At 55.8% G+C, this 140581-nt stretch overlaps 4 protein-coding genes across 4 annotated transcripts; 1 reads left to right on the plus strand and 3 right to left on the minus strand.

Annotated features, from left to right (window-relative positions):
* Positions 1 to 5488: 5488 nt before the first annotated feature.
* On the plus strand, positions 5489 to 20096 carry CA6 (carbonic anhydrase 6; the record flags this gene model as incomplete). The annotated part of the gene is made up of 7 exons (XM_084244060.1): positions 5489 to 5567; positions 7438 to 7617; positions 13574 to 13722; positions 14342 to 14434; positions 16272 to 16341; positions 17521 to 17678; positions 19959 to 20096. 7 exons carry the CDS (start codon positions 5489 to 5491, stop codon positions 20094 to 20096), a joined length of 867 nt encoding a protein of 288 aa, XP_084100186.1.
* A 10505-nt stretch (positions 20097 to 30601) lies between these two features.
* On the minus strand, positions 30602 to 51940 carry SLC2A7 (solute carrier family 2 member 7; the record flags this gene model as incomplete). Its single annotated transcript, XM_084244061.1, has 12 exons — positions 30602 to 30823; positions 31310 to 31437; positions 32625 to 32700; positions 35257 to 35358; positions 37092 to 37202; positions 38623 to 38810; positions 39183 to 39308; positions 41051 to 41203; positions 41613 to 41737; positions 43809 to 43969; positions 44874 to 44972; positions 51920 to 51940. The coding sequence occupies 12 exons, from the start codon at positions 51938 to 51940 to the stop codon at positions 30602 to 30604; spliced, it is 1512 nt and encodes a 503-aa protein (XP_084100187.1).
* Positions 51941 to 52036: 96 nt separating this feature from the next.
* Positions 52037 to 64157, minus strand: SLC2A5 (solute carrier family 2 member 5; the record flags this gene model as incomplete). Its single annotated transcript, XM_084244062.1, has 12 exons — positions 52037 to 52243; positions 52334 to 52461; positions 52831 to 52906; positions 53208 to 53309; positions 53699 to 53809; positions 53912 to 54099; positions 54201 to 54326; positions 55347 to 55499; positions 56304 to 56428; positions 57802 to 57962; positions 58944 to 59042; positions 64050 to 64157. The coding sequence occupies 12 exons, from the start codon at positions 64155 to 64157 to the stop codon at positions 52037 to 52039; spliced, it is 1584 nt and encodes a 527-aa protein (XP_084100188.1).
* Positions 64158 to 79713: 15556 nt separating this feature from the next.
* On the minus strand, positions 79714 to 94123 carry GPR157 (G protein-coupled receptor 157; the record flags this gene model as incomplete). The annotated part of the gene is made up of 4 exons (XM_084244063.1): positions 79714 to 79926; positions 80313 to 80507; positions 82674 to 82887; positions 93741 to 94123. The coding sequence occupies 4 exons, from the start codon at positions 94121 to 94123 to the stop codon at positions 79714 to 79716; spliced, it is 1005 nt and encodes a 334-aa protein (XP_084100189.1).
* Between the last annotated feature and the right edge of the window lie 46458 nt (positions 94124 to 140581).

The raw sequence follows: 140581 nt of genomic DNA on the forward strand, positions 1-140581 counted from the left end.
CTGCTGCGCCCTGTGGGTAGCTCCCTGGCCAGCACAGGATTGAACCTGGGGCGTGCTGCAGTGGCTGCAGATAGTGCTGCAACTTAACCCCTTGGGCCACCAGGGAGGCCCCATTTCTCTGAGCTCTCAATGGCCATGGTGATACAACCAGTCAGGTGGTTGGACTGGAACCGCAACCCAGTAACCTGAAAAAATGTCAACAGCACTAATGGGGGGTGGAGGGGGTAAAAGCCCAATGTGATCTGTCTCCCAGGAGTGGGCGGGACAACACCCCTGCGTGTGTGTGGTAGGAGTCAGAGGTCAGCTTCTGGCTGAGTCACTATTTGAATGCAGGGGGAGCCTCGCATCAGAAGTGGAGTCCTTCCTTTGTGCCACAGGAACCTGTCCTGTGTTGCTCTAAAAGCAAAAAATGTGAGCCTAGGGGCCTCCCTGGTGGCACAGCGCCTAAGTCTCAATGCTATCAAGCTAACGTCAGCCACTGAGGTCTGAGTTCGATCCCTGGCCACAGAGCTGGCCCACATGGCGCAGCAGACCTCTCCTGTCTCCCTGCTGCTCCCCACAGCAGTGTATTTCAGTAGATCCACCTGTTCTACTCCCCACTCTGTCTCTGGTGAATCCTCTGGCTTACCCTGCACCTCTGGCTTATACCCCAGCTCTTATATGTATAAATAAATAAAACAAATCTTTAAAAAAAAGAAAAAGAATAAAAAAGAGCTTGTGACTGTTACAAGTCCATCTTGCAGGTATAGCTAGGTTAAAGATCTTGAGATGGAAGAGATGTTCCTTGGTCTACATGCAATCACAAACATTCTAGAAGAGGGAGACGAGAGGATCCAAGGAGGGAGTAGGGGGTATGTATAATAATGGAAGCAAGAGATTGCAGAGATTTGAGTAGAAAGTCATGAGCCAAGGAATGCAGATGGCCTCAGAGGCTGAAAAAGACCAGCGAAGGGTACAGAGGAGCCTCCAGAAGGAACTGGCCCTGCCCACTCCTTGACTGTACCCCAGAGACACAGATTTTGAACCTCTGACCTCCAGATCTGTAAGAGAATAAATTAGTGTTGTTTTAAGGACTAGTTTGTTGCAATTTGTTTTAGGATAACAGGAAATGAGTATAGTTCTCTATTTAGACCGTGAAAGTTGGGACCTAATATAGTTTTGTAATGGCTCATTGGCCAGCTAAGGGTGGAGTTGAAAGACACACAAACCTGCCCAGCAGAAGCAAACCAGGGGTGGAGTACAGTCAAGGGATATAAGCAAGACTCTGGCCTGCTGCAAGGAATAGACGGTACAGCCAGCTGGGGAGGGAAGTTCATTCCATCAGCAGGCCCTAAGGTGAGTTTGCCCAGGAAGGTACACAAAGGTTGATAGCAGTCTGAGCTGCAAATATGTTGAGATTAATGGTTCTTATTTTACTAACACCTAAGTTGATAATGGAGAAGAGAATTTCCACCAGGGTATTGGTCTGGGTTGTCTGGATGTGACCGGGAGAGGGGGAGACGTGGCGGAGGTGCTGCTCAGATGGCAGGCGCTGACCTGCAGGAGGCCAGGTGAGACGGAGATACTGGAGAAGGCTGAGGGAGTTTGTCAGCAGTGGGGGCTGTTAAGAAACACCAGGGGTGTCCCCAATGAACTGGAGCTGGATGTGGCCACAGAGGCTCGTGAGCACAATGATTTAGTTATGTTACTGCTTCTCTTAGTGGACATAACTGAAATAGAAATCTCTTGCATGAACAAAAAGAAAGATTTTTCAGAGTTGGTGTAATTTGGATTTTTAAGGCCTATGGGCTCTTGGGCAGCCCTATTCATTCTCCTTATGCATGTAATTCTTCTTTTTTTTTAATTTTTAAAAAGATTTATTTATCTGTGCCTACGAGAGCTGGGGTACAGGCCAGAGGTCCGGGGTTGGGGGTGAGAAGATTCACCAGAGACAGAGTGGGGAACAGAACAGGCAGACTGACTGAAGTACACGTGGGTGAGACAGGAGAGGTCTGCTGTACCATATGAGTTGCTCCCTGGCCGGCCGGGGAATCGAACGCGTGCTGCAGAGACTGGTGATAGCTTGATAGCGCTGTCTTTAACCCCTGCGCCACCAGGGAGGCGCCTTGTGCATGTAATTCTAAGACGTGTATGCACTTGATTTCTGGCAAAACAGATCCAAAGTGGCCAAGAAGTCTGGAGATGAGGGCAGGCAAACAGCTACTTGGCTGTGGCAGCTGTGCTAGCTGTGCTAACTAGAGAAGGGGACATAGGCTCGTAGGCCCCTCCAGGCTGCCCCCTTCTGCCCCAGGATCTCCTCATCTCCCTAGAATCCACCCACCGAAGGGTTGGCTCCTGACAGCAGGGGGCTTCTGAACCCTGTCTCAGCACCAAACCTCACTTCAGCTCTAATGGGGCATGCCCTGGCCTGGGGATGTTCATAACTGGGGTAGCACTCATGAACTTTCATCACGGAGGAACATTTATACTTGAATAAAAATGTTGCTTTCACGATTGAACAGGTGAGTTCTGCACCTCTCCCCATCTCAGATGTGAGAGATAAAACTATATGACAGGGGTTGTTTCATGAAGGAAGAACAGTCGCAGAGTCACAGGCTCCGTGGCATTGGACACATCATGACGCACGAGAACAACTGATTCTCGTATCAGTGGCCCTTGCTCGTGCAGAAAGCCTCACTCCATTCAGCTTCATCTTTGTAAGAAAGCAGGCGAGAGTGGGATACATATTAGACGTTTTAATCCAATTCGGACCAAATGTCTTGGTGTTTATATAGAACCGAGGGTTTAGCCAGGTGGGCAGCCCCGGGGCTGGGAGCAGCTCCTTCACGGCTGCAGAGCCGGAGCTCCCGCCAAAACGGAACAATGGCCTGTCTGTGTTACCCGGGGCCTGAAAACACGCCCTTGTGTAGCCAGAGTTATTCTTCTACACCCTGGCAAAGCCGAGCCTTGGCTCACCTGGGCTGATGTTGCCTCCTCTTACCTGGACTCATAACTCCCCCCTGCTCACGCGGGATGACCATGGATCTGTGCTCACCTGGACTGGCAGAACTTCCCTGTTTACCTGGGCAGGCAATACTTCCGTGTTCACCCGGGCTGGTCACCCCCTCCCTGCGATCTTCTTTTTCTTTGCCTCAAGGGGCCTCAGTCATGGAGCTGGGGTGATACCAACCAAGAACAAAAGCTCCTTTCTCCTTTGTGACATTAGGTTGGGATGGAAATGGCATCCCTGTCATCTCAGGAGCTACTCACCCCTGAGGCCTGAGACAAACAGACATTTGCAATAAGACCGCAGCCTCCGGAGCTGGAGATGGGGAGCGGGCTTGGGGTCCAAGCTGATGCACAAAAACAAAAGAAAGGAAGGCAGAGAGCGCACGTCACAGACGCCAGGAGAAGGAAGCCCTTGTCCACAGCGGAGGAGAGGTCTCAGGGTCAAGGAAGACAGTGACCCCGGGCAGGCTGCTAAAGGGCCCGGCTGGTATCCAGTGCCCCTGGAGCGTGCCCCACAGAGGGGTCTCGCTCTCTGGTGACGGGACCTCGTGAGCTGATGGCTCTTGGTTTGATTGCTTTATTGGCTTGAGGTCTCTCTGGCCCAGCCTGGCTGATGGCCAGCCTGGGCTGAAGACCCAGCAGAGCTGGCCTGGCCAGGCTGGTGGAGGGCTAGTGGCCGTGCAGCACCGTGGTGGGGTGGCAACGACTCCCTGCAAGGATTCTGTGGGGGCAAGAAAGCACCAGAGCTCCCTGGGCATCCCCAAGTGCCAAGCAAAGGAAAGGACCCCGGGGGAAGCGGGGCTGAGAGCCAGTGGAGGTGGAACACTCCACGCCCTGTGCGGACCCCCGCTTCCAGCGTCCCCCTTCCTTTGAGCAGCTAGCTCTGCCCTCCTCTGTCCTCTCTCTGTGATTTCCACAGCCCCTGACTCAGGCTCAGGCTGCCTCAGATGCCCTTGCTCCAGCACCGCCCCCCCAAAGCTGACCCCAGCTCCCCAGATCCATTTGCAGCTCCCCAATCTCCCCGAGTCCCAAGGCAACACTCAGCCGGCTCCATTTGTGTTTTCCTGCCTGGGGCTGTCAGGGGCCCTGGCCCGTCCAAAGGTCCAGGTCCTGTCTTGCTGGGCCCAGAGCTGGGTCTGGTGATCGGCAAGGCCACCCTCTCCACGGCCACCTGTAGCTGCTCCTTTCAGATGACGCAGAAATAGCGGGAGAAGGAGACCTTCGTTTCTGCCTCGAGCTCCCGCACTAACCAGCTGGGGACGATTTCATTTCCCTTCCCCGGAGAAGGCGAGGTCTGAGCAGACGGCGAGGCCACGAGCACGTTCTGCTCTGAGCACACACACACGCACAGCACACGCACACGCACACGCACACGCACACGCACACGTCAGCTACTGAGTCTGCAGGAGGGAGTCGCTATCACTAAGCCCCGCGCAAACAGGGAAATGGAGGCACAGAGTGGCTGCGTCCCTCGGTCAAGGTCACCATGAGTAAGTGGCAGAGCAGCGACCTGTCACCTGGACCCGGAGCCCCCCTTCAAGCCTGGTTGAGCTCACGCTGCCACATGCCCTGCCAGCCTCCCTGGACTCGGCCACGTGGGGGGGCGGTGGGGGCAAGAGGGGTGAGCTCGGTTCCCCGGCATAGGATGGCCCTTGGTCTCGGGACAGCGATGCCTCCCGCCCTCTGCCTGTGCCCTCCCTGAAGGACAAGGGAAATGCCGATCTGTCAGCAGGTATAAACGCAAAAGTTTCTCCCTCAGCTAATTTCAAGGATTGTTTATCCAAGTGGACGCAGGAGGATTAGGTAACCCACACATCCGACGTGAGATTGGTTTGGGTGTGACCCAGCACGCTGCAGCTGTCAGGACATATCAGAAACACCTGCAGAAACACCCACGTGTGGTGGAGGGCCCAAGGATGTGGCTCAAGCGCTGGGGCTCCGGGGTGAACGGGGTGGGCGGCTGAAGGGTGTGGGAAGAACAGGAGGGCTCTCCACATCCTGCGCACCGGGGCCCAGGCCCTGGCCCTGTACACCTGGCGGAGGCAACCATGGGGGGCCGATGTCCGCTAGGCAGGACATGCCCAGTGGGGTCTGGTAGGGGCTCTCAGATGATGGGGATGCCCCTCGCCAGCTCACAGAGCCCCTCTTGCCAGGAGCAGGGGCACAGGAAGTGGCGCTGTCTGGGGAATGGCCCCACCTGCCTCTGGTCCCCTTCCCTGTGGTCACTCATTCACAAAGGCCGCACTGTGCCTGCTCCTAAGTCTGGACATGGAGCGTGGACGCAGGCTCGCCGGACATGGCAGTGACGTTGGAAGGGCTGGGGCACGTGCCCGCGGCCTGGCCAAGCGGGCCAAGTCAGAAGGGCCTTTGTGGGGAGCTGTCATTGTTTCAGTGAAGGGTGGATCAGCCAGTCACACTCTGTAAATTGTTATTTACAGTTTCTGAGCTTTTAAAAGGCGTATGTTCTCAGAGTCGGTTCTGATTGCAGCCCAGCGGCGCGATGAAGACTCTGGTCCCCCTGCTGTCTCTGCTCCTGCTGGGCGTCCAGGCCCAGCATGGGGCTGACTGGACCTACTCAGGTAAGCCCCCCGGGGCCGGCGTCTCCCCGTCACCCTCGCAGAGGGGAAGGGAGGGCCCCCTGCACAGCTGCACACGGCTCCGCTCACAGTGGGCTCAGGTCTCCATGCGGACCATGCACCAAACTACACTTCAATTAGGGAAAAGAGGAAATAACCCTGTCCAGACCCCCTGAGTCCCCTGAAGGTTTCTGCTTTCAGGGCTGAGAGCCCCGCTCTCGGCGTCTGGTTGCAAAGCCACTTGTTCTCTTGGTCTGTGGGAGAAACGACTTGTTAGGAACGGACGCTCTGTGGCTTCCCCTGCAGGCGGGGTCTGCCGGGCTCTTCCTGACATTTCAGAAGTTTACCTGGAGTGACTAGACTCATCAGAACCCAGAACCTCCACCGCCTGCCCCCACCTTGTGGCCCTGGCTCTGCTGAGCCCTCAATGCACCTTATCCAAACCCCACTTTTGACGTGCAAAATTGAGCCCCTGTATTTAGCCTTGGTTCTGGCCTATATGTTAGCCAAAGACAGAAAGACTGAGTCCATGGGGTTTGGACACAAAGCTCCCCTTCCATGTTTAGGAAGAGGACTCCTGCCTGTGCCCCCTTTTATCAGACAGAGGGTGCCCCCCAGGCGATCCAGCAGGAGCCTGCAGGTCACTGAGTGTGGAGTCAGCTCTCTGCAGTCAGCCCAAGGCCGCAGACACAAGAACACGACGTCCTGAAGTCAAGGGTAGCAGAACTAAGGACACGATGGGGAGGCTCAGACAGTGACCACTGCAGCGGCCGGGAGACCCGCTCTGACCGCCTCATCTGCCAGCCCACAGGGGGTCCCTGCTCCCTCTGGCTCCTTGGCCCCAGGGACGAGGGGCAGGGGAGAGAGAATTCCAAGGAGCAGTCCCTGTCACCCCCAGGCCCAGCCGCCCCAGGTCCTGGCCTCTGCAGAGCCCACGGAGCCGGGAGAACTTGGGGGGCAGCTGCAGCAGACGCCTTGATAGACGCCCACACTTTGCCTTTGGGTCCAGGCGGGAGCCTTGATTTCTTGCCTTTAAGGCATCATTGTTTAAAAATGGGTTTTTATTTTAAATAATGAAGAGAAAGGCAGAGAAATAAAGAATTGGCTTTCTGCTGACGGCAAAACCCAGAAGCTGTGAGAGGCCCCGAAACAGACGTTTTTTTGGAGACCATCCGCATCGGTCTGTGGGGCTCTCTGCTCCCTGGGGCGAGAGCTTCGATTCCATTACAAGGGGTGAACTCAGGGCCTAGGGCTGTTTGGAGCTGAGTCACCCCTAGGAAAGGCTTCCTGTCATCACTTTCTCCCCCGCCTTAAAAAAGTAAATCCACTTTGACATTTTTTAAAGTCACCATTCGAGGTCACCTGTGGATCGGAAGCGCCTTGCACTGAGTCCAGAGCTGTGGACACCCGGGTGGTCTTTACCGTATTTATGATTAAAGACGCCCCAGAGAGGAGACAGGCATGAGGAGGGGGAGGTGCTGAGTCCGCCCCGGGCTGGGGAAGAACAAGTGACATTCAGGGGTGACAGGAAAGGGCCCTGGAAGTGACGCGGAACCGCCCAGTCCAGAGCCTCTCGGGCACCATGCCCGTGCCAGCCGACAACACGCAGGCGAAACCGGTGCCTGATTCAAGGCTTCCGTCCAGCACGCAAGCCAGGGCCTGGCAGTGGCGGCGGGGCCAGCTGGGCCTCAGCGCCGAAGCCCCCAGACGCCGGGGGTGGAGTGGATTCAGACAGCCTCCCGCCTCCCGCGGAGGCCCTGCTTCTGCTTTCTAGAAGGAGCTCCCGGGGCCTCCACGCAGCCCGCTGCAGGCTGCAGGCTGGGGGGCCCGCGGGGCGGCTGGAAGGTGACCATCTGGCTCTCTCTCGTCTCAGAGGGGTCGCTGGACGAAGAGCACTGGGCGAGCAAGTACCCCACCTGTGGGGGCCAGAGACAGTCACCCATCAACGTGCAGAGGAAGAACGTGCGCTACAACCCCTATCTGAAGGCCCTGAAGCTGCAGGGCTATGAGACCCAGCAGGGCAATTTCCCCATGACCAACAACGGCCACACAGGTAAGGGTGGGCGAGTCCGGCGGGGTCAGCAGGGAAGGCAGGTGGTGGGACCCCGAGGGCAGTCTCGGAGCTGGGACCCGATGACCCGCCCTTGACCTTCCACATTGAGTCATGTCTTCACCCCAGTCTCCTCTCCCTGAGCTCACGCAGGTCCAGCCAGCAGGGTGCTCCCTGGGCAGAGGCTGAGCTCTGAAGCCCTAGCCTGCCCGAGAGTGGGGGGCTCTGTGGCCTGCTCCCCGTGGGCCACATCTATGTGGAGTTTCATTAGCTCAAAGCGCCCGCCAGGTAGACCCTGTATCTAAAAGAAGCTGCTGTTTCCTGCCCCTCCTCGAAAGGGGCTGGTCAGGCGGGGAGCTGGGTCTGGAAACCCCCCTTTAGAAGCCTGCCCTGGACACTGTAAAATCCAGGACTCGAGCTCGCACAGCACCTGATGGTCCTCGTGGGCTGCTGTCTCCCTGGGCCTGTGATGACCGGGGTGGGGGTGGGGGCATTTTAGAAAGAAACCAAAGCCCTTGGGAGGCGGGGACCGGCTCAGGTGAGGGGGTCTCTGGTGGCCCCGCAGACCCGGACCCCGGGGGTCAGAGTCCTTGGCAAGACCCCTTGGGCCCCCTCTCTCCTGCTCCCGTCCGCCCGGGCCGGCGTGCTCCCGCTCAGGTGTCTGAGGCCCCAAGACTTAGATGTCCTTGGCACAATGGAGAAGACACAAGCGGTTGCCCTGGTGCGCCTGGGGCGGGGCCGGCAGGAGAGTGGAGCGAGGGGTGAGGGCTGAGCTCAGGCTCCGGGGGCTGGCACGGCCTCTGCCTGCGATGCACAAAAGCCTCGCTTCATCGTTCACATCAAGCACCTCTGTCCAAAGTCACCTTGAAGCTTCCAGCAGGTTGGCGCTTCTCCCCCTCTCTTTGCTCTCCCTGGAGGCGCCCTGATGCCAAAGGGCCAAAGCCAGCAGCTGAAGGCAGGGGAGGCGTGCGTGGCTCCACCTGGCCAGCTGGGCAGGAGCCCCCAGGATGACATGGGCTCTGTGCTGCGGAGCCCGAGGGGGAGGCACAAGCAGAGCCCAGCACCCCAAGTGCTATCTCTCCTGATAAGCAGGGCACCCCCTCCTGGGGCCTTGCTGGCCTCTCTGAAGCCTGGTGCCCCGGCCTTTGGGGTCCCCACCCCCTCCAAGCATGAGACCTGTTAGAATGCACTGCTGTGACTTAAGTTTTTGGGATGCAAAACATTTTGATTTTCATACTTGACCTTTTGAGAGGGTTTGGCTAACTCTCTGTTCTCGCTACACCCTTCCGGCAAGCTCCGAACACGGTCAGTTCTGCCCCAGGGGAACAAAACTCCTCAGCTACACATTTTTCAATCTACTCAAAGTTGGCTGCAGATGAAGTTGACCAACAAAGTTCACCTGATAGAATTAAACATCTGCTAATATTTATTTTGCAGGATTCTTTTATGTCTTGGAACCTCTATGTTTAACTGACTGCATTTTCAGAACAGTCGTAGGGTCATGACACAAGTGAGCGGAAGCAGAGATTTCCCATGTGCCCCCCCACGTGCATGCCCTTCTCAGCTATCAATATCACTCATCAGAAAGGGACTTTTTTTGGTAAATGAAGGATGAGCCTACACCGGCTCTTGATAATCCCTCCAAGTCCATGCGTTCTGAGGGTGTAGACCGATGCGTAAAGGCACGTCTCCACCCCTACACCACTATCACCACTGTGATATTACACATCATTCTCCCTGCCCTGGGCCCTCTGTGCTCTGCCTGTTCATCTCCACTGCCCCTCACTCCCCAACTATTGGCTCTTCACTGCTTCCAAAGGTGACTTTCCCAGAATGTCACATTCTTGGCCTCATAGATCTGTTTCCTTTTTAGTTTGCCTCCTCTCACCTAGTGATATGCACTGGAGTTAGTTTCCCGTGTCTTTCCATGACTTGATAGCTCATTTCTTTTTACCACGGAATAATATCCCATTGTCTGGATGGGCCGCAGTGTGTTTATCCACCTAACTCCTGAAGGACGTTGTGACTGATTCCAGGTTCTGGCAATCGTGAGGAAGGCCGCTGTAAACATCCGTGTTCAGGTTTTTGGGGAGGAAGTGAGTCTTCCACTCACCTGGAGTGGAGCCAAGGAGTGCGGCTGCCAGATGAGCTGGTAGGACTGTCTTCCAAAGCGGTTGCATCTTTTGGCATTCCACCTGCAATGCACCAGGGTTTGGGCTGCTGCAATTTCTTGTCGGCATTTAGTGTTGTTGCTGTGCGGGTTCTGGGCATCCCGACAGAAGGGCAGCATCTCACTGGGGTTTCAATTCACAACTCCCTAAAGGCTTGGTGTTGAACATTTTTATGCTTATTTGCCATTTATCTTTTTCTTTTTAAAAGATTTTTATTTATTTAGGCATATAAGAACTGGGGTGTTGGCTAGAGGTGCGGGGCGGGGGGTGAGAGGATTCCCCAGAGACAGCGTGGGGAGCAGAACAGGTGGATCTACTGAAATCCACTGCTGAGGGGAGCAGCGGGCAAGTCAGGAGAGGTCTGCTGTGCCATGTGGGTAGCTCCCTGGCTGGGGGTTGAACTTGTGCTGCAGTGACTGCCGATAGCTTCATGGTGCTGTGACTTCACCCCTTGCGCCACCAGGGAGGCCCCCTTCTTCAACATCTTGTTGACTTTATGAGCTTCTTTTCTTTTGTCTTTGCGAATTTCTTGCCTCTCCATATAAAATTTAGAATCAGTTTGGTGACACCTACAGAATAACTTGCTAGGATCTTCACAGGGATTGTGTTGAATCCATAGGTCAAGCTGGGAAGAACTGACATCTTGACAGTTGTGAGTCTTTCTCTCCAGGAAGATAAACTATCTCCCTATTTATTTAGTACTGTGATTCCGTCATCAAAATTTTAAATTCCCCTCATATATATCTTGACATATTTTGTTAGATTTATATCTATTTAATTTCAAGAGGCTGTTGAAGGTGGGGGCCTGTGCTGATCGATTAACATAGATCTATTAAATTCCCCGGGGCACATGTTCAGGGGGTGGTACCTCTGCTGTGAGCACAGTGACCACCGGCCCCTCCATTAGCCAGGCTCCCCTAGAGGAGGGGCAGGCCCCATTTGTTCTGTCACAGTGGCTGGCACATCGCCTGATGTCGATGCCATGTATTTGAGGGGGAAAGTCTTGCCCAGGATTAAGTCCCCAAGTGGGCCTGTGGGTGATGCAGGATTCAGAGCAGGTTCGGATCTTTGAAAGTTGTAGCAGAGAGGGCCTCCCCGGTGGCGCAGCGGTTGAGCGCTGGGTTGCGAAGCTGCCCGCAGCCTCTGCAGCGCCGGTTCGATCCCCGGCTGCTCCCCGGCCATGGGAGGAGGTCCCACATGGCGCGCAGACCTCTCCTGCCGCCCGCTGCTCCCCTCAGCAGTGTGCTTCGGTCCTTCTGCCTGCTCTGCTCCCCGCTCTGGCTCTGGTGGATTCTCTTACCCTCCCGCGCTTCTGACTGTACCCAGTGCATGTATAAACAAACAAACAAACAAATAAATAAATAAAACATTCCTCTATTAAAAAAAAAAAAAGACTTTAAAGTTGTAGCAGAGAGACTGGTCTTATTTCCCTTTGTTTTTTAGTTTTAATTTTGAAAGAAAAATTGCAAACATATCACAAAGTTCCCATCAACTCTTTTCCCACTTCCCTTACGACATCTGCATGGCCACGGCATGGTTAAGTCACTACGCTACAGATCCACTGATCTCACTGGAATTTTATCTCTTTCTTACTCGTGTGCTTTTTCTGGTCCAAGGTCTAATCCATGATCTCAGTTAGCAAGATCTCATTCCAGGATGCAATTCACCACCATCTCCTCCCATCGGGGTTCATTTCTGTCTTTCTGTGACTTTATAATCTTTTTTTTTTTTATTTCAAAAAAATTCTTTGTGTAGAAGAGCTGGGGTGTAGGCCAGAGGTGCAGGGGGTAAGAGGATTCACCAGAGACAGAATGGGGAGCAGAACAGGCAGATCTACTGAAATACGCTGCTGAGGGGAGAAGCGAGGAGGCAGGAGAGCTCTGCTGTGCCATGTGGGTAGCTCCCTGCCCGGGGATCGAACTCAGACCTTTGTGGTGATAGCACTGAGACTTAATCCCTAGGCCACCCGGTAGGCCCAACTTTTTTTTTTTTTTTTAAATCTACAACATGGATTCTTTTTTTTTTTTTTAATAAAGATTTATTTATTTATTTATACAAGCACTGGGTACAGTCAGAAGCGCGGGAGGGTGAGAGAATTCACCAGAGCCAGAGCAGGGAGCAGAGCAGGCAGAAGGACCAAAGCACACTGCTGAGGGGAGCAGCGGGCGGCAGGAGAGGTCTGCGCGCCATGTGGGACCCTCCTCCGGTGGCCGGGGAGCAGCCGGGGATCGAACCGGTGCTGCAGAAGCTGTGGGCAGCTTTGCAACCCAGCGCTCAACCGCTGCGCCACCGGGGAGACCCGAGGCCCAACTTTTATAATCTTGACTCTTTGTTGTTTCTTGGGTACAGAAGATGCTCAGATCAGGTGATTTTTCTGGACTGGTAGGAACTTGATTAAATTTGTTTCACACTTATTCTGGAATCTAAATCAACTTGGAATCTGGAAGGTTCAGTACGTTGATCTTTGGCATCACCTTCCAACACATCATCTGGCATCACCTGGGCACGGCAACACGCCCAAGATTGCCACCATTTCTGGTCTGGCTTGTGTGGTCCTGTCGACCTCTGAAGCATTGAAACATTCTGTCTGCAGGGAAGTTGATTTCGGAGAGCAGTCTTGTCAGGATGTCTGCTATTGCTCACGTGGTGCTTACCGTCCATTTAGAAAGTTCTGGGCTGGTCCTCAGTTCTCTCAGCACAGAACACCCTGCATGCCTCCTTTTGAAGGCGCCGCCTCTTCCAATTTTTTCATGTGAGAATTGATTTTTTAGGCATTAATACGTAGCATCTGTTCTGCCACAGGTCATGTTCCCACACGTAATAAGACCGTGCTGATAGGACTGAGGCTGCTGGCCTCTTCCTGTGCCCACATTTTATCGTCACAGATAATTTTCTTTGTCACTGTCTGGTGTCACCTTCAGATCTCTTTTGACTGGCTCATTCCAAAAGGGAGAGAGATTTCTCTAAGGCCTGAGCCAGGGAAATGAACAATTGTCTGACCACGTGACTTCCCTGCTGGAAGTCTCCCGGGCAGGAGGCAGCTGGGGGTGATCCATTTTCCCACCTGCAAGTCTTGCATTTAATGCATCCACTGATAACCACAGTCAGTGACGTCCCACACCCCAAGGCTGTGCGCTCCTGACTTGCTGTAGACCCAGGTCACGTGTCTTCTGAAGACAAGTGGAACCTGGGAATGCTGATGTCCCCTCCACACCCATCTCTTGGTTCAAATGAGAGCATTGAAGTCCTGCAGGGATGCACCTTATATGGAGCAGTGTGGCTGTAGATTGGGCTAGTGCTAGAAGGCTCCATGGGATGCGTATCTCAACCACATCAATGAAGAAGACAGTGACCTCAACTTGGCCTTGTAAGCAACAGGAAAAAGGAAACAAAATAGTCCTGAGAGACCCCACCTCCTTCTCCTGCACCATGGGCAAATCCCAAGTTGGTCAGAGGAAAGAGTGGAATTCTGATTTTCACACCCATTGGTCATAGTTTTTCAGGGCAACCAGTGGGGCCAGTCACTGGGTAGTCCTGTCCCTGACTTTCTGGTTCTGCATGGGAAGGTGTGTGCTCTGGGACAGGTGCTGGCCCAGCCATTCTACTCAGGCTTGGTCCCCACTCTGCCCTGTGTGCCAGTCACATCCTCCCTATTGGTGACCCTGCTCATGGCGTTTTGGTTCAGCCTAAGTAACAACTTGTCCCAGGAAGCAGGTGACCAGGAAGGTGGCCAGTAGACTGCCCACCACATGCTCACCTGCCCCACTCTGCCCCCTCCCCTCCCCCAGTGCAGATCACCCTGCCCCACTCCATGAGCATGACAGCTCCCGACGGCACCAACTACATCGCTGAGCAGATGCACTTCCACTGGGGTGGTGCATCCTTGGAGATCAGTGGCTCCGAGCACACCATTGACGGGATGAGATACGTGGCTGAGGTAACTTGGGAACCCCGAATAGTCCAAAAAGAATGGGACAGTCAAGTCACACCCTGAGATTGACTTTATTTTCCATCTATTCACAGCTATTCATTGATCATGGGGGTTTAGGCAGGGTCCCTTCACCCACAGAACTCACAGATCATACAGATGGGCCCAAAATGCCAGAAGCAGGGTCACCAGCCCAGGAGTGGGGTGCATACTTTCGTTGGGTTCAGCTGGCTTTCTATGTATTTGATTTTTCTGGGTTCCTCCTCTTGCTTAGAGCTGTCCTGAGGCTGAACTGAGGTTTATGGTGGTCTCCTGGGGCCAGGGGGCTCATGCCCACTCAACAGGGACCTCCGGAGAACCCACGGCCTCACGTGATCCCTCCGACTGTCTGGAGGGAGGTGGGGTCAGGAAAATGCCCAGAATCCCACTCACGCTCCTTCTAGTCTTGGTAGAGTGTCTGGTCTTGATAGATCTTGTACCCTGGATGGAGGGAAATGGAGGTCGGAGCTGACTGAGTGGGACAGTCTGAGGCCTTGCATGAGCATCTGACTTTTCCTCCTGCTCTGAGAACCTGCAGTGTTGGAGCTCTGTAAGAACTTCCCTTGATGTACCCTCTCTTGCCCCACAGATCCACGTCGTTCACTACAATGCTAAATATGGCAGCTTTGATAGAGCTCAGAGTGCCCCGGATGGCCTGGCTGTGCTGGCCTCACTCATTGAGGTAGGCCAAAAATACATGTTTGAAGTTCTAGATTGCTGTCCAAACAGGTATTATGGGTGGATGTCAGGTCTTCCTTCCTGTTCCTCCTCACTGTTCCTGAGCTCACAATTCTTGGAAACCCTGACTGGATGAAAGATGGACCCTTTTTCCAGCCCTTGCTCACATTCACTGTGCTCCTTCTGTTCTCAACCGTGAAGACCTTGGGCAACATGGACAAGCTGACAGAAGGCACTGGGATCACAGAAGGGTGGACCGGGGTAAACTGGCCTGAGGGCAAGGGGCAGCTTGCAACCCACCCAGCAAGGAACACCTGTTTTTCTAGGAAAGTATGAAGGTGGGACTTATCACTGCGTGGTGAGAAGCAGTCACTGACTCTAACCCTCTCCAAACAAGCATTAAGTTGGATAAAATTGTCAAAGACTACCAGATCAGAGCGCTGGAAATGGTCCAAAGGCACCACAAGGCATTGATTTGTGAAAAAAATAGACTTTTGGGTCAGAACAGTGAGAGTCTGGGTTCCTTGACTGGGGCTATTATACTCTCCATCCTCCAACTTAGAAGGTAGTTTTAGCAGGACAGGAAAACCAGTAGCTTTACTGCCCGGGGGAGGGGACTGACTTGATTTGGGGTGCAAATTGAAAACCCATGCCAGCAAGCTCTTGGAAATATAGCAAACAGCAAAACAGACAGAAAACACAGAGGGAAATCTCAGAGACCTGGTCGTTGAGGTTGCATGGCCAGCTGGGGCAAGAGGAAAGTGACACACAGCAACTAAGCAGGGAGATCTTGGCCACGGGAGAGCCATGGAAGGTCTGTGGAAGCAGCCTACAGAGGGGGGAAGAAAAAGGAGAGACAGACTCAAGAGCTGGCTCAACTCTGGGTGTGCTTCTCTGTGCTCACACAGACCCATTGCAGAGGGTACAAATCCCATGTACTTGAGGGTTTGAGAATCAGTTCTGCTAAAGTCACCGACTGATCACAAAGCTATGCTGATCCTTGGTGATGCTTGGAAATTTAGGGTAAAAAGAAAAAAAAAGATTTAAGACTTGAGGAGGGACATGGACCACTGCATGCCGCTGGGGGAATATACCCTGCAGATCAAGACCAGGAAAGTTACCAAACAGACACACAAAATGAAACACCCCCAGGGCCATTTAAGAAACCAGAAGCCAGATTTGCTACTTCACATTATTTAAAATGTCCAGTTTTCAACAAAAAAGTTGGGTATGCAAAGAAATAGGAAAATACGATGAATAGTTGGGGGTGTAGGAGAGCAGCTATAGAAACTGACTCTGAGTGGAGCTGGATTGTACTTTAGAACTAAGACATATATGGTCAAAGGATTAACAGAAAGTATGTTCAAAGAATTAAAGGAAAATATGGTGACAATGACTTAAAAAAGAAATCTCACTTGAGAAACAGAAATTATAAAAATGCATCATATGAAAAGTCTAGAGCTGAATTATAAACAAAATGAAAAATTCACTCAGGCTGAGCGGTGAGACCAAGCTCTCTCCCTCACGATGAGTCTGACTGTGGCTGACACTGCCCCTCAGGCACCTGAGGATATTTGAACAGTGACTTCCAGCCATTCCCTGAGGGCATTGCCAGTCACCAGGAAGGTCCTAGAAGCTGCCCAAATGCCTCAGATCTTGTTCCCCTGGAAGATATTAGTGGCTTCAGTGTTTGGTGGCAAAGAACGGCCAGATCTGGTGAGCTGTCTTGGTCCTTGTAGCTCTACCCAATCAAGCAGGACACTAAATAGCCGGATGAGCAGAGGCAATTCTGGGGGGGGTTCTCCCCCTTTTAGGCTGACTTCTCTGTGTTTCTCCTACAGGCCCAGGAGTTTGTGGAAAACACCTATTACAGCAAGTTCCTTAAACACTTGAATAAGATTAGGTATCCAGGTAAGGGAGCCAACAGTGGTTTTATCCAAATATCTATTAAAGTCTATGCTTTCACTTCTTTGGGTTATATGCCCTGAAACGGAATTAATCATATGGTAATTAATTTTTGAGAAACCACCATATTGTTTTCTATATTAGCTTTGCCATGATCTGAATTCTTGACTCACTTAAATTTATACCAATGAAACTAAATCTATGCGAAAGAGTCCTTTAGAAAGTTGTATATTGCTTTCCAATAACAATAAAATTTATAAGTCTTTGGCCTACTAGTGGAATTATGCTCTACTAGACTTCAAGGCCTTGGTTAAATAAGCCTATTTGTATATATACAAGCTTATATATATACAAGCCTATTTGTATATATCAAAACTATATGCCCTTTGCCACAAAAATGTAGAGTGTTCGGGGAAAGTGAGGTAAAATTCAACTCAACTCCATGTTGCTTTGATGGTGTCATATTGAGCTTCGTGCTCAGGGTCACTGACATGAACAAAACAGGGGCTGTCTAGATGTACTGATGGGTGCTGTGCTGTGAGGCTCCAGAAGCCCCAGGGATGTCCCTCTCCCCACGCCCACCAGTGGCTAAGCGTGGTTCCTGATGGGCATGGCAGGAAGAGCTCAGGACTGGATGCCCATACCTGGACATGTGCTTGGTCCTGATTCTGCCTTTTTAGACTCTGACTACCCACATCTAACTGAGCCCAAATCAAGGGATTTTTGATTTTTTTGAGGGCACTTACCCAGAACCCCTATGATTCCTAATTAATTTCATTTATCGTAAATGAAATTATGCTGTGCATGGTGATGATGATGGTGATGATACACCCAGGAGCACTTTCTTATTTGATGACTCAACACCTGCACTTTATAAACATATTACCTCTCCCCTCAGAAAGTTGATTTTCTCCTCTTTACAGAGGAGGAAGCAGACTTAGAGGAGAGAGCACCCAGCCAAGTCTACTCAGTAAGGAGGATGTAGCTGAGTTTCTCTCTCCAAAGTCTTTGCTCTTGACCTTTTCTGGGAAACAGGAAAGTAGGGAAATGTTTCCCAGTGATCAGCTTTTATGCTATTCTGATTAAATCAGGAGATTCCAACCTGGCGAGGCCTAAGGCTGAGCTGTTCTTCAAGTGGGCAGCAGTTGTCCTGAACGTTCCTTTATGTTTTGTCCCCTTGGCTAGGACAAAACACAGTTCTAGAAGGCCTTGACATTATTGACATGCTGCCTGAGAACACGCAACACTACTACAGGTACCAAGGATCGCTCACCACTCCTCCCTGCACTGAGAATGTCCAGTGGTTTGTGCTGGCAGATCGTGTCAAGCTCTCCGCAGCACAGGTAAGACGTAGCATAGCTTCACCCAAATCTCTCTGTCTGCCAAAGGGGAGGGTGGGAGCAAAGTGGGGAGGGGCCCAGTAGACTATGGTGGAGGATTATTGGTGCTTTGGTGATGAGCGAGGTATGAAAACATACATTTGTGGAGGTATGAACTTATACTCCTAAAACATATAAATGGTAACCGCAACAAACATAATTTAAAAAAGTCACTAGAGAGCAATTAAATAAAAGGATGGAGGGGCCTCCCTGGTGGCTCAAGGGGTTAAGACGCAACCTATGAAGCTATCTGCAGCCACTGCAGCAAGGGTTTGATCCCCAGCCAGGGAGGTGACCCACATGGCACAGCAGACCTCTCCTGACTCGCCCGCTGCTCCCCTCTGCAGTGTATTTCAGTCAATCTACCTGTTCTGTTCCCCACTCTGTGAACAGAATTCTTTCGCCCCTACACCTCTGGCCTGTACCCCAGTTTTTGTATGCATAAATAAATCTTAAAAAATTTTTATAAAAAGGATGGATAGCTTCATATTTAGGTTTTTACCATGCTAAAATGCGTATTAAAGAAAGCAGCTGTATTAGTCATCCCTGTTCCCCTGCATAGAATGGGTGCATAATGTTGAATTGAATAAAGGGTGAGTGTTACTGAGGCTGCAAAGAACAGCTGATCTTTCTTAGTGATGCTCTGTCTAAGGAGCCAATGCTTCTTAAATTCTTCATTTCCTTACTTTAGGAAAAGATGGGAAGACCCTTAATCAAAGATGCCCACACATAAAAATGTTGCCCCCGATGCCTAAGAAAAGCAAATGTAAATCATCTCTGGAAAAATGGACCTTAGACCCAAAGTTAGAATGTCCATAAATAAATTTACCTGAAACAAGTGCAATTAAAAAAGATCACAAAATACAGAAGGAAGATACAATGAGAGTCTTCCCTGGCTGGGGATTGAAATCAGGCTGCGGCGGTGATGGTGCTGAGACTTAAGCTCTAGGCCAGCAGGGTGGCCCTAATTGATGGACTGATAAGACAATTAATATAAAATAAGAATGTTTAATATGTATTAGGGAATAAGAGTTTTAAATATTAGGAAAGTACAAAAAAGTATAAAAATGACAAATTAGGCTTAGAAAAAATAAACAAGCAGAATTCTAGAAATGGAAACATAGTAACTAAAATGGACAATGTGATGAGTGTGTTCAATAGCATGTTAGATACAGTTCAAGAAAGAGCTGGAAAATTGGAAAATAGAGCTCAGAAAGTTATCCAGGCAACAGCACAGAGAAAGAAATATGAAAAATAAGTAAAGAGACAGAGAATATAGTGGAAAGGTTTGACAGGTGTCTTAGTTGAACGAGAAGAGAGGCAGGAGAGAGAAGAGGCAGGTTTGATGAAATATTGACAGGCTTTTTTCCAGAAGAGTTGAAAGATACCAAGTCAGAGAGTCAGGAAACCCAATGAGCCAATGTCAATAAAAAGAAATCCACGTTAAGCACATCACCTTTAAGTTACAAAACATTCAAGACAAAGAGAAGACTAAATCTTTATAAAAATCAGCCAGAGAGAAAAGGAGAACTAGTAGAACAAAAGTTGATTCAGCACAGTGACCAAGACAGTCAGAAAGCAGTGGGAAATTATTTTCGAAGCACCAAGAGCAAGAAATATCCAACCTAGAATTGAATTTGTAGCAAACATATCTTTGAAGGCAATAGACAGAAGATAGACATTTTCATAAAAACAAAAATTGAGTCTTCCAATTGATAGTCTCTGATTTCTTCTTTCTCTCCTCCTACTATTGAGCAAATATTCACAGCAAAAGACTGAAAGAGATTGACTTAAGAAATTAGGAAATTAGGAAATTGGAAGAATGAGTGAATATTCTGCCTGACACATGGCACCCAAGCTCCTCTGGATTGGAGGTGTCTTGCCTTTGTTTTATTGGGGTTCTACAAATCCAAGCTCTAGTTCGACTGCAAATTTATTTATTTTGTAAATATTCATTTAGTAGAAGAACTGGGGTGTAGGCCAGGGTTATGGGGGTAAGAGAGGATTCACCAGAGACAGAGTGGGGAGCAGAACGGGCGGATCGACTGAAATCCACTGTTGAGGGGAGCAGCGGGGAGACAGGAGAGGTCTGCTGCGCCATGTGGTCAGCTCCCTGGCTGGGGATCGAAATCAGGCTGCAGTGGTGATGGTGCTGAGACTTAAGCCCTAGGCCAGCAGGGTGGCCCTAATTTCTGAAGTCACCTAGTGCCTCTTCCCCTCCATGTCACTTCCTGTTGCCCACAGATATTGAAGATGGAGAACACCTTACTGAATCATCAAAATGAGACCCTCCACAATGATTACCGCAACACCCAGCCCATGAATAACAGAGTGGTGGAATCCAACTTCATGGTTCAGTATCAGGCCGATCCGAGTGAGTGAGATCAACTCTTATTTTTTTGCAATTTGCTGACTCTTGTTTTCTTCCTCCTCCGGGTGGGCTCATCTCTTCTGGCAAGAGTAAGAGAAGGGAGGGTGGCTGGAGGCTCGGGTGGCCTGGCCTGTGCAGGGCTTGGGCAAGAGGACAGGGCTCATTTTCCCAGTCGAGGGCGCGGGTCAGGGCGACAGTGAGGGTAGGCCACGGGTCATGGCCAGAGACAGCAGGACAAGTGCGATGGAGCAACATCCAGATGATCTCACAGCACACAGGCTCAAGGTAACGTTATTAAACCCAACACATAATTTTCCAATTATCTTGGTCTGTGTACGAACCCCAGTCCCAGCTCCCCCTGCAATTCTCTCAAGGTGGGATTGACTTGGGGGTCATTCTCAGACCCCAGGACCTGGAAGTATGTCCAACCCAGCCTCCACTGGACCCTCTAACCTTCTAGGTCAGGCTCCAGCTGCATTGCTGGCTTACCTCCTCATTTCCTATGATTGCAAGAATGTAAATATTCTGCAATTCTCTCATCTTTATTTTGCTTGTTTCTTAGCAAAGTGTGGTGAGTTAGACACACTTCCTGAATTCACTGTCTTTATTTTTATCTACTTCTTTTAACCATTTCTGATACGTTTACATCCTCCAATACAATAGAATTCATCTTTAATCAATATTACCTGATCTTGATGCCTGTTCAACACTGAAATTTCCATACTTACCACCTCCTCACCCCCCAATACAGGTCCTTTCGTGGGTTTCCCCCATTTTTCCTTCCTGGTTCATTCATTGTTTTCCTTGCATCAATTTGCTTCACTAATACAGTACGAGCAAGAGTGAAAAAATGACACCAGCCGTAGCTAGGATTTCTCCAGATTGCAGTCTAAAGGACATGAATTCCTTTCCCCAAGGGCGGCGCCCCCTGACAGTCCAGATGTTAGCAGGCTGCAACGGGAGCTCTGACCCTGATCTGGTGCTCTGGTCATTCTGCCGACTCCTGTTTTCCTGTGATAACTTACACTCTTGGCTAAGGCGCGCCCACGGTGTAGCTTCCACACACCACATCTCACATGCTCTTCCCACCCGAGCCTTTCCAATTTGCCCTCGCAAGGAACTCAGGTGTCCCAGATGCCGCTTCTTAGACCAGACTGCTCTGTACTGCCGTTTGCCTGCGCGTCTGCTGGGGCCCGTCCTTCGGAGGCTTGCTGCTCCTGCAGGATGGCTTCCTCCGCACCCCGCAGACTGTAAGAAGACTTCTGTAAGGGGCAGGAATGGCCACTGAGCAGGTTTTCTGATTCCATGCAGACCGGGTAAAGGAGGAGTCAGAGTCCTCAGTGGTTTTGCAGGCTTTTATTGGATTACCAGGTGCACAGCAGGCAGGGGTGCTAGGGGGCCGGGAGGCTGGCAGGCCTCCTAACCCCCAGCAAATCCGCACTCTCTCTGGGCTCACTGGCGTTCTCTGCTTCTGCTTCTTTGCTTCTCTCTTGGCTTCTCTTTGGCTTCTACTGGCGTCCCCGTGACGCCGCCCTTAAAAACCCAGTCTCAGCCCAGGTGAATCCCATCTACCTAGGCCCACACCCCACTCCAGGTGCCGCCATCAGGCATGCACTCAGGACCTCAAGGATCCATCATCTATTACCCTACAACTTCCCACCTTCAACAAGGGAGTGCTGAATGGCGCTTCCCTTTGCCGATAATTCAGAGAACCGGGCATGGCTGAGCTTCAGCGACCACAGGCCCAGGCATGTGTCTGGCCGTGCCTCTCTCCAGCCACTCCCCGCTGCCCCCCCTCCCCCCCGCCCCCATCTCCGGTGACATGTCACAGTTCTAATCAATTCCACCCCATGTGAGTTAACGAGATCAACCTGCCTTGAGGAACATCTGAGGAGACAAGGCTCATTATAAACGCTTAAACCTAAATTCCTACGCAATGAAGATGCTTGAGGTTAATGGGATGGGAACACAGAGGCCACTCTTGGGACTCAAAACTATGTCCCTTAAGCGCATGTGTGGGGGATGGGGGAGGCCGCCTCACCCTCTGTTCTCATGGGTCCTTCAGTGTTTTCTCCTTTCCTGTGAACTTGTCTTTTTCTATTCCAGGGCTTAAGTTAGAGTCTAAACTAAAGAAACTGGTGGATGAGACCCAGTATGACATTCTTAAAAACACTAAAGCAAAGAAAAAAAAGCATGGATGGGTAATAGCCTGAAGCAGAGCTGTGGGGGCGAGGCACCCTCGGGCCGCCCCCTGCGAGTCCCTGGATCACACGCATCCTGAAGGCGCACCTGTGGAATTTTCTGATTAAAATAGGGAAAGCCATTTTCTGTGAAAGGAACGTGTGGTTTGGATGTAGGAGGCGGACGGGGGGCGTCCAACACGAGTGGAAATGACTGGAATCGACATTTAAAGGAAATGGAACCCCATGGTCGTCCCCCTCAAATCAAGCATGTCAATCTAAATGCTAACCCATCCAGATCTTGCCTTTAGTATATAGATGGAATAAAATAACTGGAAATGTCATTGAAAATGTCCTCTGTTCTCTTGTGTGACTTCAAATCACCCTCCTTGGCACTGCCCAAGGCAAGGGCCGGGCATGGCGAGTGGGCGGGAGGGCTGGGGCCAGGCGAGCTCCAGAGGCTCCAGCAATGGCGGGGCTTCCAGACCCAGGATCAAGGAGAAGGGGCCTCTCTTTCACGTGCTTCTCGGGTGGGGAGTAGGCCCTGCGCTGTGGATACAGGAAAGACGCGGCCTGGGAGTGGGCTGTGAGGCGGCACAGAGCCCCTGAGGCAGTCCTTGCAGGTCCAGCGAGCCTGAGCCTGCGGTCACGAGGCCGGGGTTCCAGCGCTGGTTCTGAGACTTGCCTGCCTTGTGGGGTACAAGATGACCCTCTCTTAGGGCTGCGTGGTGAGGAGCTGGGGAGACCAGCGGGCCAGGTGAGCTCCACAGACCCCCCTCGCGTTTTTGCCCCGTCCTCCCATCCTCCCTGGCCCCACCGTCCTCCTGGTCTCTGCGCTCACCCGCCCCCTCCTTCCCTGCTGCGTTTGTCGGTGTTTGTTCCTTGAGGCCCAAGTGTTTTCACCCGTGACCTCCCTGCGGGGTGACCTCAGGCAGCCCCGAGCGGGCGCGGTATCGTCCTCAGTTTTCAGAGAAAGAACCAAGCGGCGGAAAGGCCAGTGCCCAGCCCAGTTTCTTTTAACTGCAGAGTCTTTGTCTTCATTTATCCCACCCCTCTGTGCCCAGGTGTGGGGCTGAGTACTGGGGTGCCGGTGGGTGAGGACGCCCCCGGTCCTCGGATCCCAAGCCCAGAGACAGGACAGAAATTTAAGTAACCGATCGGAGGCGCCCCTTGGCGTGACGGCTCTGCAGAGCGGCCGGTGCTTGGTGTGGGTTTGGGGGTGCACAGGAACCCCTGGTGAGCCGGGCAGGGCGGGCACTGGAGGCCTGGGGACAGGCCCTGACTTATGGGGAATCACAGAAGGCAGAGCAGGTGCTGCGCCGGGCACCAGGGTCCGGGTGGCGCGGGCAGGCCCACCTGGCTGCCCCACGAGGGCCAGGCTGGGCATCTCCGGAGCAGAAACTGCACAAGGGCCCTTCCTCGGGCTCTGGCGCTTCAGGGCGTCCGTGTTTCCCTGTGGTTTTATGTGGCGCTGAAACAGAGATGCTGAGAAATAAACTACCCCTCAGAAACAGCCCGTTGTCTGCTCCCCGTGTTCCCGGGGATGTTCCTTTCCCCAGAGAGCTTCTGAAAGGTCTTCTGTGCTGGTGCCATTTTGTGAGAAGCTGCAGCAAAGGCGCTTCTGGCCAGGAAGCTGCCCTCCGCCGGACGCTGCGGGGATGGCGGGTCCGCGCGCAGCGATGCAGGGCGGTGACAGGACACAGGGACAGCGGGGGCCTGACCGCTGCCTTCCCACACAGCGAGACGCGGAGCTCTGCCTTGGTCCTGGCTCCTCTTGCCTCATGGCCTGCTTTTGGAATCTCAAAGCCCGTCAGGCCTCTTGGAGGGCCGGTTGGTGCTGCCCGTCAGTGGGCGGTCAGCCAGCAAGCTCCCCCCTAGCGCCAGAGGATGGTTCTCAGATGGGGCCCCTGCGGCCCGGGCAGAGCCCATCCCACAATCTGGGGGAGGGGCTCAGCCACAGCGTGCACAAAGCTAAATCTAGCCCCCCCAAACTCATAAAGGATCTGGGATCCCCAGAAGACGTACGTCACGTCTCCCTCTCCCGAAGGTCTCTCCTAGATGTCTCTTCATTCTCCAGTATCCTCCACTTCCACTGACCCCCAACCCTGGGTCAGGGCACCGTCATCCCCTTCCCAGACACTAAGGCAGCCACCTGCTGGGTCTCCTTGCACCCCACAGGCCGGTCGCTTTTAGGGATACAAGTGCCGCTCCCTACACTTGGGTGATTTGCGCCCATTTTCTGTGCTACTAAGCAATTTTTTTAAAAAGGGAAACCCGACAGTCACGGATGAAATTTGAGCGAGGGGTCTGGTCAGGCTGACGGAGGAGACCCCCTGGGGTTCCCAGCTCCCTCAGGACGCACAGGGGCTCTGCTCCATGGGCCTCAGCAGGCCCGGGAGTGTGGGTGGGGTTCACATTTCCAGCAAGTTCCAGGTCATGAGGTGGACAGGACACCTGGGCCACTGGGGGCTCCTTGCTGTGCTTCTGGAAGCACCGGGTGGGGGTCTCGGTTACTCGCTCTAATCCAGTTTGCTCTTTAAGGAATTATTTTATCCAAGACTTTTCAGAGACAGAAAATCCAGATCAAATAGGCTTTAGCAACAAAGGAAAACAATTGGCTCACCTATCTGAACTTCAGGTACCTTCAGGGATGCCTGGCTTCAAGTTCAGGGGACCCCCGTCTCATACCTTGGGGGGTTCTGCTCCCCTCTCCACAGGTCTGCTCATTCCCGGCAGCTCCAGGCCCTCTCCTCTCTGCTCAGCAGCCGAGGTGGGAGCTGGGGCACAGGCCGCTGAGTACAGTGGGGCCCCGGGCAAGAATACCTGGGGGGACCGGCGTGTAGGAGAGGATCCGCCGGGTGAGGGGGAGGGAAGGCCCCTGCAATCGTCCTGGATGGAGGCGGAGGGGTGAGGAGCTCCGCCCCAGCCCCTCGGGCTCCAGCTGCCCCTCATTAGGGTTCATTTTCACATTCCCTGCAAATTAAAAGAACCCAAACCAACAGCAACAGAACAAATAAAGGAGAAACTAACCCCCAAACCCTATGCCACCTCCTGGCACCCGGTATTGCAATGTGGTGGGAATATTAGAGGATCTTGTTAAAAACTTTTTCTTTGCCATCCACAGAGGGACACCCAAGTCTGAGCTGAGGCAGCTGCCGGTGTCGCCCAAGGGGAGGCTTTTGGCTCAAAGGACTTGACCCCTTGGAGCTCCCACCAGGTGACCGGGTGATGTATAAGGTGTTACTGACAAGGGCCCGTCTCTGCCTCGAGGGGGCACCCAGGGCCAGTGCAGGCTCTTGCGCTGCTGGCCTCTGTGGCATCACCTGCGGCCTTGCATGCAGGAGGTGCTTGGGGGCGCGGGCGTGGGGCACACGTTTGTGATGGAGACACCTGGAGTGTGGCGTGGGCATGCGTAGGTGGGCACACCTGAGCCTGGAGACGGAGCAAATAAGTGGGCGAGGATGGAGCGCTGGAGAGACCCCGGGAGAATGGCAGAGGGAGTCCAGGGACGGTGAAGATTTGCCGGGAAGATTCCTGGCCCCTCGGTGCCCCCGCCCGCTGCCTGCGCTGCCCCTGGTTGCCGCACTGCAAAGGGTTTGGGAGGGTCATTAAAAGCCTGAAAACACCACTGAGGACCCCGGGACTCTCCTTTGTCCGCTCTGCCCCGTGCCTGCCTGCACCGCAGTTGACTCTGGGAGCAGCGGCTGCTCCGGGACAGCGTCTGCCCGCGGGGAGACGGCACAGTGCCTGACGGCGGGATGTCAAGACTGAGCCCACCTCGCGAGGGGCCTCGGAGGTGCCTGAGGACAGGACAATGGCTGGGATGAGAGGACAGCGAGGACAGAGGGCCACTGGGCTCGGGGGCGGGGGGTGGGGGGCTGTGCAGGAGGACGCTTCACCTGCCACAGCGTCTGCCAAGGGCGAGCTGCTCGGCTGAACACGGGTGACTTCACGCCCACGGGGGCCGAGCAGTGACAAGTGGGCCTCGTTTGGGTTCTCGGAAGCAGCCCGAGTCAAGGGTTGCGGGGAAAATAGTTCATTCGGAGGAAAATATAGCCCAGGGGCCTCCCTGGTGGCTTAAGGGGTCAGGACACATGACTATGAAGTTCTCACCAGCCACTGCAGCACGAGTTCCATCCCCGGCCAGGGAGCTACCCACAGGGTGCCACAGACCTCGCCTGTCTCCCCGCTGCTCCCCTCAGCAGTGTGTTTCAGTAGATCCGCCTGTTCTGCTCCCCACTCTGTCTCTGGTGAATCTTCTCACCCCCCGCACCTCTGGCCTGTACCCCAGTTCTTATATACATAAATAAGTGGATCGTTAAAAGAAAAAAAAACAGACCAGAGCTGTAGCCCCAAAAGCGAGTCAAGGAAATGGGTCGAACTCATCCAGAGTGACCTGCAGCCTCCACCTGGGGTGGGGGTGGGGGGCGGGTCTCTGTCTCAGGGAGCTTCAGACAAAGCTTCCTGACAAGAGCAGAAGGGCAGACCCCGCGGGCACATGAACCCCCAGCAGTTCTTCCAGGTAGCTGGGCGCTTATTAGGTCGCTGTTCAGATAGGAAAGTGAGAGAAGCCAACACAGTGGGAACCAGACAGGGCCCATGCTCAGCCTTATTACCAGACAGTGCGTGCTCTTGCCGCGCGCACCGGCTGATGAGGCCGCACAGGGAGGCAGCAGCTGCTCCAGCTGAGGGTCCCCGACTGCGAATCAAACCCAATTAACGTGACCCAGCATTTCTATACACCGCAGAATGACCACAAGTCTAGTTCCAGTCTTCACTGTTATACTTTATCATTACTTTACATCACATTTTTAACTTTCAGGATTTATTTCCTTGGCAACTTCCAAGAATGCTCTACAAAATCATAGACTGTAGTTGCCACGCTATACATAACATCTCCAGTTGTTTGTCTTACAACCAGAAGTGTGTACTTACCTTTCTACCTTTGTCCATCTAGATACGAGCCTTTTTAGTGATAAAATTTGCAAATGTTTTGACCAGTCTGTCTTGTCTTTCCACCCTCATAGCAGTGTCTACAAAGAGCAGAAGGCCTTCATTTTGTCAAAGTCCATCCAATTTATTGATATCTTCTTCTGTGGATGGGTTTTGGTGGTGTTTTTGGGAAACCCAAGCTCACAGATACTTATCTCCTATGTTGTATTCTGGAAGTGCATTTCTTTACTCAAGTATAGTTTGGGTTTGAATTTAGGCCTAGGATCCATTTTGAGTTAAATTTTACAGATGATGTGAAGTATGGATAAAATTTTCATTTTTAAAAAAGATTTATTTATTTTTGCATACAAGAACTGTGGTGTAGGCCAGAGGTGCGGGGGGTGAGAGGGTCCACCAGAGACAGAGTGGGGAACAGAACAGGCAGACTGACTGAAATCCGCTGCTGAGAGAGCAGCAGGGAGACAGGAGAGGTCTGCTGCGCCATGTGGGTTGCTCCCTGGCCAGGGATCAAACTCGTGCGGCAGTGGCTGCGGACAGCTTCATAGTGCTGAGACTTAACCCCTTGTGCCACCAGGGAGGCCCAAATATCATTTTTTTTTTTTTTGCATATGGATATAATTGCCCCAGCACCTTTGTTGGAATTACTCTCCTGTCACCATTCAATGTTTTTGTAAAAAATCAGTTTCACATAGGTATGGGCCTATTTCTGTACTCTTTATTGTGCTCCGTTGATAAATTTGCCATCTTTGCAGTAATACCATACTGTTTTTATTTATGAAATGTTATAATGTCTTGACATCAGATAATATGAATTCCAAGTTCATCTTTCTGGAAGTTGTTTTGTTACCTCAGATTGTTTGCTTGTCTGCATATAAAAACAGTTTGTCAATTTTTGTCCCAACAAAATCCTACTGGGATTTTGATTGGAATGATGTTGAACACACCAATGAATTTGGGGGTGGGGCTGAAGCCAACCTTGAGTTCCTAAAATAAACCCTACTTGGTCAGGTTATATTATCATCGTTATAACTTACTGGATTCTATTTGGTTAGTAACTTTTGTGTCTGTGTTCCTGAGGGATCTTGGTCTGTGGTTTCTTATTGTGTCTCTTTAATTTGGTTTTGCTATCAGAGTAATGGAGACTTTATAGAATGATACAAGAAATATTCCTTCCTCTTCAACTTTTCTGGAAGAGTTTGTGTCAGATTGGCATTTTTTTTCCTTAACTATTTGGTAGAATTCACCAGTGAGTCCATATGGACCTGGAGTTACTTTGTGGAAAGGTTTTTAACTGCAAATTCATTTTTTTTTTTTAAAGTTGTCTTTTTTTTTTTTTTATAGAGGCACGTTTTCTTTCTTTCTTTCTTTCTTTCTTTCTTTCTTTCTTTCTTTCTTTCTTTCTTTCTTTCTTTCTTTCTCTCTCTCTCTCTCTCTCTCTCTCTCTCTCTCTCTCTCTCTCTCTCTCTCTCTTTCTTTCTTTCTTTCTTTTTTGTTTATACATGCACTGGGTACAGTCAGAAGTGCAGGAGGGTGAGAGAATTCACCAGAGCCAGAGCGGGGAGCAGAGCAGGCAGAAGGACCGAAGTACACTGCTGAGGGGAGCAGCGGGCGGCAGGAGAGGTCTGCGCGCCAATGCGGGACCCTCCTCCGGTGGCCGGGAAGCAGCCGGGGATCGAACCGGCGCCGCAGAGGCCGCGGGCAGCTTCGCAACCCAGCGCTCAAACGCTGCGCCACTGGGGAGGCCCTGAAAATTCATTTTTAAAAAATTTTTATTTTTTTAAAAATAATATTTGCTTCCCACCACCCCCTCAGGTAGAGTCCCCATAGAATTTCCTTCCCCAAGGCACCCGTGCCCCATCACCACAGTCTCCTGTTGATGTAGGACTATCCAGGTTATCTGCCTTTTATGGAGCGAGCTTCTATTACTTTGTGCCTTTTGAGGCATTTTCCCATTTCATCCAAGTTGTCAAATTTATTGGCATAAAATTGTTCATAATATCCCCTTTTTATCACCTTCTGTATGGGGGAGAAAAAAGTCAGTTTTTTTGACACCCACATTCTACTTCCACTCACAGCAACCACAGATGCACCAGCCCACCTTCTACTTGACTGCAGAAAATGCAAATGTGTTTGGACATCCTGGCCTCACTATGCTGACATTGTGGTGAGGAGCTTCTGCTTTGTTTTCCTCCTGAACCACTAACTGGGTCCGACTCTGAGACCTGGCGTCCCCTGCAGGACGGGCCCATCCACAGCTCATGGGAAATGTTACAGAAGTCCTCTAGACAGGCAGTGTGCTCCCGAGGAAGGAATCGTTATCCTGGGGAGGAAGAACTGTGCTCACTTCTGAAATTCCTGAGACCTGGGCTGGGTGAGCCATGTGATTGGCTGTGACCACCCTGATCCCCCAGGAGTCAGGACACCCCATAGGTGACAGAGCCAGGTAAAGGCCTTAGCAGGGAGGGTACAAGGTCAGGCTAGAAGGTAACTGTTGCAAGGTGACAGCGCTCCCCTTGCTTCCGAGGGGGCTGTGAAGGGGCCGCCCAGGGAGGTTTCTCTGAACAATCCAAGAGCGTGTCTTACCTCTCTTGCCTAACTGCTCCTGCGCACCATAGCACCGAGCAGAGGCGCTGACCAGGGCTAACTGCAGTCACAGCTGCGGAGAGAAGGAGGATCCGCCTGGCAGGAAGGCGCGAGGCCCAGAGCCTCAGCCTCTAGTTCCTTTGAGTCTCTAATCCGCACCTGATTGGTGTTCGGGCCTTTGTATCAACTGCTGAACTTGAAAGGTTTTACTTTAAAAAACTGTGTCCAGGACCTCCCTGGTGGTGCAAGGAGTAAGACGCAACCGATGAAGCTACCCACAGCCACTGCACGAGTTCCATCCCCGGCCAGGGAGCTACCCACATGGCGTGCAGACCTCTCCTGTCTCCCCGCTGCTCCCCTCAGCAGTGGATTTCAGTCAGTCTGCCTGTTCGGTTCCCCACTCTGTCTCTGGTGAATCCTCTCAGCCCCCCACACCTCTGGCCTGTACCCCAGTTCTTGTATGCATAAATAAATCTTAAAAAAAAAAAAAGCCACCGTTTGTCCAGACAAATGCCCTTTTAAAAACAAAAACAAAAACAAACAAACAAAAAACTGTGTCTAAACACCATTCAGGTGTGGGGAGCAGAGACCAGAATCCCCACCCACACCTTGTGGGGCCTCCAGCGCAGGGCCGGAGCTCCCCACTTCTCAACCCAACCACATGCCCTAAAGGGGCCACATGTCCTAAAGCCGTCCAGCTGCTACCAGGGGGCACAGCAGTCACCTCCCTCCGGTCTGGGGCAGGGAGTCCTCAGGGGCAGAAACCTTGAATGTGGGGAGGGGTGGGGGCACGCGGGGCTCTAAAAGGAAGTGTCCTTGCTGGGCACAGCAGGTGTGGGAGGCGCGACATCTGTGATCTCTCCTCTCTCCTCAGGTATCTCCACCCCGTTTCTCTTGGCAAAAATTCGGTTTATCTCCACAAATGTCTGGCCCTTGGTCTCAGGAATAACCACGTAGATGTAAATAGCAGTGAGGAGGCAGATTCCAGCAAAGATGATGAAACTGTAGGCCCCAATCGCTTCCTGGGCACGAGACAAGAACGGAGGGGGTTGGGGAGAGATGGCGGCAGCAGATCCGGGCGGGGCCCGCTGAGTCACGAGAAGCTTCTTGACGGCCAGTTTTATTTTTATTTCACTCCCAGAGGAGTGAAGTAACGAGAAACTTGCCTCCTCCAACTTGTCCAAAAGGACCCCTTAGCCTTTAACACCAGGGCTGTCTGGGGGTGGTGTGCCCCAGGTGAGAGGCGTGGAGAGGCAGAGCGGACGTGTGCGCCTCCAGAAACAGGGACAGGGAAGCAGGGTATGGGGGTTCGCCCCTCGCCTGGTGCCAGCGGGCTCTGCTGCCCTTGGCCTGGCCGACCAGAGCCGCTTCTAGGAGCCCTTGGCCAGCTGCGCGTCTGCGACACAGGAGCCGCCCGGTGTCGTATGAGTAGAGGCTCCAGGAGGAGGGGTGCCTAGTTCCTGGAACCCCTTCTATCTTGGGGAGAGCAGGGTGGGGCCCTCGCTCACCTGGATGGAAGGGAACACGAAGCCCACGACGAAGTTGGTGAGCCAGTGCACAGCCCCGTCCACCATGAAGGCGGCGGGCCTGGAGGACTGCAGGAAGATCTCTGTCCTCACCACGGAGGGCACGGGGCCTGGGGCAGAGAGCACAGCACGCATGGAGCAGAGGGGGGCTCCGGGGACCCTGCTGGGCCAGGGGTGCAAATACACAGACTGCCCCAGCCCCAAACCTAGAGCCCTAGAGCATGGTGTGTTCCAGACAGCTGAGAGAGGACTGCTCCCCTCAGGGGCCTGGAGGTCGCACAGGGGTCTTCCAGGTCACACCGGGGCCTCAGCGTCCGGGCAGGAAGCCGAGCCAGCTGGTTTGGTCTGGACAGCAACTGCTGGGACTGGGAACCCAGGATTCACAGGCCCCCCACAAAATTAGGGCAGAAGCTGAGAGGGTCCACTTAGCAAAGTCTGGTGGGGAGACCCGAATCACTCAGTGTGTCCGAGTCAGCGGTGCTCAGTCAAGGTCTGGGGAAATAAAACGGGGGTTTCTAGGGAGCAGCGGGTGTTGCGTCCCAGGCCTTCCCCGGGGGCCCCGGCTTCTCAGCAAGGCATGTGGGAGCAGCAGACCCTGAGGGCGCGCTCACTGGGCGCCTGGGCTTGGGAGGTGCTGCCCCCGTGTGGTGGGCCTGGGGATGACAGGAGCCCCGAGTCTGAGCCTTTTTTTTTAGGATCCTTTTTCCTAAGGAGACTTCCCCCCTAAACTCTCCATACCTTGTGAAATATTAAGGTCACAGATATACCTGTGTGCTGTGGACCTATCTCTACCTTTGCAATAAAAAAGAATAAGATTCTGCCCCTTCGCTCAACCACTCCTGACCCAGGAGGGTGATCCGGCCGCCTTGCAAGGCCTGGTGTCAGTGGCTAGAGATGGAAAGAAATTCAAACCCCAGGAAGAGCTGCCCTGGGGATGTCAAATGTGAAACAACCCAGTGGAGAGGGGGCCCATTTTGGGGTTCTGTGTGCCAAAGGGCCCTGCGGGAGGGAGTTCTCTACCCCCTCCCCCTGCTCTCCAGGGGACAGAGGCTGCCACACTGGTCATGGCTTGGTACTTTGTAAATGTTTGTTGAGTGAATACATGTGAGCTGGAACCGTCAAGGAAAAGCTGGGCCAAGTGTTCAGTGCGGGTGGGGTTTGCATAGGAACGGAGGAAAGGCAGAGGGCACATCATGAACTTTATGGGTCAAGGACATCCATTCACTCAACAAAGATTTTCTGAGCACCTGCTATGTGCGGGACCCAGGAGGTTGGTAGAGGATGTGCTGCTACTCACTGGGCCCGATGGAATGTCCCGCGATGTAGGAGAAGACACAGATGATGCCCAGGTAAGACAGCTTAGGGACCTGGTTCTGGGGGGAGAGGCAGGGCTGTCTGTGGCTGCGGGGCCTGGCCTGGGCCTGTGAGTGCTTGAAGCCAAGGGCCCTCTGCAGATGAGCCCAACTGTGGGTCCCACCTTCCTGCTGCAGGAAGGAGCCACACCTGGATTTCAGAGCACCTTTGTGGGCTCAAGGGCGCTGCAGGTGAGAAAGGGAGGAAGATGAGGACTGACACCTGATATTGTGCTGCAGCGGGCTTCCACCAGCCTTACCTGAGGGAGAGCGATGGGTGGGAGGGACACCTGCCATCTACTTATTCTCTGCGTTTATTCTCACCAGAGGATTAACCCCAAGTCTTCGCAACACCCGCTAAGTGAGGATAGTGGTGTTTCAAGAAGCCTGAGCACAGACCTTGAGGACACTCAGCCCCTCAGGGATCAAGCAGTGCCCAGACTCAGACCCAGCAGGGCAGGGCTGGGACCCACGCTTGGCTCCAGCTGAGAGGATCCTGCTGGGACCAGGGCTGCTGGCAGCCCACCCTCTCTGCCCCGCACTGCCAGGGCAACATGCCTCCAAACAGGGTGAACTTTCAGCCAGACTGAATGGGGTGCCCGGAGCTGATTCTGTAGGTAACGATCTCACGACAATTAAGAAAACTGCTATGGGGCCTCCCTGGTGGTGCAAGGGGTTAAGCACCACACTATGAAGCAATCCGCAGCCTTTGCAGCACGAGTTCAATCCCAGGCCGGCCAGGGAGCAACCCACATGGCACAGCAGACCTCTCCTGTCTCGCCCGCTGCTCCCCTCAGCAGTGTGTTTCCGCCAGTCTGCCTGTTCTGCTCCCCACTCTGTCTCTGGTAAATCCTCTCACCCCCCACATCTCTGGCCTGTACCCCAGCTCTTGTGTGCATAAATAAATCAATCTTAAAAAAAAAAAAAAACTGCTATGAAGGGGGCGGCGGCACAGGGCTAGGCCAGGGGACTGCTGCTCCCATCATGACGCTGTCTCCAAGCTGGAGAAGGAGGGCAGGGAAGCTGGATGGCAGGGGAATGAGAGGCCAGCGGAGGCTCATGGGCAGAGGAGTGGCAAGCTCTGTTCACATTCCAACACTGTGGGCAGCAGGGTGGGGCCGGCTGGCAGCAACCCATCTTGGGACTGGAAGCAAAAGAGCTCGCTGGGGCGGGAGGGTCTGCCTGCACCCAGAGCCCCTGGGCAGATGCTGGGCATGTTCTCAGGCAGCTGACAGGACGGGCAAATAGACTGGACAGAGCATGAATTTTCTCCTCCTCATGAAGGACAGTGGTTCTGACTCTTACAGATTTACACATGTGATTTCTGTCCACTGCACCGTTATTGCAAAAGCAACAGAAGCAAAAAGGCGTCTGAAGACATACAACATCAAAACGGATAGAAAATGGATAATAGGAAATATATGCTGAGAAAATAAGCCGTGGCTGACGTGCCATCGGGAGAGATAGTCGGCCTGGCTAACTATCTTTTAAGCTTGTCCACAAAAGCAACAAGGCCTGACACTGGGCTGTGAGTCATTCAGCCTGACTCCAACCTCGGAACTAAGAGGACAGGAAAAGGGACACCCAGACCTCATTCAGAAGTGGGGGGTCCCCCCCGCAGGAAGAGCCGGCCACCTACGTGAAAACTTCTCCATGTAGGGACTGATTTCTCACTGCCCAATCAACTTGAGCCAAGTCCACATTCCTTTGCCCCTAGACTACTCCTTCACCAATAAGATGTAACTCCTGTGTCCCCAAAATGATGTAAATCCTTTCCTTCCCTGGTGGCAAAATGGATTTGAGTTTTTTATGCCCCTGTCTGCTTGCCAGTCAACTCAAAACGAGCCCATTCCGCTTTCAAAAGGCCGGTGCCATGATATTGGTTTTCTGCGCATTAGGCAGAGGCCCCTTGGCTGGGTATCAAAAATGACAAATTACAACTGCCTGTGGCTGCCGGTTACTTCAAGATTAGAGCAGCATTTTTACTTTCTGTGTAACAAAGCTTTGTAAGTTAAATCTTAACAGGGGAAAAAAAAAGACAAAATGATGTATTTCTTGTTTGGGCAGCCATTGTGTTTTAATCGCACTCAAACACTTCCCAGCTACCATTACAGGCTCTCCTCAGAGAGAGGGTCTGTCCCACCGCATGCTGGCCTGGGCTCCAAGACAGGGCAGGGGAATGGCTTCAGGTCTCCTCTAGTTCATTACCCAGCTCCTTTCCAGCGTGGTTACACCCAAGCATTCACATGCTGAAACATCTACTTTATTCTCAGTTCTTGTTTTACTGTTATGTTATGTTAAGGGTAGTGTGTTGAGTTATTTATTTGCATGTATGGGGGGGTCACCCATGCCTTTATCACACCCATGGCACCACAAAGTACTTCCCCAGGAGGTGAGCATGGAGTGGGACCTGCTGAGAATGGGGAACCACCCCCCCCCCCACTGCCTGCTCCCTCACCCACCCCCACCTCCTGCCTGCTCCCTCACCCACCCCCACCCCCTGCCTGCTCCCTCACCCACCCTCACCCCCTGCCCGCTCTCTCACCCACCCCAAGGGGCAGGCACATGAGGTCCCACCTGAAAGAGCAGCACCAGGGTCAGCGTGACGCAGGCTAAGCCGCAGATGCCATAACCGACCAGCAGGAGGAGCTGCCTGCCCAGCAGCTCCACGGTGAAAGCCTGCAGGTGACGAGGGGTCAGGAGGTCAGAGTGTTAGGGGGAAAAGGATGTCCCAAAGCAAATTCCATATAGGCTTTGTGGACTCCACCCCCACCCCAGGTCAAAGCCAGAGACACTGGGAACTCCAAATCCCATCCCCACCAAAGGGAAGGCGGCTGGGACCTGAGGGTGGGGTTAAGCAGCCAGGTGGATACAAAAGGCAGACACGTGGGCTTTGGGGGGCTCTCCATTTTGGGCTCTCGGCCAGCTTGCAGCATCCGGTCAGCTCTGGGAGTGACTTTGGGTTTCCAGGTCGTCGGATCGGGTAGGACGCATTAAAGACTTTATTTCCCTATCTTCTCCCTGAGTTGTACCTTTTCCTTATTTTCTTTTTCTCTTGTAAATAAACCTTTTATTAACCCTTTTGCGTGTGTCTGTAGTAGAGTATTCATAAGTCTCTTTAAAACGCGCGGGTGAGGACCCACAGCCAGGAACCCGTTTAATATCGGGGCTGCTCTATAACAAGAGGGCATTGGCTTCTGGGACTTGGTCCCCCCACGCCCTCCTCCACACCCCTGAGGCCTGCTTCACGAATGCAGGAGCTTCTCAGGCTAGGAGTTTGAGGCCCACGCTGCAGGCCTCATACCCATGGCCCTTGTTTCAGCACTGACAGAGCCCCGGACCTCCACACCCGCACCGCTTCCCCCCTTCCCTGTAACGACCATGTTCCCAGATTCTGGATTTGCTGCCTTGACCTCTCCGGGCCTTGCTGAGGCTGACAGGACCGCCCCTCCCCTGCTAGCCTGTTACTAGCAACAGATCATCTGTGAGGCTGTCAAACATAGTCAGTGAGAGCCCCCGACCCTCAGCCTCTGCACCACCACTCCCCTGCCCTAGCCCCCAAGGCAGGTACAGACAACAGGGGTGGCCCCGCGCCCCAGAGTCTGCTGAAATCTCGCAGACTCACCAATCCTAACCCTGCTTACCCTGCCTCGCCTGTTCTTTCCTACTAACCTTATAACCTGGCCTCTTGCCTGTGTTCCCCCCAAGCCCCAACACACCCCCCGGGGGCTTCCCCACGAGGACCTCCTGGGGAGCTGTAACTTGATCTTCAGTGGCTCCGTCTCCTCCTGACCCTTGGCCTTACCACACCCCAATAGTCACAAAACCCACATTTTAAAATAGGCCACCAAGAGGGCCTGGACACGGGCCTGGACCCCAACCCTTAGCTCTACCACTCCCTGTGTCTGAGGCCACTTTTCCCTGGCGCCAGGGAATGGTGTTAGGGGCTTAAACAACCAGCTCTGGGGACACTGTGAAGAAGGAGTGGCAGCTTTCCAGAACACCTTTAACCTCACAGGTTACTCAAGAAAGAGGAATCAATAAGATGACGTGGCAAGCTCCTGGAGAAAGGCGCGCCGAGGCGACCCGGCCTGGCTGTGGCATCTTTGTCGAGTCACCTTTTTAAAACAAATGTGGTGCATGTAGCAGGGACGAGGGGTTCAGCGTTTCAACACAACACCCAGAAACAACGGTCTGACACCCACAGACACCAACACCTGCAGCGGAGGCGGGGACGGGCTTCACCGGCCTCGGTTTACAGAGCGCGAGCCTGGCCCGGAGGTGACTAAGGAGCCCGGTCAAGGCACAAGGAGAGGCATGGGCGCACCCAAAGGCCCACGCCCCCCACCAGCCTCTCAGCCGACCCGTGGGCCCCTGACGCACCCCATGGACGGGAGCGTCCGGTCACTCACCGAGATGACGGTCATCACGATGTTGACCACGCCGGCCCCCACGGTCACGTACTGGGAGTGAGCGGCCTCCACACCGGCCGCCGTGTAGATGAGGTCTGCGTAGTAGTTGATCTGGAACAGGAGCGCAGGGGTGGGGGGAGAGCCCGGAGGACGCAGTGTTGTTGGTAGTTTGCTACCTCAGGCCGGGGCCTCTCCTCTCACTCTGCTCAAGGTCCCCCCAGGCATCGCCTCAGTCCCGCCCAGCCCGGAGGAGAGGGGCGCCCCCGCCCTTCCCAAAGCCACCGTGGTCCACACTGACAGCTCTTCTTAACCTCCGGGAGGCCCCAAAGACCTGACGCCCCCTCTTCCTGACCCGGCCAACGTGGGACCTTCTGGAGGCGGCCCCCACCCCCTTTGTGCAGATCTCTGCCCACCCCTCCGCTATTTGATCGACGCGGTTACAGATAGAGAACCATGTTCAGGACAGCGATGGCCCCAGCAGTCACGGCTGAGCCCCCTCACAGCTCTGACCCAAGCCCCTGCCCGCCCCCCACCCCTCCCAGGCTGAGACGGTTCCAGAAGCTCTCTAGCTCCTCCTGCTAGCTGCTCTCTCGTGGAGGGGGAGGGGGCTGGGGGAGGCAGTTTTTCTTGGGGGCTGGGAAGCAAAGGCGAGCTTCTGGAGTTAAGAGAAAAATAAGGTGGACACGTGGGGAGGCCCCTGAGGTTTCCTAAAACCAGCATTCCGGGGCCTCCCCGGTGGCGCAGTGGTTGAGCGCTGGGTTGCGAAGCTGCCCGCAGCCTCTGCAGCGCCGGTTCCATCCCCGGCTGCTCCCCGGCCCCCGGAGGAGGGTCCCACATGGCGCGCAGACCTCTCCTGCCGCCCGCTGCTCCCCTCAGCAGTGTGCTTTGGTCCTTCTGCCTGTTCTGATCCCCGCTCTGGCTCTGGTGAATTCTCTCACCCTCCCGCGCTTCTGACTGTACCCAGTGCTTGTATGAATAAATAAATAAATCTTTAAAAAAACAAAAAAACAAAAAACAAAAACGAAAAACCCAGCATTCCGCCCTAGTTTCTGGGCCGTCCCTGCCCCACAGAGCACCCCTGGCCTTCGGCGGCTGGCCTGCGCGCATGAATTAGGCTGCTCTGCACGAACTGCTGCCGGGTTCTGCACACGAGAGCATCCCAAGAGGCGGAGGGGCTGCCCCACAGCCCTGCCTGTGACTCTTAGTCTGAGTTTCTCCAGTCGCCGAGCAGCTCTTTTGTTCAGCGACTGTCCTCCCGCCCCTGGACGCAGAGCTCAGCCCTGGACGTGGCTCAGCTTGTGCCTTGTCCACTTGGCCGCCAAATGACCCATCTAGGGACGGGCTGGGCGCTCCTCGGGATTGCTTGGTGACATCCGTTGAGTTTGATGAAGTCAAGCGGCCTCAGGGGGCAGCGGAAGTGTGACCGCCCCCCCCAGAGGCTCAGCAGCAGCCCCCACACCGGGGAGCAGAGCCCCTGCCTCCCCCCACCCACCCCCGTCCCTGGCACACCGGCCGCCCCTCGGGCCCGTACCGCGTTGATCCCGGAGAGCTGCTGGCCAGCCATGAGGACGATGATGGAGACGAGCTGCCAGCGGAGGGGCCGGAAGGTGAGGAGGTTGAGCACAGACAGGCGGCCCTCGGCCTCCTCGGCCTGGCTCTCCAGGCGCATTTCTTCTATCTCGTCCTCCACGTCGGCCCGGCCTCTCAGTTTCCTCAGATCTGGGAGAGCAGATGGTCCCACCTCTGCTGCTGGCGGCAGCTCACCCAGCTCGGGGGCCGGGGGACAGCACCCCACCAAAACATTGGCCTGGGCTTCCCGAGGGCGCGGCGTTCACTGGCCCCCAGCAGGCGCTGGCACCGTGGTGGTGCCCCCAGCCACCACCACACGCACCCCGGCCGCGCGCTCTGCACTGTCGGCTGGGACACCGACCACAGCATTGCTGAGCCCTCAGAGCTGCACCTAGGTGGCAGCCCCCCCCCACCCACCACCTCCCCTTCCCTGCTGTGGGCATGTGGGGGGCGTCCCGGCAGGCGTGGGAGGCGCGGGCCGGTGGTGGGCGCAGCGTCCTGACAGCAGCCGTGTTCTGGTACCTCGCCGAGCCGTGTCCTCGTCTCGCCTCTGAATGAGGGTGTAGCGCGGGCTCTCGGGGAAGAAGGGCAGAGACAGGAGCTGCAGCAGCGCAGGGACGCCCGTGAGTGCCAGGAGCACCGGCCAGCCTGCGGGCGGACACCCGGAGCGTGGGGCCATCTGGCAGGGGAGTGCCAGGGCCCTGGGCACCTCTAGCCAGCCTTCCTGTGACCTGACTCTCCTCTGGCCAGGTCACCTGCCCGCGGTGTCCCAGTCCCAGGGAGTGCCAAGGACAGCAGGGACCTGGTTCTTGCCCCGCGGTGACTGCCAGGGCCCCCACGCAAAGGGAGGCTGATTCAGAGGCTCGGAGTTCACTTTGCGGGAAAGGCACGACTCTCCTCAGGACCAGCACCCACAGATGACTTAGGGTGTGAAACCTGGAGACGATGAAGCCGGGTCCCTAATTTTATGGCTGGAAATGGCATAATCGCTGCCTCACGAGGGGGTGCCGGCGGGGAGGGGGACGGGCCCAGCACCGTGGCTGTGTGAGCGCCTTCCCGAGCTTCGGGTTGAGGGGGCAGAGCTGAGAGTCAGCGATGACAAAGGCCCTGCACCCCCACCTGCAGCCCTGGCAGGGGACTTGGAGCAGTTATTTAACCTCTAAGCCTTGGTATTCTCGGCCATGCGTCAAGATGACAGTGGTGGTGGTGGTGATGGTGGTGGTGGTGATGGTGGTGGTGGTGATGGTGGTGGTGGTGATGGTGGTGGTGGTGATGGTGGTGATGCTGATGGTGATGAATATGATGATGGTGATGATGGTGACGATGGTGATGATGGTGACGACGGTGGTGGTATTAATGGTGCTGGTGATGGTGGTGTTGATGGTGTTGGTGATGGTGATGCGATGGTGATGGTGGAGGTGGTGGTGTGAATATGATGATGGTGATGATGAGGGTGGTGATGCTAAAATGTCCCACAGAGTGGTGAGGGCTGGAGGAGACATCGTGCCCCAGGCATCACTGGCCCTGGGCAGTGACAGGCCAGTGTGGCCTCCACTCATGTCCCCTCGTGGCCAGCGCTTGACATTCACCTGCACGGGGAAGCCCGGGCTGTGGAAGCTGCTCTTCCACTGAGCACCCGCGGGGTTCTGAGCCTGAGACGGTGTGGCCCAGGAAGACGGCGATCCACTCGCTAAATAATTTGCTTGGAACTGGGGAACTTGAAAATGGTTATGGAGAAAACCACACCAACCCCAGCGGGTTTTCGTGCCTGCAGTTCCCGCCGTCTGCGTCTCCCTCCTGGTCTTCTCCCTCCCAGGCCTCGGGGACGAGGCCCCCCACTCCGCTCCCCTACACCTACGGGCCTGCCCCGACCCCTCACTCTCAGCCACTGACCTTGCCCCTATTTCCAAGACAACAGCAGCATCCAGAAGAGTCTAGCGGGGCACAGGCGGCCAGCAGGCCGCGCGCCTGTCCACCCGCCGCCGTCCCCGCGCCCCTGGCGCTCCCACCCGGACGGTCGTGGCCACGCTCCAGGCCCCGCGGTCTTTCCCAGCTGATAGACCTCCGCTCCCCATGCTCCATCCCCTTCCAGCTGCCACCCAGCTGCTCTCCGTCTCGCAGAGCAAAACTCCACGGGCTGTCTACACAGCCTGTCTCCCTGTCGCCTGGTTCCCAAAGCACTGTCCCCACCGCTCACCTTGACCTTGTCAAGGTCACCAGCCACACGCTGCCTGAAGGTCACCTCTCAGCTTCCCCTGACTCGTCTGTCAGTACCATGGGCACAGCGGAGGGGGGGGGGTGTGGGGGGTGTGTGGTGGTGGAGCAGGACCCACGGCCACAGCGCCCTCCCCCCGCCCCTGCACCTCGTTTCCCTGCTTGGCTGCAGCTACCTGTGGCGTTTCCCAGGGCGGCCTGCAGGCTGAAGATCTGTGCCAGGAAGACGCCCACGATGACAAAAACCTCGGTCATTGTTCCCAGGGTGCCCCGGAGGTTCTTGGGAGCCAGCTCCCCCAGGTACATGGGGAGGGCGCTGTAGGAGATGCCTGGAGGGGGACGCAGCTGTCGGGGCAGAGCACGGGCAGTCCCCGCGCCCCAGCTCCAGGCTTTCTGCCCCCGTGGGGGAGGGGAGCGCGCCATCCCGCTGCCCGGTCTTACAAGGACCCCTCCAGAATCCTGGGGCCCCAGGAACACTGGTGGGGTGGTGAGACGCGCCCCCTTCCCAGTGGGGTAGCTGGAGCCCCTGCTACGGGGCGGAGAGTCCCTCGGTGGAGAGATTTAAACACACGCCCTCACTTGGCTTTTTTTCTGCAGCGCGGGTGCCTTGTGTGACCTTTTTCCTGGCTGAAGAAACCGCCACAGCTAAGAAGCCTCACCCCCCTGCTGCCCGAGGCCCCACCGCCTGTACCCCTTGGGCTTGCAGCCCCTCGTCCCGGCGGGGCCTCCCCGACGCACCTGCGCAGACGCCGAGCACCACGCGCGCGAAGATGATGAGCTCGAAGGCCTTGGCCACCTTGCTGACCCCCATCAGGACGGCAGGGATGATGGCGAAGACGTTGTTGACCAGCAGGGTCCCCTTTCTGCAAGGACAGCAGAGCCCGCGGGGCGGGGCTGAGATGGCAGGGCGCGGGACCCCCCCCAGTCACCTTAGGGGACCAGGATGTGCCTGGGGAGACGGAGGGCGAAGACAAAATGGGGAGGCCAGACCGATGGGCAGAGGCCCCAGGAAGGCAACTGGGAGTCAGCGGAGGGGGTGGCGAGGGGCCGGGCACAGTGGCGCTGCCTGAAGATGATCAAGGGGATCAAGGTCTGCCTCCCTGGGGTTTTGGGGGATGGGGGAGCTTCCTGTGGCCAGTGGCTGCAGCAGGAGGCAGGAGGTGACTGAGTGAGGCACCCTTGGGCCTGATGAACCCGAGGTCACTTCTGAGGCTGAAAGGCCGGAGCCTGTGAGGGGCGGCGTGGAGCACACGGTGGCGCCTGCTCCCCAGGCCCCAGCCCTGTCTGCCAGGCCAGGCTTGCCCTCGAGCTGACTTGGTTCGCGGCTCCCTGGCCCCTGCCCTCCCGTCGGCCTGGGTCTTGTTCTAGAGAGAACAGCAGAGGCTCAGGAGGGAAGAGCACCCAGCGGGGGGCTGGCGGCACCACACCTGGGGATGTCCCACCTCTGTGGCCGTGGGGAGCCTCGGGAGCTGGCTGATGCAGGGCAGCGGGGTCTGTTGGACAGGGCGGGACACGAGGCTAGGAGCCAGAGGGGGGCTCGCCACAGACACCCCTCCTGTGGGGCGGCGCTACGGTTCTACGAAAACAAGCTCTGCCAGGCGACGCCGCTGCTCACGGACGTGCATGCTGGCTTTCTGAGGCCACTTTTCTCTCCCTCCCTGGCTTCCCACCCCCGGAGCTGCCACCAGAGCCCAAACTCCGAGTCCAGGCTCAGCCAGCCATGATGCCTGCAGAGAACAAGTGGCCCCCACAGGTGTGTTCCCCCCACAGTCTGCTCCTCCCCCCCCCCCACACCTGCTCCTCCCACAGCCCCTCCTCAGCCTGAGGCCTTGTCAGTTTAGGGGAAGGGCTGGCTGTCCACTCTGCTGGGGTAAGGCTGGCTTCACCCCCAACAGTATTGCTGTCTGCAAAAAGATGAGACCATCCCTGAGGTCCCAAGTTCTTTGACTATGGGGTTCAGGCAAGGAAGCCGAGGCCAAGCCTGGGCTTCTAGAACAGTCTAGTCACTCTTGATCTAGCTGAGGACAGCTGTCTGAAATACAAAAGTCTGTGTTTTGGCATCATTACAATACAATGTGTGTCACCTCCATTCACGCACACAGCATATGGCAAATTCACTGTTGAAGAGTTCATGGACGCTGCTTTCATAAACAATCCTCAGTTGGCAATGTTTTCTTCTAGGCATGGATACCCAATTGCTCTGGTTCTTTGAAATTGCTGTATTTTCTTTAGAGGGCTTTCCACTCACCCCCACCAACTCCTGGCTGTGCACAGCAAGTGTAACTGTGAATCTGGGGTGGAGAGGGGGTCAGGCCTGATGGACCCGAGACCTCACTCAGGACCTGGGTGCTCACCCAGCTCCCTGGGGACCTTGCCCTGGTGTCTCGCTTATCTGGTGTCCTGTCTTTGCAGCACCTGGGCTTAGGCAACAAGATCAGTGCATCCGTGAGGCCAAGCAAAGTACAGAGAACTAACTTTCTTCCTTCTCAAGCAAGACACGGGACAGGGGTCCGTGACTCAGTCTGAACCCAAACCTCAGAAGGACAAGGCTGATGAGGCCACATGGGGAGAGGAAGCAGGCACTCCAGCTGGGGGTCACCTGACCACGAATCAAACCCAATCAATAAGCATTTATCACACACCGGCTGGCAGTGCTGACAGGGCACCTGTTAGCACTGTCAGGAACTTTGATCTCGAGGCTGCACCACCTTCACGGGGCAGATGGCAGAGGGGGTGCTCTTACTGTGCAACTGACAAGAGAAACCCTGGGACTTGCTTTTAGGTTGTGTTGTGTATGCTCAAGTGAGAACTAGATTTCAGGCCTCCTGGTCTTCAGGGTCACTCCTGAAACATCTCCCAGCCACACAGAGCTGCCGAGGGACAGTGTGATTTACCAAAGTGAATTATAAGAAAGAGCTGCACCTTCCTCTTTACCTGCCACATCTGTCAACCATCAGGCCGACGACCAATGACCCCAGCAAGCCGCCCAGCGGGAACATGGAAACGGTGCAGGACCACAGTATCAGCAGGTTGTTCTCGTCCATGAATGTGCCGTGTCGCTCGAAGTAGGTTTCGTTATAGAATGACTTCAAGACCTGGAAAACATGCATCGCCCAGAACATGGGGCCGCTCACCAGAGATGATGAGGCCATGTTCTCAGTTGCCTCTGTCACTGGATATTTCTGCCAGTGTCCCTAGGACACGATGGATTCTCTGCAGCTACCTGAGAACAAAAAAGTCTGCTGTGTGGAGTGAGATGAGGAACCAGACAGCAGAAAGCACTGGGAAAAAATTCACTGTTTAAAAATTCACTTTGCAGGGCTTTCCAAGAGGCAACACAGGAAATATTTTTACTAATTGTGTGACTCTGGACAAGTCATATTACCTCTATGAGTCCTGCTTTCCTCATCAATTATATTATAGGAATAATATATCTCCATTAGTGAACCTGTGCACGTCCAATGTGATGTACTGGTTGTGCATTACTTGACTGAGAGAAAAGATGCTCCGTCCATGGTAATAATCTTAGGTGTCAGGAGCAGCTACTGCAGCACCTCCTGTAAGCACCTGCTGGATAAAGTGCAGCCACAAACTGACAACTGAAAGTACAACAGAACTTACATACTCAAACGGATGAATGAACAAGCTTGACTCCCTCTCAGTTGAGTCCTAACATGCCCTCTTCATCTTCCTCCATTAAGTTTCATTTTTTGCTCCCCAGTGCAGCAAAGTTTCCACACACCCCTTGTCCCAACGTCCCTGGTAAGGATGGTGCTCCCGAGGGATACATGAGCCATTGTCTGTTCTCCAGAGGGAGGCATCCAGGGAACAGGGGAAAATGGGTTGGGGAGCTTCTGAAGCAAGATGGCAGCCTCCATGAAGCAAGATGGCGGCCCCCATGAAGCAAGATGGCGGCTTCCATGATGGCAACCTTCATGAAGCAAAATGGCGGCTTCGGAGCAGTAAGATGGCAGTCGCCTCCTACCCACCTGCACCCACCTTGTGTGGTGTGTTGACCACTGCGATGTTGTAGCCGTACTGGAAGGCCGAGCCAAAGGCTGCGCTCAGTGTCGCCAGCACCAGCGTGGGCTGGAAGCCCTGTGGGCGATGAAGTCTATGGTCAGGGTCAATGGGAGGTGGTCACAGGGACCTCTGGAAATGGAGTGGACCCCGGGCAGGAAGGGGGGGGCAGAGGAGCCCAGTCCATGCTCGGGAAGGAGGAGGAGGAGGGGCAAGGTGGCTGGGTTGCAGGGTGAGTGGCATCTTATGCTGTTCTTGGCCCACATTCCTTCTTCCCTTGAGCATTCCCGAGTGCTGGCCCCGTATGGAGGAGGAGGGCTCCGCAGAGCAAAGGCTCAGCATCATGCTGCTGTGTGATGCTGACATTTTGGGGTGGGGTGGGGTGAGGGCAGTGCGGGCAGGGGTCCGGAGGAACCACACACACACACACACACACACACACACACACACACACACACAACAAGAGGTAAATAGGAGAATTCCAAATACGGTAGTACTGCTGATGACAGTCACTCAGGGTAATGGGTAGATGCCAGTGGGCGAGGAGGCGCGTGGCCAGCAAAGCCTCTCAGAGCAGGCGCCTCTGAGCTGAGAACTGACGGATGGGCGGTAGCATCCTGTGAGCACCGGGGAAAGACCGTTCCAGACAGGGGGAGCCGCAGAGGCCCTGGAGGACACAGCGGTCGGTCTTTCACTCCAGGACAGGGACAGGGCTCAGGAAAGCCACAGCCATTGTGTTGCCGTGGCCACCCCAACCCCCAGGGCAGCTCAGGAGGGCCAAAGTCTGGGGGCAGGGGGGCAGCAATGGGGTGGGGCCCGCAGACTGAGTTGGTGCCACAGCCCCTCTCCTCTCCTGCTAACTGCCCTCTCCTTCCCCATCCGCTGCTGAGGCCCCAGCCCCGGGCCCCAACATGCAGGGCCAGGCAGGCAGAGAAGGGCAGGGGGACAGGACGGGGCCAGGCGGGAGGGGGCATCTCTGACCCCATCCAGTCTCCCATAGTCCACACGCATTAGAGCTGTGCTCGGCTCCTGACCCCGGGCCTGACCTGCGATGTGGGGGGAGGCCCCCCGCAGAAAGCCAGGGCAGTGCTAACCTCTCCTTGCGGGGAGCACTTCAGGAGCCTGCTCCTGCCTCCACAGGCCCCTCCCGGGTGGGACAGGGACAGGGGTGGTTTCCTGGGTCTGGCACTTACCCCCTCCCTGGGTGGGGTGGGCGGGAAAGCCCCCAGCTCATGTTTCTCCATCCTGTTCTGCTGAGAAACAGGTGCTGTCTCCCTAGGGACCCGAGTCCTGCTCTGGGCGGCTGCTCCGGGGCCAGCCACCTGCCTCCCCAGCCCCACGGCTTTATGACCCTTGTGGCCTCTGGACCCTGCTCACTGTCCCTACCAGCACGTTTTCCTTGGACGCAGCGATAAGATAAGAGTCACACACGGGGTGAACTTCATCTCTGCCTCTGCTAAGCCCGGCCAGAAGCTCCCTGATCTCCCCAAGGAGGGGGCGCGGGGGCTGGCTCGGCCCTGGATAGGAGGAGTTTCAGAAACCAAGTCACGCCTGGCTGACCAGCCCTCTGCTCCGGCGCGGTCTCTCCCTGTGCTTCCTCCTCTGGACCCAGACGGGCGATCCTGCAGGCGGGGAGCCAGCTCACCGCGCTGAAAGGAATCCTGTCTGCCCTCTAGCCGGGCTTAGCCTCTACCAGGGCCAAAAGGAGAGAAAGACTGAAGATCACGATGGCAAATTAGCTGATGGGGACTCCGGGCTCAAAGAAGAATCACGACGACGAGGACCGTGGGGACAGGCGTGGACTTCGAGTGGCCCATGCAGAGAGGCTGGTGTGAGTGGCCACCGTGGCCGCAGCATGATGACCCCCGCGGGGATAAGGGGGCGCCATGTCTCCTCTCTCCTGTCTGCTGCGCCCCTCCTTCCTTTTCAGCCCTCAGGAGCAAAGTCGTTAACTGTTGGGGACAGTTCCCCACCCTTCACCCCTGATCGCCTAGCCAGGGGCCAAGTAAGGACGGGCCCTGGGCCAGGGACAGTGTCCACGCGCCCTTGCAGCCTGTTCTGGGCAGTGGCCCGTGGGGGAATGTCTTTCCCGTCTCAGGATCAAAGTGTGCTCCTCGGCTCTGCTTAAGTGCAAGTGGCATGGACCGGCCAGGCAGGCCCCCTGCTTGCTGGGTCCGACCCCTTGGGCGAGGAGTCGGGTGGCCACCCACACAGCCCCCCGCAGCTGCAGGGTGGACCTGCTCGCCTCGGGCTGGGCACCGGGCAGGGCTGGCCTGGCGCCCCGCTCTGTCCTCTCACTGATGACACCTGAGCCTGGTCTGTTCTCAGCGACCTTGACTCGTGTGCTGGTCTCTCCCCTGGGTGCCCACCTGCCTCTTGACCTTGGCTGTGGCTTTTGACTGTGGCCAGCTGTCGACACCGAAGGCGGACATTTGTGTTTCTATGACAGTCTGTCCTAGTTTTGCTTCCCCGCTCACCCCCCCACGTGTGTCTCAAGAGTCTTCTGGCTTCTCGCTGCCGTGCCAGCGCCGTTCTGTCCAGGTAGGAGTCTGTACGGCTGCCCTGGCCGCCAAGAGGAACGTGAGTTCCCTGTGGCTTGTGACAAATCACCACGAAACTGAGTGTTCTCAAACAGCACATGTGTTACCTTCGTTTCTGTGGGCGCTGAGTCTGACACGGGTCCTGCGGGCTGGGGGTGTCAGTAGGGTGCAGGGTGACAGGCCCTCCTGGGACCGCCAGGGACGGTCGTTTGCAGCTTCTGGAGGTCTCCCGAAGTCTCCGTCTTCAAAGCCAGCAGCGTGGGAGTATTTCTCAGACCACCTCTTTCTGGTTCTCCTGTCCCCGTGGTTACATTGCTCCCACCTGAATAACCCAGAAACTCTCCCATCTTGGGGTGTGCTGATTAGTTCCATCTGCAATTTCAGTGCCCCCTTGTCATGGAACTTAACATAGTCACAGGTTCTGGGGGTTGAGGGGCACGTTTGGGGGCAGGGTGGTGGTGTTCTGCCTCGTGATCTTCCAGTTTGTTCCTGAAGACTCTTGAACGCTTGTCCAGCAGACCTCTCCGCTTTATTTATCAGCCACTGACTGTTCTCTTGGGAGCCCTGCCTGGCTGGCCACGGCCCTCAGCCTCCTCCTAACACCACCTCAGCTCCTCAGCTTCTCTCTCCCTCTTCCCTGAGTTGGTCACAACAACATCAAGCTGATGGCAATACCCAGCTCCTTCCTGCTGTCCCTGCTGCTTGAAACACTCCCCTCCCGGCCAGGTCACCTCCTTGAGGGGTCCTCCCAGGACCTCCCTCCTAAAGTAACCCCCACCCCTCACCTGGCACGGCTGACACTTGACCCTGAGTGTTCTCTGAAATGCCCTGACATACTGTATTTTTGACCATTAGATCTGCTTCCTGGCACATAGTAGGTTCTCAACAAATATTTGTTGAATGAAAACATGACGGCTTCCCTCTAAACACCTTGTGTGTCCCACAGGCTCCTCCTTTTCAACATAAAAAAATTTTACTCTTTTCTCCCCAAACTGGCCACCCAGCTTCCCCAACCCTCCTGGTGGGTCCATGTCAGAAACCGGTGGGCCACCTGCGGGGACCGAGTGTCCCTAAATCCTGCTGGCTTGGCAGGACCCCTCCCATTTCTTGCTGTCTGATCTCCTTACCCAAGTCCCACGGGTCCTCATTACTGCCGCCACCCAAACTCAGGGACCCTGGGGCTTGGGGTCGTGTTGAGGATGAAGTTCAGACTCAGTTTGACTCGTAGGGGCCGGAGGATCTAATCCCACCTTCCTGGCTTCACCTTCAGACCAGACCGCTTGGTGTTCCTTGAACACCTCCACATCCCTCTCTGCGTTGGGAATGTCTGTTCCTCTCTCTGCAGCAGGGCGGTCCCCCAGAAAGGGGAGGTTCCAGGCTCCCTGGCCCACCCAAGGGAGGATGTCGCTGAGCAGGGAGGAGAAGCTGGAGAGGACCGGGAGAAGGAAGGAAGGAGATGGAGGACAGGATTGCACAGGCGTGAGGAGCAGGAGCATGAGACAAGCTGCGCTGGCTTGTCTGCCCGCCCTGGTTCCGGGGACTCGGGGACAAGGAAGGAGATGGTTCAAACAGACGTGGCGAGAGCCCGTGAGGAGGCTGGCAGTGGCAGCCTTTATCTTGACTTGGGTTTTGATTTTGCTGCTTTCCTTCCAGACTTACTTGGCTGCTTCTGCCCCTTTTCTGTGGGTCACCAGAAGGTGTCAGGCTGGCAAGCTTTGGGCCTCAGCGTTCCTGTTTGGCTGTGTACTTACCCACAGGGGATGGGTAATTTGGGGTGTTTAACTGGAAACTAGTTCAACTATGTTCTTTCTCTTCTCTCTGTAGCCCACCAACTCTATTAAAGTTATTTTCTCTTAAACGTTGTACACACTAGAGTATGTTTTGTCTTGATGTGGCGGATGGCAGAACATATTTAGAATAGGCAGGTTTGGGGGGCCTGGGGGGCCCCTCACCCACAACAGCTCTCTTGCTGCAGCTGCCCACCCCCTGGAGAGTTCCTTTGGTTGTTCCTAATGCCACACCTCCCTTCTCTTGTGTTTTACTAACCGCCCAGGCATACGTCCCTATACCCTATAGATGGTTCTGTGGGCAGCCATCACTGCCACACCAGCTGAACATGAGTACATTCTAAGACCCCCAATTAACTCTGTCACCACAAGGGCTGTCCCACAGGGATCTTTCTAGACTCCTCCTCCTGGATTATCTGTAACCCCCACTGCCACAGTAAGATGAGGCCCTGCCACCCCCCTCCCTGCCCCCCCACCTCCTTGTTCCCTCCCAGTGCATATGCACAGGTCTCTTGCTGTTGTTGTTTTTTTCCCCAAAGATTTATTTATTTATGCACACAAGAACAGACCAGAGGTGAGGGGGGCGAGAGACAGAGTGGGGAACAGAGCAGGCAAGTTGACTGAAATCCACTGCTGAGGGGAGCAGCGGGGAGACAGGAGAGGTCTGCTGCGCCATGTGGGTCACTCCCTGGCTGGGGATCGAGCTCATGCTGCAGAGGCTGCGGATAGATTCTGCATCTTAACCCCTTGCACCACCAGGGAGGCCCCTGCTGTTGTTTTTTTAATCTATGGTTTATTTGTTCTTGAGATCAATGACCTCAAGAACTTAAAAATAAGTGAAAGTTCTTACTACATGCCAGGCATGGATCTAAACACTAAAAACGGATGAAAACACTGACTTCTCATAAGCAGGTGAGACTTTTATTAGAAAGAAGAAACCATGACACAGACAAGCCAAGTAATTTGCCCAAGTGCCACAATTAACTAAGTGGTGGAGGCCAGACTTCCCAGGGAGCAGACCTCCAGAGTCACAAACTCCACAGCCACCTGAACCACCCCTCCCCCTGAGCCCTTGTTGTGGGACCGCAGGTTGAATGGCTAGCAAGACCCCTTACCTTCTGGCATCCCAGCCTTCCTGCTCACTCCTCAGTGTTGAGGGCACATCTTTGGCCGTTTTCTGTGTCCCCTTCTGCTGCACAAGTTCAAGGATGGCTCTGTGGAACCAAGCTTAGCCGAGGTTTCGCCATTTTGTATATCCTCCACCTTGCTATGTTAGTCCTTGTCCAGCCGCATTCCGGAGATAGTTTCAGCAGTCACAACCCTCACTCCACTTGGTGACGAAAAAGCAGACCACCCCAGCGGCCTATGAGGGCAGTCCTGTCCATAAATGGGACAGCATCTCTAACCGTCCAATCAGTTTGAAACTAACCGCGTGCGCCAAAATGCCTTTGTAGTAGCCAGTGAGTAATTGCCAGCTTCTTTCAGAGTTCGCGCCACTTGCGACCCTATAAGATACCCCTGCTTCCTCTGTTCGGGGCTCTCGACCTCTGCCGTTGCATCGGTGCGTGTCGAGGGCCCGGACTCGAGCCCGTAATAAACTCCCTTTTGCATTTGCATCAGCTGTCTTTGGATTCTTGGAGGCTATGCTCGCCGAGTCTGCTGATCTTGGGCACAACAGCTCGATCACAATGTTACACTATGGACCTCATCCGGGCCCTCAGTGGTCTTGTGAGTCCATTGTCTGCAAAGTCCTCATTCTACCTTCACAACAGAAGCCCCCAAACCCATGCTGCCCTGCCTGGCCCCTCGCCTCTAGCCCCAGCCCCTCCGACATCCAGATTCCACACCTTGCCAGAGGCCTCTGGCAGGGCTTCCTCCACTTTCCCCTCCACCCTCCAGGTTTTCAACCTTTTTTGCACAAACCTTGCTTCACGCACACACCCCCTGCTCTCAGGAAAGACCCTGGGTCTGCTGTATGTGGGGGGCACCCCCTCCTTGTGCCTCCCCACCTCTCTGTGTCCCCCTGCAGTGTTTACTATGTATCTGAAGAAAGGCAGTGGCTTCCTCAATCTCAAATTCCAAAACCCACAGCTTTGTAACCTCCTCATCTCTCACTTCTCCCCCTCTTTTAGCAAATGTTTTCTGATAGGCCAGACCCTGTTCTGGGAGGAACAAGCCCAGACTTGCCCTGCCCTGAAGGGCTGACACACTGTGTGCAGGAGTGCCTCAACTTTCCTGCTCACGGAAGAAAGCACATCTTGCTGAAAAGTCATCAGATTTGTTTTATTGGGTATAGAGAAGCAGTTCCGCTGTTCTTTAACAATATAATTTAGGATTAGTGACCTCCAGCTCAGCTAGAGTCCCCGCAGGAGCCTGTTCCCCAGTTTGCTACCTTCATTGCTGTGGCGCTGCCCTCTCCCAAATGGGTATTTCTGGAGGAAGGTCCACCAGGAGGATGAATCCTGCTCTGAACAAGTGCCTGTGGTGCCAGAAGACCCAGGGATTGGAGAAGAGCTTGTTTCTCTGGTCAAATTTGATTCCTTCCATCTTACCACCTCAGTAACAATTTTGTTCTAGACCAGGAGTCATGTGGCTCCCCACAGAGGGGAGCTGTGGTGCTGGGGGTGGGTGGGTGGCAGGTCAGTCAGGAGAGGCAGGCAGCCTGGCTCTATGGTGACACAGAGCCCATCCCACAGACCGGGTTGGTCCCATGATCCATGCTGGCCCTGTCTTATTTCTGGAGAGTCACAGACATCTGTTAGAAAACAGCCAGGTGGGAGGCTCCACGCAGTCCGGCTTACCCAGCATCCCCTCACTAGTTCTGTTCCAAAGTAGCAGGTGGAAGTTCATTCAGCTCCTCCTTGTCTGGGTACATGTCTGGCACCTTATTCCTCTTGGTGAAGATCTGATTGATCTCCATGAATGTCTTGCCCTTGGTCTCAGGGATGATGAAGAAGGTGTAGATGGTGGTGAGGAGACAAACCACAGCAAAGATGATGAAGCTGTAGGATTTGAGGGCCTCCTGCAGAACAGGGAGTGGGTCGCTTCCTCGTATGGGCTCTTGCTTTACTGCTGGGGCATTTTATGAATTCAGGGCCCGGGGTGCACTTACTTGAATGAATGGGAAGACCAAGCCCACGATGAAGTTGGACAGCCAGTGCACGCTGCCCCCTACCACGTAGGCGGACGCCCGAGAGGACTGCAGGAAGATCTCCGTGGTGAGCAGTGCTGGGATGGGACCTGGGGAGGAGGAGGAGGAGCTGGGTTCCCTGCAGGCAGAGCGAGCCCACAAAAAACCCTGAGCCCTGGGTGGGAGCATTGTGTCTCCAAGACCCCTGGTAGTGTGCAGAAGCCGTGTGAGAGGGCCAGCGGCAAGGGTGTTCTAGAAGGGGTGCGCCCCATGGGGCTTCTGCACCAGTCATGGGCAGCATGTTGCTCCTGACAGGCTGCCTACCACCTCCCCCCACCCATTCTCCACCCAAACCCTGTGCAGGGGAGACAGGGAGAGGTCATTGGGGACAGCATTCAGTCCCCCCCGAGCCTCCCCGAGGAGCTCAGGCCAGAAGTTTCTAGAGCTGAGGCACAGGAGAGGGGCTCTGGGGTCCATACTAGGGCCAAGGGCATGTCCCACGACGTAGGAGAAGACGCAGGCAATGCTGAGGTAAGGCATCCAGGATACTGTGTCCTGTGGGGGAGACCAGAGCGGGTCACGCCTGGCGAGCAGAGCACCTGGGGCGGGGAACAGCCAGAGGGCCAGTCGCTCGGCCTGGCTCAGGGGAGGGTGGACTCTGGCTCTGCCAGCTGGATGTCATGGAGGAAACCAGCTGGGCATGGGGAGGGCTATGCGGGTGGGCTGTGGGCAGTGGCCCCGGCATCTGACTCATGGTATTTGCTGCAAATAGCATCGTTCCGGTCTCTTCTCCTTGTCCTGCAGCTGAGGGTGCAGGGTGACCCTCCCTTGCCTGTGGGCCCCAGGCCCTCCTCACCTGCAGGGCCAGGGCCACGGTCAGCACACAGCAGGCGGCGAAGCAGATGAAGAAGCCCAGAAGGAGCAGAAACCTCCGCCCCAAGTACTCCACCACGAACACCTGGGGACAGGCAAGGGGGAGCAGGCAGGTTCAGGAGCCCCCAGGCCAGAGTGGGGGACCTGTCCCATGTGCCCCCTTTCAAAGGACAGCCGTGAAGACACCCTGCGTGTGTGCCCCCTCAAATGTGCCTTGTGGGGCACCACCCCACCCAGGGGCAAATGTCAGATGTCAGAGAATGCCCCCTCACACATGAAGCTTCTGCAGTGGAGGGGGTCTCCCTCTTGGGGGGCCCTAATGGCCTGTCCCCCACAAGAGACAGGCTGCTGCCTGAGGAGAGCCCAGAGGCTAGGGGTGAGGGGCACACTCCCAGCTCCTTCCCGGCCTGGCCTCCCCATGGTCAGGGTGCCCTCTGTCCTGCGGCCGAGGGCCTGGGCTCGTGGGACACTCACGGCGCAGATGGTGATCAGCACATTGACCGTCCCCGTGCTGACCGTCACGTACTGGATGTGGTCGGTTTCCACCCCTGCGCTCCTGAAGACCTGGTCTGTGTAGTAGAAGATCTGGAAGGCAAGCCAGAGGCTGGAGGCACAGCCAGGCCACGGCCGGAGCCTCGGGCACCCCCACGCCAGGACACCCCTGCCGGTCCGGCCCCCGCCCCATACCGCGTTCACGCCCGACAGCTGCTGGCCGGCCATGAGGACGATGATGGACACGACCTGCCAGCGCAGGGACCGGGTCTGGAACAGCTTCAGTACGGAGATGAAACCCGCGGCCTTCTCGGCCTCGTCCTCCTCCCGAATCTCCTGAATCTCATCCTCCACGTCATCCCAGCCTCGCAGCTCCCTCAGAGCTGCAGGAGGGAGCAGGGGCGTCTGCGGGGGGCTGGCCACGCTGCCAAGGACAGGGACCTGCAAGCGCTGTCCCCCCTGGAGGTGGGAACGTAAGCCTTACCTTTCCTGGCAGCTTTTTCATCTTTCTTCTGAATCAGCAGGTACCTGGGGCTCTCGGGGGAGAAGGGCAGCAGAAGGAGCTGGACCCCCGCCGGCACCCCAGTCAGCCCCAGGAGGATGGGCCAGCCTGCAAGGAAACCAGTGTCTCATGCCGGCTCCGTGGCCTCCAGCGGACAGGCTGCCGTGTCCTCAGAGCCTCCACTCTGGCCCCCGTTCCAGGCCCAGCTGACCCTGAAGCCAGTCAGTTTCCCTGCGTTGTCCACAGCGGGCGGGGACTGCCTCCCTCCTGGCCACGGCTGTGCGAACTCTGGCCCCCACCCCGCCCCCTACACTGGAACTCTTCTCACAGAGACCCCCTGAATTGCCACACACACTCCTCACTCTCCAGCCTGCCCGCTGTGACTGCACCTCTATGCCTCAGAACCCACGTCTGTAAAGGGGTGCAGCAGCAGTCTGCTCGCCGGGGCTGTTTGGGGGCTCATGTGGCTATTGCAGACCTGGTGCCTGGCCGGGGTGAGCATGAGCGTGGTCTGAGCAGTGATGATTCCCACTCGGAGGTTCGAGACGCAAGACCAGGAAAGGGAAGGTCACGCAAAAACAGTGAGGGAGTTACTGCGCACCTACTACATGCCAGGGCCCTTCTCTCTGGGGGAGGTGGTGCAGCGCCAGAGCCAGGTCATGGATGGTGTGGGCCTGCAACACCCCACCTCCCCTAGGCCCAGGGGAGAGCCACTTTCCTGCCCGGTGGAAAAGCATCACCCCAGGGCAGGGCAGCAGTGCCGCTGGAGGCTCAAGAGACGCCTGGGGCACAGAGTGTGGCTGCCTGGGGGCCTCGCTGCCATGCCCCAGGCCCTCTGCCAACAGCCCCCAGCAGGCAAGAGAAGGTAGGACAACACAATTCCGGCCCAGCGGAAGCTTCCATGCCTGGGAGGGACTAGAAACCTCAGCCAGTCCACCACCAGCGCTGGGCCCGGGCCTGATGCACAGATGCCAGCATGGTGGGGACAGGGCAGTGTGGGGTTGTGTGTGTTGGGGGGGGGGTTGGCGCAAGGTCTGTGGCCCATCGGAGCAGAAGACCAGCTCATAGAAACACCCAGATGGAGAGATGGATGGGTGGGGGTCAGGGGGTGGAGGATCCTAAGCTCACCAGTTTCGTGTGCGAGGAGCGTCCGAAGACCAAAGACCTGGGCCACCAGGATGCCAATGGTAATGAAGAACTGGGGTACCACCCCGAGGGCCCCCCTCAGGTTCTTGGGAGCCAGCTCCCCTAAGTACATGGGGGCAACATTGGAAGACAAACCTGGGAGGCGGGTTGAAATAGAAACATGGTCAGGAAATAGTCTGGCAGGGACAGCCTTTACCTCAAACACCTGCATTCCTACTGAGAAGTTGCCATAGCTAGTTGCCACCCAGGGGCAGGCTGCCCAGCATGGGGGGCTGGTTTATGAGGTGAGAGACCCCAGGGGAGATTGACCCTCCTCAGCAGGAGGGCACTGAAGGAATTAGTGAAACAGAACCCATGAGAGCCCTCTGCAAACTTTAAATTCCCCTACAAAGGTGAGAGGTTGCTGTTATTAACTCCTTTCTGATAGAGGGGTTCATATGCTCAGATATTTCTCAAGCACTTTCTGACCATGATCCAGAGTGGAAAAAAGAAAGAAACCTGTTTTCACTGAAGCCCTGGTTCTCATGTACGGATGCGTGAGGCCAAAGTCAAAGGCCGTTCTTACCTTTACCACACATGACGAAATGAACCCGAATTGCAGAAAAGACAATGCTGCTCACTAAAGAGACCCGTCCCCCACCCCCGCACCGGTCCTGACTTGCAGTTTCAAAACTCCCAAGATAAAGGATCAGGTGGGAAGGGACCTTCTGGATCTGGGATATTTGCTTTTCAGTCTCTGGAAGAACAGCTTTCACTGCAGGAAACACCAGGTGACCATACTCATGCCGTCCACCCGCGAGACGGGGTGGCAGGGGCACATGGGGGAGGTGCTGGGGAGTGAGCTTTTGGGAGCTGAGGGTCAGGAGCAGCTCAATCCCAGGGGCCTCCCACCTCGATGATCCTGATCACGGCAGGCCGCCTAGGGCCAACGCTGTTTACCTGCACATATTCCCACCAAAAACCTGGCCACAATTATCATCTCGAACGACTTGGCGGTTTCACTGCATCCCATCAGGATGGAGGAGACAATGGAAAAGATGTTGTTTAACAGCAAGGTCCCTTTCCTGCAGAGGGCAAATGCCAGTGTGAGAAGGAGTCGCCCATTGTCAGACAGATGGTCACTGAGAGGCTCCCCATGGCAGCCACCACTCTGCTGTGAGGTTTAAAACTCCCCATGACCCACGGCTGATGAGGTCAAGGGCACAGGCAGGCTGGGGATGGTCTCTGTGAGCCCCTGTGGGGCAGCTGCTGGGAGGGAGGAGGAGAGGAAGGATTAGGGTCAAAATAAGGGGGTGCAATTGTACGGGGAATATAACCCAAATGAAAATGCATACATTGTGCAAAAACGGAAAATGATATAAGAATTATATAAAATAAAATATATTAGACATAAAAAACCTAAAAAAAAAAGTCAATAGATTTTGATACCTACCAACCTTAGCAACCTTTTGATAGCCACCAATCTGAGCAAACTGTAAGTAGAGGGAACTGATGTAAGCTGATCAAGGGTCTCTTTTAATAATCATAACAAACAGGGCCTCCCTGGTGGTGCAGGGGTTAAAGACAGCACTATCAAGCTATCGCCAACCACTGTGGCACCAGTTCGATCCCCTGCCAGGGAGCTGATCCACATGGCGCAGCAGACCTCTCCTGTCTCACCTGCTGCTCCCTCAGCAATGTATTTCAGTAGATCTTCTTGTTCTGTGCCCCACTCTGTCTCTGGTGAATCCTCTCAACCCCCCTGCCCCCCGCATCTCTGGCCTGCACCCCAGCTCTTATATGCATAAATAAATAAATCTTAAAAAAAAAAAAAAGAAAAGAGCGAACTGGGGCTTGGTTTGAGTAAGAAAAATACTGTTAAGAGAGCAATGAGCGTGGGAGTTAGCCTGATCTCTGAATCCACCTGCTACTTCCAGATCCACCCAAGAGCCTATAGACTGGTTACCCCCATTTCTAGCCCTAAGCCCTTACCTAGACCCCAAATATTTTGTCAACCTCTGGTTCCCTTACAGCCACATTAGAAAACACAAGTCTCGGGCCTCCCCGCTGGCACAGCGATTGAGCGCTGGGTTGCGAAGCTGCCCGCAGCCTCTGCAGCGCCGGTTTGATCACCGGCCACTGGGTGAGGGTCCCACATGGCACGTAGACCTCTCCTGCCGCCCGCTGCTCCCCTCAGCAGTGTACTTCGGTCCCTCTGCCTGCTCTGCTCCCCGCTCTGGCTCTGGTGAATTCTCTCACCCTCCCGTGCTTCTGACTGTACCCAGTGCTTGTATAAATAAATAAATTAATTTAAAAAATACTTTAAAAAACCCCAAAAAACCGTAAGTCTCCATGGTGGATATTGCCTCGTCTTGCAATAAAAGTTTCAGCGTTAGGCAAAGGTTTAAAACTGATGGGGTCTATGAGGTTCGGGAATTGAAAATTCACCTTCTCTTACCTGCCAAGATTATTCACCATGGGGCCCACCAAGAAGGATCCCACAAGGCCTCCGAAGGGAAACATGGACACAGACACAGACCACAGCAAAGTCAAGGAAAATTCACTCAGGTAGTCACTGGTTCTATCGTAGAAGGTTTCGTTATAAAACTCCTTCATGATCTGGAGAGGAAGCGAGACAGGACCCCAAAATAATTTAACCTGATTTTTCAGAATGAACAAAGTGACTTGCTGGACCACCCAGTGGACACACAGGTGGCAGCATGATTAAGTGGGGGAGAGGGAATGGGGACAAGCTGTCATCACCAGCAAATGGCAGAGGGCAGCCGTGGAGCGGCTGTGAGGCCACTGAGAGCGCGCTGCCAGGGCCACCCCCACCCCTCGCTCCAGGAAGGACTGATCCAGCCCTCCAACCCGCTGGAAGGTCCCTGCCCCTTGGTCTCCCCCTCTGACAGCAATGAAGAGCAGAGCCCCCTCCTGGAGGGTAGCCCCCCCATTGCCCACGGGCCTGACTTTCTAATAAGTTGAGCCCTAGGGACCTGGTTCCTCCTCATGGGCCTACAGGGGAGCAAAAAATTTGACACCCCCGAATCTGTCCTTGGCAAAAGGTTGATGTCATGGGAGGGGACTCTGAAGGCTGTGTGGAGACTGCTTTTGAAAAAGGTATTTACAAGCAAAGCTCTCTCCCAGGAAGACCTGTTCTTATCTCTCTCCAGTGGAGAAGGCAGAGCTGAAATCTGCATGTCTGTCTACTGTGCCTTTTCCAGTAACTCCTCCACCCCTTCCTTCCTTCTCCCCAAAGTTCCCCATCTTGCTCAGCTATTGAGATGGTGTCTGAAGCCACTCAGTCATGCTGGGGTCTCCCATGGGTGGAAGAAGGCACACAGGTGATTATTTAAGCCGTTTGGCTTTTGTGTCATCGTCTGTCTGATGTTGATTACCTGTGGCCTAGGAGAGTGCAGAAGGCACAGGGGGGCTTCCTTTGCACCCCACAGGCTGTGCTGGGCATCCCTGGGGTGTTTCCCTTTCCCTTCCCTGGGGGACCCATGGTATGGCCCCACACTGACCTTGCCCGGAACAGGTTACCCCAAACCCACCACCTACTGGGGTGGGGGTCTATGTCCCGCTCACCCAGCGACCTACCTCAGAAGGGGAGTTGATGGAGGACACATTGTACCCATACTGGAAGGACGACCCAAAGGCAGCGATCAGTGTTGTCAGGGCAAGCACGCGGGTCAGCCTCTGCAGGGGGAGAGGTCAGGGGAGGTCAGGAGGCGGCCCTAGGGGCTGAACACTCTCAACTCTCTTCACAGTCTCAGAGAGCTGTGACCCCACAGCGTTTCAGCTGCCCCCATCCAGCTCCAGGCTCAACTCAGAGCTTCGGAACACCCTTCTCTGCAACTGTGCAACCCAAATGTCACCCAGGAGAGTGGGGAGTCACTCTTGGGGGGGAACCTTGGGGACAGAAGACACAGAGAGGCTCCTGACACCAGTGCAGCTGCATCTGATGTCCACATGCTCTGGGACATTCCTGCCACATGGCCACATTTGCCAACTGGAGCTAACGTGCTCCGGCACAAACCCCCTTAAAAGTCAACGAGAAACGATGTGAACAATTTTAATTATTTGAGGTCACCTGTAGCCCCTGGACTTGGCTGAAACAGGCAGAAGGCACAAAGAGAAACATTTAAATAGAGATTTCTGGGGACTCTAGAGCATTGTGACCATGTCCCTGCTAATGCTTGAGGAGACGGAGCACTCATTTTAGATAATCTTTTGTGGCAAGGGGACGTTCATTACTAATGAAAAGAGGGAGAAAGTACAGGTGGAGAGAGAATCCACCAGAACCCACAGATGTCATGTGGGGTTTGCCACTGTCACGGCTTAGCTTCATTTCTTCAGTTACTTTATCTTTGAAAGGAGGCGAACAGCATAACTGGAGCCCAGTGACACCCAAGGTCAGTGAGGCTGTGTGGGCCGCAGGGTGGGCTGCTGTCAGGGGGAGCTCCAAGCCCACCCCAAAGTGCCGTGTCCTGTGCCTTATGTTCTCACTTAAGGACTTACGTCCTCACTTTACGTCGTCATAGGGTCTTGGAAGCTGTGACTTCAAGCAAAATGATGTAACAGAACCATCTAGTCATAGATGAAGTGATATCACAAAAATAATTTCTTAGGGCAGATTTCTGACCAGGACAACATCCCCAAACTCCTAATTAAAGACCCCAGACACGTCTAACATTGAACAACCATTTGTCTTCATTCATTCATTTCAACCCTCCACCTGCTTATTCCAGTTTAGGGTTGAGGGGTGCGGCAGGGGTGGAGGCCTCACACTGCAGCTCAGGGTCAAGGTCAACCCCAGGCAGGATGCCCTTCTACCCAGGAGGGGGGGTGGTTCCTGGGCTGCTGCTTGAAACACCTGCGCTTGCCAAAGGTAGGCGGTGTACAGGTGTGCCCCCTCCACACGCCCCACCGGAGACACGGGGCAGGGCAGACCAGACACAGCTCTGGGCACTGCCCCTCCCACACACGCTGAGCTGAGTGCCACCCCGAGTGCTGAGCGCTGGGGATTCAGGGGGAACAAAACGAAGAATCCTCCTAGAACTCTTCTATTGCGGGATTGTGTGGACAGAGTGGAGAAGGGAAGGCAGGAGGGAAGAAGAGAGAGGGGTGGAAATAGCAAATACTGATGAAATGTTTCCCTCTTCTATGTCTTTCCCGAAATAATAATTAACCATAAATGCCGCAGGCTTCATTCAAGCTGCCAGGTGCACCTCCTGCCCTCTCCCTGTTTGACGGGCCCTAAGGTTTGAAGTCCTGAGCACACTCAGCAGGGGAGCTGGCTGGGGCCATGAGGCTCCTGCCCCTGCGTGGGGGAGAAGGGGGCCCGCCAGGCCGCATCCGCAGCCGGTTCCCAGACTGCTTTTATGGGATCGCAACAAAAACGATCAGCAAGACCTCAGCGCAGAACATGGCATGTGACCCCGAGTGCTTGCTCTCCACCTGAAACGTGAGCCAGGGGAACATTCCAGGGACCTGCCGGAATCAGGGATCATCCTTGGAAATGGCAAAGATGTTCTGGGTAGGTTTTCGCATAGAGGTGCAAACACCTTTGCTCGTTCAATAGTTATTTACTGACAGCTGATGACACCCAGTCTGGTGAGCTCCTTGGGAAGCCAGGTGAGGGATTTGGTCCTGGGCTGGAACAGAGCGCTAGCGAAGGGGAAGGGCCACAGAGGACACACAGCTTATTAAAATGACAAAAGACTCAGCAGTCTCCAGGGCCCAAAGGGGGCTGTCTCCTCAGAGGCCCAGGGGAGCCAGGACTCTGGGCCCTGCTTCTGGGAGAAACCAGACCACAACCCTCAGGCCCACACAGTAAATGGTGCCCTGGTTTTTTGTGATGCTGAGAACATTTTGCTGTTGCTGAGACACCCACCCTCAGGGGGCCCTTCTAGCTGGGGTGTGATCAAGGACGCAGGGAAGGAAGGCCCGCCCAAAGCCTGGCCCTCTGGAATTTGCCTACACGCCCCCATTCCACTGTCAGAGAGACGGGCTCCGTTAAGATTTTTCCTTGGCTGGAATCTCCAATCAAAGGAAACGTTGGAAAAGCTTATTTTACGAAGCATCACTCCCTCCGGTTCCATCCTGTTGTTTCAAGTGGCAAAAGTCCATCTTTTTATTATTCCCATTTTATAGGCGAGAAAATGGAGGCACAGACCAGTTGTCTGTGCCATAACTTGACCCAGTCCCGAGCAGGAACAGGAGGGGCAGGAACGAGTCCAGGTACCCCCACCTCCAAAACCGCTGGGAACCCCTGGGAACTGCTGAGCCACAGAGCACCTTTGGGCCTTGCCGAAGGCCTGGCAATCACACCCAGAACTGAATATTGACCATCTGCACAAAAATATGCCTCTCCCCACAGATGTAAGCAGATGCTGCAAACGCACGTGTCTTAAAAGTGTTAATAAATTCAAATGATCTTTCTGTCATTGTGTAATTTCCTCAAGCCCAGGACTCTAAAAATATAATCCAAATGATATGGGCAGTAATCAAAATCCAGAAAACTTTTGTCTCTAAAGAAAGGGAGACTCATCATCTAAAAGGTAGAAAAACCGTGAATTTAAATGAGATGGAGGGGCATATTTCCAGGCCCAACTTCTACTCATGTCAAGCAGCGATGCTACTTGATGAGCAGGTTCAATAAAATGCTCTGAGGCCAGAATCAGTTCCCCAAACACTGCAGCTTGGGTAAGGATTTTGATGCTGCTTTCAGAATCCCCTCGCCTTAAGGCCTCAGGGTTAAGGTGGTTGGGTGTCTTTGCAGTCTCTTTAATCTGATTACAGGTACAGGCTGTCCTGTTGGAATGAGTGCCGAAGATTCTCTAAACCTGGACATACCCAAATCTCTGCTCCAGTTCCTGCAAACATCTGGGGGCTGGGGAAGGGGTGGTTGCCCCCAAAGGGTCCTCCCCACACAGGGCTTGCCAGAACGCCTCCCAGCCAGGCCTCCCAGCCAGGCCAGCAGCGGCTCTCCATGTCCCTTCCCTGGGGGCACACTTACCCCTTTCTTCTCAGTCTGCTTCATCTTTGCTCTGAAGGGCAGTGTGTGGCTTGTCTCCTTCTAACCAAAATAACAGATGCACTGAGTGCAGAGAAGACATTCCGGCTGCACTTTGGCCACGCCGAGGAGCAGCCAATAGCATTTTTATAACCCGTCTAAGGCGGAAGAACCTTAGACCTGGCGCTTCATCTTCCTTTCACTTCTTGAAATGAAATGTCTGGGATTTAGTTCAGCAAGTGGGCACCCCCAGAACTGCAGACACAGCCCTTCCTGACTGGGACCATCTGCAAGATTTCCTCTGCAAAAGCCTCCACCAGTCAGGCTCACCGAGTGACAGAGGTTATTTCTGTCAGAAGCACGCGGAAAGCAAGAGCTGCCACCGACCAGACACAGCACCGGGGCACTTGGGGGCCAGAGACAGGGACCCCAGAGACTTCTCAGAAGCGGTTTCTGCTAGGAAGCCTGTTCTAATAGAGTCAGCTTTAGCCCAAACAACCACACTACACTGTCTTGGAGAGCTTCTGGAAAGGTTATTTTCAGTGTTATCATCATTCTTGCAAAGGCAGAGAATACTCTAAAGCCTTCTATCAGCAGGGCAGAGAAAGTGAGTGACGCTGCTGGGCTGGGTCCTGCAGGCACGGCCAGGCCACTGCCAGCCCCTTGTGCTGGGCACACCAGTTAAGAGCAACATGTAGGGTCCAGGCCCACCAGGCCTTCATCCTCACAGGACATAGTCCTGGTTTGAGTTGCTCTGGCACAAATCTGGTTAATTAACTCATTCATTCCACTCATGAGCCACCTTCAGGTAGACAGCAGCTGGGCGTCCTGAGTGGAGGGCACTGACTGGGCATCGGCGGCAAACTCAGGAATTGTAGCCAGGCTCCTCTGTGTGGGAGACCAAGGAGCTGACGGTGTAATAGGCTCTGTGTGGGGTGGAGCATGGTGCGTGTGTGTAGTATGCGTTATGTGAGATTATGTATGTGTTGGGGGTGAATGTGGTATGTGTATGGCCTTGTGTGATGTTTGTGTGGTGCATGTGGTGTATGTGAACAGTACTGTGATGTGTGTGGCGTGTGGCACAGGTGATGTGTGTGGTATGGATGTGTATGGCATGTGATGCATGTGGAACAGGTGTGGTATATATGATGCGTGTGTTGTGTGGCACGTGTGATGTGTGTGGTATGTATGTGCTGTGTGTGTGTGTTGTGTGTGGTATGTTGGGGGTTGCCGAGGCCCCTTCACAAGGCAGGACTGACCATTTCCTTTCACCAGCTTCACTTACTATCCTTTCTGCATCACAGCTCTGACACCACGATTTCTAGTGAGGGTTTGGCCAGGCCAGTTCCCCGATTATTTCAAAGGGTTTTGAACAATTCTCCAGAGAAAACGCTCTTCAGTTGGGGGTGAGGGGGGCGGGGTCGCCTACCGGGGGGTACAGGTCGTGCGTGTGCTCAAAAAGAAATGGCGGCGGCTCTCAGGCACCAGCCAGGGTTAGGCGAGAGGGAAAGAGCCGGCTCCGGCCCGGCCACCCCCGCGCTCCCCGGGCGGCTCCGCAGCCGAGAGCTGGACACGCGGATGATGGCGGCTGAGGACGCGACCTCCGCCAGCCGGGGGCAGCGAGGGCGCCTGAGGGCCGGGGCGGCAGGCTCTGAGGGGACTGTTTGAGGAGGCGCGGGGCGCGGTACCTGCTCCTGCGGGTCTCGGGATGACGCGCGCAAAGCCCGGGCACCACCAACGCCTCGGCGTGCAGGGCGGAAGCGCGAGCGGGAGAGGGCGAGGCGGGAGGCCGCCATGACGCCCGCCGGGCCGCTCCTCGGTGGGCTGCGGGGCGGCGCCCAGGGCCAGGGAGCGCGGGCGCTGTAGTGCCTCGGCCACCGCAGCCCCGGCCCCGCTTAGCCCAAGATCCCCGCCCCGCTGCGGGCTTGAGGGGCCTCCAGCCCGGGCTTGGATGCCATTGGGTCTGGCGAGGCCAGGAGGCCCTGAGGACACCTGGGGAGGCCCTGGGGACACCTGGGGGAGGCCCTGGGGACACCTGGGGAGGCCCTGGGGACACCTGGGGGAGGCCCTGGGGACACCTGGGGAGGCCCTGGGGACACCTGGGGAGGCCCTGGGGACACCTGGGGAGGCCCTGGGGACACCTGGGGGAGGCCCTGGGGACACCTGGGGGAGGCCCTGGGGACACCTGGGGAGGCCCTGAGGACACCTGGGGAGGCCCTGGGGACACCTGGGGAGGCCCTGGGGACACCTGGGAAGGCCCTGGGGACACCTGGGGGAGGCCCTGGGGACACCTGGGGCCTCCAGAGGAGCCTGCAGTGTCGGAAATGAGCCCGCGTGCCTGAGACTGTCCCTGGCCAGGCCCTCTGTGTCCCCTGCCAGGTCTTCCCTGGCCCAGCTTGACACCAGCACCGCTGATGCGCTCACCTCCAGCTGCCATGGGGCCTGTGGGTGGGGGCGGGGTGGGGCTCCTGGGGGTCTGGGGCCTCTGCTGGTGGGGACTGTCCCTGCCCGGGGCCTTCCAGGCCCCTGTCTCAGGCCGATCTGAGGTGTGTGGCCTGGGATCACTCACTCGAGTTGTCTTCCGTTCTTCTCCCTTAACATCCGTGTTTATTAGCCACCGGATCTGAAAACGGGGTTTGGTCTCAGATGCCTGTTGGCGGCCTCACCCTCTGCACCCTGCCCTTGTCTCTGTCCTGTATGATCTAGGAGGGGAACCTGCCAATTGGGGCCTATTTTCACCTTGGGTTTAACGTGGCAATAATAAATAATACTGATTAACCCGAGAGCTTTTTGTCTTGGTCGCAGATGGCAGGCTGAGGCTGCCCCCTGCAGGCAAGGCGCAAGTCAGAAACCACCTTGTGTTTTGAAACTAGGTCACCTGAAAGCCAAAGAAGGACTTTTAAGGTAAGCCAGTGGTAGGGCCACACCCCGGACTGGCAGGGACTTCCTGACTTTCCCCTCCCCAACCCTTACAGTTTGATTCATCACAGGGAAATTTTATTAGGATTTTGCCATTGAGGGAGAGAATGACCCCTCGCAGTTTTCTTCTCTAACTTCTCATGATGGGTGAAGTAACAGAGGATATGGGTCCAGATCTCAATTCCCATATAGTTATTAACAGAAAATGCAAATATATTAGCTCACAAGTTTGGAAGACTTGTCAGATGATTTTAATCCTAGCCTATATTTACTGAGCCTACTACAGAACCAGAGGGCAGACATAATAGGGTGCAAAAGCAAAAAGGGCCTTGGCCTCATGTGACTTAGACTCTGGTTGGGGAAACAGGATTTCGTCAAATAAGCACATTGATGAATTTATAACCATAAAGGGGCTCTAAAGGTGGTGCAGGTAGTTACTGGTCAGTGAAGTCTTCCTAAAAATGTGAACTCGAGCTGTGATGGGAAGGGAGGATGAATAGAGCTTACACAGGCAAAGGGAGGGTGGTGGTTGAGAGAGCCACCCAGACATGGGTGGGATGTGCAAAGACCCTGTGGTAGGCAGGAGCATAGTGTCCTCAAGTAACTGCAAGATTGGTATGGCTGAAGGGCACAAAGCAGAGTGCAAGGGGGAAGGAGAAGGCGCTTGGAGAGGTGGGCACTGCTGGCCGTGGTAAGTCTGGAGTATTGGTCTAGGAGCAGATAGGAGGTGTCAAGAGTTTCGGAGAGTGATTGGATTTGTGTTTTTGAAAGTTCACTCTGGTTTCTGAGAGGAGATCTGATGAGGGCGCAGTGGATTTGGGGAGGGGGAGAGGAGCAATGGTTCTTTGTCACACACCAGGTGAGAGATGATGGTGACTTGGCCCAGGAGTAGCGGTAGAAATTAGAGAAGTAATACTTCTGACAAATATTTGACATGTACAATTGACAAAATGTGAGCTATAGGATGAGGGGAGGGGGAAAGAAAGGGATTTCTGTTTTACTGTTATAATGAAACAGAAAATTAAAAAATGAGCTTTCTGAAAATGAAACTCTTCAGAATTATTTAGGAAATTTTAAGCAGGAGGTAAAATGCTGAATTAGCACCACAGAGCAGACTGAAAATACATATGGAAGAACCCCACATGACTTTTTAATCTGAACGCAAACAAAAACAAATGCAGCCCTAATAAAAACAGCAGCCTGGCTCAATCTCCACTAACATCTGCATCCAGAATAGTCCCCGGGCTATTCTGGGACCAGGAAATGACACCAAGACTCATTCACCGCTGGTCTCACCTCCATGAGGAATGTTCTGGAATTGCAGCGTTTTGCCATGGGCATCTATTGTACAAACTGTTGTGGCTCATCCAACCCACCCCAAATTAATTTGCTCGGTTCCTTTTTTATAGCAATAGAATTTGGGGTGGGACACCTCACTGGCCCCAATAAAGACTGCCTCCCTTTTGCCCTGGCGGTTGGTGTGGATATGTGACAGAGTTGCCTAATGCAGCGTCTGTAAAGGTGTCTGGGAACCTGGCCGTCTTCCTTGTCCCTGTCTCCATCCTGCTGCCTGGAATGCAGATGCCACCACCTTGGACCATGAGGTTGAGTCACGTGAGACGGAGCAACATGCAGGAAGGAGATGGGTCCTGACCTAAGGCGGTGCTGCGCCAGCCCCAGCCCACCCTTCTGGACATAACATGGCAAACATCCTCCATTCATTTTCTGATTCGTAGTTGAACTAAATTCTCACTGATAGGACAATTAAACAGCCTGTTAGGAGAGAAAATGGAAAGGGATCCGGTCCTTGAAGAAGCTCTAAGAACATTTTTGTATATGTATTTGCTTGTCTGAATTGACTAAGGCCTAAATCGGGTTAAATTTTTTGATGAAATGGCTCTCTGCTGCATGTGAACGGACTAAGGACCTGTGTTGTAAGGGAGAATGCCTGAGCCCCCCCAGGTTGCTGGGCTGCTGGATGCAGATGTTAGTGGAGATTGAGCCAGGCTGCTGTTTTTATTAGGGCTGCATTTGTTTTTGTTTGCGTTCAGATTAAAAAGTCGTGTGGGGTTCTTCCACGGCCTGATTTCCCCCTTAAGTCCTGTTTTTTCTATGTGGCTCAAAGTAGATTTGGGGGTTCCAGGGACCTGCCTGGGGCATTAGAACAGAATGTTGCATGTGCCTTGGGGCACAGTGAGGCTGCTAGGTGGGTGCGGTGTAATTCAGGTCGCTTGATTGGAGGGAGGGGCTGGAAAGGAGGGGACAGAGGGTCATCCACCCTGCAGCACTAGATAAGAAGTTCCAACAGGTCCTGGCACAGATCCAGCTATCCTATTGGGCCCTTGTTCTCTGTGTGGGGGGGTGCCCAGCAGGTTGACAGACCTCCCAACTCGGTGCCCATGTGGAATGACACCCCTCTAGGCCTGCCACCTGGCCATTCACCCAACTCTGCAGCGTGGGTGGGTGGGAGGGGGAAAATGTGCCTGCTCCAAGTTAATCTCCTTGCCCAGCAATCAATTCCATGCTCTGCCATCATTAAAGCCTCTGAGAGTATCACATGCCCCAACGCAGGCAGCTGCTGATCATGCGCTGGCACGCCTGGTGAGTGCGTCAGAGAAATCTCAGTTCCTGTGTTTTCCCACCAAGAACAGAATTCAACCTCACCTGTCAAAGTGCATGTGCACAGAAGGGTGTGTTCCTGGGGGACTCACGGGTGGGGAGTGTGAACACCAGTGTCTCAAGCTCCTTAGCAACACAGATGGCTTCTGTTGCTTGCATGTTACCCTCAGCAGACAATCTTTAATTAAATCCTTATTTTTTTTAAATTATGGTAAAAAATATAACAAACTTTGAATTTAATGAACCATTTTAAAACATACATTTCAGTCATGCTAAGTACACTCACATTGTTGTGCAAAAGATTTCCAGAATTTTCGCATCTCGCAAAACGAAAGCTCTGTAACCACCTTTAAAAGACAAAACTCAAAAACTTCGAGATCTAAGGGATTTATAAATGACACAGGAGTCAGGCAGCAGCCTATGTAGATACTGCAGAAGGTGTCACAAAATGGAGGTGTAACAGGGTGGTCCCCAGGAAAGGGGGAGGTTCCCTGCCCCACCCAAGGGAGGGTGGAGCTGAGCAGGAAGAGGAGAAGCTGCAGAAGAGACTGAGGAAGGAGCAGGATGGAGCCAGGAGACCTGGAGGAGGCGCATGGAGCCTAGAGACACGTGAAGAAACTGCGCTTGTCTTTTAGTCGTGGACTGGGTGACACAGATGTGGGTGAGACCCGTGGGGAGGTGACAATGGCAGTTTTTATCTTGATGTTGATTTTGCTCTTTTCCTTCCGGGCTTGTCCGGTTGTTTGTGACCCTTTTCTGTGGGTCCCCACTGGAAGATGCTTTAGACTTGTGGCAGGCTTTGGGGCCTTGCTCTGGGCCAATCCCATTTGGATGGACTTTTACCCACGAGGGGACGGGTAACTCTGGATGCTTCATTTAGAAACTAGACTCTTTGCCTTTCCTGTATTGTTTCCTAGTTTTATTAAAGTTCCTTCCCATTAAAGTCTCCTATGTTTTGTGTTGATGCGGCGGATGGCAGAACCCATGTAGAATAGGCAGGTTTGTGGGGTTTGGGCTGCCCCTCTCCCTGTCCTATAACAGAGGGACAAGGTTAATAGCCAAAGAAAGGATCATTTCAGAGAGTCTCTTCCCTCTGGGGTTGTTATTAACATGCAGATGACCTCGCTGGTGCTGAGGAAACACTAGGTTGAAGGTTTAGGGTGATACTTTTGGAAGAGTCTGACATTGCAGCAGGTGTTAAACCTGGATGAGGCTTTTTGTTTTTTTTCCCTATTTTTAATACTACCACACAGCTCCTCCGCCCCTCCCCGGTTCTGGCAACCACCATTCTCCTTTCTGTTTCTGTGAATTGATCGGCTTTACATATTCCTATAAGTGGAATCATACAGTATTTTCCTTGTTGTGAGTAACTAATTTCACTACGCATGACGGCCCCAGGTTTCATCCATGTTGTGTGTAAGGACGTGGAGGAACCAGAACACGTATACATTGTTGCTGGGAATGTAAATGGTCTGACTGTTGTGGAAAACAGCTTGGTGGATCTCAAAAAGCTAAACAGGGAATTACCCTATGACTCAACAATTCTAATCCTAGATATATACCCCAAAGAATGAAAAACAAGTATTCAAAATATACGTACACGTTTAATCAGTGTAGGGAAGGACATATTTTCCTTCTGCCCTTCTTAGGCTGTCTAATAATTAAAATGACAAGACAGATTAACAGGAGAAAAAAATTAAATTGGCTATGTGTGGGAAGTCCACAGAGAGAAGGTGCTTCCTGACTGTTGTGGAATGGGGTATATGTGGACAGTTCACAGGAAGAGCAAATGTTTGGTAACTGAGTGTTTCGTGGGACATGTGTAAACAGTGGGGCACAGAGAGGGGTTTTAACAGACTTAGCCAGGGTCCTCTCTGTCCACCACACTAGCTCATATTATACTGTAGTTTCCTATGGTGATAGCTCCCTTTCTGGAATAGGTCCCCTATCTACATTCTTTTAGGCATTTAAGTGGAAGATCAAAGGATCTTTATGAATCTTTTGGATCTTGATTATTTTTAGCTCAAAATATTCCACATGTCAAAGTGACATATTCTGGTGCTGGGGTCTCATGTGTTGCTGTGTGACCTATTTTGCTTTCCCACAATAGCAACACTATTCACAATAGCCAGAAGGTGGAAACAGGGCCTCCCCGGTGGCGCAGCGGTTGAGCGCTGGGTTGCGAAGCTGCCCGTAGCCTCTGCAGTGCCGGTTCGATCCCCGGCTGCTCCCCGGCCACCGGAGGAGGGTCCCACATGGCGCGCAGACCTCTCCTGCCGCCCGCTGCTCCCCTCAGCAGTGTACTTCGGTCCTTCTGCCTGCTCTGCTCCCCGCTCTGGCTCTGGTGAATTCTCTCACCCTCTGCGCTTCTGACTGTACCTAGTGCTTGTATGTATAAATAAATAAATCTTAAAAAAAAAAAGGTGGAAACAGCTCAAATGTCCATCCATGGGTGTGTAGATAAACTTGTTACACACACGCACAAACACACACATACACACTGGACTATTATGCAGCTGTAAAAAGGGGTGAAGTAGTGTTACATGCTATATGTGTCTCAAAAAAAAACAGTATTTAAGTGAAAGAAGCCAGGCACAGAAAAGTCACAAATTGTATGAGTCCACTGATATGTGAAATTCAGAACAGGTAAATCCATAGAGACAGGAAGCAGATTGGTGATTGCCAAGAGCTAGAGGAAGAGCGAATTGGGAACCATTGCTTAATGGAGTGATAGTTTTAGAACTAGATGGAGTTGTGGTCATACAACATTGTGGTATACTAAATATTACTGAATTGTTCATTTTAAAAAGGTTAATTTTGGGGGGCCTCCCTGGTGCAATCTGCAGCCTCTGCAGCATGAATTCGATCTCTGGCCGGCCAGGGAGAGCAACCCACATGGCACAGCAGACCTCTCCTGACTCGCCCGCTGCTCCCCTCAGCAGTGCGTTTCGGTCAGTCTGCCTGTTCTGCTCCCCACTCTGTCTCTGGTGAGTCCTCTCACCCTCCGCATCTCTGGCCTGTACCCCAGCTCTTATATGCATAAATAAATCTTTTTCTAAAAAAAGGTTAATTTTGTTATGTGAATTTCAATTTTGGAAGTTGAGTAATTTAAATTTAAAAGAGAATAAATATCGGAAAACCGTATTATGATGCGCCACTCTATTTCTTAGTAATTATATATTCAGCAACCTCTGGTTAATCATGTTAAAGGATACTTTTCCCAAAATGACGATTCTTGTATAAATAAAAATAACCATATGTTAAAAATTGTGTTTAACTTATTATATTGTGTGTGTTTAACTTATTAAACAGGGGCCCAGGTCGATGTTCTAGCTAGTTCAAAATGAGAATTCAAGGATGGACATATTTCTGGATTAGAAATGTAAAAATGAGTTTGCAAATGGATCTAAACTGCTTTCTTGCGAGAGAGGGCAGACAACTGAAAGCCCTTGATGGAATTTATGGCATGTCCACAGACAATTAACTTGCACTAGATCAGTTACCACAATTACAGAATCGTATGCCCAAAGGCAGTTCAAGGGCAGTCTTGTCCAGTCAGGAAGCGTGCTGTTAAGTCACTGCATGGTTTTCCACGGAGCACATCTCTTCCCTACAGCCATTAGAAACTGGTATTCGTGAGCGTGTCATGGATACTAACAAAGGTTATAAATCAATTGAGCATTGACAGCACACCTAGGGCCCAGCACTACATGGGGTCCCGGGACCAGATGACACACCTTGCATTTCCAACCATGTCTTGAGAAACATGTGATGGAAGCCTGCAGGGACTGTCCTGCCACACCGTCTCCCCCACCCCCAGCTGTGAGCACACTGTAACATGTGTTGAAAAACGCCCCCCCCCCCCCTGCATACAAGAGAGCCAAGCCATCTGCAGATCCTGGAAATCTATGAAACCGTTATGGAAATCCTGCAGCAAGCTGGTAAATCCAGCCTTTCCACCCTTACTGATGATCAGGGGACCAGCTAAAGAGTACTTTCAACTAGGGGTTCCTAGCCTTTGCACCTCCACAGTGCATTCCTTAGAGATGAAACCCCAGCATTGCCTTCCTCTGTGCACAGAACATCAGCCCATCTTTAGCTCAAAATAACTTGGACCCAGAAGCCCCCCCCCACCAAAGAATTACACTTATGATATCAATAACTCATGGGTCCTACTTGTATAAGCTAAACCCAAAGTGGTGTCTGTTGGAGCAATTCTCCGGAGGTAAAATCTGTTTGCTTCCTGGGCTCAAGTCCTCCCTTTGATGAATAAACTCTTCGTCTCATTTTTATCATCGAGAATTTTGTTACAGGGCAACCCCAATATAAAACGGGTTGCCTGACGGTGGGTCCTCACCCATGCGCTTAAAGGGAAGGGGAAATGAGGAAATGCACAACTCAGGGAGAAAAGAGGGAGATAAAGTCTTCAATGCGTCCTACCCAATCCACCGACCTGAGAGCCAAGAGCCAGGACGCCAAGAGAGAGCCCCAAGGCCCAAGTGTCTGGTTTTAAACCAACCAGAGCAGCTTAACACCGCCCTCAGGTCCCAGCCACCCTCCCTTTGGTGATGATGGGATTTGTCATTTCCAGTGTCCTGATGGCTTTGGTCTGGGGTGGGGGTGGAGTCCACCAAGCCTGCATGGGATTAGCTCGGGACATCCTTTCCCCCAACAGTTTCATTCCACTTAACAAACCATGCAGGTCTCAGCTCACACTCCTGAAGCCCTGGAAACCAGAGTTCCTCCCAACTTCCCAGCCCCTGGACCCAGCAGCCACATCCCCTGGGAGCCTGGGAGACATGCAGGGTCCCCCCCAGACCAGCTCAAGCAGAACCTAAGCTTTAACCAGAACCTCAGGTGAGGGCCTCGCTGGTGGTGCAGCGGTTGAGCGCTGGGTTGCGAAGCTGCCGGCGGCCTCTGCGGCGCCAGCGGCCTCTGCGGCGCCGGTTCGATCCCCGGCTGCTCCCCGGCCACGGGAGGAGGGTCCCACCTGGCGCGCAGACCTCTCCTGCCGCCCGCTGCTCCCCTCAGCAGTGTACTTCGGTCCTTCTGCCTGTTCTGCTCCCCGCTCTGGCTCTGGTGAATTCTCTCACCCTCCAGCGCTTCTGACTGTGCCCAGTGCTTGTATAAACAAAAACAAACAAACAAATAAATAAATAAAACATGCCTCTAAAAAAAAAAAATAATAATTAAAAAAAAAAAGAACCTCAGGTGGCTCCAATTTTCATCAAAGCCTTAGAATCTCTTTTCCGTGCTCTTCCTGAGGAGGTCTTGAGGATTCCTCCCTGGACACCCAGCCCCAAGACCTCCTGGAGCTGTGTCCCCCAGGACAAACATACCCCCTTGCCTGGCACAGCATCCCGAGGGCTCTCCTTCCAGGCCATCTGGCTGCTGATTGGCGCTCAGCTCCTGGCCCCTGACTCCGGCTGTCTGCTTTCCTCCTGGGGCGGTGGGTGAGAGGCAGGGAGGAGACAAATGCTGGCTGCTGTCAGGTGTTCTCAGTGGTTACTTGAAAAGCTCCACCCCCTACCCCCACCCTCATGCAAGGAGCCCAGGCATATCCTGGCAAAAGAAAAACAAGATTAGGGAGAAGCAAAGGTCTGGGAGGGTCAGGGGAAAGGAAAGTCTGCTCCCGCCTCTAGCACACAGGCCATGAGAACTTCCCCCCAGTCCTTGCTAAACGGGAGCCACCAGTGAGAATCAGCTGCAGGTGCTTCCCCCAAGAGTGAGCCTGAGTGCTGAGGCTGGGCTGGGGTCCGGGAAGGTGAGGGTGGAACCAACCGTGTGGGTGGGGTGGGCAGCGGAATCCTCAGTGTCACTTTGATAACACAAGAAGGGCTAAGCACGACAGCAGGACTCAGACGGCTGTCTCCACCCAGCCCTGGGCCTCGTGATTATCTCCATTGTGCTGAGAGAGGCACAATTATTTGCCCAGAGTGCTACAGTATTCTTTCCTGGATAAATACCTCTTCATCCACTTCCCTCCCCACCGTATGGAGCAGTTATTTCTTTCTTGAGTGATGCAGTTTCTCATGGCAGTCAGGGTTGATGCAGCTTCTCTCCTTCCAGAGCCTCTGTCCGCACACCTGGCTGTTGGCGCCCCTGTTTCTCGTGATTCCTGTCCTGGGAGGGTGACTTGTCTGTTATAACTTGACGGCTGAAGGCACAGCTGCCTTTATCAACATCACTTTATCATACAGTTGACTAGGTTTTTGGAGTGCTGGGTCCCTGGGTTCACTCAGGGAAAGGTGTCACCAGAGCTCCCATTTCAGAGAAACGTGGCGAGTTTCTCCACGAGGCAGAGAGGGTAGTGATATTTAAAGAGCAGGTTTATGAGAAAAGGGATAGGACAGTAAAAGACGCCTGCATAGACAACAGCGGGCAGGAAGAGCTGCCCCTTAGTGGGGGCAGCGAGAGGTTTTATGCTCTTCTTTTGGTGGGGAGGGGCTCATCTTTGTGAGTGATCAGATTGTTAGATTTTTGTCAATTTTGGACAATGCAAGACCAGGTCGGGACTGGAGATTCCAGGGTGGGCCCAATCTCCATATCTTTCCCCTCAGGTCTGTGCTCCAATCCCTACAGCATCTGATCCTGCTTGGGTCTCAGGCCTTGTGATAAGGCACTGGTGCCTAAGGGTCACGACCTCTACAGCTGGGTTAATGGTCATGTTAATCCCCTCAACCTCCACCTCCTTGTGTGAGTCAGGTTCTGGTCTTGGGCACCTCCTTCCCAGCCCTTCTATTCTTGTCCACCATCATAATCATCAGACATGGCCAGACTGGGGCCCCTCAGTGGATCCCACCCTCCAACAGCAGGTGGATAAACTGGGGGAGAGCCAGTCACTGTCCACTGCTCCAGGCCCTGGGAATCAGAGGGCTGCCATGGAATAGATTGTCAATGTTTTCTTCTGTAGGTTTCATTGTTGCAGGTCTTAGATCTAAGTCTAGAATCCATTTCCATTTGGAATTTACTTTTGTGGATGGAAGTAGAGAGTGAGCCAACATCATTTTTTTATTGGCTTCCAATTTTCCTAGTGATGGAGGAAGGAGACACAAGGTCAAGAACCTGACTCCCACAGGCGGCAGGGGCAGAGGGGACAGCGTAATCCATTAACCCAGTTATAGAAACCAAGACCCAGAGGCATCCACGCCCAGATCAGGAGGCGCCACACCTCCTGTCAGATGCTGTGGGGAGGGTCAGGGGCACAGACCATCCACCCACAAAGATGAGCCCCTCCCTGGAGATGGTACAACCTCACGCAGCCCCCACAATGGGGCAGCACTCCGTCTGCCCACCTGTGCCTATGCAGGTGCCTCTTTTCACCAACTCTCCCTCCCCAGGGCAGCCGTCCCCTGCCTGCCCGTGACCTGTACCTGCTGGGGCTTCTCACCAACCTCGCTCAGCAGAGGCAGGTCTCCTCAAGGGCCCCGCCTGCGACCACGCAGACCTCTCAGCCAACCTGTCCCTTTCGGGGCAGCTCTTCCTGCCCGCTGGTGTCTATGCAAGTCTCCTTCATTCTTCTGCCCCTTCCCCTCATAAACCTTTTCTGTAAATATCACTACTGTCTCTGTCTCATGGAGAAACTTGCCGCGTGCTGCCGTAACGGGAGCTCAGGGGACACCTTTCTCAGAGTGAGCCCAAGGACCCCGCAGTCTACAAAAACGACATCACTAGCATCATTTATTATTACTCTCCTTTACTCCACTGAAGATTCCCTATTTTATCTTCATAGAAGTGATCTAGATAGCCAGGATGTTTAAATGCAACTTAGTAAAAACTCTGGGGTTTATGAACTACAAAAATAAATACTTTTGGAAACAATGCCTCAGATCATAAACAAAACTATTGCTGATGAGTTCACCTACAACCTTTCATTCTATGTACATCTATTTATTTATTTATTTAATTTTATTTTTATGCATGCAAGAGCTGGGGTACAGGCCAGAGGTGCGGGGTGGGGGAGGAGGGTGAGAGGATTCACCAGAGACAGAGTGGGGAACAGAACAGGCAGACTGACGAAATACATTGCTGAGGGGAGCAGCGGGCGAGACAGGAGAGATCTGCTGCATCATGTGGATTGCTCCCTGGCTGGGGACCGAAGTTGTGTTGCAGTGGATGCAGTTAGCTTCACAGGTTGTGTCTTAACCCCTTGCGCCACCAGGGAGGCCCTTATGTACATCTATTTAAATCTTACCACTAAAAGCTAACAAATTTTGTAAGCACCATTAGTGATAAAGGTGTCCTTTGTTATGTTAAATGAGGTGGCATTTTGGGATGCACCTAAGGATGGGGCTTATTGCCAGTGGAACAAAAGGAGTGAAATGATTAGAGAGTTAGATCTTCCAGGCCCACCCACTGACCCTGATGAGAGAAGGCTGGAGATTCAGCTCAGTTCCCAATGGCCAATGGGTTGATCGATTGTGTCTATGTCATGAAGTCCCATTAAAAACCCCAAAGGATTGGTGTATGGAGAGTTGATAACCACATAGAGCTTTGGGGAGAGTGATGAGCTCAGAGGGGACTCTGCATCCTCTCCCTGTACCTGGCCCTGTGCAGTTCCTCCTTCTGATTGCTCCACCACTCTGAATATTCTCTGTGCTTTGCCTATTCATCCCTCCCCCCAAATCCCTGGCAACCATTGGTCTTTTCACTGTCTCCCTAATTTTGCCTTTTTAGGATGTCATCGAGTTGGAATCATACTCTCAGACTGGCTCTTTCACTTACTAATAGACATTGAAATTTCTTCCACATTTTGGGGAGTTGATAGCTCAACCCTTTTAATTGCTGAATAATATTCCATTGAATGGACATACCACAGTTTATCCTTTTGTCTATTGAGGAACATCTTTGTTGCTCTAAGTTTTGGCAATTGTGACTAAGGCTGCTGTAAACATTCACGTTAATCAGGCTGCTTGTTTTCTTATCATTGAGTGTTGGGTTCTTTGCATATTTTGGATAACAGTCCTTTACTAGATGTTCCCCTTGCAAATATTTTTTTTCCAGTCTGTGTCTTGCCATTCTCTTGACAGTTAAGGGATTTTTAACTTCACTAAATCCAGAAAGTGGAACAAAGAAACAAGAGACACTTTGGAAAGGCAAAGTTCCCAAGATGTAGCCGTTTAAGGTCATCTGTGGCTGAAGGCAGCCGCTTCATCTGTGCACGCCACACTAAGTGAAGCCACTAATGGCAATGGCTGGCTTGGAAGGCTGCTCCCTTTAGAGAAGAGCACTGAGTGGGAACAAGAGAGGGGAGGTCTGTAGCCTGGGTCCCTGTATGTTGTGATAAATGGGCAGGGTGTCAACAGCTCAGCCTCACTCGTGATAGGTGTGCCCCAGGGGGAAGCTCCTTGGAATCTGTTGATCCCCATATGTCACAGGCCCTGGGATCTGTTTTCCACCCTCTTCCACTCCCAAATCCTACCAGGCAAACTTGGTAGAAGCTGTGCCAACGCGGGTGGCTGCCCTCTTGACCACATTTGGATCAGGGCTGAGTCTCCAGGTCTCAGTCACATGGAAGGTTCTGGAGCTGTTCATCCTCCCCTCCCCATATCAGCAGGCAACCCCTTCAGCAAGCTCACAGAAGTAAAATAATGACTTTATTTAAAATAGCAAGACTCTGGCCTCACCCCAGGTGTCAGGGTTCTTGTGACAATTTCGCACATGCCAGGAAAACACGCCATGTCTGGATGGGGCACTTGTGAAAATGCTTTGTCTCCTGGGGGGCAGATGAGGAGCTCTGTGCACCCTCAGTGGGGGCCAAATAATCATCTTTATCAAAAAAACAAAACAAAGGAAAACAACTCAGAAGCAGAAAGAGGTGGAGAGAAGGGCAAGCCTGAAAGATCAGGGGTCAGAAGTGCTGAGAAGGGGGTTCTGAGCTGAGAAGCACATCACAGACTGAGCACCTGTCCAGGCTGAAGTTCCGCATCTGTACCCCAGGGATGGCGGTGGGTAAACACTGAAGACAGAACAGAAAGAAGCTGGTGGGGCCCAGCAAGTGTAACAGGGCCAGAGCTCGCCGGGGTCTCAGGATCGTCTTTGGCTCTGAACGCCGCAGCCGAGCTGCTCTGACATGGCCCCTGGGTCTGGTCACGCTGTCTTCACGGCGGGAGGGCAGGAATCAGGACCACTGCCAGCGCCGGGTCCTGGCCCAGCTCCAGTTCCCAGGACCAGCCCCTCCCCTGCCCATAGGGTCACCACCCCCTGCAGGCTGCGTTCACCCGTCTGCAGGCCACGGCGGGCCACACAGCAGCGGAGATGAAAATCTGGGAAGGTGTTTTACAAAAGCAGCTAGCACAGCAGTGCCACCCCCGACGTGGAATGAGAACTTGAAGGGGCACCCAGAGTTCTGTGACTTCCTGGCCGGTCTGGGGAAGCCAGGTCTATCCCGGAGAGGCCATGCCCAGTGGCCCCCTCTATCCACCCTTAGAGCCATAGACTGGGAGATGGAGGGCCGCTGAGCGGGATTCCTTCTAGCTTCGTCCTGCTGGCCCCCCAACTCGGCCATGAGTAGTTCGGGGTTTTTGAGTGAGTAACTTCCTGAATGTCGGCTCCATCCGAGAAGCTAAGTGCGGGTCTCTGCAAGCTCTGTGCCCTGGTGGGCTGCAGCATCTTTGGGGGCACCAGGACTCCCTTACATGGGAGCCACCGATTCCTGAAGGACACGGGATTCTTTGAACCCCATGGGGAGGGCCACCCCCTGCTGATTTTCATAAATGGATCTTTTTCAAAAGGCAGCCTACGCGGCCATGTTGGACCTGGTTCTGCAGATGGCTTGGCTTGCGGGTTCACGGCTGTTACAGTTTCCAGAGTAAAGCGGGAATCCCTGGGGGGGCGTCACTCGCTTCCCACTGAAAGTGAGTGGACTGCTGGACTGCATGGGACGGATGGACACAAGGGAGGACCCGGGGCCCAGGAGGCCACCCCCATTCTCAGCTGTGGAGAACTCGCTTTCAGAAGTCACTGGCAGGTGCTGAAGAAGAGCAGGGCCAGGGACCGATGCAGGGTTTCCTTTCAAGGAACATTATCAGCCCCACCCTGTGCCCCCCACCCAGCATCTCCCCACCCTCCGCCCTGGGTGCGGGTCTGTATGGCCCATCGCCTCACCCTCTGGCCACCTTTCCTACAAAACACCAGAGCAGGGTGAACGCGCCAGAGACCCCACTCACTCAGCCAGACCTCACAGAGAAGCTGTGGAGACAGTGGGGTGCCCGCAGGGACCCCTATACTGCCTCTCCCTGCCTGTCCCGCCTGCGGCAGAGGGGGGACCTGTATGTGCCCCGGGAGGTGGAGGCGGGGGCAGGTGCGGCCTGTGCCTGGGGCTGGGGTCCTGGGTCGGGGGGCTGGGGAGGCAGGGCCGCACCCTGGTGAGGGGGGCTGGCTCTTCTGCTGGCCGCAGCGCTGCCTCAGCATCCAGGTGGGGTTGCCGCAGGCCCCCACGTGTTATTGAGGACTGGGGTGGGGGGCACAGGGTACAGTGCTTTTTCTGCGGGAATGAGGGGTGAGTCCCTCAAATTGTAAACAGTGAAGACGAGGGGCCCGTGATCATGGGGCACGGCTGCCTGGCGGGGTGGTCCCGCCTGCCCGATTCCCATAGTCTCAGTGCAGACCCTCACGCAGACAGAGGCCCACCCCGTGGTGGGCCCGGGAGTCAGGGGAATCAAGCCACCCAGGGGTCTTAAGAGGTAGAAGAGGCTGAGTTTGCAGCTGCTCCCAGGAGGGGGTCGAGAGCTTCCACAGTCAAAGGGCGCAGGGCCTCAGGGTCCCAGCAGGCAGCACCGATGTGCAGAACCGGGGGTGGGGGTAGGGGGGGGCTCAGCTGCTGGGAAGTTCAGCTGGGGTCCATCTGGTGCCCTGAGAACCACCTGTCCTGGAGGATGCAGTGGCCTGGGGAGGGCCAGCTGGGCTTCTAGTGGGGGGCTGGGCCCGGCCCCAGCAGCAGAGGGAGAAGAGGCGCGTGCGGACGGCTTGGGTGCAGAGCACAAACATGATGCAGTTGGCGCCTCCCTGGAACGTGTTCCCGATGCCCTGTGGAGAGAGTGCGGGTAAGGGCCAGGGCCGGGCACAGCTGCCTGCAGCGGCACAGAGGCTGGGTCTGCAGGACCCCGACCTCGCCTGCCTTCCCCGGGGTTGGTCTGCAGTGACTCTGGAACTTGCAGGCCTGGCACAGACCCAACTCTGGGTCTTCTGTGCTGGGAAGGACCCAGAACCAACTCCCCAGGGGCTACTCTTAGGCCACTGGACAGCACCCGGAGCTGCCCACACCTCCCGCCTTTGCTCGTAGGCCAGGGCCTCAGGCAGGGGAGAGCCCAGTGCCGCCGAGCCTCCAGCAGCACCCCCCTGGCTGGCGCATTAGCATGCCCACATGACTGGGGTGTCATCTGACCCCGCTGAGCCTCGAGGAGGGGACCTACATGCAGAACCACCAGCACGGGGGTCCGCACGGCCGGGGAGCCGCAGAGGGTCAGCACGAAGCGCACGGTGCTCCAGACTCGGAGACAGATGAAGATGAGCGGGATGAGGACCAGCTTCTTGTCGGCCACAGAGGCGTGGTGCTGCAGCCGGTGCGCGTCGGAGAGGATGGGCCGGTACTCAGACAGCGCCTGGTGCTGCGCAAACACGACAGCATTGCTGAGCCTCCGGGGCGCCTGCCTGCCCCCCCCCCACCCCACCCTGAGGCAGCCCGTCTTCCCAGGGGCTCGGCTGGAGCAGGGGTGAGAGGGGAGGGTGTTCACTGCTTTCCACTGGACCCTGGACTCCCAGAGGCCGCTCTGCTCCGTTCCTTATCCTCACTCCTGTCCCCTCCAACCCCCACCTACATCGGGGCATCTCAGGTCCCAAAAGGAACCAGGGCCGCACCCCGGCCCAGACACGCTCCCTTCTCAGCTGAGGGAAGCGTGTCCTGCCGGCTGTGCCCGGGCTGTGTGCTCCCATCGGGCCCTGGGCAAGTCTTGTGGCTCATCCTTCAAGGGACCCAGAGCCCGGTGCCCTGTGCCCTGCTGGTGCCCCCAGGGTGTCCATCACTGTCACTGGACTCTCCCCACCCCCTCCGGCTACAGTCTCACTGTCCACACACAAGCACGGTTCCCTGAAAACCTGAAACAGACCAAGCTAGCTTTTTTGGGGGGGGTGTCCCCATCTCATACATTCTCTACAACCTCCCCACCCTGGGCTGGCCTGGCTCTGACCTCCTCCTAGGGCCTGGCTCTGACCTCCTCCTAGGGTTCTCCCCCTTGATCTATCTACTCCAGCCTTGCAGGTCTGGGCACACCCGGCCCCCGGGCCTTTGCACTAGCTGCTCCCTCCGGCTGGAAGGCTCTTCTGGCCACACATGTGACCCACTCCTTTGCCTTCTTTAAGTCTTCGCCCTAATGTCGCCTTCTGGATAAGGCCCGTCCTGACAATTTAGTGACAATTTTCTGACTAAATGAAAGCACCAGGGGGTGGGTCTTTACCTTGGACTTTCAAAGAGCAATCACCAACAAAGAGTCATTTTTACTGCAGCAACTTTCCCCCAACCCAGCCTTGGAAGCACCTTGTCATGCTACTTGTCACTGTTTCTTCTCAGCTTTGATCTGGTCTCCACTGTGTGCCAGGCCCTTCCGACAACCCTGCCCGGCTGCCCAGCGCCGCCCCCTCCAGCGCTTCACTGCTGTCTGCTTTTCACAGGCTCTGCCGCCTTCCTAGATAAATGCTCCCTGTCGTGGGGGCCTATGGCTCATCATCCACCTGCAAAATGCAGGCTGCCCCGGGCCAAAGGTTTGCAGTGGCCCCAGCCCCAAAGGAAGGGCTCCCTCCATAGCGGAAGTGCAAAGAAAAGTGAGTCGGGCCCCTTGGCCTCCCCGCTGTGGGACTGCCCTGCAGGGAGCGAAAGGGCCGGCTCCACTCCACATGGCAACTGTGTTTGTAAAAACAGAAAAACAGCTCGTAGCAAAGCTGCCGGTCTGAGGCTGGTCCTGTGTTTGGGGCAGTAAAGGTCCAGGTGCCACACACCTGCCAGCATCCTGGGGACGCAACTCCTGTAACTCACCTGCGCAGAGCACCTGCTTAACTTCCCGCCCTGAGATGGATACTGCACGCCCCAGAACCCCAGGGAGCCACTAGACTGGGAGGGGTGGGGTGGGGTGCTGGATGCCAGCTGGGGCTGCTGGGCAGCTCCCCTCCAGAGAAGCTGGCTCCGCGCATCTATTTTCCGCTCTCCTTCCTGGCGAGAGGGACCCAGCGCTGGCGGCAGAGCGGGTCAGAGAGGGGCCTCGGGGCGCCCCGGACTTGGCGGGGCGCCCGAACCTCACCCCGCAGCCCGTGCTCGCGGCCGCGGCCCTGCGCCAGGCGGTCGTGCAAACCCCCAGGATCTCTGGCCAACCCCCGCGTTGTCAGACGTCTCCGAATCCCGGGGCGCCCTGAGAGCCCACCCTTTGCGGTATCATTGCGGGATCAGAACGAGGTGGGACGCTCGCTTGGCTCCGTGCCGGGCGCGGGGTGCTGTTGGGGCGCGCGGTGCTGTCGGGGCGCGCCTCCCCCCGGGCAAGCGGCGTCTGGGGGGGGCGGGTCGTGCGCCCCCGGGTCTGATGCCGCTCACGCCGCAGGTGGGGGGCGCGGGGGTGGGGTGGGGGACCTCAGGGGGTGGGAGGCTGGGGGGGGGTGAGAGGCGCGGGGGGGGGGCACGGCGGGCAAAGAGTTACCGGTCCTGTCCCCGGGCCCGCCCACGAACCGGGTCTGGACCCCCCCACCCCCCCTCACCCCCGCCCCCCCTTGCCCCGCCGGCCGGCACCTACCGCGCGGCTGATGTGCTTCCTGATGAGGAGGTAGAGCAGGGGCAGCAGCACGTAGGCCAGGAGCTCCCACAGCTTCCCGGTCAGCAGCATCCAGAGCACGCGGTCCTCCGCGCGCAGGTCGATCCAGCACCAGCCCACGGACACGTCGGACGCGTCGTAGCCGATCTTCCTCAGCGCCACGGCGGCCGCGGTGATGGCCAGCGGGACCCCCCAGCTGCAGGAGGACAGCAAAGGGCGCGGCGGTCAGGCCCCTGCGCTGCACCACCGAGACCAGGGGCCAGGAATCCTCAAATCTGCTCACCCTGGCGGCGCCCACGTCGCCCTCCCATCGGGGACCCCTGTCCGATCCAGGCAGCCTCAGGCCTGGACAGATGCATCTCCCTAGCCCTGGAGGCCGGGCTGGCATTTACAGCTCCCTGGCTGCTCTGGCTGGGGCTGGAAGGCCCTGGAAGGCGCTGGAAGGCCCTGAAACGGGGAGCACTGCTCCTTCCTGCACCCCGAGGCGCCCTGTGCCAGCCCCACACTCATCCCAGTGTGCATGCCTCCTCCAGCGCCCTGAGAACGCACCATACCGGGCCACCTGTGTGGTCCAGATCTCGTTATCCTTGCAAAGCATTTTAAACCTGTCAGGGGGATGCACAAAAGCTGGGCAGCAAAGAGTGGGGGCAGCGATGCATCCACACATGGGGCTGGGCCCCAAATCTTGACCTTGCCCCCTGGTCTCAGCACGAGGGGTGTTCTTCACCAAGTGGGGGTACAGCAGGGTGTTATGAGCCCAGCCTGGGGAACAGAGTGCAGTGCAGGAGCTGGGCCGGCGTGGCAGTGGTCATGCCCCCCTTGGCTGCGCAATGCCCACATGTTGGCTGGCGGGAATGCGGGGGGCGGGCGCCGGTTGAGTGGTTCCGCCCCGGGGAACAAGACACAAGGTGTACCTGGTCCCAGGCCAGTCGCCTGGAGAACAAAGCAGGAGGTGAACAGGACACTGTTCTCCGTGAAATGTTTAGTTCTGATCTGGCTCTATTTTGAGGGCGCTGCTGGGAAGAGCAGCTGCTCTGAAAGGCGCCCAGCGGCGGGGGCAAAGTTGCATGTTGATCTGTTCTCACAAGCAGGCGGACGTCCTCTGTCTCCCCACACAGGAGCAGGCTGGTGACAGGAGGGGTGGGCTGGGGAGGAATGAGGGGTGGGGGGCCGGGGAGGGAGGTGGAAGGGAAGACCCCGCACCGTGCCTGCCAGCGGAACCTGCATGCACACCCAGCTCAGGCTGCGCTACGCACCGTGACGCATCATCTGTTTATACTAAAACTTGCTTTAAACTGAGATTCCTGCCCCAGGGATGCCCGAAGGATGTCGGGACATTGACGCCACCGGATGGACCAGGTCAAGATGACCAGGAGGCTGATAACACGTTCTGGGGGCGGAACGTGATGAATACCGGAAGCTGATTCACTCTGACGGGCTGTTCTGAAAAACTGATTCACTTGTGACTGTCTGTTCACCTCGCTATGCAGAGCCAGCTAGAGACGAGGCGGCAGAGCGGTCTCCTCGGGGCTGTGCCCACCGTGCTCAGGTCAGTGGCCAGCGAGCTGGAGAGTCGAAGCACCTATAGCTTCAATGCCTGCCTCTGTGCTGGCTTCCGAGTGGCAGGGAGCAGGGCCCAGCCTGTTCCGATCACAGGGAGTGCCGGCTCCCTCTGCCTGGGCGGGCTTGGGCGGGACACACACACACACACACACACACACACACACACACACACACACACACACACACGGTGTGAGGGTCACAGGGGATTGCTGGAGAGCCCTCAGCACCCTCAACACTGCTCTCTGACAACAGACCCTCCTTGAAGTCACAAAGACACAGAGGGGGCAACCCCATAGAGGTTAAAGGGCTATGACGAAGGTCTAACTGGGGACTTCACGCATTTTAAATGCCCCTTCTAGGCAGTTCTTTATTGGGTAAGTGAATGCATAAGTGTCAAACTGTTTTGTCACATAAAGGGTTATTGTTTAAATCCCCTTGCTGCCTGGGACTCGGGGACAAGCGGCCCCGCAAGAGAGGAGGTGGGCGGCTTCACCCTCTCTGCAGCGTCAAACATGGGAGCAGCCAGGCAAGGGCCCGGCCACATGTGTGGGACATGGCCCTGGAGAGGCCGGGCTGGAGCCGAGGATTCCCGCTGGTGCGGGAAGGGAGAACCAGGCAAGGGGTGGTGGGAGCAAGGAGCCAGCTTGCAGGCCAAAACCCTCTGCGTCCTGCTGGCCCCGACCACAGACCCGCACCCACAGGGCAGACCATGTGCTGTGGCCACACTGGAGCTACAAAGTGAGGTGTCTTCTCTGCATTACCGGGGTGCACCTGGAACCAAGCTTGTGTTGGGAAGCGGTCAGGAGACCATCCAGGCAGAGGCCTGTGCAAGGGAACGCGTCGTGGACTCACCGATGGGAGCCTGCTTGAGCTGAAGCACAGCGCACCTGTGGCGGGCCGGAAGTAGCCCAGGGAGGGATTCACGTGGGAGGCAGAAAGAGGATGTGGGTCACTGAGTCAGTGGGAATGGAGTGGGAAGGACCTTTTAATCATCCCGCAAGGCAGGCTCGGCCAGGCCAGCAGGCTCGAGCCCTGAGCTTCCGGCAGTGCTGTGCTGGTGATGCTTAACAACCAGCTCTCCAGAAAAACCATGTGTGTGCCCGCATCTATTTATTATAAATTATAGTGATTGAAAAGATGCAAAGTACACAATTTGTAAATCATAATAAAACTCACAATACTGCTTAGCATAGATCCCATTTAGCCAAACAGGCCTCACAACATGCTTTTGTTGACTTTTTGCCAAAGTCTGCTATCGGGAGCCAACTTGCCAGTTAGCAAGTGAGCGTTGTTCCCCAGCCTGAGGTTGGCTGACGGTTTCATTTTCCTTCACAAACAAGATGAAAGTGAAATAAGGAAGACAGAGGACAAGAAAGATGCCAGCGCTTCACTGGTTTGACAGTGACAAGAGTAACTTTTGCTGTTACCATTTTCTCCCTCACTGTCTGCAGTGGCTGGATCAGGGGTCCAGCCAAATATGATCCTTAGGCCGAATCCAGCTCATAGTCTGTTTTTTTTAAATAAAGTTTTATTGGCACACAGCCACACTCATTCCTTCACAGATTGTCCATGGCTGCTTTCAAGCGGAAGCAGCGGAGTTCAGCAGTTGCCAACAATTACAGGGCCTGCAGAGCCAAAAATACAATCTGGTTTTTTACAGGAAGTTTCCTGGTTCAGGCAGTCAACAGAACAATAATCCATGCCCTAACCTGTCGAGTTTGCCAATGTCCATGGTGTAAATATTCCCACCCAGGCCAATGTCAAGCCCCAACGTGTAATTGGGAACAGATATGCATAGCAAACCATCTCGTGCCCTTCCCCACCCCAACACCCACGATAGATGTAAGTGACCTAGTAAGTGCACGGGTAATAGAAAAACACAGTAAAATTGGCAGCATGTAACAAGTTTTGAGTATTTCTACTATGTTTTTAATATAATTTATTCAATTGTAAGTTTATATAAGTTTTAATAATGGCTTTATCTAAAAATTGACTCATAAAATGTCCTAAAATTGAACAACCGGGTCTCATAAACTGGTTCTAAGAACCACTGGACAGAGATGAAAAGGATCTCTAGGTCCTTGTCCTGGAGATTGGAGAGAAAGTCAGTATTTCTGGCAATTTCAGATCAGCAGAGCTATTATCGGGCCCGGTGGCCACCCTGAGCCACAGGTCCTGTGGGTCTGTGTGTGATAGCATCCCTGCTTTCCAGGAACATGTATTTCCAATTTCTGACATGTACCAAGTAACAGCCAAGGACCAAAAGTGATCAAAGGCACAAGAAAGGCAGGGCTCCATAGCAGCACCTGTGAAAGCAACAAGGGCTGAGACTTAGGAACGGGTCTGTTTGGAGGTTTGCTCTGATGCTCAGAGGTGGGCGGTTCGGAACTGCCAGTGTCCACCACTGCCAGGTGTCCACCTGCCACCCACATTCTAAACCTGAGCTCACTAAGGTGGCACTGGAGCGGGCACGTAAGGAGAGGCTGGGCCCTGAGCTGTCGCCAAGGTTTACAGAGTCTTGAACTCCCACTGAGGATGAGGGCACGGCGGCGCTGGAGGGGGAAGGGCAGGGCGTCCTGCTCCATCCTAGGATGGGGGCTCCCTGGCAGCCCCGGGCCCACGAGCAGGGTGCTGGGAGGGACATGGTGAAAGCAGTGTCGGATCAGGTTCCTTCTCTCCCAACCTGAGACTCTGAGGTTGAAAGGGTGCAGGTGGGGGTCACCCAGAGGGAGGGAGCTTAAAGACCCCCCTCCTGAGCAGAATCCCCTGCCAGGAGGGGCGCCAACAGCTTCTCCCCCAGCTGGGGTGGGGTGGGGGTTCCTGGCTTTGATACGTGTTTGCTTGGAAATCAAGGCCAATTCCAAGGCCTTGGAGGCTGTTCTGGGCTGAGCTCTGTCTCCCCCAATTCTTGCTGGAGTCTTAACCCCCAGGACCTCAGGGTTTGACCGTGGGTGGAAACAGGGTCTTTATAGCAGCGATTAAGGTAAAATGAAGCCACCAGGTGGCGGCGGGCCCTAAGCCAACGTGGCCGTGCTTCTAGAGTGAGGAGCGGGGCACACAGGAGGGAGGACGTGAGGCCCAGGGAGAGGGGGAGGCTCAGGGAACCCCAGTGCTGCCCACGCCCGTGGTCCTGGGCTTGCCGCTTCTGGGATGGGTGGGGTATTCCTGGGGCTTAGGCCGAGGGGCTGTGGTTTGTCAGGGTCACGGGCACAGCAACAGAGGCTTCCTGCAGACCCTGGGAGAGATGTGCTGGGGCAGGGGTCCTGGGGGCCCCGGCTGCTGGGACCCCTCCCAGAGGTGAAGAATGGGCAACACCCCATCATACACGGTGGGTGGAACTTGTGGGGGACCCTCAGTGAGTCTTCGTGGTAAACTGAGGTAAGCCATGCTGACTTGTCACGCGCTGAGCTCTCCTTGGGGAGAACAGGAACTGGCCCTTCCGTGTTTAAATCTCCTGAGAAAGGGAACGAGAAGTGCGCCAGGATCAGGCAGGTGGGGCCTCCGGGGTTCCCACCCTGAGTTCTCAGGAAAGGTCAGCTGACCCCGAGGGGCCTTGGGAGTTTCCAGCTCTGCCTGTCTGGAGTCCTGCCCTTCTGGGGTCCTTCGAGCCTCCCCCTGTCCTGGTGGGGCCACCTGCAGGGGCAGAAGACACTTCCCCTTCCCTGGGGATGGGCGGCCCCTGCAGGGGCACTGGCGCCTGCTCAAGCCTCTGCCCACACTGTGGATTCCTGAGCTTCTTCTGCACCCCAGCTGAACCCCTACAGAGCTCTGGGGGTGGTGCCTGTTGGGAAGGAAGGAAAAGGGCCGCCTGCTCCTGTGGGTGGAGCCCAGCCTTGGGGGGCCTGGGGAAAGTCTGGAATGTTAGCATAACTCAGAAAATGCTTTGAGGATCAGACTCACAGGCAACAGTGTGCTGATTTAGAAGGTTCTGGGTGCAGGACCCAGAGGCCCAGAGGAAGAGCTGCGGTGAGCTGGTGAAAGGAGTCACAAGGCAGCTGGAGGCTTCGTCCCCAACAATGGGCATTTACAGTTAAGTCTGGAGTGGAGGCCAGGATGTGGGAGAAGTTCAGGGGGTCAGCTCTGGCCACGGCACCCTGAGGTCACGCTGCAGCTCTGGCCACAGAGGGGGGTGGGGTGCCCACAGGGCTCTCTCCCGCAGCCCTGCTTCTGGTGGGCCCAGAGCCACTTCTGCCGGAAGAGCTGGGGGGTGTTCTCCTGCCCTCTGGGCCCCCAGGAGGGACGGACAGAGTGGAGCCTGGTCCTGGTGGTGGGTCAAGGGGCTGCTTCTGCTCTTAGCCTCTCTGCCACAGGGGGTTTCCTGTGAAAATGCAGACACAGCGGGGAGAGCTTGCTCTCCAGCAAGGCCCCTGAACATGTCTTGGGGGACCAGCCTGTATAACCCACGCTGCTTTGGGAAGCACTGACAGCTGTGCCCGCATGTACACCCCCTGTAGCCTTGCCGCTGGGCCCCACAGCCGGCAGGTTTCTAGTCAGAGGGCCGAGAGGACCTTCCTTTCCAGGCCTCACATTTCCTCTTTTCTGGGTTGGAACCTCCCACTTCCCATGGCAGGAGGTTGCAGGGAACTGGGGTGTGGGTGCCGTAGCTTCTTTCCTCCTCAGGAACCTCCCAGCAAACTCTAGAGTGGGGAACACGGGGAACTAACTGCCCTGCCATGGGTCAGCCCACAGCCACCCTGCCTCCACAGAGCAGAAGACAGGGTAAGATGGCTTGAGGCAGCCAGCTGGGCCAGAACCTCACCTCTGACCTGGGGGATGGGGCATCCCCCACCACCTGAGCTTCCCCCTGCCCCCAAGCCTGGGTCCTGCAGGCAGGGGCAGCTACTGGCCATCTCCTTTCTAGGGGCCCACGGCCTCGGGAGGGGAGGGGGCTGACAGCTTTTTGAAAGGCAGGTCGCCTTCTGCAGGGGACGAGATGTTTCACACCAACTTGACATATCTTAGTGGAAGCGACCCCACATACATAGTCACACCAGCGTCAAATCCAGAGGTGTGTACGGCGGCCTCAGAGTCAGACATGAGACTTCTCTATACGGGGCTTCCCAGAACAATCTCTCCAGCCTTAAAAAGGCAACAGTCGGGTCTCCCTGGTGGCACAAGGGGTTAAGCACCGCACTATGAAGCAACCCACAGCCTCTGCAGCACGAGTTCGATCCCCGGCCAGCCAGGGAGCTGCCCACAAGGCGCAACAGACCTCTCCTGTCTCGCCCGCTGCTCCCCTCAGCAGTGGATTTCAGTCGGTCTGTCTGTTCTGTTCCCCACTCTGTCTCTGGTGAATCCTCTCACTCCCCGCATCTCTGGCCCATGCCCCAGCTCTTGTATGCATACATAAATAAATCTTAAAAAAAAAAGGTGGGCCTCCCCGGTGGCGCAGCGGTTGAACGCTGGGTTGCGAAGCTGCCCGCAGCCTCTGCAGCGCTGGTTCGATTCCCGTCTGCTCCCCGGCCACCGGAGGAGGGTCCCGCATGGCGCGCAGACCTCTCCTGCCGCCCGCTGCTCCCCTCAGCAGTGTCCTTCGGTCCTCCTGCCTGCTCTGCTGCCCGCTCTGGCTCTGGTGAATTCTCTCCCCCTCCCGCGCTTCTGACTGTACCCAGTGCTTGTATAAATAAATAAACAAATCTTTAAAAAAATAAATTGTCAGGAAGCATGAAGGTCTTCACCTTATGTTCTAACTGACAATACTTAAAAAAAAAAAAAAAAGGCAACAGTGAACGAGGTGTTCCCCTTCCAAATGCTATCAGGCTCCAAACCCTTGGGGGTAAGTCTGAGGGGTAGAGGGTTTTACAAACAGCCCCTGATGAGATATTTGTTAATCACAAAAGGAAAACAGTCACCTGAGTGGGTGAATGGGCAGATAACACCTTGACCCAGCCACCAACCACCGCCACACACCAGACCAACACAGACTGGCTGGCGACCGCCCTGGGGAAGCAAGGGGAAGAGGGGCTGGACGGCTGGTCGGCGGGAGGCTGAATCCATCCCACAACAGACCTGGGTCCTTCAAAGTCAACGTCAGGAAGCACCAAGAAGATGGAAGAATGTTCCAGATGGTAGGAGAATACAGAGACCGGAAAATGAAGCAGACATGTCAGCTGAGACTTTTTTTGCTCCTGGGACTCACACAACCTCCATAAAGTCCACAGACGGATAACAGCGCTGGTGGGGGGTTCTCACCAGCTTTGGGGAGCTGTATGTGGCCCCATGAGAGACTGACCTTGTCTCTCTTTGGGGAATCCACACAAAAGGATTTAGGGTTCAGGGACATCTGGGCTGCAACTTTCTTTGATGCTTGTGGAAAAAATAATTGGAGCAATTAAGCTAACACAGCAAAATGTGAACAGTGGGGGGAATCTGGAGAGTTCTAAATACATGCTTGCCAAGTTATGTCTCCATTAAAAAAAAATTATCATCAGGCCTCCCCGGTGGCGCAGCGGTTGAGCGCTGGGTTGCGAGGCTGCCCGCGGCCTCTGCAGCGCTGGCTTGATCCCCAGCTGCCGGGCGAGGGTCCCACTTGGCGCGCAGACCTCTCCTGCCGCCCGCTGCTCCCCTCAGCAGTGTGTTTTGTCTGTCTGCCTGTTCTGCTCCCTGCTCTGGCTCTGGTGGGTTCTCTCGCCTTCTCGCGCTTCTGACTGTACCCAGTGCTTGTGTAAACAAATGAATAAATCTTAAAAAAAAAAAATCGTCATCAAGGCTGGGAGGCAATCTGGGACGGGAAAAGTAGTGCTGACTGGTGGTCTGACCCCAGCCTCCCTCCTGCCCTGGGCTTGGTGCCCCATCAGCCAGGCAGGCAGAGCAGGGGGCGCCCTGGGGTACCGACGCAGGAGCTGAGGCCATGGGCCAGTCCTTGGCCAGATCTCAGGAGCCAGACGCAATTCCCCTGAAGATAAGTTGAGGGACCTCCTTCTGCAGTGATGGGGGGTGTGGGTTGAGGTCTATCTGTAAAGGGAACTGGTCAGGTAGTGTGCCCTGGGGGGCTTTCCGGGGGCTCTCTGGGAAGGTTATATGCAAGATTCTATCTTGTATTCAGTTTTCTAGATTCTTTTTTTCACTCAACAATGTATAGATCCATTAAAAAATGTCTGACTTTTAGAGTTCACACTCGGTAGTTTCTAGCTGCAAAACATTTCCCAGGGGTGCAGTCTGTTCATGGTTTCTCTACGTTCTGGGCATTGAGATAGTTTCTAAGTTTCCCCCAAGAGAATGGGGCTGAGCAAACTCCCCGTGTGTGCAGCGTGCAGGTATGTGGGTTATCACGGATAAGCCGGGTTACTGGATCAAGGGGCATGAAACAAACAATTTCTTTGTGGATTATTCCAACTCACTTTGCCAATAACAATGCAGGAAAATCCCAGTTTCCAAGGCATTTATCGGGTTAGTATCCTGTCTGGCTACATTTTTCTTCTCGTTGGATGAGAAAATGGTAGCTCATTATTATCATTTATGTTGTTTTGAGTATGAATGGGGCTAAGCTGTCCCCCATACACACAGATCCAGTGCTTTTCCTATTCTGTCTCACAATTCCCTCAGTCCATTTACCAGGACATTTGCAGATTTAAACAAAAAAAGTCCAGCCATAAAAGCTCTTTACAGAACAGTGTTTCCAACAGTGTTGTCACATTTTAAAACACTGCCCCACACTGGGAGGTCTGCAGAGGACTGATTTCCAGTAGCCTGGAAGGCTGCATGCCTGGAGCTGAACTTCCAGTGCCAACAGGCCCTTCAGCGAAAATAAACACTACAGGAAAGGTGTTGGAGAGTCCTTAGCAAGGTCATTGCCATCGTCTGGGAGGATCTAGGTCAATAAGTGAGCCTGCCAGACGGGTTTAACCAATTCTGCTAGACTGGCAAGGCTTCCGAAAGGGAGCCCTATGGACTACAACCGTCAAACTCGTTCACGCTGGATCCGCATCATTTTCTGGAAGGACTAGGTGGAGACCTGTGATGGGCAGGATGAACAATCTGCTTCTTTCCATGGTCAGAAGGAGATCCAGATTTTCCTAAGCATCACAGAAAACACCTCTGGACCAGAAAAGGAAGTAAGTCTCATCCATAGAAGCTGTAGCAGATTCTCTATCGCTGATCAAAGATACTGTATTCAGCATTTATTCTAGACAGAGGAGGAAGAGATTCTTGCAAAGACAGGTCCAGTCCTGGGCTCCTCAGATGCAAGCAGCCCGGACAGACAAGTCACCCACACCCAACCAGCTGGCCAAGAACTAAGGACCTGGTCTCTGGGGTGGACTCAGTGGTCAGGTGGGCGGCTGCCAGGGGCAGTGCGGCGCCCGAGGTGCACCCTGTGGGCTCTGTGGCGCCTGGAACACTGTTTGAATGGCCTCTGGCAAAGCACTGGACTTGAACAGCTGAGAAGCAGGCCTGTTAGTCTCCAGGGACCAGCTGGCGTCCACCCAGCAGCTTGGAGACCTGGAGGTCAAGCGGCTCTTGCAGGCCTGTGACCTCACTGTTGTGACACCCAGGTGACCTGTCTAGCAAAGTGCTGACTGTCCTCAGCCCTTTGGAAAGCACTCAAGCATGTCGCAGAGAGGACCTATAATTAGGGTGGTATTCCGCGCTCCTATCTTGGGGAGGAAGGAAAGGACCAGGCCTGTAGGATCCCTGTCTGGGGCTCAGCACAACTGTGGGTTCTCGAAATGACGCCAGGAAGGGGCCAGCCCTCCCCAGCAGAGGGCAACTGGCTGAGGGGCTTCAAGGCCAGGGCAGGCAAGGCTGTGGCTTCCTCTACTGCCCGAGATTCCTGGCAGCTGGGGCCCCTCTCCCTCTGGCCTCAACCTCAGAGTTGCTGGACTTGAGAAGGAAAGTAAAGGCCATCTAGCACAGAAACAAGAGACTGATCTGAAGTTCAGAGGCCACCAGAGACAAAGTAAAGGCCGTCCTTCGTGGACTTCGCAGCAGAGGCCTATACCCTGGGCAGGAAGGGCCGGATGGACAGGTGGCTCCAAGTGGACTGCACCTACCCCACTGAGTGGGGCGGCCGTGGGACCGGACACTGCCCTCGTCTCCAGCTGGGGCACCACCTAGCTCATCTCCCAGGCTGAGGGCCAGGGCGTGTGCCCAGGGGCTGCACGGAGATGGGCAGGACCCAAGGAAGTGGAGACCAGGGAGAGAGAAGTCCGCCCCGGCTCTCCAGCCGCTTCTGAGTTACCAGGGCTGGCCTCTCAGGGGGAGCTCTGCCGCCCACGTGCCCACCTCTCTGGCAGACCTGGGTTGGGGCAGGCACAAAGGGATGCCTCTGGGGTGATGCTCGGTGCAAGTTCACCTCCCAGGTAAGCCTGGCATGGAGGATGCCAGGGCTGCCCCAGGGCTGCCCAGGGCATGAGACACACTGCCCGCTGGGCGGCCGGCCAGGGGGCCAAACAAGACAGGACACCAGAGGGCTCCAGGGCCACAGGGGCAGCCCACAGGACCCAGGCGGGCGGCGGGCCAGAGGGAAAGCAGTGCGGTGCCACCCACCTGACGATGTGGAAGGCCCAGAGCAGGTGGCTGGCCCTCGGGCCCTGCGCGGCGCGGACGATGCTGAGGTACAGGTAGAGCGCGATGGCCACGGTCCAGAAGAAGGAGCTGGTGTTGGCGAAGGTGGACAGGGCGCCCTGCAGCACGCAGTCCCACGAGGAGTCGGCGAAGTCCCGCAGCACCCCGTAGAAGTAGGAGGCGGCGGAGAGCAGGTCGGCCAGCGACAGGAAGAGCAGCAGGCGCCGCGCCCGGCTGCGCAGGTCGGGCCACAGGGCGTGCGTGGCCACCAGCAGGCCGGAGCCCAGCGCGGACAGCGCGCACGACAGCAGCACCACGGCGCGCTCCGACGGCACCAGGTCGGTGGGCGGCGCGGGCGGCGGCATGGTCGGCGGGGCCGGCCGGCGGGGCGCGAGGACGCGGTGTGGCCGCCCGAGCCGCCGTCTGCGCGCCCGCCCGCCCGCGGTTCGCGTCCCGCCGCCCGCCCCGCCCGCGTCGGGCCCCTCCCGACCCCGCAGGGCCGCGGCCCCGCGCCCCGCCCCTGCTCCGGGCCGCTCTCGGCGCCCCGCCCTGCGGCCTCCACGCGCCCCCGCGAGCCCCGCGCCCCGCCCCGCACCCCGCCTCTGCGCCCCTCGCCCCGCCCCGGCCCCGCCCCTGCGCCCTCCGCGCCCCCCGCCCGCGGCCGGCCGTGGCGAGTCCCCGCCCCAGCGCCCCGCCCCTGGAGCCCCGCCCCGCACCCCCCTTCCCCGAGGCCCCGCCCCCGCGCCGCCTCTTCGCCCCGCCCCCCCAGGGCTGCCCCCCGCTGGCCAGCTGGACGGGACATCCCGTCCCGGGAGGCGCCACCGGCGTCTTCAGGGCTGGTGTGACCTGCCTTGCGCTCAGCCGGCTTGTGCGCGCGCGTGTGCGTGTGTGCGCACTTGTGTGGGTGCTCTTGTGAGGGTGCACTTGTGAGGGTGCACTTGTGTGTGCGCACTTGTGAGTGTGCACTTGTGTGTGCGCACTTGTGAGTGTGCACTTGTGTGAGGGGCATTCTTTCCAAAGGTAACAGAACCCCCTAGAGTTTGGTAATCCTCCCGCCTTGCGCAAGCAGGTGCCGAGGTGCCGCGGCCCGCGGTGGTTTCCTCGGGAGGGAGAGGTCTGGCTCCAGTTTTCTGACCGGAGCATTCTGTTTTTAAAATTTCAGCTGATCAAGTGTGGTTTTTAAAAAACGAAACATTCCATTCCAATTTATAGCGTTTCCTCCCCTTTTGGAAATTTCGTATTTTTAAAATTGAGATACAGTTCACCTGCCCGACAGCTGATCCTTTGGACAACTCAGCTTTTAGCATATTCCCAAGTTCGTGCAGCCGGCATCGCTCAGCCCCGGCGTTGGCATTTCTCCAAAAGGAAACCCAGTTGCAGCCCTTCCCATTTCTCCAAACGACCCCGAGTCTGCCTTGCGTCTGGGGTGTGCCCCGTGGGACAGGTCACGCGGTGGCAGGGACAGCAGGTGGCATGGGCGCGTTTTCCAGGCGCAGCCACACTGCAGCCTGTATCAGACCTTAGGGGCTTTGGGCCTGTTCCACCTTTCTGGCTTTTGTGAATAACACCTCGACCGACCATCATGTCCAAAGTTTCGTGTGTGGACTTGGCTTTTCAGCCCTCTTGGGTATTATCTGCTGGGTCATATGGCTACTTTAACTTTTGGAGGAACTGCCAGTCAGTTTTTCTGATTCCTGCAGCATTGTACAAGGTTCCCAATTTCACCAACGCTCCTCACACTTTTTATCTTTCTGAAAATGTTAGCCATCGTAGTAGTGGGTCTTGATTTGCATTTCTCTTGCTCATAACGATCCAGAGCATCTTTTCATGGCTTATAGGCCATTTGGATGTGAAGAACGTGTACTCAGTTCCCATGCCTGTTTTTAAGTTGAGCTGTTTTTGTTACTGAGAGGCAAGAATTTATATTTACATACATGTATATATTCTGGATACTAGATTCTCATCAGAGGGCTGACTCACAATTGTTTTCTCCCATTCTATGGGTTGTTCTTTAACTTTCTTGATAGTATACTTGGGGCATGAATGTTTTAATTTTGGCAATGTCCTATTTATCTGTTTACCCCTTTGGTTACTGTGCTTGTGTCCTAGTTAAGAAACCACTGCCTAACCTAAGCTTCTCACACTAAACTTGCTTTCTTGCCAGCATCACACTGTTAAGGCTACTTCATGTAGCTGTGTATTAGGTTTTGAATTTGGGAAGTGTGAATGCTCCAACATTGTTTCTCAATATTGTTTTTTTTTTTTTATAAATTTTATTGTTATATTCCCCATACAATTGCAGCCCCCCATTCTGACCCCAATCCCTCCCCTCCCGCCCCCGCCCCCCTAAAAGTGTCTCTGGTTCATAGTTTTTTCTTGATTCTCAATATTGTTTTGACTGTTTGGAGTCCCTTGTAGATCTGTATCAATTTGAGAATCAACTTTGCCATTTCTGGAAAAAAAAGTCGCTGGGATTTTATTAAATCTATAAACTGAGTGAACAGTGCTCTCTTAGTACTATCCAATGTTCTTATCCATGTACATGGGATGCCTTTTCATTTATTTAGGTCAATCTAATTTCTTTCCAATGATGGTTGGTTATTTTTCAATGAATATTCTGTTTGATTTTCCGTTTGGTAAAAGGCAAAGATTATCACAGGTATAAATTATCTTTAGCAAAACTTAAAAATTATTCTATTATGAAATATGCATGCTGAAAAGTGCCTAAAATACAAGTGTACCATTTAATAGACAATTACAAAGCGAATGCCAGCCCAAATCAAGAAATATAAACCAGTACACCAGACACCTCTTTCCAACCCCCTTTGTCCCCCCATCATTTCTTGGTCTTTAACCATTCATGTATGCCGCTCTAAACAGTATGGTTTGCCTGTCATTGGACTTTATATAAGTGGAATCATGCTCTATATCCCCTTTTGAGTCTTCTCTTTTATGGTCAACATTCATTTTTTTTTTCCTGCACAAAGCAGCCATCCATTAATCATCATTGCTGTATAGTATTCTACCACAGAACTAGTGATCTATTCTACTGTTTTTGGACATTTGGGTTGTTTCCAGATGTTGGCTTTTTTTTTTAATCAGAAAAAAAATCACTAAAAACAATTCTCAGCAGCTTGAGCAAACACAGTCATGGGCTTTGCCCTGTAGAGACCTGAGGAGCAGCTGCTGTCCTTCCAAGTCACTTCAGAAGTTCCTGACCTCCCCCACAAACAGACACAGGCTGAGAATGCTGTCAGTGAAGCCTCTCAGCTTCTTACTGGTGTGGATCGTTTCAGACTTGGATTGTGCAATCAGCCCTGGCCTTCGGCTATGGCTAGGAATGAGCCTGGAGTGGACCATCTCCCCCAGTCATAGTCATTTAATCTTTAGATCTCTAGAGTACTTTGGTAGGGGGGTGATGAGTGAGGGGTTCCAGAAAGTTGCTCTGTTGGCAGATCAAGCCTGACTATGTCTTTCCAGCTTCATTGAGAAGAAAGCACTGGGCCCACCAGCCCTGAGGTTTGGCTGTTTGAGATTGCATGGAAAGCAATGTTCAGTGGACTTTCACACTCCCCACTGCTAGGTAGAACATGGGAAGACTTGCATGTAGCTTCAAATCTCACAGGATTAGTCTTGAAGCTAATTTCCATAGACTGAGCTCACTGATGCTGCCCAGGTGCTATCTGGCCGGAAGCAGGAGAGGGATGACACCAAGGTGCTGGGTGATCTTAAACCATGCAGCCTTCACCAAAGCGACCAGCCACTCCTGACCCCTGGCCTGGCAACAGAGGGCTGGGATCTGCTTCTCCTGTCTCAGGGGTGATTGGTTCCCCAGGGAGGCCTGATCAGGAACAGCAGATAAGAAAAACCCCAGGACACAGCTGCCTCTGACAGGCCTTACCCCATAAAGAAATACCCCATAAAGAAAGCAATGTCCTATTAGCCACTTTGTTTATTTCCAGTTTTTCCATCCTCCCTCTCTCACCAACTCCTTGGGGGCACTGTTAATAAACTCAGAAGGATTCTTGTTTTGATCCTGAGTCTGGCATCCACACCAAACCACTGGTCTGCTGCCCCATGTCCAGTGTCCAAAGGGGCCATGTCTGGGGTCTGACACGTTGTGACCTCCCTTGCCCCCAAAATGTATGGCGCAGAACTAAGGGCCCAGACCCAGCCAGGGTTGTGGCCATGGTGGGGGAGGAGGCCCCTGGAGTTAGTTGATTCAGTGACTCCCTCCTCCTTCCTTTGACCCCAGAAACTTGCACACGACCCCCTCCTCTGACTACTGCAAAGGGGTGACGGTTTGGAGTCTCTAAATTGGAGGAGCCCTAAATAATTTTCTGAGCTCAGCTGCAACCTCCGTAACAAGCCACGTAAGCGAGTCTAAAAACTAGAACAGAGAGGGACTTTCTCGTGCTGCTGGCGGAAGTGTGGCCGGCCACCTTTCTCAGTTCTGTTTGAAGGTAGGTGGGGCTCATCCAGCCCCTTCCTACCCAGGTACCACAGCGAGCTTCAGCTGCGGAGGAGGAACCACGCTGCCCCTCTGCAGACTTCCCACCCCCAGTATCCCGAAAGACAGCGCCCCTTCCCACCTGTTGTGCCAGCAGGCACAGGGCAGCTCCTCTCTCGAGGCAGGCACACGGATAAAGGAGAGTCCTGGAGCCTTCAATGGCTTTTTCAGGCTTTCATGCTCTTTCCACGCCACTTGCCGTGGGGCAAGCCTGCAGGCTGGCAAAGCAGGGAGGCCCCTGGCAAACCTTTACTTTTTCTCCTTGGGCTCCCCCTCGTGTCTTCTCCTAGCCATTCTGCCACAGCCGTCCTGTCTCCGAGTGACACCGCCCTTATAGCCTCGGCCTCCAGGCTCAGGTGTGCACACTTACGCATGCCCGCTCCTTGCTCCAGGTGTCCGCGCTCAGGCAGGCGTGTCCTGCGCCCACGCTCCCAAGCGCCTGCTGCATGCACACGATCAAAGCCGCAGGTGATAGCCACAGAGGCCAGCGGCGTAAAAGCGTGATGGATTCACTTACCCTTTACCACCCCAAACTCTGAAGGCCGTCGCCCCCCAGCTTGCTGCACACCTGCTGTAATGGCGGGATGGCCACGGGGCAGGATCTCTATGACCCGAGCAGACGGGGTGAAGGAGGAGTCCGGGAGCCCTCAGTGGCTCTTGCAGGCTTTTATTGGGATTTACCAGGCGCACGGCTGGGGGCCGCCCAGCCCCCAGCAAGTCTTTACTCTATCTGGACTCTCCAGCCTTGTCTGGTGGGCTCTGCTTCTCTGCTCTCTGCTCTTCTTGTGGTTCTGCTCTCTGCTGGTGTCCCGTGACACCGCCCTTAGAAGCCCATTCTCAGCCCAGGTGAATCCCATCTACCTAGGCCCACACCCTACTCCAGGTGCCGCCATCAGGCATGCGTTCAGGACCGCAGGGATCCATCATCCATCCTGATGGCGGGAGGGCAGAAAAGCCTGATATCATTTTCACTTACCCTACACCTGCCCTGCTGCCTACAGGAGCCCTGAAGACCTGGCTCTGACAGGCTCTTAATTTACAGCAGCTGCAGGGCAGGGGTGGGTGAGGGGCCGCGTCAGAACACATGCCGGGGTCCATGAAAGAACAGCAAAGTCACTAAAAGGAAAGGCTGTTTTCCTCTGCACCTCCTCTCGGGCCCTCACCTTGCAGGGTGGGCTGCTGGCACCAGAACAACAGCCTCAGCTGATGGTGAACCCCACCCCCCCCAATTCTAGTCCTGCCATATTTGGTGGGCAGGACCCTAAACATCCCCCACTCAGGGTTCCTGTCCCTGGTTACTCAGGTAGAGGAGAAGATTCTGAGAATGAATGGCCTGCTGTGAACTGAGTGTTTGCGAGTCCCCACCCCAGCGCTGGGGATAAGAGGCAGGGTCTCCGGAAGGTGGGGTTAGACGACATCATGCAAGAGGAGGCCCACGGTGGGGTCATGCCTCTGTGAGAGGAGGGAGAAGCACCAGCTTCCTCTCAGCCAAGTGAGGCTCAGCGAGAAGAAGGCCAGCACCCCCAGGCGGTGGCCTCTCCCGGCACCCAGGCAGCGGGCACCTTGATCTTGCACTTCTGGCCCCCAGAACTGTGGAGCATATGTATCTGGTGGCGAAGCCACTCAGGCTGAGGCCTTTTGGCCTAGTAGCCCTTGCTGACCCTAAGGAGAGTGGACCTGACGATGCAGAGACTACCCAGGCTGTCCTGGCCTCTGGAGAAGACTTTGAAAGCAACAAGTCCGCTTTAGCCAAGAGGCAGAAGAGGAAGTCCTGCAGCTTTGCAGAGTGGGGCTCCGTGTGACGGGGATTCTGTGGGGAATCCAGCTGTGATCACGTGAGGTCTGAGATGGTAGGAAGGAAACGTGAGCGGCTAGGAGGAGCAGAGGGGGCGCTGCACCCCCGGCCCCCTGAACGGGCAGAGAAGGTCCAGCCAGCAACTCTACCACGAGGACCTAAAGGAAGTCACTTCAGCTTTTTAAGTCTCTGGTGCCCCATTCAGAAAATAAGCACAGAAAATTCACGGGGTGGTAGCTTCCGGGCTGGTACACAGAGCCCTGGACTCGGGGTCAGAAGTCGGAAAGGCTACTGGGTGACCTGGAGCCAGTTGCTTAACCTCCCCGGGTCTCGGTTTCCTCACCTCCCCCCAGAGCCAACAGCAGCCACTGATGTCCTTGGCACCTGGGCATAGCCGGGCACACGGCCGCCCACTGAGACCCTCACCGTCCAGTAGCCACGTGACCAAGGCCTCGCCAGGGGATCATACTGGCCCCTCTCAGAAGAGGCTTCGAGGCTGCTGGCCACCTAGGAGAGGGCTGGTGGGGAGGGTCTCGGCCAGAGAGGATGGGATTTACTGAGGGGGCAGATGGGAACGTGTGTTAAAGGAGAACCGGGGGACTTCAGACTTTCTAAAATGAAAGGACCGAGTGGCTCTGATTGGTGGGAGCAGTTTTGGGGGGGCAGCAGCGGGGGCTCAGTTCTGGGCCGGTGGGATTCCGCTGACAAGGAGGGGTCCTGAGACAGGTCCCTTCTGGGGACAGAATCAGAGGCAGAGCAGGAAGAGGGTGAGTCTGTGGAGGGAGGGAGCCGAGGAACTGCAGTGACCAGGCCAGGGAGCGGACAGTGTGTCTCAAGCAGTGGTTCGCACATGTACCTGTGGCAAATAGACGCAACAAACGTGGCCATTTTCAGTGGACAGTTCGGAGGCCCTGGTGACACTCACAAAATCACAGAACCTTCGCCATTATCCCTGCAACGTTTTCATCACCCTAAATAGAAACCTGTGTCCCCCAAGCAACTGCCCACCCTCCCCACCCTCCCAGCTCCCGCACCCACAGAGGCAGTTCCCACCCATGGTGCCACGTCACCGCCTCTTCACTGTCCATGCGCAGCCGTCTCCCTCCACCCTGCTCCTCATAAACTTCCATGGAGGGGCCCGGTCGCTGCTGCCCACCATGGGTTGTGTCCTGGCTGGAGTGGCAGTTCTGCTCTGAGTAGGCAGCGACTCTTCACCTGTGTTTGAGGAGGTGATAAAGGCTGAGCACCCCTCTTTCCCGGCCCCTTTGAGTCTCGGGAGGAAGTGGGATTTCTTCTACTTTGGGTTGAAAAGCCTGGCTTGGAATGGGAGTAAAAGAAAACTTTCAACAAGAACTCACTGTCGGGGGCCTCCCCTGGTGGCGCAGAGGTTGAGCGCTGGGCTGTGAAGCTGTCCGCAGCCTCTGCAGCGCCGGTTCGATCCCTGGCTGCCCGCGAGGGTCCCACATGGCGCACAGACCTCTCCTGCCGCGCCCGCTGCTCCCCTCAGCAGTGTATTTCGTCAGTCTGCCTGTTCTGTTCCCCGCTCTGGCTCTGGTGAATTCTGTCACCCTCCTGCGCTTCTGACTGTACCCAGTGCTTGTATAAATAAATAAATAAATCTTAAAAAAAAAAAAAACCTCACTGTCAGGGCACAGGGATGAATCACATCCCCATGCAAAGGCTGCAGAGCGTGTGGAGTCTGTCCTGTGCATTGTCTGTCTGTCCCTGTCTCTCTGTGGAATGCGTGCTTGCCGAGGGCAGGGGGTGGTCTCTGGAGTCCTCATGCAGCAACCCCTCTGTCACTGCCTGTGTTGGGGGGGTGCCGGGAGTGTGGGCCAGCCCGGGGGTCCCTTGAGCCGTGGGGAGGGAGTCTGTGCTGCTGCTGGCTCAGGTGGGGTTCTCAGCTGGCAGGTCAGTAACCGAGGGGCGACCAGGGGCACTCTGTTCCCCAACTGCCCTCCAGAATCTGGCTGTTCCTTTATTTAAAGCAGTAACTGTGTTTCTATCATTTATAGAAATTGCAGCCATTTTCACAGTGTAGTGTAGACTCCAGAATACCATTAATGCTCACCACTCTTTTAAATTATTCTTGCAGTTAGACCAGCCTCTGTGGGATCTTATTCAATGGGCTAATGAGGGGCGCTTGGATTAAATGCGATTGGTTTTATCAACTATTCTGATGGTTATATTGCACTGTAATTGGACCGCTTTGTAACCCCATGTGTTTTATCGTCACCTTTATCCTCTGTTTGAGTCTTCTCTGGCCTGGCAGAGGGGTCCTCGTATGGCCTATCCTTCCTTGCACCCCTCTGTGGCTTCTCGCCGCCCAGGGCCAGGATTTAGAGGCCAGGCCTGGGCCTGTGTACTGGCCACTAGGAGGCGCTGCCTCCCCCAAGCCAGAGGAAACCAGGACTGTTTAAGGCCCTGCCTCCCATCTCTGTCCCCGCCAGGGCTCGCATCCGAATCTCCTGGGAGCTATTTTCCCTTCTCACACACTCTAAATTTCTGTTAGGGAAAATCTCAAACACGCACAAAAGCACATGAGCCCACAGGGATCCCCAGCCAGCTTCAATATTCAGGGCCTCACCTGAGGCCTTGTGTCCTCTACACCCACCCAGGGAACTTTCCTGGCCCTGCCCTCACGGAAGGACCAGAGTGGGAGGGAGCCTCGCTGAGCTCCAGTGTATGGAACCTCTTCTAAGCTGCGCCCGACACCCCGGGTGACCCACGCAGGCCTCCATGTGGCCCCCTGGGCTCACCCCACCAGCTGGAGGTCTTCCCCGAGTCCTGCTCACACTCACCCTCTTCTCAGGGCACCAGCCGGCTCCTGTCCTTGGCTGGGTCACCTGTCCTGTGACTGGCTGGAAGCCGGTACTGGTATTAAGTAACCAGGAGCCGCGGCCTTGAGCAACCAGCACAGCAGCGGGGCCCAGGGCCCAGAGTTGACCCCTCTTGGCCTTTGTGGCTGGAAAGGCAGTGCTAAGCTCTAAACTTGATTTTGAAGTGTCCAGAGCAATCCCTGTGATGGGCGGGATTATGTCCACCCCCCATCCGCACCCCAAGTCAGATGTCGAGGTCAAACTCCAGGCCTTGGAATGTGGCTGTGTGGAAACAGGGTCGAAAAAGAGGCGATTACATGAAAATGAGGACTGAGAGGTAACCAAAGAAGTGGGGGACCTTACGAAAAGGGGGCAGTCTGGACACAGGCACAGGGGGACCACGCTGTGCACAATTAAAATGCGGGCCTTGTTCAGAACCATCGTGTCAACTTGAAGACAGGGGTCCGTGGGGCACACAGGCTGAACCCCAACACGCTCTGCTGTCACATGTCACAGGGAGGAGGAGGCCCGTGTCGGGGGCACAGCATGTCAACAGGAGCCACTGGCTCGCATCCAAGGCCTGCCTGCTCACAAGAGCCTCCGGGAAGATTCCAGGCCACGACCTGGGGGAAACTGCTTCCAGGCGTCTCCACATTGTCAAGTGTCCTCACTGTCTTCCGAGCTGGAGTCCGTATTTCAGGAGTGAAATTCCTGTCTGAAAAGGATGACTCTGGACATCCTTTTAGGGACAGGGAAAGCAGACGTGACATGTGCTGTGGGGTGACACAAGGGTCCAGGGTTGGGGGGAAGCACCAGCCAATCGGGGCTACAGAAGTGTGTTAGGTGCACGCGCACTTGGCTGAGCGCCGGCCTTCACGTTGGCTCGCTTCCCTTGGCATTCCCAGTTCTGAAAAGGGATGCGGGAGCTTGTCCAGGGAACGCCCCGCCGCGGGGATGGACACAGCGAGAGGCACGTGGGTGAAGAGGGAGAGTGTGGGTGAAGAGGGAGAGTCTGTCGCCCCCTCTCTGCAGGAGGTGTATGGGAAACATGGTCAAGGACAGCACCAGGGAGCTCAGGGGCCAGTGAGCTTCGAGCACATTTCCCCTGCACCCCAAGCTCCCGATAAATCAAATGGCCGGGGGCAGGAGAGGTTAGCACTATGGTGGGAGCCCCTGGACTGCTATGGGGTCCCCCTAAGGGAGGCCAGGTGCTGCTGGGACAGGGTCCCACTCGCCCCTGGACACCCTGGTGGCAAGGCACAGAGGAGGCCGATCAACACCCGGTCTCTCTTGTTTTCCCCGCTGCCCCCACCAATTTTAACCTCTGGCCCTGGGGAGGTCCCGAGAGAGAGGCAAAGATCATTTTCTTTCTCAAATGTCCGGCAGCTATGGTTTGTGGATCCCTGTGTGTTTGCAAGTACAAGCTTGGGAAACAGAAAGAAAGAATTTGTGTTAAATATTCCCGGAACTCACAGGGTAATCACGTCAGTTCTCACGGGCGCCTCAGCTTCTGATGTGGAAAAAGGGGGTTATTAGAATGAACGCTCCCTAACAGGTGACTTGGCGTGGTCTCCTACCGGGCGAGCTCTGCAGGGACAAAATTAGCCTGCAGCTCATTTGTCAGAAGGACCCTTAATTGCTGGTCCCCTGGCGACTCACCCACAGAAAGTATGTTTTTAAGGGCCTGAGGAATCTAGATGAGCTCAAATATAAATACAGTATTTGTGAGTGTGTGCACACAGGCCCTTTTGTTTTTAATCAAACTTTAAACTTTGGAATAATTTTAGATTTACAGAAAAGCTGTAAAGGCTAAACAGAGTCCCCTCCTACCATTTGCCGTTTCCTGTGACGTAACAGCTCACGTAACTGTCGCTGTCTGTCAACACTAAGAAATGGACACTGGTGTGTTACTTTTGGAGGTTTTACTCATTTTTCTAGCCATGTCCTTTGTTTCTGCCGCAGGAGTCAATCCAGGACACCCGATTGCAGGTAGTCAAATATAAATATGTATGTTTTAACTTTTTATTTGGGATTAATCATAGATTTACAGGTAATTGCAAAAAAAAAAATATGTATAGAGAGATCCCATGTGCCTTCCCCCAAGTTTTTGGTTAAATCTTGCTAAACTGCAGAACAATTCTGAAACCAGGAGAAGCTACTGCTGTGACCTATAGTTTATTAAACATATATGCATGGGTATTTTAATGAAAAATGCACATTTTTTTCTTATTTATGTTCTTACGTTATTGTTCATTTTGGTGCAGTATTTGATTTCTCTCCTCAAGTGTAGTCCCTGTAGTTCTCCCACCACATCACCCGTGATCCTTCATCTCAGTCCCTGTGCTCCCCTCCCCTGTTTTGACCCCTCTCCCTTCCCCTCTCTTGCTGTAGGCCTCAAATCTATGGTCAGTTTGCAAGTTTTATCTTTTTTCCTGACCCTTTGTTTGTTTTCCCTACATCCCACCTGTAAGTGAAACCATCTACTGTTTTTGTTTTTCCTTCTGACTTAGTTCATTGAGCATAATCCCTTCCAGCTCCATCCATGTTGCTGCAAATGGCACAAGTATCATTTTTGATGGCCGAGTAGTATTCCACCGTGAATATAGACTGCAACTTTTTGATCCGTTAATGTTTCAGGGCATTTTGGATGCTTCCATATCTCAGCTATTGTAAATAGAGAAATGCACATATTTTAAAAATTATTTTAATTGAGGTAACATTCATTTACAACACTGTTTTAGAAATACAGGTTCACACCTCCTCAGATGCACATCACCACACTCACCAGCAAAGCACCAATAACCCTCCACCATGATTTATCAAATATATTTTAAGGCTCTACCTTGCTTTGCAGTCAAGAAGATCAAATACTTGCTCTAAAAACATGACATTTGCTCCTGATTCCACTGGCCTCCACACTCAAGTCTAACCATGAAGTTCTAGATCCTTCTCCCAACCCAGAATACTGACTGGGCCCTGCCCATTTATTCCCCGAGCAGAAGTGCACCCGCCTGGGTCTGGATGCCCTCAGCTACCGGAAGGACCCTGAACTCCCCAAGTCCACAGCTGGTTTGCGTGTGTATGAGTCTCCCTGCTTGTCTCCCTCCATTCTAAACCCACTCCCATGGAGCCCAAACTGCTCTGCCCACTCCTAGGAGTCCCAGAAGGACGAGCAGCTGATGTCTCCCCTGGTCCACCTTTAGGTGGCCAGACTGGCCTGTGCATCCACTTCCAGAGTAAACGCAATGGCCACCAGGACAGCCGTCTCACCCCAACCCGCACGGACGCACAGGGCGTTTCCCTCACCTCACTTGTCATCCAGGCCTCTGCAGGTGCCCTCTGCGGGAAAAGGACCATTTTTCTTGTTTTCATGTTGGCATCACTGAAAGCAAAGTGAGATAAGAAGAGAGGTGAGTGCGAATGATTTTACCTGAACCCGGATGAAGAGACAGTTCCATCCATAGCCAGGAGTGCAGCCCCTCTAACTGACCAGAGCGGGACCAGAATCAGCAGGGGCTGGGGAGAAGGCAGCCATTCTGCACTTCTGCCTGAAGCCGAAATGAAAGACTCCCGCTCAGACACGATCCCAAGTGCCGCTTGGGTCAAACCTCAGTGCCGCTTGGGTCAAACCTCCGTGCTGGGTCTGAGAGTCGGTCTGTCCCTGCAGCCACATTCCAGGAATTCCATGGGCCCCACTTCAGCCCACACCAGCTGCCACGGCCTGGGGAGAGGGGAATGCGTGGCCGAGTGGGCGTGGTCAAGCCAACATGCGCTATAAAGGGCCCCTCTCTGAACCAGCTCGGAGCTTGGAGGAGGAATTCCCTCAAATTGGGGGGCGGGGGATGATTCCTGTAGACAGAGAACCTAGAGTCATCCAGCTGTGTCAAGGTCAAGGTTAAGAGTCCCAGTCCCAGAAAACCTCTCTCAGGGGCCTTCTGACTTTTGGAGTGGTCAGGATGGAAACAGGGGTCCAGGCGGGATGGGGGAAGACCAGAGGAGGGCCGCTGGGCAGGCTGGAAGGAGAGTCACAGGAGCATGTGGTGGTGAGGGGGGTCACAGCAGGTGCTGATCTTTGTCTGAGCTGAAGGTGCTGGAGCCCCGTCACCTCCTGGCCCCTGGAGGCTTGTCTCCCACGATGGGGTCAGAGGAGTAGCCCCCATTCAGTGTCACCTCTCAGACTTGAATTTCTGTAAGCACTGGGTGGGGGAACAATGGGAACAAGGTGGGACAGACAACTGGGGTATACTCACAGCTCACCAGCATGGGGCTGGAAACGGCGCGGAGCAGGCCATCTCGACTGGAGCACAGGACCTGATTTGGGGTCTCCCAGGTTTCCCCGAGACTGTGGGGTTGCCCTGGGTCCGAGGCCTGGAGCAGCCCCGGCCTTTACTTTCCATCCTCCGGAGGCTTGGGTCCAGTTCTGGCCGCCGGGGCCTCCCAGTTCACTGGCCCGGAAGTTGGCATCTGAGGTGGAGCTGGTGGAGACTCGTGCTCTCTTCTCAGCCCCTTGGGGGAGTCTCTCACTGGCCACCAGAGGACACCCGTAACGCCTCCATCCCGTCGACATGCCAGGCCTAGCTTCAGTTGAAAAGAAAAAGCCTCCCCCAGGCACCCGCACCCGCCAACACCCACACGGCCAAGTCCTCTGAGGCCCACAACGGTACTGGAGATGTGTCTGGGGGAAGAGGGCGGGAGTGTGCACCCACGAGTGGCTCCATGGAGCCGGGGGGCACCTAGGCCCAGCCCTCAGGACCCGAGCTGGTCCCCCGAGCACAGACTCTGGACCCGGGCCACTGGGGCTCAAACCTGGCTCCCCTTCCCATAGACCACACCTCTGTGGCCCATGCTGCGGGGCGAGGCTAACAGGCCCTGCTCCTGCGCGAACACACGTGGAGAGCCGACAGCAGAGCCTCCTACGTCTGATGCTGTGTCAGTGCCGCATTCTCAGACCTGTGGACAAACTCCTCCGAGCCAGAACCCCCTGAGAGCAGGGCACCCCAGGGCTCCTGGCAAGGGTACCCCCAGAGCCTCACCAACTGCAGAGCGGAGCTCCCAGCGCCTGGCCCATGTCTCCTGCTGCGTCCCCCTCTGGGCCGCAACGTGCCGCACTTCTAGGGCAGTATACTTGCTGATTGCTTCTCCCTATTGCTCACAACAACCAGCTAAGACACTGCCAAAGAAGCACTCACAGCTGCCCTCCGGTGATGCCGGGAGGCCTGTCCTGGGCGGCTGGGGACCTGTGGGCCAGAAGGGAGTTAGGGGAGGGGACAGGACATGGAGGAGAAAGCTGAGACCCCAAAGGCCCAACAGAGCCAGTCCACGAGTCCTTGACAAGCAACCTAGAGGAAACCAGAAAAGGCCGGCGGTCTAAAAGTCCGCGGGTCCACTTAAAAAGGAAGCACCAGGAGAAAGCAGCACCGAAGCTTCCATCCCGGGCCCATTTAGAGGGCATGTCCATCAGATCTCTGCCAGAGAACCAGGACCAGGAGGCTGGGTGAAGCAATCTATTTCACAGACTTGGCTCATGGGATGGTGGGCACTGGGCAGGCTGAGGTCTGTGGGCAGCCTGGAGGTGGGAAGCACTCAGGTGGTGGCTGGTGCATCAGGCCACGGTGGAAATTCTTCTTCAGGGAAACCCCAGTCTGGCACTGAAGGCCGTCAACTGATTGGACCAGGCCCACCACATTATGACTGATAATCTTTACTTCAGGTGAACAGATTGTGGAAGTCACCCACGTCTTGAAGGCCTTCACAGCAGCTCTTACACATGTCTTGGGCTGAATCGCTAGGTGCTGCAGTCTGGTCCAGAGGATGCTGCAAACCAACCATCACAGAGATGGTGTGGCAGTCCAGTGACTAACTGCCTAGGAGGCAGACAGCCCGGGAGACGCCTCCTCTCCACGTGGGTGTGTTCTCAGGGGGGGTCAGTGTGACTTTTACCCCAGCCAGGGAGACAAAGCAACTTGCCAGCACAATCTCTCTGCCCGAGAGGAGACACTCAGCTCTTCCCATCTGTTTCACAGGACACAGAGCTCTCTCTCGGCTACTGCAAGGTGTCCAGTGAGAGCTGTTGGCGTCTGCTCCTGCCTTAGTCCTCTGCCCCCCAACAGGTGACCTGTGAAGCTCTGCCCAGAACACAAGCCAGATTTGCCTTTAATCATTCTTTTTCAGCGTGTGGAAATGCCTCTAATGTGCCCAGTTTTACCCAAAGGTGGTTCCTGCAGAACAAGTGCACCAGTCAGAACATTTCCCCTTTAACGAGCAGAACAATCACCTGGACACTCGGTCGAAGGCAGGTTCCCGGCCCCACACCCAACTCTGATCTTGTAGGCCTGGGCCGGGTCAAAGGCATGTTTTTGGCAACCGAGTCCCTGGGGGTCCAGAGAAGCAGGAGAAGTGTGAGCAGACCACAGCCATCTCCATCAGCTGCCCTTTAAGTTCCCACGGAGCTAAAGAAAAAGTGGATTTTGGTGATGATGGTCTTGGATGCCAGGATTCCTTCCCATCCGGAAACCTCCCAAATCCCACAGCGCTTCTTGCAGGAAACACGACGTGCCCACCGAGGGGCCCTCTGATGTGCAGATACCATGAGGGTGTTGAGGACTCGATGTGGAGGACAGCAGGCGCCCTGGCCTTGGGGCCCACGGGGAGAGGTGGGCAGGATCCAGACCTGCGAAGTCACAGCTGTGAGCAGCTCCGAAGCACAAGGACAGAGCTTGTGATGTGCACGACCTCGTGGAAGAAGCTCTGAGGAGGATGAGTCATGGTTCCGCATCCCACAGCCCAGCAGGGGTGCAAGAGGGGCCACGGGAGTCGAAGTCCTGTCCTAGTGTCCTCTGCGGGCCGCAACATTGGAAGCTGGAGGGGCTTTTCTGCTCGCGCGCTGATGGTATCTGGAAAGTGTGACCCGTTGGCAGGAAGGTGGTGGGGGCTCAGAGGTGCCGCGGAGCCCGTCCGGATCTGCAGGCAAGGTCAGTCCAGGTTGGAGCCGGGGTTGGGGGGCACCTGCCTTACGGCCCCAAGGGCAGCCCCCAAAGGATGGACCTCAATGATGTGAGCCTTGAAAATCATCCTCAGGTCCGCTAGAACAGCTTTCCCTGTGGGGCAGCCACCGCCCTCGTGTCCCCAAGCTCCAGGAGCTACCTGTGTCTGCCCTGGAGAAATGAGAGCCTCTTCAGGTCTCCGTAGGTGATGCTGTGCACACCTGTCTCCTGCTGGTCCTGCTGGCCCCGCAGCTTCTTGGGTGAACGGCAGGTAGGCCAGCTCTTGACAGCTGCCAGTCAGAACCCTCTGCCTCTGCCCACCGCAGAGCTGGGGACGTGCTCATCTAGCACCCTTTATGTTTAGAAATCTTGCTTTTTCCTAATGTGGGATGGAGCCTTGCGCAGACAACCCTGGGAGGCAGATCAAGTGGGAGAAAAACGTACTTGCTTGACACTCTCCAGCCTGATGCTTACCACGCAGGGAAAGGCTGGGAGTGGCCATCACGATCGTCTAAAACTACCCTTGCATTAAGTAATCGAGGATAAGGTGCGTGTGTTTTAAGAGCGAGAGTTACTGTATCACCCACAGGTCAGTTAGAAACCCGAATACACCGACAGTGGCAGAGATAGTGGACGCTGCTGCTCTGGCCTGGATCCAGCCCCTGGCCCTGCTCCCAGGCCCTGGTTTGGTTCAGGTACCCCCTGCCACTCTCTAGTCTCAGGAATTCCACCGCGGGAACCCCTTCTGTGGCCAGTGATTGCTTGAGGCTGGCCATGGGGCTTTATTCCAGCCAGTAAGATGTGCAGGAAACCAGTGGGGGTTTGGGGAGGTTCCCTCTTTCATGAGGAGAGACCCTTCCCTCCCCTCCCCCAGGAGACACAGGGGACTGGTAGGAGAGGAAGCCAGGATGGGGGAGCAGCAGGGTAGGATGTGGAGAGAACCGAATTTCAGGCCATTGCTTTGACCTGGATGGGACAGGTCACTGAGCAGCCTGACCCCGGGGCTGGATTTTATATGTTCTGATTATTTAGGTCATTTTGAGCGGCGTTTCTCTGCTGGCAGAGGACGGGATCCTCATGCTATATCCCCAAATCCAAGTAATACGGACATCACAAACCATCTTTGGAATTTAAAAAAAAAAAAAGAGACAAACTATTGAACAAAACCATCCTCACAGAAATCCCATCATGGCAGAAACAGCTCCCTGTCCCCTCCCTGCAAGGCCTCAGGGCAAGGGTGGCTCTGCAATTAGCCTGTTACCCCGAGGGCCTCTTCCCCGTGAGCTCGACTAACATGGGTGATGCTGCAGGGGCTGCAGGGAGCAGGGCTGCGGAGAGGAAGCCCCAAATGCACTTTCAGAGCAGCTCAGAGGCTGCCAGCCATGCTCAGCACCTGCTTGATGACAGCCGTGCATCTGGAATGTGACCATGGGTGGGTTGATTTCAACTTCATTTTTACCTTTAATTGTAATTCATTATTAAGAATAAATAAATAAACACACTTTCCAAAATGCCAACTGAGACTAAATCAGTTTTTGTTTGGGGAGAGGGGCGATTCCTCAGCCCTATGCTCCGTCCCCCCTTTCTGTCCTCAAGCCAGATATCCTGCCACCCCCACCCCAGAGCTGTCTAAGGGGCAGCTGCTGGCTACTCCCTGGCCAGGAGGGGAGAGGTCGACAGAGCTGGACACGCCCTTCCAGGAAGGGGATTTCAAGGCATAAACTATTTCAAATGAAATCCAGCCCAACAGGCTAGGCTATAAATTTGAGCTTTGGAAGTCCAGCTTGCCCATTCTCTCTGAGCAGGGGTCGAAGGTGCTGCCCCCAGAGGGCCTGGCCAGAGGTAGCTGAGCAGCCGAGCAGAGGTAGCCCCTCATGGAAGGACAAGGGGGTGGGGAGACCGGCGCCTGAGCCTTTCCTTTCACACAAAATAATCTCCCGGTTCTCGCCCCTCGGCGGCTCAGCTCGCTGTTCAGTGTCCCAGCTCCCTAAGGGATCTGCTTTTCAGAGCTAAGACAAAGAGGCTGACCTTCCTGCACAAACACAGCAAATCTCTCCCCAAAAACATCCACGACTGCCCCTGCTAACCCCAAAGGTCTTTTCCTCAAGTTGTAAATGTTGACATCAAACTAAGTCGGCAGAAAAGGTTTTGAAAAGGTGCCTTACCTGCTCCGTGGGCAGTGGGAGGACCTGGGGTCACCCTTCAGCTGTGGCCCTGCCCCTGGGGGCCTCACGCCTGTCCTGTCGGACCTGTCTGGCCGCCTCCTGGGCCTGGCATCTCTGCTGCAGGCCAGGCCTGGCCGGGCCGGGCTCCCCGCCAGGCCGGGAGTCATCCACCAGCCCCTCTGAAGGTGCGCATTCAACTGGGGAGCACCCAGGTCCCCTCCCTCTGTGCTCACCCTGTGACCTCCCCCCACACCCCAATCAGGCAGAGAACTTCTCTCCTGACTCATCCGTGTTCTAACCCTAAGGCCAAGGGAGAGAATGAAGAGGAAGGAGGGAGGGAAGAGCTGGCCCCTAAGCCGACAGCCAACAGCCCCGCAAGGTCCAGGAGGCCCTTCCCCTAGGAGCCGGGGTCACATGCCAGGGCTGCCCTTCCCTCTGGATGGCTCTTGGAGGGAAGCAGTTTCACCCCAGCAAGCGACAGCCTGGAAGAAGCCTCTGCACCAGAGAGCACCGTCCAGGTGCCCCGAACTGCTGAGCTCACCCAGACGGCCATCCTCGTGTCCCCAGCCCTTCCACGGTCATGCGCACAGGGTACTGCCTGGTTGCAAGAGGAGCGCCCTGCTGCATGTGGCAACCAGGGCGCGCTGGTGTCGCTGGGCCCAGAGCGTCTCCCGCTCCCTCCCAGCCCCCAGGACTAAGGGTGCTTGGCAGCCAGAGGCAGCTTCTCTTCCCTTTCACTCCCTGGTTCCTGATGCCGGGCAAGCACAAGTCGGCAGTGACCATGGGAGGTCACGATCGCTCACGAGTGTGAGTGAGGTCACGGTCAGAGCCCGCCCGGCCGGACACCCAATCACAGCTCACGCTCAGCCCAGCGCCCCGAGGCGGCTGATGCAGCCGAGTCTGAGGGAGCCGGTGCAGAACAGGAACAGCCAGGCCCGAGAGGAGGGTGTCGGCACCCTGAGATACCCTGAGAGCAGGGCCTTCAGGCGCACGCAGACCCTGAGACCCAAAGCCCCGATTAGGAATCCCAACCCTTCCTCTGGGAGACAGTGAGGCAGGGACGGGAGCCCGAGAGGCCAGTGGCAGAGTTCAGGCGGGAGCCAGCCTTCTTCCTAGGTAATGCCCCCGCCCCATGGCAAGGAGGAGACCCCCCCAACACTGGGCGGCCAGGTAGGCCCTCAGCTGGCTGCAGGCTCATGGCATCCTCCAGCAACACTGTCCCTTGGGAGCCCCATGTCTAAGCCAGAGGCCAGATCTGTCACCCCAAGAGGGACCAGCAGCAGGGCCGGGGCTCCTTCAAAGGCCTGAGGCACAGCAGTGGGGACCCCATGGGCTCAGGGCGTGGAGGCCCCTCCCTCGCCTCAGCTTCAACGGCGGGTCCTTGCTTCCCGCCCCCTCCTGTCCAGGGTCAGAGGCCCTAAGAAAGTCCCCAGCGCACCAGCCTACTTCAGGCCTCAGTCCTTGCGTCGGCCACCAGTCCCCAGGCTGAGGGGGAGGGAGCACGCGGGAGGAGCACGCGGGAGGAGCACGCGGGAGGAGCACTTGCCACGCCAGTGCAAGTGGGCTGCGAGACGCACGTGGTGAAGTCGGCAGCAGATGCGCCGCCCGCCCGTGGGTGCTTTAGGGAAGTATTTACCCAGAAATGCTAAAAAAGAAGCTGAACGTTTCTGCCTCCCGTTCTGGAGACGGGAATTTTCTGAATTTGCATCGAGTCCCGTGATAAGTCACTTGGGATCCCCGAAGCGGGGAGGCTGCTTGTGGTTAGAGCCGGTGAGTCAACGAGGCAATAGAGAGCCGATGAGGTCAGCTCTCTGGAACGGGAACAGAGAAAACGGCAGCCAGCCAGAGTCACCCACGGGGGTCCCCGAAAGTCCTCCTCAGAATCAAAGCCAGGTTCCCGGCGGGGGGCAGTTCCATCCCGCAGGGACATCTGTCTGCATCTGGACACAGTTTGCACTGTCACATCTGGGGATGGGGTGCTCCTGTCACCTGAGCAGGTCGAGGCCAGGGATGCTTCCCAAACACCTCACAGGACTGGGCACCCCCACACCTGAGTCACCCCATCCCAAATGGCAACAGCGTTGTGTGGAGCTGTACAAAGAACATTTCCGTCTGGGCTTTGCAAGTGCTGGGCCCCTGGACATGCCCTCAGGCCACGGCCCTGCGGGGCCACCTACCTCATGAGGCCAGGTAGCCCGGGGTGTCTCTGGGGAAGCTTCTGGCACAGACCCTGCTGCCCAGCCTCCGCGGGCTGGGCACAGCCTCCAGTCTGCATCAGAAGCCCCCGCTGCCTGCCGGCTCTGCAGATCCCACGGTGACACCACAGGGAAGGAGACTCGTCACAGTCACGGCCTGCCGGTGGCAGCTGCCCCCAGGCACCCTGCACATACTTTGCCTCACCCGAGTAAATAAGAGCCTCGCCCGCTTGAACAGTCTCACAGCGTTCCTGGCCTTCCAGGCCCGCGGAAGAAAGTCAGCTGCACGCCCAAGTGTGCCGGGGGTGGGGGGAGAGCCCACGTGACCCCCTCCATATCATGTATCACCTGAGGAGCGGGGACCCCAGCTGGACTCCACCCCCAGGGCCTCCACACACTCAGTGGGGGCATCTGAGTCATGCTGGCGGGGCCAGGGAGGCCTGTGGCAGGAGGAAGGAAGGACTGGAGAAGGAAGCCCCCAGCTCCATGACCTGGCCCGGCCGCAGGTGCATCTCTCGGGAATGAGGAGGAAGCACACAGGTGAGGCAGCAGAGGGGAAGGTGCTGTAAATGGTTCAGTGCCAGACTGCCCCTGAGCTCACATCTGGAGATCACCAGCGAGTTAGACTTTTTCTTAGTTTATTTGCCAGTTGGGTGCTTGGAACCAGGAATTCCCCAGACACGAGAAGTGTGGGAAGTCCACCGGGCAGGGGAGGGGAGCGTGCTCCGAGCACACTTCAGACACCCAGAAACCCCCCAGGGCCCCACACCTCACTTTTCTATCTTTGGCCCTGTGTGGTGGGGGCCAGGGCGGGTACCCGCTGCATGAATGAAAGGACAACCGCCATCAGGAGTGGCCCTACTATGTGCTGGCTACTTTCTAAGCCCTTGACCAGCATCCCTCAAATTTGGAGCCCGTGAATGTGACCTTATTTGGAAAAGGGGTCTTTGCAGAAGGGCCTAACTCAGACTCCCGAGATGCGGCACCTGGATTATCCAGAGAAGGGGACGTGAGGACACTAGCAGGGACTGCAGCGATGGGGCCGCAGCCAGGGATGCCAGGGAGGCCCCCAGCACCTGGAAGCTGCACCCAAGTCTCGGGGGGCAGCCCCGCTGGTCTCAGGACATGAGACCCCACATTTCTGCTGTTTGGTGATTTGCGACAGCAGCCCGGGAAACACCCACACTCTGGACCTCAGGCACGACAGGGTGGGGAAGGCGAGGGGGGAGCAACGCCCCAAACCTCCATGACCAAGTTCCTCCCTTCCCCAGAACATGCTGCTGCCCCCGTATGGTGCTGTTACAGCCCCCCTCTGTCAATCAGCGCTCCCCTCGGATAAACATGCTCCCCCCCAACTTCACGGCCAACCGAAATGAAAAATCGGGAATTCTGACTAGGAATAAACGAAAGCAGGAATCAAAGCCACGCTCTGCCTTCCGATCACCCTGCCCCTTGTTCGACATTGGGGTGGCGGCCAGCTTTCCCCCGAGAGCCCCTTGTGCTGACGGCTACTGTACACCCGGAGCTAGCCCGACTGGGGTGGGGTTCTGGCCCCACAGTGACCGAGAAGCAGAGACTCAGATGGGAGCAAGAGGTTTGCTGAAAGCAGATTCACTGCCAAAGCCAAGGAGAAACAAACAAGAGAGAGGGTGGAGGGAAGGGACACGCAGAAGACATACCTGGCGCGAGCTGGGGCCCTGGGGGCTCCCGGGCTCGCCCCAGACCACAGCGCGCAGCCGTGGAGCTGCCAAGGGAGCATCTGGCTCCGCAGGAAAAGGTAAAACTGGGTCTGGGCTGTCCTAGGAGGAGCACTGTGCCTTCTACCTGTGCCCACGCGAACGCCAGGTGGTCTCCTGCCCACCTGCCCCGGGGAGGGAAGCCACCCGGGGTGTCCCGGGCTCCCACCCTCTCCGCTCGTGAACCCTGCCCTGGGTGCAATGGGGGGATGCGTCCGCGGCAGCGCCCCGCATGGTCTCGGGCAAACACAGAAGGAGTTCACCCAAGAATGCCCGGCAAGTGAACACGGGAATGGAGGGCAGAGGGACGTGGGGAGGGCTTTGTCGTTCTCATTCTATGTCTGGATTCTTCGCTGGGCTCTCCTCCCGCCCTCTGCTGCCTCTACCTCCAGCTCTGGCGGCTTCCTTTCCCCTTTACAAAACTCCTGGGCCCATGCAGCCAGGGAAACAGCTGTGACTGTATGAGCTCCCCTGGAGGGCAGGTCCCCACAATTCAGGGGGATCAGGAAAGAATGTAAGAAATGCAGTGGTGTCTTAACTTTTCTTTCTAAGTTGTAAACTGTTGACAAGAAACCATGAGGATGAAAGAGCCATAGGAATTGGGGAGGAGGGCCCTGCAGTGGCTCCTGGTGTCCTGGTGTCCTGCCCCCGAACAGTCCCTCCCCCCAAAGTGGGAGGAGCCCAAGACTCCCTCCAGCCAGCAGGAGATGCACGTGGCTCGCATACCCCTGCAAGCTTCACTCTACTGCTCGCCTGCAAACAGGTTAGGGCTGGAGATGGTCCCCTTGTGGGCTTTAAAGAAGGGAGCTGCCATTTGTGGAGGGACCAGGAAGGGGACTCCAGGGCTGAGGGACAGTGGGTGGCCTCTAGGAGCTGAAAGCAGCCCAGGGTCACAGGCAACAAGAAGTCAGGGATCTCCAAGAGCCACAAGAGGTGGATTCTGCCAATGACCGAGCGAGCTTGGGCTTGGACCCTGCCCCAGCTGAGTCTCCGGATAAGACCTCAGCCCTGGCTGACACCTCAGTTCGCGCTGCCCGGGGCCAGCAGAGCCAGGCCCAGACTCTTGAACCACAGGACCCGTGGGGCCTCAATGGATGTGCTTAAAGCACTAAGTGCGTGGCCATCTTGTTACACAGCATTTGACCAACACAGTGATGAAGATAAAGGGATCATGACCCCCACTAAATATGGGTTTGGGGTTCTCAAGGCCACGTCACACCCATTTCAGCTCCTGGGGCACTGGCGGTCGCCCTCCCTCTTGGTGGTAGCTCAGTGACCACAACTGCCCCCTCCCACCTCAGAGTCACGCTACGGCTTCAGAGCCTAGTTTGCCGGGACCACACTGCTGCCTGTCCTTGCCGCCCACGGAGGCGCGCTCTCCTCGTGTGTGAGTGGGGACGATGATGGCTACTTCCCAGCATTGGGAGGAGCCCACAGGCTGCACATCCATGGGTCTGGGCAACCTCAGAGACAACCTTCTAGGCCTTCTATTGTGCACATGCAGTTTTAATCTCTATGCTTATTCCCTAAAGGACACAGTGTAGCAAGTCCTTACACGGCATTTACACACTATTATAAACCATCCAGAGCACATGGGGGGGTATCTGTGGATTCCAGGCAAACACCATACAGGGGGTTGGAGGATCTGTGGGTTGGATATCCGTGGGGAGTCCTGGGATCAACCCCTCACAGACACAACTGTAAGGTAGTAAAAGAGGCCCCCTTATTCTTATCCACCCACCTCCAGTGGACGCCTGAAACCCCAGATGCGGCTGAATTCTACACACACTCTGTCCCTGTACAGACCTCCAATAAGGTTTAATATATAAATGAGGCCCAGAAAGACACTAACAACAAGAACTCATACTAAAATGAACAATCACCACCACAACAAAGTGTGGTCTCTCCCTCAAAATATCTCAGTGCACTTGGTATTTTTGGACCGAGGTTGGCGCTGGGGTGACTAAACTGTGGAAAGTGAAGTCTTGAACCCGGGGAAGGCCTGCATTCGAAAAACTCTCTGCACATGGCCTGGCGCCCAGCAGGAGCTCGAGAAACATCCATCCTTGGGCATCTCTTACCTCCTGTGGTGCAGACACGGCAGGGACGGGCTTTCTCGCCTGCTGCGGCCACAGCCTTGAGGGTGGGGTGCACAGGGAGCGTTTGCTACAACGTCGAGTGCCATCCTCCTGGAGACCCTGCGGGGAAGGCGTGATTTATGCTGAGAGGAGAAAACAAACGGGCGAGAGATGTTTTACTCCTCTCCAGTGCGGCCAAGGACAGGAGGAGTAAAGCGAGGCCTGCCTCACCCCCCGAAGCCGGGCTCTCCACTCGTCTCAAATACGACATCTCACACGGTTAATCCGACACGTCTAGCAGAAGCCTAGCGTTAGCCTCCAGTTCCGAGCCGAGGCGTCAGTGGACACCACTCACGTACAGGAACATAATTAGCAGCGCACACACAGCTGAGGCCCGCAGTTCTGGCAGAGTGTGCAAGAAGGTACGATCTCCCCCGAAGGGGAGAGACGGTGCGTGCAGGGAAGGGTTTCCCTTCTTTTTGCAGTTCAGGGTGGAGCGATGTGGCTTGTGGGTGGCTCCAGCAGAATGGAAGTTTCAAGCATTTTGGTTAAACAGCTTTAGAAGGGCCAGGGAGTCCTGGGGGTGCAAAGGTGCAGGTGCTGGCTTGAGGCTGTGACAGGGGTGCCGTGGCCAAGACTGACACGGAAGAGTTCCAGGCAAATTCTGGAACAGTTGGTGGAGACATGACTGCAGGCCTGTCCCACCTGCCCCCTGCAGCTGCCCTCTCTCTGGGAAGGGTCTCTCCCTCCACCCCTCCCCCCTGACCTCTTCTGTCCTGCCAGCGTGGTGGGCATCAGGGCAGGCTGGCAGCTGGTGGTGCCCACGGGTGTCCATTCCACCCAGGGCCCCAGCAGCTGCTTCCCAGCCGAATATCAAGAACAATTACTGTCTCTGGGGTGGAGGCAAAGGATTGGAACCTTTGGGGTTTAGTTGATAATTTTGAGAACCACCCCACCCTCCTCAAAAGTGGACAGAAACTGTCCTCAGGGGCCAATCACGTGGGCCAGGATTTTAAACTCGCTTCGCCCCGTCTCTGGTGGTTGGCTTCACAACAGAGGGTTTGACAGTAACCTTCGTCTTCACAACTTTCCTTCCAAGTCTGTCTGATTAGCTGCTGCGAGGCGCGACAGCCTGCAGACGTCTAATGCCAGCACTGGGAATCAATTTGGTTCAAGCCAACTAGCTCCCTCCCTGAGTGCAGCAACCCCCACCCAGCCCCACTGTCAGGCCAGCCCTTTCCCCTTGGTGTGGACCTTCTCTTTCCTCTGTCCAGCGTCCCACCTGCCAAGCGCGGACACACTGCTTTCCTTGTGGAGCCGGGCACACCCAGCCTGCAGCTGACCCAGCAAGAAGTGGCATGTACCTGGCAGGAGCTGCCAGCCAGGTGCCAGGTGAGGCTGGAAGGGGTAAGCCAGGGCCTTTCTCATGAAGAATGGAATGACAGTACAGTGAGAGGTCTCTTGCACCCAGAAGTTGGGGGCCCCCGGGGCTGGACTGGTCACCCCCAAGCATGGAGGCCAGTCACCATCTGCCCCCAGCCAAGGATGAGAGTAGGGAGTGTTCTTTCTGCATCCACCCCAGGCATTTGCCTCCATCAAAACACCTGGAGCTGGCAACAACAATAAACTGGTAAGCGTGCGCATCGAGAAAGGGGAAGGGAGGCGTATTTGCCATGAGAAAAATCAAACAAAAAAACTCCAAAAGCCTCACTAGGTGGTATCAGCTTAGAGGAGGTTCCTTTGATCCAGTGGAAGTATCAGAGACCAGTGGAAGCAAAGGTCTTGGTCACTGCTAACACCCAGTAGGTGCCCTGCGCCAGAGCAGACGCCCAGCATCTCACCCACCCCCTAACAGAAGCCCAGACATGAAGCAGGTCCTAACAGAAGCCCAAGCTCAGAGATGAGGATCCAGGCCTGGAAAGCCAAGTCACATCAACAATCTGCTCAGCAAGGGACATCAGACACATCTCCGTGGCCGTGACTCGAAAGCCAAGGGCTGATGGTCCCCCGTGGGGCCACGTGCTGCTGCTGGAGAAGGACGTGGTCCCCCTCTGGGGGACCCTGGATCCAGCAGCTTCTGTGCAGGGTCGACAGCCAGGCCCAGAGGGCAGGCCAGGCCCACAGCTGGCCATCAACGGTGACTACTCCTAAGGGCCCTTTATTTTTGTCCTGTCCTGACTGTAGATTGGAGAGCACCTGCCCACCCCCCACCCCTGCAGCCACCCCATCCCTCTCAGCACCCACACATCTATGTACACGTACAAGCATTGCCCTTCCTTCTATGCTTCCGTTTCCCATGCGTCCCGCATCCACTGTCCATGTATCCACCCACCCTTCCATGCACCCCCCATCCATCCACCCAAATAAAGCACCTGCCATGTGCCAGGTACTGTGCTGTCGTCTTCTTGTCTATTGTCTCCCCGATCTCCAAGGGAGGCCCCTGCTTCCCCTAAAACCCACACCAGCCCCTCCTCTGGCCAATGCACCACGTCTCACGGCATCAGGTACCATCCTGGTCATTGAGACCCCCTGCCCTGATGTCTCCAGGTTCCAGCACCCAATATCATCTCCCCTGCCCCTCCACCCCAGCCTGCGCCTGACTGCTTCCCCCACCCCAATACACGCGAGCCTGTGTCTGCTCTACGCTGTTGCCCTCGTCCAGGCCCCTGCGGCTCTACCAGGACGGCAGGCCATCTCCAGAGGGCTGCCACACTCCCGAGGGCTCCTGCTGCAGAGTCTCCATGCAACAGTCAGAGTGACAGCTGTAGAACACAAGGTTCCACACCTGCAGCTCAAACCCTCCAGAGGCAGCGGGACAGCGTGAAAGGGATTTCTGCTAAGTCCTGTGGGTGTCAGAGCCCTACGGGATCTGGGCCCTCCTGACCCCACCTCACCGACATCCCTGCACATTTCCCAAGCGCACAACACAGGACCAGAGCACCTGCTGGTCCTTCAGCCTGGAAAGCTCTCCTCTGGCCTTAGGCCTTGCCTCAATGACTGAGCCCTCCTCCCATCAAAAGTTACACCCCCTCCCCGGTTCGCTCACTCAGCCACCCCTTCCCATTACGGAAACCTCATGTTTTAAACACGACGGCCTTCAACGGGACCGGTTCACTGCTGTAGTCCCGAGGCTGCAGTCAGGCTGGCACACAGCAGACTCGGGATTTGCTGAATGAATGAAGGAATGAATGAATGAACGATCTTGTCTCTTACTTCCTTACTATGGTAGCTCCTCTAGCCAGGAAGCAGCTTATCACCAGGGGCGGCACCTGTTCACCCTTTCATCCTCCCACACCTCCTGCTGGGGGGCAGGTCCAGGGCAGGGACGGCCTGGGATGGCAACTGCGTCCAGTCACATGATTGAGGGGAAGTGCTGCTTGTCAGGCTACCCCGAGGAGGCCGGAACAGGTTTTGTATTGCTGACCTGCGGTCCACATAAGCACGAGGGGTCAGGCAGTAACAGTCCAGTCCTTATGGCTGCTGACCCGGTTAGCGAAGGGATGGCTGAGGCCCGAGGGAAGCTGGATGGGCAGTGCAGGGCAGTCCTGGACGTCCTTAGGTTTGGGAAGCTCAGGGGATGGGCCCTGAATCCACGTGCAGGAGATGCCAATGGGCCCCAGGCCCCCCATGACCCTGGCCGCCCTGCTCCTGGATGCCCCCTTCCCCGGGGTGCTGGCTGGCACAGCAGCCTCCCCACCCGCTCAGACCTCCCTCCTGCCCATCCCGGCCATCTGGGTCCAGCACTGTGGCTCCTGCAGGAGGACCCAGAGGCCCGGGAGGCAGACCAGGTGGGCAGTGTTCCCGCCAGGGGCTCCAGGACCAGCCCAGGCAGGAAGGCTGAAAGCCTTTCTCTGGTTTCTCTCTTTAAACACAAGTTACCAAACTCGACCCCTCACAGGACACTCTTTAGTGACCTGAAGACTTTTCAGATCTGGGATTTTCACAGCCGGCTTGGGGAGCTGGTCAGAACACCCCCACTTTCAGAAGTGCCAAGTATTTGCTCCATCCCATAGAAAGAAGCAGCACATTAAAACCGCGGCCCCACCCACTCCCAGACCAGCGAGCCCCTCTGTACCCACCCTGAGGAGCGAGGAAGGAAGACCAGCCTGCAAAATCCAGAAACGGAACACTTCCCAGAGATGACGAAATCAAAGGGCATTTAGTGGCTTCTTGGAAATTTTCCTTGTGACTACGAGGCCACACAGCTCAACAGCATTTGCACTATTATTATTATTATTATTATTAAAAGACTTGGTCGAAGGGCCTCCCTGGTGGTGCAAGGGGTTAAGCACCCCACTATGAAGCTGTCCGTAGCCTCTGCAGCACGAGCTCCATCCCTGGCCAGCCAGGGAGCAACCCACATGGCGCAGCAGACCTCTCCTGTCTCCCGCTGCTCCCCTTAGCAGCGTATTTCAGTCAGTCTGTCTGTTCTGCTCCCCACTCTGTCTCTGGTGGATCCTCTCACCCCCCCATCTCTGGCCTGCACCCCAGCACCCCAGCTCTTGTGTGCATAAATAAATCTTCAAAAAAAAAAAAAAAGACCTGGTCGAGCTCCTGCCTCCTGCTTCAGCCTCGCGCGCCCGAGCACACAGCGTTACCTGCGCTCACCCTGGACGCGGCGTCAGGTCCGGGGGTTCAGCCCCCGCGCCCCGGGCTCCGGCTGCGAGGCTCCCCCAAATCTCGAGATCCCCCGATCTGCGCGGCTCCGAGCGAAGCAGCCGGGCGGACAAGCCCAGGCAAGCCCAGCAGAGCCGCGCCTGGTCCTCGCCTCGCTCCACCCGCGGGACGCAGCCGAGTCTCCGGGTCCGCGCGCGCACCCCAGGGGGCGGGCGGGGCGTCTCCTCCATCTGAAAAGCGAAAGGGCAGAGGAGGGGCCGGGGAAGGGGGGGGTCGGGGGGGCGGGGGGCGGGGGGTCGCGTCGGGGTCTGGGTCTGGGGTCCGCGCAGCCCCAGGCCGGGAGGACCCCGGCCTGCCCCGCGCGCGACGGCTCCCCGGGCCCGGGTGGACCGAGCTGTGCCCGCCGGGCGGTCACTTCCCCGGCGGCAGCGCCCCTCGCCTCGCCGCGCCCGCCCAGTGTCGGGGCGCCGGGTCTGGCGTCCGCGGGAGGCTCCTGCCCTCTGCGGCGGGAACCGAGGCCGGGCGGCGGGGCCGGGGTCCTGCCGGGCCGGGGTGCTGCGGGGCCGGGGTCCTGCCGGGCCGGGGTGCTGCCGGGCCGGGGTGCTGCGGGGCCGGGGTCCTGCCGGGCCGGGGTGCTGCGGGGCCGGGGTCCTGCCGGGCCGGGGTCCTGCCGGGCCGGGGTGCTGCGGGGCCGGGGTCCTGCCGGGCCGGGGTGCTGCGGGGCCGGGGTCCTGCCGGGCCGGGGTGCTGCCGGGCCGGGATGCTGCAGGACGCAGACAGAAGCTCGCCGATGCCAGCCCGCGCCTCCCGGGACGGGGAGGGCGCGCGTCCGGGTCGGGGTCGGGACCCGCCGGCTCCACGACGGCGCACGCGGGGCGCGCGAAGGGCGCACGGCCGGTCCCAGGCGACCTGGACTCGGAGAGCGGGGAAAGGGCTTGTAGGGCCAGGAACCTACACCCCAGCGCGGCCCCGCAGGCGCCCTGCCCCCACACTGGGCCCCAAGTTCCCGGGATGCGGCCGCTGGGGGGCCGGGGCTCGCACACCCCGAGGCACAGGAGGCCAGAGGGTGCCCGGAGCCCGCGGGGGTTCCGTTCCCCTGAAGGGTGAGCGCAGCAGCTCCCCCATCCTGCCCCAGCCCCAAACTGACTTTAAGATCCCCAGGCTCCCCCAGGGCGCTGGGCGCAGGGCTGCGGAGGAGTCCCACGCCCCACCAGGCGCGCCTCCCACCCCTCGCCCTGCCCACAGTGTTCCCGGCAAGAGGCAGGACATGGATTTGGTGGGGAGGTGCATGCAGGGGTGACTCTACAGCCCTCCCTCGGCTGTGGAGAAGCAGCTCCCCAGCCCCCACCGGCTTGAGTCCCACCTGGTCCCTGCTCCGGAGGCTCCAGGACGGTGCCCAGGTCCCTCCGAGCTCAGGCATCAAGACACTCCTGGCTGGCAGAGTGAGGCCAGCTGTGAGCTGCCGGCTTGATGGAGGAGGATCTGGAGGCTCACAGGGATGGGTCTGTGGGAGCCCATCTTTTCAGACTGCCAGTTTGGTGAGGCCAGTTCTAGAGAAGGAGAAACCCAGCCGGCAGCTGAGAACAGACAACAGGTGAGAACAGGGAGTGGGTTGCGGGTCAGAGCTACCTTTCCTCACCTGCAGAGAGGGCACAGTTCCCACCCCTCTCCCCCCAGGGTGGCCATCACCATGGGGTTGCGGGTGAAGACGGCCATCAGGGGGCCTCAAGGACTCAGGAGGGTAACCTGAGGCGGGTGTTTCTGGGGGCAGCGCCTGGTGATGGACGGGCTGCTTTTGTGCCCAGAAAAAGGGATTCTGATCCTGACTCACTGCATGACCTCAGGCAACGATGGCAACATTTGCCAGAGGGCCGCCATGCCAAGGTCCTCCTAGCCCCTCCCCCACACCATCATCACCTGCAAGAGAGGTACAAGTGCAGCCCCATTTACAGGTGAAGAAAGAAAGGTAGGGGCGATGGTAAGACTTGGCCACCACCCCAGGGGGGAGCAGGGCGGGCCGGGCTGATGCCTGCTTCCAGACCCGCCAGCCTCCTCCTGAAGACCCAGCCACCTCGCCTCCTTCAGCAAGTTGCTCCCCCTCGCCAAGCCTCAGGCCCTCGTGGTCACAGACAGCAGGCTGCGCTGGGCTCAGGAACTCGGGGATGAATGAAGGAAACCGCGACCCTCAGGGCAATGGTAAGGGGTGGCCTGGTGGGGGCTGCCCCTGGTGGGCATTTCCCGCATTCATCAGATGAGCCTCAGCTGGGCAGAGGCCCCGAGGAACGCTGGCTCCCCGCTCCCTGCGGAGACACGGAATATTCTGTCCAGCCCTGTGGGCACCTTCTTACCTTCCTTTCAGAGCCACCAAATGCCCTGACCAGGCAGCTCACAAAGGAATATACTTTGAAGACCCTGGACTCTGGCAACTGGAAAACTGAAATCACCCTATTCCTACCCACTTTCCACCCAGAGAGGCCAAACCACCTGCAGACCTCATTTTAAAAGCACCTTTGTGGGCCTCCCCGGTGGCGCAGCGGGTTGAGTGCCATGTTGTAAAGCTGTCTGCAGCCTGGGCAGTGCAGGTTCAATCCCAGCCGGCCAACCGGCGAGAATCCCACATGGTCCCTCAGACCAATCCTGTCTCCCCGCTGCTCCCCTCAGCAGTGTATTTCGTCAGTCTGCCTGTTCTATTCCCCGCTCTGTCTCTGGTGAATCCTCTCACCCTCCGCACCTCTGGCCTCTACCCCAGCTCTTGTATAAAAATAAATAAATCTCTAAAAAAAAACCCCAAAAACCAAAAAAACAAATATTAAAAAAAAAAAGAAAGCACTCTTGCGTACATGAGGACTGCTACAGAGGCCGCTAGGCCAAGCCCCCCTCACCGCTTCCCAGCCCACCTGGTGTGATGGTGCCCAGCCCAGAGCTGTTTCCCCTGCCCTCCCCACATCTGGGTACACATCCCCCCTGCATACAAGCTGAGGGCTATGGAGAAAGGGGGCTTCGACTTCTGCCCCCCACAACTGCAGAGCTGTACCCCCAGGAGACCTCAGGTCCTACATGTGAGCACAGAGGCCCATGAAGGCCTGCTCCCCAGCCGGCTCGGGTCCGACTTGGATCATCTTGTCCAAAAATGTGGATTAAAAAGAGCGATGGGGCCTCCCCGGTGGCGCAGCGGTTGAGCCCTGAGTTGCGAAGCTGCCCACAGCCTCTGTGGCGCAGGTTCGATCCCCAGCTGCCCCCCGGCCACCGGAGGAGGGTCCCGCATGGCGCGCAGACCTCTCCTGCCGCCCGCTGCTCCCCTCAGCAGTGGACTTCGGTCCTTCTGCCTGCTCTGCTCCCCGCTCTGGCTCTGGTGAATTCGCTCACCCTCCCGCGCTTCTGACTCTACCCAGTGCTTGTATAAACAAGCAAACAAACAAACAAACAAATAAATTAAAAAAAAATGCCTCTACAAATAAATAAATAAATAAATAAATAAAAATAAAAAGAGCGATGATGGTGCCCTGGGATTAGACCACGGTGGCTGCGGCGCTGTTCTGTGAACACACTTGGGCCCACAGAGTATCTTCCGCGGTGAGGTGGTAAGTGACATTGTGGAGATTAAACATAAAAGGAGCCACCATTCCTGCTCGCTGGCTAGAAACATGCAGGAAATCAGCATCCGAAACCCTCGAGTCATGATAAACCCCATTCCCTGACTTAGAAGTGCTGACTTCCCTACCCCCCATGCTGTGGGTGATGGGGGGGGGGCAGCTGTTCAAAGGCCACTGCTGCCCGGTGTGGAGCCTGCCGGGACAGGTGGGCAAGAGGCCAGGCATCCTGTCCTGAGTCAGGACTAGAGGGGCACAGGGGGACACCACTGAAGAAGGGCCTGGGGGAGGGGCTTTCCTCACTGCAGCCCTGATATCTGAGCCGTGCTTGGTCATGTGATGGCGGATGGACCAGTGTGTGTGTGCGTGTGTGCGTGCGTGTGTGTGGTGTGCGTGTCTGTGTGCATGTAGCAAGTGGGCTGGGGTGAGGTTGCAGGGAGCCTGCCAGGCACTTACAAAGCCTGTGTCAGCAAGTGCAATATTTTAGGCCCCATCTCTGAATAGGGAAGCCCCGCTTGGCTGGTCGGGTTGGTGGAGAAATCCCCGCCAGATTAAAAATAGCAAATAAATGCAAGACGTCAACAGTCAACATCCTGGCCCCAGGGGAGAAGGACCCAGTTCACCCGCCGCGATGCTGACTGGGCGTTTTCACTGAACAGCTTTAAGGGTCTGTTGATTTTCCAGCTCGGAAAGTGGCTCTTTGCCTTCAGCACCGAATCAAACTTTCCCCTAATTGAGGACAGAGAGGTGAACTTATTCTCAGCCGCTCACACCTTTGCCCTTGTTCAAGAGTGAGGTCTTTGCGCCTCGCCACACGGTGGTGACCAGCGCGCCACACCCGCCGTGCATACGGCCCCTGGCGGACAGTCCCAGCTACTCGCTGCTCATCCTCCAGGCTGACGGCGCTAAACCCTTTCGGGCCACATAATCCTTGGAGAATCTGATAAAAACTAATACATCTGTTCAAGAAAAAATTCCCAGCAACTGACATCACACGGTTTCCGAAACTGCGGACAGTCTCAGAAGGCCCCTGGGCCCCTCCTCCCAGCGCATTTTAAAGCTTGGAAATATTCTGGTGCCTTCTAACAGAGCTGGCTGGGGTGGCGGGACAGTCGTCTTTGCTGCCCATCGGGCAGCTGCTGTTGGAATGGATGCATCAAATAAAAGGTCGAATTCCATCCTGTTGCGTTGCCGCCGCCGGTGGCCGCCACACGGGACGGGATGGGAAGGCCCAGCTCTAAAGTCTGTCGAACTTGAGCCAGAGGCTTGGGGAGCCCCCACGTGTTTTGCTGTTCCATAAGCCGGGACCTTAGGGGGTCCTGCTCCTGCCCGCCCACCAAGCTTCCTCTAAGACACTCTTTCTCCCGTGAAGCCTACCAGGCACTGGGAGGGGCCTCCATGACAATGCACTTGGGATCTGGGCTCCTCAAATGCAGCATGGTAAGGAGACCTCTTTGGCCACTAAATTGTCCTCCCCATTAGTTGAAGGTGAAGGTTTTTCGATCGAAGCCAGCGTGTGTGTAGGTTGCAGTGCAGCACGGGGTGTGGCCATGGGGTGTCTGAAGGGTGATGGGTTTTGAAAGTTTGATGGGCCCCTTGAGCTGGACGCTGAGCCTGGTGGCTCCTGGGGGGACCAGAGCTAGACACCTTGCCTGGAGGCCTCTCTCTACAGTCACCAAAGACAAGGACTGGCCTCCGGGGCCCTGCAGCTGCTGAGACCTGTGGCCCCCGGCCTGTAAGGCCTTAGCTCCTGGAGGCTCCTTGGTCAGTGGCCACCCACTTTGTGGCCATGAGCCTGAGTCTGACAGACCCTCGTGCTTGCCCATGGGGCCTGGGAAGGCGGTACTGTAGCTGAGGGGGGGCCACTCATACCTGTCCACATGCCAATGGCCTCCATGCTGCGAAACCCTAGGGTTGGTCCCAAGTCCCACTTGCTTGACCCACCAGCATCATTTTACACGGCTGGTCTTAGAAGCTCTTTTCTCCTTTGGATTTCTGATGCCTCTCTCTCTTGAGCCTCACCTCTTCCCCCCCTTCGTCACTCCTCTGTGGGCTACCCCCCGGCTGCTTCTTTGGGTTGGAGGACCCCAGGGCTCATCTACCAGCCCCTCTCCCAGGGTGATCTCATCCAGCCTACTGGCTTGTCAGTCACATCCGCCCACAATGACCCCCAAATATCTGCAGCCAGGAGCTCCGGACTCCAAAAGCCGCCAGCCCATCAGTCTCGCCATGCATGATAGGTATCTGGAGAGGTGGCATTTGCCAAGCCAAGGTCCTGGTTGTGCCCACCTCCCCAGATTACTCTCCTGAAGTCCTCACCCCACACCCACCACGCCCCCATCTAGTGCTCTGGCGGACATCTCCGTGACCCGCCCCTGGCCTCTGGCTCTCTCCCCTCATATCACTCCCGCCCCTGTCCACGCTGCCCTCGTTCTCCTGCAGGGACAGTAGCGGGAGCCTCCTAACCAGTGTCACCCGTTCCCCAGGGCCCACTGTCCTGGACACAACACCCACAGGCGATCTATCTAGAATGGAGTCTGAACGCATCCCTCCTCTGCAAAACCCTCCAGCGCCCCGCACCTCGCTCAGTCAAAGCCCAGTCCTGTCTGTGGCCAGGAAAGCTCAATGGAACTGGCGCGAATGGACTCAGCCTCATGTCTCTCTCTCTGACTCTCTCTCTCTGACTCTTCTGCCACATGAGCCTCCTTGCTGATCCCAGCACACCCTGAGAAGTGCCCCTCAAAGCCAAACGAACCAGAGGAGACCCCGAGACCCCGGGGGTGGGGAATCATTCACCTTCCCAGTTGCCACCTCATTGGCACCAAGGAGACACCACAGGGGCTAGTGCTGCTTCCCTTCCTGCTTCTCTCTCTGTCCTTGGTCCCTGGTTATAATCCCCACTTCTTAAAGCCAAAGGGCCAGGGAAGGAAAAAAACAACAACTTTCTCCTAGTTCAGAAAATATGAACACGAGCGCTTTGTTTCTCATGCAGGTGACCACGCCATCCCACGATCACACATTTTCTAGAAAAGGAAAAGACACCCTAATGCCTGCAGGAAATGCGGATTGTTCTAGGGAGGAGGGTCACCCGCGGAGAGGCGGGCTGCAGAGGCTGAAGAGGGAGTTCCACCTGGGCTTGGACCACGTGTGCATGTGTGTGTGCACACGCGTGTGTGCACCTGCGTGCATGTGCCCACGGGGGGATACTCTGGAGATGCTGGGGGCCCCAGCCCTCATGAGGTCGGACGGGCAGACTGAGTGGTGGAGTGGAGACCGAGGTCGACAGAGAAAGACCCAGAAAGAAAAGCAGCCAAGCCCCAGATTTTTCAAACATTTCTGCTGTGGGGGCCTCGGGGACAGTCACAGATGAGGCAGCATCTCCCCCACCCCCCACCCTTAGCAAACCCTTTTTCTCTACCAGCCACAGCAACACTCGACGGCCACGGACCAGCGGAGACCCCCAGGCATGTCCCCCAGGCATGTCCGCCCCTGTACACCGAGCCGCGGTGCCGCATCGCCCTAACTTTGTATAAACAGGACGACTGCTTGGCCTGGCCCCCCGAAGCCTGCATGTCGCTAGGGTCGGGGTTCCAGCTGGAAGGGCAGAGGCACTCACGGGATTCCTGCAGGAGCCGAGACTCTCCCACTGCCTGGACGGGCTGCTTCAGGAGAAGGGACACTTGGGGCCTCTGGGGACCTAGGGAAGCGAACAAACAAAGCAGTTATAAAAACCAAACCACTTCCAGAGCCAAGTGCGCACCAGGCTGGTGGGGGCGGCCCATCACCCGAGCCAAAGTGTCCCTCGATAATCTCTCCAAAAATGGATCTTGCAGCTAGGAGCTGCCCTCTGAATGAAGGCCTGGCCGTCCCAGGACAGGCTTGTGCCTCCCGGGGGCACCAGCATCCTGAACAGAATTTGCAAACTCCTAGGCCAGGAGAGAGCGGCTCCTTGGTGTCCTGGGTCCTGCTGAGCCTGGGAGGCCAGGGGGGTTGAAGGCATGGGGGGAATCAAAGACAAGCCGATCTGATCACGAGCAAGCCCCCTCGTATACCCTGCCCCAATTTTTTTTTTTAATGTCATTTTTTTTTCTTTTTTTTTTTAAATTAATTTATTTATTTATACAAGCACTGGGTACAGTCAGAAGTGCAGCAGGAGGGTGAGAGAATTCACCAGAGCCAGAGCGGGGAGCAGAGCAGGCAGAAGGACCGAAGTACACTGCTGAGGGGAGCAGTGGGCGGCAGGAGAGGTCTGCGCGCCATGTGGGACCCTCGCCGGTGGCTGGGGATTGAACCGGCGCCGCAGAGGCTGTGGGCAGCTTCACAGCCCAGCGCTCAACCGCTGCGCCACCAGGGGAGGCCCCACCCTGCCCCAATTTTGAAGAAAAACCAAACTTGCACTTTAGAAATTGCCCCAAGTGTGCCTGGCCCACTCCCTGTTGTGCAATCGGCTCCTTTATGACATGGAGGAAGTCTGAGACCTTGCGCCACTTACAACACTGGGCTGTAGGGAAGGGACCTTCGTACCACAGGGCACGGAGCCTCGGTGGGGCAGTGCTGCCAGTGACACGTGGTGTCCAGGCTACTGCCACGTCTTAGTGGACCTGGGAATTTACAGAATGAAGAAATGTCAACACCGGATTAGAAAAATGTGCACTATAGGGCCTCCCCTGGTGGCGCAGCAGTTGAGCGCTGGGCTGAGAAGCTGCCCGCAGCCTCTGCAGCGACGGTTCGATCCCTGGCCGCCGGCGAGGGTCCCACATGGCACAGCAGACCTCTCCTGCTGCGTCCGCTGCTCCCCTCAGCAGTGTATTTCATCAGTCTGCCTGCTCTGCTCCCCACTCTGGCTCTGGTGAATTCGCTCACCCTCCCGCGCTTCTGACTGTACCCAGTGCTTGTATAAGTAAATAAAAAAAAATCTTTAAAAAAATGTACGCTATAAAGACCTAAAAATAGAAGCAGGATGCTTTTATCACACACAGCCCAGATAAAACAGGACTGTGCTGTTTACCAGACATGATACTAACAAATGTAAAGACCCTTTTGAACATGAAGTCCAGGTCAAACATCCCCACCCCCTGCAGACAGACCCCTTAAAGGAAACAAGACACCCCAAGAAAGCAAACAACAGCTTTGATCCTGGCACTGCGGTGGGAATCTGAGCCCCAGGAATGGACAGGTCAACCGGCAGGGCCACTTTCGCAGTGACTAAGTGTCCGTGGTGACTGGCACTCGGCTCAAGGAGGACAGGGAATGGAGCTGTCAGCCCGGTACTGAGAGGGGACCTGGCCCGTGGCATCTTGCACCCTATTGTCATACCATAAAATGCTGCGTTTAAAGGCAGGGCCCTAACTCACACTGTCTGCACCTGCTCACAGTCCTGCTTCTCAAGTCAGTGGATGCCCAGGACATACTTGTTGGGGTGAACTGACATATCAAGGGAGTACACTCGAGAATCCTTTGAGATCCTGTGCCACTCGGGGTCAAATAGCTGGGAGCTGCCTCTCCACTCCATCTGGTCAAATTCCTGGTGAACTGTCTCCACCTCCGTCAAGTCAAGCAAACACCACCTCTGTTCAACCCGAGTCTGGCGGGTTCCCACTCCAGGAGGACACTCACCCGGCTCATGCTTCCCCCAAACTGGAGACCCAAGAAGTTACACGGGGGCATGAGACACGCTTCCTAGGAACCAGCTGCCCCTTGAAGAGGGCGACCTCCGGCTTGGGATGCGGCTGTCTCCTAGAGGACTGCGGGGACCCGCCCTCTGCAGCTGACGGCCAGTGCACGCGGCGTCCAGATGGGTCGTCCTCACAGCACCCCTGGCCTTACGCCACTGGAGCCGTTGGGGGACAGAGGGGCCCGCTGGCCGCAGAGGGAGCAGGGACAAGCACAGAGCAGCACGGGGGCTGGCGGGGAGAGAAGGGGGACAGCTGCAGCTGATGCAGTGGACTCTTGTCTGGGGCTGCTAACGTCATGCTGGAACCTTCCCCAGGCACGGTGGGCCCAGGGCCCAAGGGCGTCCCAAAGAGGTTATGACGGACCAGAGACTCATCAGCCTCAGAGGCCTGTCCTGGGCCACCCTCCATCAGGGCCAGCCCGCCCTCGCTGGGTGTGCTGGGAGATTTCCTGGGGTGACAGAGGCACACGTCTACCTCTTGTCTACGCTACATTTGTCTACACTGAGAAACCGGAACAACAGCAAAGGCCGCCTCATCGCCCTTTGAGCTTCTGTCCAGGACCTTTCTAAGAGGTCGTGTGAAACCCAGATCCTCAACGGCGGGGAAATTTCTAAGTTCCCGTCATGATTTAATTAGACAGAGCAAAATCCTGAAAAACTCTTCTGCCTGAACACACGGGACCAACTCAAAGCCCAGACCCAGTTCCGCGGCCCGCCGGCCCGCAGTGGGTAGCGCGGCTCCCTTCCCACCCCCCACGCGTCCCCTGCTGGGCAGAGCTGGACCTGCAGCACCGCTAACCTGCGGGAGTATCCAGCCCGGCTTCAGGGCCGGGTTTCCCAGAACCGAGAGGAGAAAGTCTGCAAGGGGCCCAGTGCTTTCTCCGCCTGGCTCTCTGCCCAGTGAGAGTTGTGACCCAGAGGCGCTGCGCACCTGCTCAAAGCCAGTGTTCAGTCCCTGGAGCAGCACTGCCCGGTGTCCTGTAAATTCTGCCACGGTCCTGAAGCGCCAGCTCAGTGTCACCTCCCACAGATTTCCTTACCTTGTCCTCTTTCACCTGAGTCAGGAACCTGGCAAGTCCCGCGCTGATGATCCGTCCCACATACCAGGTGGAAATGTGTCCCAGGGACCCCGAGCTGTCCAGGGGCCCTGTGTCCTGGGCCAAGCCGGCCCCCCCTTGAGTCACCTCCTCGTCTCTGAGTCCAGCGCTTGGATCGATGATTTCTCAGTATCTTCTTTGAATTAATTTGGGGAATTAAGGTTTACCTGCATAAAAAGAAAGACAGGTCTGGATCCTTCTTCAGATCTGCAGGGGATGAGAATAGCAGAGAAAAGGCTGCCTCTGCATTGGGTGGAAAGCAGAAAAAAGCCAGGGGAGGAGCACTCAGGGGCCAGGTCTCACCCTGGAGCGCTGGGACCCCAGCAGCACCTGGGGACTTTGCCCACCGTCCCCACCCACCTCTCCGTGTACTCTGTCTTAGGGTTTATGGCCGCCTTGCTGCTAGCACCCCTGCCCCCACTGCAAGAGGAAAACCAGAACTCCCCCATGGCTCACCACTCTTCCTTAAACCTTAGTCCCTGGGGAGCTGCAGGGACTCTGGAGGCCAGTTGGCTCTGCATGGAGGGTGCAGGCAGTCCCCTGGAGAGCTGCCTGTCCCCACGTCCTTGGCAGGAAGACTGGCAGCCGCAATGCTGCACCTATCTGAGCAAGAGGGTTCCTGGTGTCAGCCCTGGCAAAGCCACTGGCCTGGGCTGGCCCCCAAAACTGATGGCATCAGCATGGAGCAGGGACTGCAGTCCCCACGACCCCCTCCATCTCTGCCCCACCCCGCGTGCCCTCTCCTCCCCCCAGCGCAATGCAGGCTCCAAGGGCAGCCTCCAAGGTGGACACACTCAAGCAGCCACCAGCGCCCATGCTCTTCCGGCAGAAGTCCAGACTCCAGGACGGCCAAAGCACCAGTGTCCAGACTGCCTTGCAAGCATGGACCGCCCCAGAGGAGCAGGCGTGCGTGTGCTGACATCACTTCCCGGCTTGCTGGAAGCAGGACTTTTGCCAGGAGGGGCACTGCGGACGGGTGGGACAGCTTTGTGCCCCTGGCACACAGACCCGTGGCAGAGGCGGAGACCTGGACCCCCTGGATCCAGGCCCCCAGCTGCTGCCACTGAAGCCCCTCAGGTCACGCAGGGGCATCAGCGGCTGCCGGACCCCACCCACATTTGCTGGCTGGGCTTCCTGCTGCAGGCGAAGGGGACTTTGCCCACAACCAACTTGACCCCCTGCAGTCAGCTCTGTCCCGCTGGGCCAAACCCTTTCTGCCACCACTTTGTGCCTCCAGCTGTCCCCACGCCCAGCCCAGAAATCTCAAGTGGGTGCATTCGAGAAAGTGGTCCACGGCGGGCCTCTCGCCCTCGCCCCAGAGGAGGACGGCACGTCCCTTCCTTAGACCCGGCCCCTGGAAAGGCAGCCTCACATTCCAAAGAGGTGTCGGGGCTCCGGAGCAGAGACCCAAAGCCGGGGTCCCGGGCGGCTTCCCTGGGCTCCTCTGAGTCTTCACACCACCAGCCCCTCCTGGCGCCCCGCTCCTGCCTCTCCGGAGGTTTCCAAAGTCACGCCCCACCTGGGTGGCGGCTCCATCCCGCGCGCCCCTGCAGACGGCCCAGCCTGGCGGGCACCAAACCGGGTTCCCCGAGCCCGGACTGTCACCCCCCCCCCCAGGGGCCAAGGCGGCCTCCCGAGCCGTCCACTCCCGCGGGTGGGAGAGGTGGTGGGAACACGGCCGGCGGCTCGCTCGCTGCACCAATCAGGGCCGCGGTGCCGGCTGCGCGCAGACGCCGGGGGTGGGCCGGGGCGAGCCGGCGGAGCCGAGCCGTGGTGCAGGGCCTCTGCACCGCCGCGCTGCAGCCCGCAGCAGCCTGCACTGCTGACTTGGCCCGGGCGGCGGCGAGGGCGGGGGAGCCCGCCGCAGCTTGGGTTTCAGCTGCCCTGCGCCAGGAGACCGGGAGAACCGGCGCGGCCGGTGGGCCAAGGCCAAGGCCGGGGCTGGCGGTGGGAGCAGGAGGGCTGCAGACGCGCTGACTCAGCGCTGGTGCATTGCGAGGCCGGGCGCCAGCGTCCATCCCCCTCCGGCCCCTCAGGACACCCCCACTTAACGCAGGCACCAGCTCTACCCTCATGTAGCCGCCCCCCCCCCCCCCCAGGCAGGCTCAATGCACCCTGCCCAAGCACTGGGGCCTGCAGAGAGAGTGGCCCTTTGAAATACCAGGCCGGGCCAAGTGGCCTCTTCAATGGTGCTGAGGGGTCAGGCTCCAGGGATGGGGAGCCGTGGGCAGGGTGGGGGTCGTTCCCTCACACCCATCCTCCTGGGGCCCAAGGCCAGCCTGCCCAGCGGATGGACATGGGGGGTATGGGGTGTTGGGGTGTTGTCACCATTGCCTGTCTGAGCAAACCCGGGAAACGCTGGCCACTTTCTGTCAGGGGCCAGCTCTTTCCTCGCCAGCGGGCTTCTGCAGCCTGTCGCCTGAGAGATGAGGTCGTCCTGGGCCTGGAGGGGCTGAGGCCTCCCCCTACCTGTCCCTCCTTGAGGGACTGCTGTCCCCTGGCTGCTTCCTCCCAAACTACCTTGATGTGGTCGCTTGGGCCTGGACTGAGCCCATCTGAGCTGGCTGAAGGCCCTCATTCACCTCATAGTGCAGCGTGCATGGTCAATTCCCAAGCCCCTGCAATGTCAGAGCCCTCAGGGGGCTCCCCTGCTCCCCTCAGAGCACATCTATGAAGTTCCCGGCTCACTGGGCTCTCCCTCCATGAGAGGACACAGATGGGCTGCCCACTGGCATTGGCTTTGCAGCTATTGACAGGAGACGTTTCTCTGGGTGAGTTCCAGAGAGAAGGGAGTTAATTTCCAATACGGAGGATGTTCATTTGTCATCAAAGCCCCCGAATGAGAGGAGTTTGCCTGGGCACGCTGGCTCTGTGCCCAGGGCGGCAAGACCACCGACCCCTCCCCCCACGCATGAGGAAAGACTCATCCAAAGGGTATATCCCAGCAGCCCCTGGGGCCAGGGGAGGGCGGGTTCTGTCTGAGCATGGACGAGGCTCCATCCTCAGCACCAATGGATGCTGACCTCAAAAGACCCAGCGTGCGGGGCCCAGAGGCGTGTCTGGGTGCGCTGGGCTGGAAACATCCACATGCAAGGGTGTCAGCTGGAAAACTGAAGTCACTGCAGGTACCCAGGGCCCTATGGCCACACACAGCAGATTTATGGGCAGAGGTCAAAGATGATTTCAAATATACAGGGAATAAGTATTTTTAAAAGGGTAAAGCAAGGCAAAGCGCTCTTCTGAGGGACAGCACGAGCATTGCCCATGGAGAGAAGCAGGAAGACGCTCCTAGGGGGTGGGGGCTCGTGCCTCCGTGATGATGCGGCCTCAGACCTTGTGACATCTCAGCCTAGGAGCCCTCATCGGCCCAGGGCCCACGGAGGGTTGGGTGAAGCTCCTCCCGTGCCCCAGGGAGCTCAGCGCCACAGCCCCCTTGCCCAGCGCAGACAGGGCGTCCCCAGGCTGGCCCGTCTCTGCAAGAACCAGAACACAACTCAGGAGGCCTCGGAGGACATGGCTCTCTGCCAGCCTGGCCCAGGGCTTGCCCAGAGAGTCTATCAGAAAGGTCCGCTGTACGCCCTTCGAGCTGATTTATGGTGAGACCTAAGGTTTTTGTTTTCGTAAAAAGACATCTTTTTTGCTTTGCGGGGGACTGCCTGGCCCTTCAGCGCCTGGGACCACCTGGCAGGTGCCTTTGCCGGTCCCGCATGACATCACCCCCAGTGCAGACCCGGATCCAGACACCACATGTCCGGGAATGCCATGCCAGCGCGCCAGCCTGGGGCTCTCCAGCCGGCTCCTGCCGCGGCAGCCGCCACTGGCTTTGGGGCAGCCCTTTGGCGGGGTGGGGAGGAGTCTGGTCCCAGTGCACAGGCGCCTGGGCTGCTTGTGCGTTTCCTCAGAAAAGGGCCCCAGCTCAGAATGGACTGTCTGCGGCTTCTGTGCGATCCCCAGCTGGCCCAGACAACCCCCTCATGGAGCCCCTACACCCCAACTGCCCGGCACCCTGGGCATCATCATTCCACCCCTACCGCTGCCACCGAAGAGAGCTCATCTGGTGTTAGATGCTGCAGCCTCCGTCCCGGAGGTCAGGTCGCAAATCATTGCTTGGAGTTTCCCTCCAAAGCCCGTCTGAGTGAACCCCACAGAAGAAAGCCTCCACCCCCAATTAATAAGGCTTCCTCTGTGTGTCCCAGGGCTCGAGCCAGACAGCAAAGATCACAACAGAGATCAGACCCGAATTCTCCAGCCCCGTTTCCCACGACTTGAAGAGACAGATAACCAGACACCAAGGCAAGCGAGGACTGGGCTGAAACTCATCAGTCCAGTCCGTGGGGTCTCCCCACCTCCCAGCATGCGGGAGAAGACACCAGCCCCAAAGTAAGCGCCAATCGCGCTTTGCATTCTGCCCGGAGCTAAGTGCTCCAGGGCCCGAGGTACCCCAGGGGCTGACCCAGGGACCGGGTACCGCTCCCCCTCTCCCCCCCTCCTCCTCCCTCCCCTCCTCCCGTAGCGGCCGCCGACTCCTCCCCGTGGCTGCTGCTGCGGTTCTGCAGTCACTTGAAGGAGAAAGATTTCGCAGTACGGCATTCTTAAAGCTGCAGTGTCCAAATTCTCCTTCAAACCCCAGGTGTCACGGGCATCGGCTCATTTTGCCAGGGTCCCGTGCAGAGCACGGGTGGGCCAGGAGATGGGGACACTGGGGGCTCCAGACGCCGGGCGGGGTGGGGGTGGGGTCAGAGACTCAGGCTCCAGCAAGGGTAAAGAGGAGAGGCAGCAGCACCGTGAGAGCCTCTGCAGTTAGCCCGGCTGGCCGGGACTGCGGCGGTGCTGCAATGGAGTGGAATTTTGGTTTTAAATCCTAAAGCCCCCGCCAGCATTTCCTCCCCAAACTTAGCCATTGTAGCTTCATCACAGCCCGGGGGCAAACACCGACACAGCATGAGAAAGAAACCCATCTGAAAGAAATCCCGATCCAGAGGCGTTTTAAAATTATCTGGAAAAATAGGCTCCGGTGAGTAACTGACTCAGCTTTCCCGACATCGCCGAGCTGGCGAGCCAGGCTGGGGAGCACCCAGCAACTTCACGGAGCCCGGAGTTTCGGCAAAGTGCAGGCAGCGAGCTACAGCTTCTTAGAGCAGAAAGCATTTAAAAAACCAAAGGCAGGGGGATCTTCCTGTCGGCTGCCCAAGGAGCAGGTAAAACGAGCAGATCTAGCATCAAGACACCAACACACCCCTCCCTGAAAGTTACCTCTCTCCTCTGCTCCTGCTGCCGTCCTGCCCGGATGCCGGCAAGTTGCAGACTGACTGCTGCTGGGGAGGCAGGACCCGAAATAAGAAGTGTCAGCTGGGTCCCTGCACCGAAATGAGGCTGCCAGGAGAATACACTGCAGGCGCCGGGATGGTCTCTCCCCCTCCCCCCGGTTTAATTTAAACCCCTGACTCTGCAAGACGCTGCCTCCTATAGAGACACATCTCCAAAGAAACACCTCCTCCCTCCCTGGGTCCAAGGCTTTGCTCCCCTCCCACATTTGCTCACCTAAGATGCCTTGCTTGTAGACCGGGACTGCAGGCTCCCGAAGCCCTCCCTTCCTGGGACCACATTTTGGAGAAGGTGTGACTTGTTGAGAAGTTTGAGATGTGCAGCCCGACGCCTGGGAAGCAGCCGAGGCCACGAGTGTTGGTGGACTGGGCTTAGAAGAGTCCACCCGTCCCTTCTCTAAAAGAATAGAGGGAGACCCAGGGTGAAAAGAAGAGGAACATTCCTCTGTGCCCACAAATTTTCAGCCGCTTGGGAAATCTCTATTTTTGCTACCCTTCAAGAAAACCCCATTAAAAAAAAAAAAATCCATGTGCCCGGGAAAGGTACAAGATGGCCCCAGCGTGCACACTTTGTCCTCGAACGTCTGCGAGTCTTAGTTTTTACTCCTGCCTCTCAGGCACATTAATATCATTGAAGAGTGAGACAGGGGGTTAATTGGGAAAATGTCAGGAGACAGAAGCACTTTACATGCAGCTTTTGCTCAAACAGCACATCCAACTTTCATCCACAAGACATAATGCAGAAGAGCTGAGCCGCAAAGTAGAAGAGGGTGAGGGGAGAGATACACAGTCCCCACTTTGGATTTCATGCCAACCCAGAGTCTGAGAAAGGACTGTAAAGGCGAGAGGGGGAGGCGACTCAGGCTCCTAAATAATTGTTCCAAAGGCCCGAGTGCACCAATTCCATGTACGTTTCATTACTGAGGTGAGACCTGGTATGTGACTTGCTTTAACTGAGCAGGAGGGACGCCCTGCTGCCTGCGTCCTGTCTGGGACACTCACCGCCACTGCTGCAGTGCACCATGGCCTCCCAGGCTCCATGCCGCACTGGCTGCCCGCACCCACCTGCCTGGTCCTCAGGCTTTGGCAGATGGGTAAAGCCCCGCAGTGCCAGCTGACCTGGCAGCAGAACTGAGGCCCTGCCACCTCCTCCGGGCTGGCTCCCTGGCTGCAGATGGGCTGGGGGAGAGTGCCGCAGGCTCCTGGAGTGTCACGATGGAAGGCACCCTAAAGGGCATGCAGCCCAGTGCCTCTATTTCACAGACAGGAAAACTGAGACCCCAAAAATGGCAGGGCCTCACTAAGGTCACCTGGCTGGGAAGGCGCAGAACCTGGATTAGAACTTGGGTTTGGGTCCCAGATTCTTTGTCCCATGAGTGTCCCTCCTAGGTGAGACTTCTGCCTCCTCTATGTCCACCCACGACCTTGAGATCACCTCTGCTCTGAGATTCAGTTTCCCCTGGAGAGAGGCAGACCTGGCCCGCAGGCAGAGGAACAGCCACTCGTGGAAAGCGGGAAAGGACCAGGCAGGTTTTCTGCCGCCAGAGGCAAGAGTGTCCACAAGGCTTAGGACCCAACGCCAGCTCTCTCCAGCCCCTCGTGTTTTGAGACTCGGAGGTCATACGCCTTCCCCTGTGGCTGCTATAACAAGTGGCTTAAAACAACAGGAATTCACTGTCTCCTAATTCTGGGGGTGAAAAATCTAAAATCAAGGGGTGGGTGTGTGTTGGGGGTGGGGGTTGGTCCCTCTAGAGACTCTAGGAGGATCCATCCTAGGCCGCTCTCCTGGCTTCTGCTAGTTGCTCTTCAGTCCTGGGGTTCTTGATCACCCCAATCCCTGTCTGCATCTTCTCTGTGTGTCTCCCCCTTCTCTCTCGTCTCTCCTCTCCTAAGGACAGTGTTATTGGGTTTGGGGTCCACCCTGACCCCCAGCACGATCTCTTGAGAGCCTTAAGTTAAAAACACCCGCAACAACCCCTTTCCCAAATAGGATCACATCACAGACTCCAGCTGGGCATAGCTTTGGGGGTGGCGACTCACCCCACTATGCTGTTCAATACAAATTTTCATTTGAAACAAATTTTTTTTCTAGGAGAACCAGCCACCACGGAACGGAAAGGCACCACCCCTGCTTCGTGGGATCTTGCCCCCTGCCCCCTGGGGCAGAAGAAATTAATAGCCACATCCACGTAGATCGGCCTCTCTCCCCCCGAGGGCTTGACCTGCCTTGTTCTTCCGAC

Source organism: Talpa europaea, assembly GCF_964194135.1.
Source record: "Talpa europaea genome assembly, chromosome: 9".
Taxonomy (NCBI): Eukaryota; Metazoa; Chordata; class Mammalia; order Eulipotyphla; family Talpidae; genus Talpa; species Talpa europaea.